The 144179-nt window shown below is 37.4% G+C and overlaps 2 protein-coding genes and 1 long non-coding RNA gene across 8 annotated transcripts; 2 read left to right on the top strand and 1 right to left on the bottom strand.

Moving 5' to 3' along the window:
- Nucleotides 1-51695: 51695 nt before the first annotated feature.
- Nucleotides 51696-125346, bottom strand: LOC119782820. The gene is made up of 6 exons (XR_005280712.1): nt 124801-125346; nt 101269-101371; nt 94533-94638; nt 93352-93414; nt 88484-88599; nt 51696-52758 (listed from the first exon to the last, which is right to left on the bottom strand). It is a non-coding gene; the product is annotated as an uncharacterized LOC119782820 (long non-coding RNA).
- On the top strand, nt 52461-130032 carry elna (elastin a). Of its 6 annotated transcripts, XM_038283980.1 has the most exons (33): nt 52464-52737; nt 67413-67481; nt 68547-68594; nt 70642-70728; nt 70848-70874; nt 91802-91828; nt 91988-92053; nt 101294-101338; nt 101598-101672; nt 104043-104090; nt 104181-104243; nt 104477-104506; nt 104602-104670; nt 106865-106906; nt 107000-107074; nt 107159-107209; nt 107316-107447; nt 108027-108059; nt 110110-110256; nt 119958-120014; nt 120082-120210; nt 120331-120363; nt 120483-120557; nt 120636-120674; nt 121024-121140; nt 121271-121366; nt 122061-122156; nt 123198-123305; nt 123447-123485; nt 124821-124904; nt 124991-125026; nt 125257-125309; nt 129892-130032. In XM_038283980.1, exons 1-33 carry the CDS (start codon nt 52662-52664, stop codon nt 130015-130017), a joined length of 2298 nt encoding a protein of 765 aa, XP_038139908.1. In that variant the 5' UTR covers nt 52464-52661; the 3' UTR covers nt 130018-130032. The 6 variants fall into 6 exon arrangements, 4 of the variants coding, with proteins under 4 accessions (XP_038139911.1, XP_038139910.1, XP_038139908.1 ...); XM_038283983.1 differs by lacking the exon at nt 121271-121366 and having other exon boundaries at nt 52462-52737; XM_038283982.1 differs by lacking the exon at nt 122061-122156 and having other exon boundaries at nt 52462-52737.
- Nucleotides 130033-130818: 786 nt separating this feature from the next.
- Nucleotides 130819-143650, top strand: LOC119782819 (elastin-like). The gene is made up of 12 exons (XM_038283984.1): nt 130819-130935; nt 133486-133509; nt 133597-133665; nt 133824-133871; nt 136873-136914; nt 137396-137434; nt 137649-137744; nt 137919-137957; nt 139920-139967; nt 141413-141448; nt 142115-142195; nt 142944-143650. Exons 1-12 carry the CDS (start codon nt 130872-130874, stop codon nt 142988-142990), a joined length of 633 nt encoding a protein of 210 aa, XP_038139912.1. The 5' UTR covers nt 130819-130871; the 3' UTR covers nt 142991-143650.
- Nucleotides 143651-144179: the final 529 nt, after the last annotated feature.

Raw genomic sequence — 144179 nt, 5'->3', positions numbered from 1 at the left:
CCTGCAGAACAAATCTGATAATGCATTCCTAATCCAGAGAGTGATTATGCAGATGCTGATTACGGAGACATTGCTTTTTTCCCCCCACTGCTGAAGAAGACAGAAAGGAAATTGCAGTTTCATGCACTGGCCTTGTGTGCCAAAATCAGGAACCACCCACTAGTATGAGAACAGCCTCTACATCAGCCTGCTTAACTAAACGTGCTCTCCTGTTCATCAAATAGTTCACAGGCCCTGTCTTGGCAGAGAATCTTTTTTGGGTATAAAATAGATTCTTTTTATTATGGTGTATGCCTTTTTTTATTCTAAAACTCTGTTGGGTCAGAAGAAAGCCACTGGTGAATTTCAATGAGTGGCATAAGCACAAATCTTCCAGTTATGTGATTCTGTTCCGTCTATTCTTTGTTTTTCCATCTTGGATTCTCAATAAACCTGACTATAATATGCATAGTAATTGTCTTAGAAACATATATATAAAAGCTTTTTGACACCACACACCACTCTTACCCTAAATTTAACCATTACAGACCACTTCTCCAGTGTGTTTAATGCCCCCAGGGCTCTGATGACCTCTGCTAATTTCTGGTTGCCTTCACCTTCCAGGCGTTTTCTTGTTCTTCCCTGAACCCTTGATTTTCTCCAATTTCTCATGTTCTCTTTTGTGATGTTTACATCATTTTTGGGTTGTTGCATATCACTACAGCTGTTATCTGCTGCTTATCATTTATCACTATTTCGGGTTGGTTTGCCATTTGGTCTTTTTGTATCTGGAAGTCCCATATAACCTTAGCTCTGTCATTCTCCACCACCTTGTGAGGTCGTTCCTATTTTGACCTGAGGGTATCTAATTTGTACTCCGTACAGATGACTCTGTCCACTATACCAGGCACTTGGATCCTGCCGGTATCTTACTTGCTGTGAGATGATGGATTGTTTCTGTTGCCTCTTTGCATAACCTGTATCTGGGATCTTTCCTGGTATGGTCAATCTGGGTCTGTATTGCTCTGGTTTCCTAAGGCCTGCTCCCCTGCTGCCATGATCAGTTCTTCTATGCCTTCCTTCAGCCAGGTGCTCTCTAGCCATTGATTTGGTCATATCAACCACTTCATCTTTCTGTAGGTGTTACATCCCATGAAGGCTTTTTTTCCTCCCATGTTGGTTCTCCACTTCCTTCATCTCCGACTTCCACTGTCTGAGACATTCACTGAGCGCATCATTTTCCTGATGTGTGTCCACTTGAAGCTTACCAACAAGTAAAAAAGAGTAATAACTTCATGTTACGTTATGTCTTTGTTAAAAATATCCTATTTGATAACTTGACCATGTTTTATAATTTATTGGACTGTCATATTTCGTTCTCTATATATCTCCAACATTCCAAAATTGTAAACTTTTTTAAATTCATATCGGCAACCTTGCAGGAATTTATTTGCTTTTACTATTACCTCTGTAAGTTTTGATCCTCCAAAGACGTGTCTATACTTTTAGTTTTTGCTTTAATTATGATAAATTAAGTTAAGGGCATCATACTTTTAATATTCATTCTTTTTCTCTGAATCACAAATAGGTTTGCCTTGAAGAAATGTTGCTATAGCACCAAACATGGTATCAACTTTTAAGCATTTCTCCCAGTTCTGGTACTGAGTTGCAAATTGTTAATATTGTGAGAACCTTCACTTGTAGATCATAATTCTTCACACAATTAAGATAATTTTACTTAAATTTTTTATTAATATCCTGTGGTATTTAAACCTTATTTAAAATTCAAAACCTTACCACTGCTTAAATATATATGACTCTTTTATTTATACAATAAATGGCCACAAAAAACTTGAGAAAACATGACATTAAAGTCTGGATTTTTAGAAATTCCTTGAAAATAAGGAAAAACAAATATGTTAGAACTTTGAGAAGAATTTTCTTGAAACTTTGCCCTGAGAAAACAACAACAAACACACAAACAACAGCCTGAGAGGCACTTGAATTACGCTATTTGAAACTAATAGATCTAATATCATCTGTTAAGTTGATAGCACTATAACAGGATTTTACTAAAATCAGATTTGTATTAAATCAATAGGCTCATTGGGGATTTTTTATTAAAAAAGCAACCCAATGTGCATTAATCACCAACAGTCAACACAAACAATCAAATACCCACATCAGAGTTTTATCGTGGATGCGCTGTACATACACATGTCCTCTGTCAGAGCTTGTATGTTAAAGCAATTAATGCCTTGTACTTAAGTCCTTGTTCCAAGCACAATGGACATTTATAAGACGCCATGTTACCTTTAGCTCAGCCAAATGTTTGCAGAATTAGATCATCCACAATATGCTGTTTGCATGCATGGAGCCAAATTGCACATCTGAATTTCATTATCATAAAGCAGCACTATATTCATGAATGAAACTGAGATGTATAGACAAAGAGCGGTGGATTATTAAGCTGAAGTTTTAACAAAAACAAAAGATGGAGGTGTGTAAGATGACTGCTTGGGAGGCCAAGCAACACTTGACACAAAACAAGAAGCAGCAATTTCTCAATTTAAATGTAATGTGTCAGTCCAGTCACTGGTTACTCAGACACACTGTTATTGACAAAAAGAGGTTCAAGATTAACCTTGATTACACAAGCATTTTGTGTTTGAAATGCCTTTAATGCTGTCGTTAAGGTGTCAGCAATGATTTTGACAGTGAAATGCAGTTTTCCGAGTGTTCGGACACTCTGCTTGATAGCTGCAGATGGTTTTGCTTAAGGAGTGTTTGCATGTTCAATAATATTCTGATTGTGTTTAGTGTTATTATGCACATGCCCACATCCCCAAATTAGCATTGTGAGAAATTCTTCCATACAGACTTGATTTTATCGATATTGTGGAAAGATATCTGAACAGATTCAGAAAAACTGCAGCCATATGAGAGTTATTACCTGCTGCCCCTTCAAATGAACTACAAAGCTATTGAAGCATGTTGTTATTTTTTTGTTTATGCGGCTGATAGATATCTGTCAAATTCCAGCAATGATTTTAAACATATAAAGCAAACTTTATGTCATAACATTGGTTTCTTTACGAAATGCTCTGACTTTGTTGGAGTCAAGCTTGTGCTGAGGAAGTGAAAACAGTGTTGGATGACTGAATTGTTTGGACCGGTGCTAGTCTGTGCTTACATTTTACCTCATTCTTACCGCAGGATAAATGATCAAATGTGATGTGGATGACACGTCCAAGAGTCGATTTCTTGAGAAGCAGTTTGCAACTGTAAACGCAGAGATTACAGTTGGCACACATCAATGGCAGCGGGTCAACCTTTTCGCTGCTATTATTTTTGTCCCAGCTGAATTCAATTTATTTTTGTTAATTTTACAGAGCTGACTTGTTTTCAGGGTTTACATTTGTGGTTGCTTTTTAAAAAAAAAATAATGTTTTCTTTTACATTTTGACCAACAATAATATGTGGGAGTGTCCTGGTTGTGATTTTTAGCATGTGTGATATTGCTTCATAATTTGGGGCTGCATTGTAAATCAACAAACCCAATACTTGGAAAAGGTTGGGGAAGTGGGATTCAGGCTCTTTATGGCAACAGCGGGGGACATGCTCACTACAGATCTGTGCAGGCCTTTTTTGAAGCGAAGGTTTAAAAACCCCATGTCAAAGCACTTGTCTTCAATGTTTTGTCTTTATGGATTTTTCTTATTCTCAAGGCTAAAAGCATAGCCAATATTTATATTACCAAAAGTCTTTCAGATCATGGCTGTTCTGGGGACTTCAAGCTTTATTGTGACTATGCGCTCAGAGTCAGCAACTTAAAAACTGTTTGGAATCTCTAAACTAGCAAATCATCCTCCCTTAAATCTTACCTTATCACTTTAACATTTCTCAAAACAGCTAAAGTTTATGTTTGGTGTAAAAGTGTGTTCACAGCATGCTGTAATACTATCTCTCTATAATCCTACCAAGCATTTCCCGCAACTGCTCTCCTAAGCAATAAGTAATGTTCTGGTTTGTCAACACATAACATTATTTAGCAATGCTGATCCTGGAACCTACGAGTGCATGTTCTGGCCAGCCCAGCTTACATGTCGCCAGTAAGAATCTGAGAAGCCAGACATATGCAGTCATTTGGTGCATCTTGTGCCAACATGACATTGGTGTTAAGAACAATCGATCCAGTCTTTTGGGATTTGATGTTGCCCAGATGTGGATAGCTTGAGGAGTAAATAAGGATTTCGGATTCAGTGGAAAACTGGCTTGACTTTGTCTTTTTTAGGTCATATGACTTTTTTGTGCTATTCAGTAATAATTTTATCACAATTTTTTTCCTGGGAAAATACACTTATTACCAGATGAAGAAACTAAGTGAGCAAGAGACCAGATTTAAAATAAAGAAAATACAGTAATACCTCTAAAAATAAAGATTAATGTTTAAATAAATATCTTAAAAAGTGCCTTCATTTACAGCCCCCTTTACTCTGATGCCCAAACCAGTGCCTTCAGGGTCATTCAATCAGAAAATAGTGCTTTATGACTTCATCTATTCTGTGACTTTCCCAGAGCTTTGAACAAAGTTAGCGAGCCAAACATTATCAGGAGTGGTGGCCTAGTGGTTAGGGCATAGAGCTTGGAAAAAGTTACATTTACGCTAATTTAGGCAGTACAATTCACTTACTTGTCAAGGAGAAACATTGCAATGTCAGCATCCCTTTAAAAACATTATTAGCACCGTCCACCTGGAGAAGGCCTGTCAGATGTTAATCCTCATTTTTTTTTTATGTCTCTGGTTTCGTTGTCCTTTAAGTTCTCTTTTTTGTTTTCTTGGGGAGCAAGGAGAAACGCCTTGTTAATTTGCACCTTAGTACCATTTTATCCTTCACAGGCATCTGTACTTTCAAGATGCCAGACTGTCATGGCATTTCACAAACAGGTGACTAACCTTATGTATAAATTGATATAAAATTATAAAAATGTATCTAATTATCAGTGGAGGTAATAATACACCAATAATAACACATATGTAAATGTAGTCTCTATATTTCAAGTACAAATAATCTTGTAACTCCAATTTTACAAAAATATTTACTTTTAGTCATAAAACATCACAGTATCCCCCTTGAAAACTGTAAACAGTTCAGACATTATTTAGATATATTTTTAACTGAAATGCTCACAGTAAAAGTAAATATTTTCATTAGAATTTGTTTTGAGGTATGATTTTTATGGGAATCTAATAAACATCTGTGCCTGCAGTCAAAGCAAAGTGAAATTATATTCAGTTTCAGTATTTATATGGATTTCTGCCTCATATTTTCTGGATTACACACACAAAGCTCAGTTTGCAGGAAATTCACCTGTCAATTTTTTTCAGCAATTGTTTTGCTTTTTTCCCCCTTTATACAATGACTGAGATTTATTCACATAATTACTTCCTCTTAAACAGATCATTTTTGAGGCACAGCAGTTGTAATATCTCTGTCATGTTTCTGACAGTTTTGGCATCAGTAAGCTAATGTGGATGCTTTAAAGTGAAATACATATTAAGTGATTTGGCCAGGGTTAACCTATCCTTTAGTCTCTTAGGTAACACAGCTGAATCAACAGTCAGGGGCCTCTGCAGGTCGTCTGTTGGATCATCAATCTCTGTTGCAGAATACAAAAAAAAAACATCTGCACCTAACATGCATGCATCAAAGAGAAACAGAAACCCCCTTATACTGTCGGCTATCATGGATGTTGTTCTTAGGTCAAGAGAACAAACCAGAAGAACAGGCCACACGTGTATATTTATGATGGGTACATGACTTCGATGTTTCTTTGAATGTGATCTCACATTCACTTCTAGCTCATCTCTGAGTTTGAAGCCATTAGGTTTTTTTTAACTGAGCTGTGGTTTACATTAGCTTTTTAAAAGTGCTAGATGATAGAAATCTGTCTGAATATGTTTTAATGATGTATGCAACATTGACTGCGCTGTAGTTATTTAGAATTCTTGCACATGATTACTATAGTTTCTTCATTATTCTGCAAGGTTTTTGGAACACATTTCTAAGTGATACTGTTGATTAAAACATTTTTTTCCCTCTCTTGGCTTTGCTTTCTATCATAATTCCAGTATGTTCTCACATCTCTCTGTAAGTTTCAATGTATTTGAAGGTATCCTCTACATATGCCAAGATCATGTGGATTTTGGAACTGTTTTTTTGTGTAAGCTCTGTATTTTTATTGTAATCTAAGTCAATTTTTCTATGAGTGGTTCAAACTTCCTGTTTTGTTAAGAGATTCATGTTTATTTGAGGCATGTGTCTTTACTGTTTCCCTTTGTGCTGGGTTCAGGTTTGAATGTGTTCTTATTTCAGGTTTCTTGAATTACCATCAATTTATTGCTTATTGTTTAGCTTCTTTCTGCCCTCAGACCCCTGTTTAACACATATCAAACCCCTTGGAGTGGGAACCCCCTGTTTCCCACTCCAATGTAAGTACCTCAGTTTGTCAGATATTTTCATTTAGTTCCTTTTTTCAATGTAATTTCCAGATCTGAAACTCAACTGTGGCTGCAATTTTTGTATATTTTTAGAGTTTCTGAAAGTCAAGTGCAAACTTGCACGCAAGATTTTCTGCAGTCATTGTAGCAACACAGGAGATTTTGAAACAATTACAGTGGATGGCAAGAGATTCTGTATGCTTGTCGACATATTTGGACCATAAGAAATAAAAGTAATTGATAGAGAAATAACATCTGCAAAAAGTAATGCAGCTGGATGGCAGAAAACCTTTATACAATTAGACCGAAATGCTTTTGCATGTTTTTTTAAAATAAATTTGAAAAAGGAATATCAACAGTGGTGTGACTTTATTTTATTTATTTAATCTAATAACTTTTGGACTGCCATGTGTTGTTCTGGGAACACACTCCCAACTGGCTGAGAAAAGTTTTATTCAAGCTCAACTTTGCACACATATGTAATGAATTCGTAACAACCTCTATGCAAAATGTAAGACTTTATTAACAAAAATAAGTTTACTTGAGGTCAAAAAAGCTAGTGAAACTCATCTAAAACGAAGTAGCTGCCAGCTATACATAAGAAAGGGCAAATGAAAATGGCTGAAAACCGATATCAAGGAAATGATGTAATAATATAACAGTTCAATTGATTGATTGATTGCATTGATTTTATGTCTTAAAGAGTATAGAATTAAGTCAAATTAGCTTTTAAACTAATATTGGCCAATTCAAATGTGTTTAAATTAATTCACAATCCAAATTTAAGATGTAAATAAAACATTATTAGATAAAATGAGGTGCAAATCTCTTTCTTGTGAAGTGGATTTTTTTCTTCTCTAATTGTTCTTTAATTTGTTCCTAACAGACTCTGAATTGTTATGGGCCTACCTCATAGAACACTGGATCAAGTGGCTGTGGATGTAAGGCAAGCTGTTTAGACCATAATCTGATGGTACAGCTAACTGCTGCTCTTCTGTATCAAGGAGAAGTGGGCATGTGGGGAGTCAGCAGACAAAGACAACTTCTTAATGTTTTTGTGATATATTACTTCTTTAAATTTAACTTTAGTGACTTTCATCTTTTAATCTATTACTTTTGCTAGTAGCACTTTGAAATAGACAAACTATGCAAATATTTAGTAATATGATGTAAATTACTGTTATTATTAGTCAAACTATGACTATCACACATAATTTCATTCTTTTTATACCAAACTGGTTTGGAAGTTTTAACATTTGCACAAGCAATCTTTGTAGATCAACTGCAACACAATAATTTATTGTGCTGTTTAGTGCTACTTTTTGGAGACTTTGAAGACAATGGCTTAAATGTTTTAAAAAGATTCGGATGGGAACAATTTTTTCCTCCTTAAGTTATCGTCTAGGCTGGAATCACATTTATGTTTTTGCAACGGATCTGGTCCAAAGGCAATATTTTGTAGTAATGTCTACGGTTTTGGTACCATATGTGTTGATGATCGTCTGCTTTGACTTCATCCTATAACAATCCTGAGGTAATCTGAAAAAATCAAAGCCCTGGGAAACTGAAAACTGAAAAGCCCAAGGGGCTTTTAAAATCTGAGCTACTAGCTAGAGGTCCCTCCAGTTGAAAAGGGGCTGATATAATTATGTGTTTCATTTTCTGAAATGAACACAACTTAAAGTAACCCTTGCCTATTTTGCATACCCAAATGGAAAAGCAAATAACTAAGGAACTGTAAGCTCAAATTACATGTGTGACACATCATTTGAAAGCTAACATCTTAAGACAGTGTGGATAAAACACAGCCTAGGGTCTTATTTTAACAGCAGTAATAAAGACATGCTTTAAAATAGGTATGTTTCATTGTACTACATTTGTTCTACATTATGTGAACCACAAATTCAAAAAATTTCAGACCTCTAGCTACACCAGTTCCAGAGCTGTGGGGCTTTGAACTTTTGGCGTCACGAGCATCTCCAATCCTCTCTAAATGGGCCAAATTGGGCCAAATGCTTTTACCTATCTATTTGACCCATAGAATAACACTGAAATATTTTGATGGCCACAAAACATTTATGAAGCAATTATTTTTCCACTTTTTTTCATAATCAGTGTATATAATAAAATGTAACATCTATGAACCTAATATAACATACAAACCTATAAAAATGTGCAAAACTGCTGCCATTCAAGCTAAAATAAACTTCAGTGACTTTTCTGAGCTTTGCTTTTTTTTGGGCTTAGGCATTGTAATAAAACAAAATCAGCGTCTAAACTTTAAAAATATCGGAGCTTTGTTAGTAAACAACTTCGAACTGTGAGCATTGATCCAGTCTCCGCAGTTTATTTCAGTATTACACAAGCAAGTACCATGGATCTCCTTTTTGCAACTGTTACCCCCCACCCAGACCACTAAGGGTAAATTCTGGCACTGGGTGTAACACAAAAGTCAGTAACCTAAAAGATGATGTCAGTAGAAAATACAACAGACAGCAAAACACAGGAAAGCTTTAAGCCTCTGGGTCTCCAAGGCCAACACAACAAACAAAACACCCCCTGAATTAGTTATAAAATAAAACACTTTCTAAAGGAGAACTGAAAAGAAAGTACAATACCTGAACAAGGAGAAAAAAGTTAAACAAAAATGGCAGAGAACCCCTACCAGTTTCCAGTGTGAACAGAAAATGCTTTAGTTAGCTAATTATTCAACATGAATAAAACATTAACACTCAGCTCACAGACAAGATCACTTCAGATCAAGGTCCAGGGAGTAAGAGCAAGAAGGGGCCTGACATCTCAGGTTTGAACCTCTTTCTGGGGTGACTGACGAGCTTCAATACATTGCACATGTAACAACCAGGTAGATCTGAAACACTAAGGCAACGTTCACACTGCAGGCCTTGATGCTCAATTCCGATTTTGTTGCAAAATCCGATTTTTTTGTGTTGCTGTTCATATTTCCAAGTATATGCGACTTGTATGTGATCTCCTGTGTGAACTGCAGTTGCGCAGTAGAGGACGCAATGACATTACAGGCCAGCGCGCTCTTTTTTTTCCGGAAGTAAACATGGATGGTAGTGCACTCCTGCATCTAGCGGTCTTTTCCAACCATAAAAACACAATCTTTTCAATATGGTTAAAAATAAATACTGCTCTCCGTATCATCCTCTGCCATGGTTGTTGTTTTTCTTGCCGCTTCTGCGTAGCAAGACCCAGAATAGTGACCTTTGTCAGGTATTAATGACGTTCAGGTCGGATGAATCCAACCTGGCCGTTCAAACACAGGTCGCATTTGACAAGATCAGATTCATATCGGATTCAGGACCACATAGCCAAGTGGCCTGGGTTGCATTGGAAAAAATCGGATCTGGGTTGTTCAGACAGCCATGAAAAGATCAGATCCAGGTCGCATATGGGCAAAAAAGTCAGATTTGAGTCACTTCAAGCTGCAGTGTGAATGTAGCCAAAGAGAGAGCTCTCTTATGTAGAGAGCTCCTGGAGGTTAGGGGCTGTAACAGCAACCCAGCCATGTCTACCCTTGTTTGAAATCTTATTTCATTGGCTACAAAGCCAAATAGCTTACATGGTCTTAACCAACAACAGCAGGACTCTATGAGGCATAATATCGTCTACTTGGTGCATCACTGGATGACAGGCAAGGAGTGCGTGTGAGACTTCATCGGCTGTCCCTGACTCAACTCAAGTCATACAAAGATGTGGAGACTTTTGTCTTTTAGGTAAGAAGACGATGTAAAAACCAAAACCAAAAAACATTGCTGGCTAATCTTCAGGAAGTCAGTCTTATTAACAAGATGCTAATCATTAGATATGACTTTTCTGACGTCAAAAAATAGACTTTATGTGGCAATTTTTTCATCATGAAATGTTTTTATTACGAATATACTGGATTACTTTTCATCTGTGGACCCCTATGGATGAATGCAGTATTAACAATTGAAAATTGGATTTATAAAACGGCTTCTGGATGCCTTCAAAGGTAGGTTGTCATGGCTCCTTTGTCATATTTATAGTTTTCCATGCTGCTATATTTTTGTCAAGTGGCTTTAGTGCTCACTGTGTCCATAAAATAAACTTGGAGAATCTAAGCTTTCCAACAATGTCTAACATGTCTATATTGGGAAAAATCTTACGTTGTAATTTTCATGTGTTCTTAGTTGTTAGCTGTAAATGCTATAAAACGGTTGCCGGCGATCGGGTGGATTTTGAGAGGTTAAAAAAGAGGTAAACCTATGACAGGATACTCTAATTTCTTTAGATTTAACCATAGAATGTCATATCCCAATATCTCAAAATACTGTTACTGTTGGAGTCTCTGAGGTTTTGCTGTTTTTCTGGTGTGAGCAAACTTCCTGTCACAGAGAGGATTTTTGCTGGGGGCTGGGCCGACCTGTGACATCTGTGGACATTTCTCAATCAAGATCACTAGTATGAAGGATTGTCTCTCTTTGTCGGATGATTGCCCCTGATAATATTCCAGCCAAAGACCTAAACCAGAAATGTTCTTCTGGTTGTTTTCTAGTGAATCTCTTTTGATGTGGACTCTATTATTGTTGCAGACAACCAGTGAACCTCAGATCATCTCAAATCTTCATGTAAAAAGGTCTTATCTGTGTGCAGCAGTTCTCATTCTTCATCACCTGCCTCCCCGCTCTCCAGCACGAAATCTCTTGCAAGTACCAATGCTCTCGGATCTCGTTCTCCTGGAACTCTGGGATACAGTCTGCAAAGCCTGCTGAATCAAACCCCATACAAATTCATGCTATCTTCCCTTTATTTCTCAATTAATAAAATCTGTTATTATTAACCAACTCCTTCCTGATCAGTCTGCTTTCATCCCCTTAGACCAACCAGAGAGTTCAGCTGACTTCCTGTCATTCTACACTTCCAGATTCTTGTTGCTTTTATAATTAAACGTTAAAACTCAATGGTTCTCCATGCAATGCTACAAGTGGGTCAAATACTACAAACCACCATGACAGTTACTGATTACCTAACCTAAGTCCTGTGTGCTGTATCAAAAGTATGACAAAAAAAACTTTCACATTTCATGGATGAAATTACAAAGTGCTTCACAAAAGACATTACAAAACTGTAAAAACAAGTAAAATAAAATAATAAAATGCAATAAAAGACCAGTTAACAAAAAGCTGAAATAGAGTTTGCTGTTGGGCTATACATGAATTAAAAATATTTAAATACCTCATAAGGTCATGATATACGACAGTAAGAAACACTTTCTGCACAGTGTGAAATGCCTTGTTATTTGAATCTGCCTGACACCTCATAGAGCATAGTCATTCAACAAAGACAAGCAAATCTATTAAATAAAATACTCCACCTTTTGGTATGTTATTTCAGATGTTTGGGTATGAGGATTTTCTTTTTTTTTACTGAATATACTCAGAGTTACTGTTACCATTATTTTGCTGTTGAATATCTGTCAAAGTCCCCCAGCCTGTCTGATGAAAGACAGAATAGTCTGTAGCTCAGAGAAGTGCTTATCACTATATTTTTTTAGTTTGATTAGGTTTACTGGAAATGCTTAATTCTGCTGAAAGTGATTTATTGACTCATAAACCACAGGTCATGTGAAAAACTTTGGAACTTGTCACCTTCTACTGTCTTTCTCATTTTTCTATTGTTACTTAAAATTGTTTTACATAGTTGTCATGCAATATAAGACATATTTTAAACTTTATGCATTTAAATATTTGGTATTTTTGTTGAACCAAGAAGGTAGAAATGAGTCTCAAGAAAGTATTTGATTAATTGAGGTCAATATTATACAGTGGTATTTGGAGCAGTTAAATGATATACACCTTGGATCTCCCACAGAAAGGTCTGTAAATATCAAACCATTTAAGAAGTTGTAAATTATCTAATTAATATCATACAGAGAGATGAGCATGCTTATAATTAATCTTAATCTGAAGAATTGTGTTTCAGTGCAGAGTATGATTTGCCAACACGAGGTTCCCCTTCGAGATCAAAAGTCTAGTCGTTGCTAAGAAAGCATGACAAAGAAAGCAAAACACGTCACCCTGTCTCATGCTGCTTGTTAGGAATATGTCAGCGCTGCCTTACATTCTTGGACTGCTTGTGTTTGCTCTTAACAGCTCTTTGGCTAAAATGGCTCATTCACTGTTATTGTTCTCCATGCCCCCTGGCTGTCACTTGTTGACCTTTATTTAATTGCGCGTATCTTGCCATTTGTCTAATTTTCATATTTACTTCCATATAGCAGTAAATGTGGAAAAGTTGGAAGGAGAGTTTTCTGGTTACACTTTGCTCTGGATATTTCTTTAAGTGTTAAGTGATAGTGCAAATTAAAATGTGAATTATTTTCTGATATAAATTTAGGATCTTAACCAAAACACTGAGCCAAACAGAGCCTCATTCCTCTATTTAAATTCAGGTCATAGCTGGCCACTAAATCTCTGGATACATGACAAGTTCTTTTATTAAGAAATAGCTCATATGTTTTCTGGTCAGTCCCAAAACCCTGTGCTCTAATAATATTTGATTTGCAGATGTCTTCTATAAAGCGTGAAGCTTGTATATTAAGAAAATTCGGTTGCTCCATTGCTCCCTACAACAATTAGATTCTTACATATAAAAAAAACCCCAAGAAACGTATCCAGTAATAACAATATATTCCAAACAATATTTTTACAGTGATTAGTTTACAAAAAGTCCTGTGCTTTGGCTCCAAAGATAACCCATCATTTGCCCTTGTTTATATTCAGCAAATGGTAATCATATGTTCTGAACTCCTTCACTGAACAACAGTTGGTTAAAGTGAAACAATTCCCCTAATCTCAAATATGACTGCAAATTTGTATTGAGAAAGTAGGTTTTCACTCGGTCATAGCTAGGTGGTGAAAATTGTTTTGAAAGAGCTAAGTCCTACAGAGACACATGTTCTAATTTTCAATATAAAAGAATGTTTGGTTCAAACCTAATAAGATGTTAAAAGGGAAATACAATTAGCCTATTACCAGAGAAAGGACGCTCCTAAAGCCTTTAAGGCAACAATCAGCACCAGGACCTGACTTACCTGCTAATGTCATAAAGTGCTGGCAAATGACTGCAGCATTCAGTAGAACAAAAGCAAAGCAACATCATCCTACACAATCTAGTTTTGTCTGTCTTTTGACGACCATTGGCAGTAATGTTTTTCTGCTTCCAATTTGATAGTTTCTTAAATCCATGTTGAGCTAACTCTTATCCTGATGCATTAGAAATTAAACCTCTACCCCTATTAAAATGTTTGGCTTTTAGCATAAAGGAACTTACTGGAAGATAAAAACATTTTCAGTCTCTAAGACATAAATCCTAAATTGTTAATTTAAGGAATGCATTCAAATAAGACAAAACAGATAAATAATAATAAAGATTCTAGTAATCTGGTTGCAGTAGTGAAGCGCTATAAACTACTACTTTGTTGTACAGATTTTTAATTCAGCTCTAGAATTCATTATCTGTAGTCCTGGTTGCTCAGTGACACATTTTGTGAAGGTCATTGGTTCTATTCTCAGTCCAGGGTCTTTCTGAATTAAGTTTGCATTTTCTAGAAATGCATGCCTGGGTTTTCTCCAAAAACTCCGGTTTCTGCTTGCAGTCCAAAAACATGAGTGTTATCAAACATGACTGTAATTGGAGTCTCTAAATTGTCCCCTTAAAGATACATAATAATGCGTGTAAATTCACACCCGTATTGAAAAAGAGGCAATCTTTTAACCCCTTGGAGAATATACAGGAGCCTGATTTCTATGTATGTGTGTCTTATGGGATTTTTATTTTTTTTTTTATCTGCGTTTAACTTTATTAAGTGTAAGTATACATAGATGTTGACCCAGAAATCAAATTAGGCTGTAGATACCCTTACCTTCTCGGGGTTCCCTGCTTAAGTTATATACATTCTTGTGATGAAAGCAACAGCAATTACAAAACCCCAAAGACTACTTCAAAATAATATGTCACTATTTAGTTTATAGGAATAAAGTCAAAACAATAAAACAAAATACATCAGTAGTTTAGGTTCTCCTCTAAAATGAAAGTCATCTACAATGAAAAGCATTACTTAAGAGTAAATCAACTAGACTTGAGATATTTTTCTGTGACTTTTTTACGAAAGATATTTGCAGAAAACACCTAGATATTTGAACTTTGATATCTGAAAAGAGGTTGATTTCTAAATTATTCAACAAAGTTGTTCAGCAAGCTAAGGGTATGAATAAAAGTTTACACCTAATGGTCTATTCAGTCTTCCTCAAAACATGAGAGAGCAGTTCAGTCCAGGCCCTTATAGAAAAAGCTGCTGTTCCCTTTGCAGACTACTTTCTATGGCGTTCGTTCCTTGGCACAGCAAAGGGGAAAAGAAGCAGTGTAAATCTGTAACTCTTATATGTGGAGTTCAGTTTCTCTTAACAAAATGTTTTGCCATAATTTTTTGAGAACACACTTTGGTATGCCACATGCACACTGAGGACAAGAAAAAAAAAGTAACTGCTTATGTGCTTAGTGTCTAATTTCCAAAGATTCCAAATAAGCTCAATTGCACATGTATCTTTTTTTTTTTATTTGCAAGCATATTATATATGTTGTGCGTAATCTATAAACATTGCAAATGCAGGATGTACAAACCAGCTCTGCTCTATTGAAATGAGCCACTTGCATGTGATACTGGCAGTTTTTGAGTGACTGTAAAAGGAAGATGAGGTTCTAAGCTAACAAGTTGAAGGTAATAATCCCAAAAATGATAATGACAATGATACAACTAAATGTTATTGATAGTGCTCTGTCATAGTTACCTATCTGAAAGTGCTGTAAGCAAAAGTAAAAAAAAATAAAATGATTAAAAAAAACATTTAAAGTTGAACATATACAATAAGATATCATAAAAAATGAGGAAGATTTATTTCTTTGCTGACTTCACCCAATCAGATCTCTACATCAAAGAAGGAACCACAGTCAGACTTACTGAAGATTATCATCTAAACATCTGGATTCATCTCCAACAGCTCCTCTCAACAGCAGATTGACCGAATATGCTGCAAAACAAGGTAACCTCATAATATTTCAATAAAACTTGAACTGTGTTTCGTGTGGATTCCATTAAAGAATACTTAGGGCGAATGAAATCCCTCTTGTCACAAGTAACAGAGGTGCACTTTCAGCATGCATGCTGTCTGTTGAACTGCAAAAACAAATTACAGTGCACTCTTTACAGATCTGCTCTTTGCATACAAACACATTTGCTCATGTTTTGAGACATGCAAACCTTCTGAAAATCAGGTCCATAGTATGCAAGCAGAAAGTAAGTGGGAAAGTGTGGGAATTGTATTAAAATCTGAGGATGGTGGATGAACTGGATCATAAGGATAGTTGTTAGTCCAAAGAGTAAAAGCTGGCGACCATTTTGGCTCAATAGAGTTAAGTGGTGTTAAGCAATCTCCTGTATTTCTACTCCTATGTAGGCAACTTACAATGAATGAGGTGAAGCTTGAATGTTTGGATTATAACTACAAAAGGTGTGTGGCTCAAAAAAAATGATAGATATTGTCAAAAGAAATGTATTCAATAGTACAAACACCAAAGCATGTTGGAGGCAGGTTTATGGTCTGGGCTTTCCTTTTTTCTGATGGAACAATGCCACATCGATGAACTCATCAACACCTTATAATAATTTTTTATTTTAGCTTTTACGGCACTATTGGCTCGTCTTTATGACAGGAAAGGGGGTATGAGAGAGAGGAAGAGGCATGCGGCAAAGCACCACAGGTTGGATTTAAACTAGTGTTGCACGCTCAGTAATGGTCGGTTTGACGCAGGACTTTCAGATACGTGCTTGAAAAATTAGTATAAAGTAGGATTACATTTTTAAAGGATTACTATGAATCTAGGGAAATTACTAAACCAACAAAATATAGATTTTTTTTTAAGGGATATGGTTCACAGCTTAATATGACAAGTATATTCACAAGGGCCTGTTGAAGGAGGGTGAAGATAAAAGACTTTTCACAATAGATTTTGATTAGCAAATATTCTCAAGTCAGGATTTTGCATGCAGGTGCACACCTACCAAACAGTACTTAATTCTGAAAATGATTTTAATGGTTCTTCAAGAGAGAATTAGTTGGACACATTTCTGTCTACGTCAGATGTATTTTGTTTGATCAGTGGAATATCACAGGATATACAGTATGTTATATTGAAAGTGTGGAGAAATATATGGGGTGCCGTTTGTAAAAATTAAGCAGTCAAAAATTAGGAGCAATATTTATGGCCATTAAGTGTTTTTTAAGAGAAAAATAAAAGGGTTATCCAAGGTTTTCCAAGTCATTTTTTCACTGTCATTCATTCATTTATAAAAATCTTACTCTGCTAAATGAATATTTTTACTTTGGAGCTAAATATTTAGTTTGTAAACTAAATATTTAATTTGTTGAATAAAAATTTAGCTCAAAACTAAATATTAAATTTGCAAATGAAATATTTAGCTAGCACCAAGCTAGGTAAATATTTAGCATAGTGGCTGGCTAAATGAGGGTGACCAGATTTCTGCAAATCTAATCTGGGGACATTCCAGCTCATGGATAAAAATAAATACATTTCAGGAAAAATCAAATAGGAAACAGGGACAGTGATGCCTTCATCCATAATTAAGTATTTATTAATATTTAAACAACAAAAATCAATTGTTAAATCCAGAAATGCGCCTTTTTCTGTATTTCCTAAGATTAATAAAATTAATCAGTTGATAGTGTTTATTAACACTTAAGATTGCGTTAAGGGACAGGCCAGTTCTGCAGTCTGTGGGATTTCCCTCTTTTTCCATTCCACAAAATTAAAATAAAACCTTTTTATATATATAAAAATTGAAAAACATAAAATCTTTTTTTTTATATAATTACCACTATAAATTGTAGCGCCTCCAGTTGTTTATGCTGTTTTCTGGACCTAGATGCTGAAGTGCATTGGGTAGCCTCCAGCAGCCTGTATTAATATCTGTGTCGATATTAAAAAGGAAAAAAGTTTAGTTAAATTTTTATATATAGGTTAAATTACAACCATTAAAAAACATCTATAAATCTAGATCATTCTCATGAGCAGCTTGAAGCAGCCATGCCAAAAATAAATTTTTTGTCATTACACGTATAGATGAATGAAAAGTAAGCTCTCAGGGCTAATTTATTGTGAAACTTAATACAAATATATTTTCAGAATCCTAAACCTATTTTATATTCATGTGTACATAGATACAGTTGTGTTTTTTGTTTTAAATGAGCTGTTAATATTTTTTGATAGGATGTAAATATAAAGTTTAAAGTTAATGTATATTTAATTTTTCATGTTCTGATCACTGATTATTCATAAAACGTTCAAATCTGGGACATTTCCTGAGACAGCTTTAGCTTGGGACAGGTGGTCCAAAACTGGGAGTGTCCCTGGAAATTTGGGACGTCTAGTCACCGTAAGCTAAATATTTAGAATAGTGAAAAAGTGAAAAAATCACTTGGAAAAAAATAACCCCTCTTTTTTTGTCTTAAAACACGCTAAATAGCCGTAAATGTTGCTCCTAATTTTTGACTGCTTAACTTTACAAACGGCGCTCCACAGAAATAAAGCTCTGAAATGATATGTCTTTGTCTCATTTTTTTTACATTGCAAAAATCTGGAATTCTAACAGAGCATTTTTTATATTTACTGCACATCTTGAAAGCAGTGAAGGGATTTGAATTGGTATGCATTTGATTGAGTGGAATGCATAGCTCATTTTTTTTGCCAACTTGTAATGCACGAAGTTAAGAGAGAAATTAATCTTAGCACAGAGCACATGTAAAAATCAGTAAAAAGGAACATTACACTGTCCACAAAGTATGGAGGCAGACGAGGACAAGAGATTCCACAGTTATTACAGAAAGTTTAGTCCGTTGTAGGAGACAAACCAGAGATGGATAATACCTTAGACAATTTCAGAATACATGAAGATCAGCTGTAACCAGAGCAGCCATAAGGCACATTAAACAGCTGCAGTTTATTTGACACTTTAAGAATAGCAGTTTTAAGGTTGGCAGCTGTATAGCCATGACTTCTTGGAGAATGAAAGGAAATTTCTTAGTCGTAGTTGTATTTTGCCAATGTCAAAGATTTTAATAAGCTGTGGTTTAATGTTTAAACCTGGAGGGAGATAGTTCAATTTTATGGACGGATATTCATAAAAAATAAAATAAAACTGGAACCATAAGTGTTCAGAGCTGCTTTTACAAAGCATCAAAAGAAACTTCCAAAGCAAAGGGACTAAAAATGACTTCTTGTGATTGGCTGATATAAAGAAAGCTTTAATTTACATTTCACATAAATTATATTTAGAAAACAGACAGTAAATTATTTGTTCTTGCACCTAATTACATTAATGTGGAATTTAGATAAATCGGCTCCACATGAAACAAGTACAATACCAGTTCTGATTTCCTGACAAAATATATCATGTAGAAAATTCCTTAGACTGTCATCATCTTTCAGTTTACAGGACACCGTTCTCTTTTTCAACTGAAGTGTTGATTATTTTACAGTTAAATGTTTTCCTGAGCAATTATCCAGATATGTTATTTTCCTACACGCTGTGCGAGTTTTTTTGTTGTCTCTTTTGGGTTTATTTAATGACATACCAGGGTTTATGTTTTATGTACAATTTGCCTGTCAGACTTTATTTGCTCAGGGAAGCACTGCCAGCAAATGAGTCAGTACTGTTCCACCAGTACTGTGGGACAACCATCTCATAGATTTACTAACCCCCTGGTTCAGACGCACACAACCTTTCTGCTTTCCTCTTTAACAATATGGACTTTTCAGGAAGATGTTGCAAGATTGAAGGGCACTGTCATTCAAGAGATAATATTTAACACTTAGTCGGAAGGGTTGCACATAAGAGAACTTTGATCTCATTTTTAACAGTAAGAGCTATAAGTTGCAGCCATCCATTATACCACAAAAATGTATGTTCAAAAATAATAATAGATGGTTTGAATATTGATAAACGTATAGTTATATACACCCAACACCAAATGTGCTTAGTAAATTTGCTGTAAACAACAATCATCAATGCATTTGACAATGTCTGATGTCCCCAATTGATATAGATATAGTAGTTCATTTCAGTTCATTTGGTGTACCGCTAATTTAAAAATGTCCTCTCTAGGCAGTTTATATGACAAGCAGGTCCATTTAAGTTGGATCAAAATAACTCTAAATTTATGTTGTTAACTCACTCTGAATCCTTCAAATAAAATACAATGAGGTTAAAAAACAGAGACAAATTCATTCAATCTAAAGTCCCTCCCAAAAAAAAAGCAAAGGAATATTAGTGCCAAAATATTATAATTGAAAAAAAAAAACATCACATAAGGAAGTAGAATTCCAATTAAAGGGAGTGAGAAAAAGTAGTAGTTGGGTTTACTAGCAGCCTAATCCTGCAACAAAATAAATTTAGGAAAAATACCAAACCAGATATATGAAAAAGCAAAGAGCAGGATCTTACTATTTGTTAATCAGTGCTTTGTAAGTCAAAGTTTTTTTTTTCCTAAGTTTAATTTGGAGTAAATTCTGGTTTAGTGACTCTGATTTAGAAAATTTTAAATATCCGAAAAGGATATTTTTTAGCCTCTCACTCAATTGCCCAGAATTGTAACAGTCCTATTTTTTGTCTAAAATTCAAATAAATATGTATAATCATGGAGAATAGTTTTCCTAAATGCATGCATAGTTCCTCTTTTACTTTTGAGGAAACTTCTTAGCACCTTAATGATAGTTAAATAAATCAGACATGCAGAATCTGGCTTGTTTCTGCTGCACGGTTCCAGAATAATGTTGAAAGAATAGATATGTGGGCAAGAGAAACCAAAAACAACTAAGAAAAGAAAATTCAATAACACGGCATGAAAATAACATAGAGCCATTAAAATTTAAACTTAAAAAGAAGACAAAAAATAAACACCAGCTACTTAGAAGACAGGAAATGTTGATGTTTGCAAGATGGTAGTGGTCCTTAGCTTGTCATAATCTGTTGTAGGGTGGTGAACTTGCTTTCCAACGGTAAATCATGCACACAGTCTTTGAGAATAGCCAGAAATAAAGTCAAACCAGCAGTACTCCAGGCCACCCAGTGCTCCCACGATAAGAAAAAGGAGAACAAGAGCGGGGGCTGTAGGGGTCCTGTGCCAGCTAACTACTGAAGCTTTCTACACTGTAGTACTGGTTGCTGATGATTTGGGAGCCAATAGACCCCAGTAAAATTGTTCTTTCCTTGCTTTTTTCCTCTTTTTCTTAACATATATAAATGTGTGTATACAGTATATAATGTCACCTTACTGGAAGGGAGCACGTGAGGGAGGTGAACCCAACTTCTTGAAAAAAGGGTGGACTGTCTTCTAATCTGGACTGGTCCACACGGAGAGGCAGATAGCTGGAGTATACAAAGTATACAAAAATAGAGTAGGAGAGTTAATAAACATGAACACATCACCCCGTCCTCAATTGACTTCACTGGCTCTGAAGGTTAACCCACAAAGATTCCCAGCTAACCTTTCACTTCTCCACAGCATTGCACCATTAAAATCACCTCCTCCCTGTTCAATGTCCCTCCCTGAGTCTATGCTCCCTTAACACAAACCTTTCTTCCCATTTCCATGATTAAAATAACCTTTTCCTGCAGTGCTCCTTTGCTGTGGAGCAAGTCTAATTTGAGGGCTCCAGAAACTACATGTAGCACCGGTATCACACCACTAACTGCGCCACTGGACCAGTTCTAGGCTCTAAGGAGTGGGGAGCAAAATAATAGCACCAGAGACCGCTGCTTAAGTGAAAATGGCCGGCAATTTAATGAATGCAAAACACACATAATATACAATACATGAAACCAAAAATACTCTGCAGATTCTTAATAATGAGGTAAGTAGAAATGGGGAGGAAAAAGGAGAAGGAAAAAAAAAAATATATCACTCTTTCTTTTTGCTCTTTAGTTCACCTAGGTTATTTTAATTAGACAAATTTGAATTAATTAGACCAGTCTCTTTTTCATAGGTTGCACCTATTTTAAGATTTAAATTTTTCCTGAGTTAACTCTTTTCCGTTCTTTTACAGGTTGCAAAATACCTTCAAACACATTTAAATCAAGTGGACCACAATTACTCAAATCACATTCAGAAAATAAACATATGAAAATCAAAGTATGGCACTTTAAATTCAAGTTCAAATCCAAATGTAAATATCAGTTCGACGAAAAGAATCAGTTTGATTCAGTCCAAAAAATAATAATTCAATCAGTCTTCAGTTCTTTTTTTTTAGTTCAGTTCAAACTAGTTTCTGATATCCCTACCACTCCGGCAGGGGATTACACACACGCGGGAAAGTCCCTCCCTCAATGGAGAAGATGAATTGAAGGTCTAGGTCTGGCTCGCCATCTTGAATCCCGTCTGTGAATGTGCACGCCGCACATGGCAGACTAATCCTCGCTCCGACCAAGCTTCCAACCGAACAAAAAACCTGACCAAAACCGATATGGCTTAGTTCTCATAAAATCCTCGTCAGTTCCCGACCAGGTAAATTATGTTTTGTTTACTAAAATATTAACTTTTTTCTGGTAATTATTCACCGCTCTTTTTTTTCTCCGATTCCTCCTCTGCTCTCTCCTTCAGGTCTGCGTACTGCAGCGTCACCCAGACACTGCACCTGCAACGCTGGTTTCTTAAAGGGACAGCGACGTTATTTCTGTCTACAGACTTTTAACCAACTACTTATCCCTATTTATGTTAGATCCCTATTATGTTAGATTTTAACATGGGTTACATCCTCCCTTCTTTACCTAATGCACGTCCCTGTGCATTTTGAATTTATGCTATCATAACTCTAGGGGTTCCTGGAGAGCTAGGATCTTCAAGAGATTCTGTAAACACATCACTCAAGGTTTGAAATAAAGACTGAACTATTGTAACCAACGGGTTTCCTAGCTCAGGATAAGTCAGTCTTTTAGTCACTTTTCTGTCTCTGACAGGTCTTGCTGAACAGTCACTTCCACTTTGGTTGTCCGTTTGACCTAAATCATGAGTGTTTTCTTTGCTCTCCTGAGCAGGTTGAGTAGAAGGATGGACATTATCCAGATCTTCCTCAGGTAAGTTTACAACTTCCTGTTCAGTGATTGGGTTTCTCTCTTCAGGATGAGGTAAGTCTTTCCCTTCAGAGTCAGGTAAATCTTTCTCTTCAGAGTCAGGTAAATCTTTCTCTTCAGGGTTGGGTAAATCTTTCTCTTCAGGACGAGGTAAGTCTAGGTCGTAAGTTTCTACTGGAGGATCCTCAGGGAAAGCTTCGGCTACATCTGAGGGATTTTTCTCAACAGCAGTCAAGTCAGGTTCTGGTCCAATACTTTCAGGTAAGTATTCCATAGGTCCAGAAGTCAGGTTGAAACCTAGTGTTTCCACTCTTAGGTTTCTGTGATAGTGATATTCCTCAGAATCAGATTGGGATTCATTCCCATCATCTCCATTTGATGTGTCATTTTTAGAATGTTGTCGAGTTCTTGGTCGCCTTACTGCCTTTGGTGGGTTAGTTTCGCTTTCGACCGGGGTCACAGGAAGGAAACCATATGGCAGCAGGAGGTCACGATGAAGAGTTCTTTGTGGACCATCTCTTGTCTCAGGTTTCACAACATACACGGGGACGTCTCCGGACTGTCTCAGGACAACATACACATCAGACTCCCACCTGTCAGCTAACTTGTGCTTGCCTCTGAGATGGACATTTCGAACCAAGACTCTGTCGCCTTCTTTCAAGGTGGAGTCAACAACATGCTTGTCAAACCTTGCTTTGTTGCGATCGGCTGTCTTTTTAGCATTCTCAGTTGCTACTCTGTAACTGTCTTCAAGTTGAGATTTCAGGTTGCGGACATATTGAGAGTGAGAGCCTGGCTGATGATTGACTGGTAGGCCAAAGGCTAGGTCAACTGGCAATCTTGGCTGACGCCCGAACATTAACTCGTAAGGGGTAAAGCCAGTTGTCTCGTTCTTAGTACAATTATAAGCGTGTACTAATGGCTTGACATACTCCCGCCAATGACTCTTTTTCTGGTTTTCAAGGGTTCCCAACATGTTGAGCAGAGTCCTGTTGAAGCGCTCTACAGGGTTCCCTCTCGAATGGTAAGGTGTGGTTCTTACCTTTTGAGTGCCAATGAGCTCACACAGTTCTTTTATCATTCGGGAGTCAAAGTCGGGACCTTGGTCACTGTGGAGTCTTTCAGGGATGCCATAATGGACGAAAAAGTGGTCCCACAGTGTCTTGGCCACTGTCCTGGCTTTCTGATTAGGGGTGGGGACTGCCACTGCATATTTCGTAAAATGGTCGGTAATGACCAGAATGTCCTTTGTGTTACTTGAGTCCGGCTCCACACTGAGAAAATCCATGCACACGAGTTCGAGTGGTCTTGTGGCCACGATGTTGATGAGTGGAGCAGCTTTATCGGGCATGGTCTTACGTCGTATGCAACGGTTGCAGGTTCTGACTTTATTTTCCACCTCAGTTGACATTTTGGGCCAATAGAATCGCTTCCGGACAAGATCTAGCGTGCCCTCTGTGCCCATATGGCCCATGTCGTCGTGGAGGCTCTTTAGGACTATGAATCTCAGGGCTTCAGGGAGTACAATCTGGTAGTGAGTCTGAGCACCCTCTTGTCGCCTGCGATACAAAACACCATTTGAGACCTCCAGTTTGTTCCACTCCCTCAATAAGAGACCAAGCTCAGGAAGTTCTTTCCTTAAGGATGGTGGGGGTGTCTCTCCAGACTCCAATAGCCTAAGGACTTCACCAACGCAGGGATCAGCATTTTGTTTGTCTCTTAGTTCAGCTGATGTTAGAGGGGGGATGACAGGTAGACCACCAAGCTGATCCTCCTCTTCAAAGCTTTGAGGGAGAGCCTTTGGATGGTGGGCAAGTGACACAACCAAGATGGTGCTGGTTGACGCTTCCCCAGAGTGATTGCTAATCGCTTCGTGGACCATGTGCTTCTCACAGATAGCTTTGATGGTGTTGTCATTCAAGTGTGCATAATCAGCTTCTGACATGTGTCTTTTTGTGAATTGTTGTATCCTCTCTAACTCTTTTTGTGATGATGTGTCATCAGCTACTCTGCCATGAGGGCGTCTGGACCGTCCATCCGCGTCCTGATTCTGCTTACCGGCTCTGTACTGTAGCTGGAAATCGAACGTCGACAGAGCAGCCAACCATCTGTAGCTCGTGGCGTCAAGCTGAGCTGAGGTGAGAATGTATGTTAATGGGTTACTATCTGTTACAGCAAGGAATGTGTTACCGTACAGGTAATCCTGAAATTTCTCTGTTACTGCCCACTTAAGGGCAAGAAATTCTAACTTGTGAGCAGGATACCTGGACTCACACTTCGACAGACCTCGGCTTGCATAAGCAATAACACGCTTCTGTCCCTGTTGCTCCTGGTAGAGAGCAGCACCGAGGCCCAAAGTGCTTGCATCTGTATGTAAAATGTAGGAGAGCTTGGGGTCTGCAAACCCGAGGATGGGAGCGGTTGTCAGCTTTTCTATTATAGTGTTGAACGCTGTTTGGCAAGCAAGCGTCCATCTATCACCAAAGTCGTCCTTTGGATTGAAATACTTCTCAGAGTTCGCTGTGGTTTTAGCGTGCTTTCTTAGCGGTGGATAGCCAGCAGTGAGCTCGTTTAGTGGTTTCACAATCTTTGAGTAGTCTTTAATGAACCGGCGGTAGTAACCGCAGAAACCCAGGAAGGTTCTTAGCTCTTTCAAGTTGTTTGGTTTTGGCCAGGTTTTTAATGCTGCTACTTTGTCAGGATCGGTCTCAATGCCTTTTTCAGACACAATGTGGCCAAGATACTTTACAGAAGTTTGGTAAAACTTGCATTTCCCTGGTGACAGTTTCAAGCCAAACTCTTTCAATCGGTTGAGCACGTTCATCAGCCTTTCCTCATGCTCCTCCAATGTAGAGGAGAAGATGATGAGGTCATCCAGAAAAACTAGGGCTTGCTTCAAGTTCAACTCTCCCATACAACGCTCCATAAGTCTCTGGAACGTGCTAGGGGCGTTGGTTATCCCCTGAGGCATTCTGTTGAATTCAAAGAATCCTAGAGGGCAGACGAATGCAGTTTTGTGTTTGTCTGCTTCCTCCATCTCTATTTGATAGAAGCCCGATTTGAGATCGAGCACCGAGAACCACTTGGACCCGGTCAATGCTGAGAAGGACTCTTCCAGATTAGGTAAGGCATATGAATCCCTTACTGTTTGTGTGTTCAATTTTCTGTAATCTATGCAGAGTCTGACACTGCCATCCTTTTTCCTGACGACTACGATCGGCGAGGAAAAAGGTGACTCTGATTCACGGATGACTTCTGCATCGAGGAGTTGCTGGAGATGGGTACGCACAGCCTCTATGTCCTGCGGATGTATAGGTCTTGGCCTATGTTTGAATGGTGTCTCATCACTGAGAGTTATATGGTGTCTGATTTTGTCAGTGCGGCCAAAGTCAAGCTCGTGCATTGCAAACACCTCCGGCATGGAGCTCAATTTCTCTGTTATCCTCTCTTTCCACTCGTTGGGTATAGGAGAATCAGTAAAGTCAAAGTCGAGATTTGGTTTTTGGTCAGGTTTTGCAGGAGAATCTGAGTCAGGGGTCTTGACAGGTTGAACACTTCTGACAGCGTGTATCTCTGCTATCACAGCCTTTGGGGACGGTAATGTCATGCTCTGATTCGTTTTTGAGCGTGACTGGTATGCAGCTTGATGGCTTTGGTGGTAGACTTACCAGACTATCTGTCACCAGGATGCCACCAGGCAGGGACGATGACTTTGGTGACTCTACCATCACCCACTTTCCAACATCAGATATTCTGCAGCTCACTCATCCTTGAAGGACTTTAATCTGTCCAGCTGAAATGGTCTCAAAGTCTCTACTATGAAGCCTCACCTCTCCCAGGTTGGACTCAAAAGACTGTTTTTTACGGATTTCAAGGGTCTTTAAGACAACTTTGTAGCCATAAGGAAGAGACTCAAAGTTCTGAGGTACAATCTCTGCATACTTCTCATAGAGAACATCCAAAGTATTTGTGCCTATAAGCACTGATGACAACGTGGAGCGCATGTCAGGTACAACCAAGACCAGGGTAGGTACTTCGATGTCAACTCCAAGCAAGCTCTTAGGGAATCTGATGGTGGCCTCAACATAGCCAAGGTAAGGGACGCTTTGACCGTTGGCTCCTTCCACTTCAAGCAAGTCGTTCAAGGAGTTGAGAGGCAAGTGAGACAGGTTCTCTAGATAGAAAGAGTTGGGGACCGTTGTTACTTGGGAGCCTGAATCCAACAAGCAACTACAGTCTTTGTCAGCTATGATAACTTGTGCGGTGCACTTGGCCCCAATCAGACCTTTTGGCAAAGTCACTGACTGTCTTTGTGTATGTGAGTACACATGGGCTCTGTGCAGCTTCTTTTTGGGACACTTTGCCTGTGCTCCAGTTCCCGTTTGTCCCACAACCGGAACTGGGTCTAGTTTAAAGCATCAGGCTTTGAAGCGCTATGTTGACTGTCCCATGCTAACTGCTTTTCTTTTAACTGCTTCCTCTTCTCAGCCACAAGAGATGGATTCGGCTCACTCTCACACTGAGGCTTAATGTGCCCATCCTCTCCACATCTAAAGCAATACCAGGGCTTTGGTCTATTGCTTGCGCTGATGTTTGCGTCTCGGCTGTGGGGCTGCAGCCTTTGAGATGTGTGAGTGGTAGCTGGGGAGTGTGTGTTAGCTGTTTGGGGAGCTAGTGGTCTGGCGGCTGATTTAGCTTTTCTACTGTCTTTCTGTGTGATACGTGTGAGCTGGGACTGTAGATCAGCTATTTGTTTCTTTAAGTCTTGGATTTCAAACCTGTGATCAGGAGCTGGCTGAGATGAGCTGCACTCTTCTTCACCCTGCACATAAACACCTTGATAATGAGAGGACACTCTTGGTTTTGAAATATTAAAGTGCTGTTTCATGCGTGAAGCTTTGGAAGAACGTTTATCTTCTGCTGTGCGGAGTAACAGGAGAAGTTCAGCAAAGGTAGGTGGATTCTGCTTCTTTTGTTCTAGCTGGAGTTCAGCTATCAAGATGTTATCCCAGCAGCCTCTTACAAACTGCCTGAGAAGATGCCGATCAAGGTCGCTTGCAGTTACACCTCCCCTTCTGAGGGTGGTGCTCAGCATCACCTGCAGCCGTTGTAGATAAGCTGAAGGTTTCTCACCATTATCCTGCATTGTATTGAGATACTTTGCAAAAAGGTCATCTCCATCCTCTACTGTGCCGAAAGCAGAGTCCAAGATCTCCAAGTATGCACTAAGAGGAGAATCCGGTGTCAGGTGCTTCACGATATCAATGGCGGGTGATAAGAGACTTTCAAGAAGCTTTCGTGACTTGTAAATATCAGACTGTGTTGTGTCTTTAAGAAGAAGTTCCACATTGGATCGCCATGTCTCATAATCCACTTCACTGTTGGGCCGTGGGACACGTCCAGAGAAGGGTCTGAGTCTCAAGGAAGTGTGCACCTGCAGAGCAGAGTCTTCATTTCTCACTATGTGCTCAACAATAACTTTTTGTATGTCAGGTGGATTGACGTCAGAAAGTTTCAGAGCGGGCTGTGTCTTTTCTTTAGATGGTGTCAATGGTGGAGACCAATGATGTTGAACATGCTGCTGCGGGGCCCTGCTGGGCAGGGGGCCTACTTGTGCAGCATTTTCAGGGGCATGTTGCTCTGGGGTATCAGGTGAGCTCAGCTCTGCATCTTCATCTTGGAGCTCTGAATGATCTAGATCGACAGTCTCACCGATGAGGGAGAGCTCTTCTCTGAGGACAGCTGCAAAGTCTTTACCAGTCCGTTTTGCAATGTCCTTTAACTCTGAAAGGTAAGTCTGTGTAGCTGTTTTGCTAGCTACAGGTGTGTAAACATTGGCTAATGCTCTGATGTGGTAAGTGACATCAGTATTGGCTTTACTGTTAAGTCTGTAAGGCAGTGAAGGTAAGAGAGATTGCATAGCTATACCATACACATACTCTACGATAACCTGCTTGGCCGACTCTGGTTCAGTGAGAGCTACTGGAATTACCCTTTGAATGGAACCATATTGTTTCAGGAAGTCACTTAGTTCGTCATCTATTTCTGTATCGGTTATACCGCTAACTATGACTGAGTTAGGGATTTTTACACTGCTGGTTTCAACGACATCCATTTTTTTCCTTCTTTATCCTCCCTTAACACTGATAACAATATTATATATGGTCTCTGGTTTCTAGTTTTAATGCTTTAAGCCACTCCTGGCTGGCTCGCCAAGTTGTAGCACCGGTATCACACCACTAACTGCGCCACTGGACCAGTTCTAGGCTCTAAGGAGTGGGGAGCAAAATAATAGCACCAGAGACCGCTGCTTAAGTGAAAATGGCCGGCAATTTAATGAATGCAAAACACACATAAAATACAATACATGAAACCAAAAATACTCTGCAGATTCTTAATAATGAGGTAAGTAGAAATGGGGAGGAAAAAGGAGAAGGAAAAAAATATATATATCACTCTTTCTTTTTGCTCTTTAGTTCACCTAGGTTATTTTAATTAGACTAATTTGAATTAATTAGACCAGTCTCTTTTTCATAGGTTGCACCTATTTTAAGATTTAAATTTTTCCTGAGTTAACTCTTTTCTGTTCTTTTACAGGTTGCAAAATACCTTCAAACACATTTAAATCAAGTGGACCACAATTACTCAAATCACATTCAGAAAATAAACATATGAAAATCAAAGTATGGCACTTTAAATTCAAGTTCAAATCCAAATGTAAATATCAGTTCGACGAAAAGAATCAGTTTGATTCAGTCCAAAAAATAATAATTCAATCAGTCTTCAGTTCTTTTTTTTTAGTTCAGTTCAAACTAGTTTCTGATATCCCTACCACTCCGGCAGGGGATTACCACACGCGGGAAAGTCCCTCCCTCAATGGAGAAGATGAATTGAAGGTCTAGGTCTGGCTCGCCATCTTGAATCCCGTCTGTGAATGTGCACGCCACACATGGCAGACTAATCCTCGCTCCGACCAAGCTTCCAACCGAACAAAAAACCTGACCAAAACCGATATGGCTTAGTTCTCATAAAATCCTCGTCAGTTCCCGACCAGGTAAATTATGTTTTGTTTACTAAAATATTAACTTTTTTCTGGTAATTATTCACCGCTCTTTTTTTTCTCCGATTCCTCCTCTGCTCTCTCCTTCAGGTCTGCGTACTGCAGCGTCACCCAGACACTGCACCTGCAACGCTGGTTTCTTAAAGGGACAGCGACGTTATTTCTGTCTACAGACTTTTAACCAACTACTTATCCCTATTTATGTTAGATCCCTATTTATGTTAGATTTTAACATGGGTTACATACAGGCTTAATAACCTTTATTTTACCTAATTGTTTATAATGGCACATTTAAACATTGTGTCATGTTCTCAGTTTTCATTATATTTTACTATTATTCTTGTGTATTTTATTTTTTATTCTTTGGTCCCTGCTTTTACCAAATCGTTCTTATTGAAATCTGTAAATGGAAAGAACGTAAATTACATCTTTTGTAGCTATTATTCAGAGTTGCGTTTTTGCTTTCTTGACCTTTATGTTACCTTCCACTCCATCGCTTCAGCAGATACATTCAAATTCACATTAAATTGATAGGAAAATAAAAACAAAGCATTCTTCACCTTTATCGACATAATGTGTTGAATAGCCAATCTTTTTTAGCTATAAAAACACTCATTAAAACACAAAAATTAGTTTTTAGATTAAATTCTTGATGATTTGTGTCTGTCAGCTATATATGCTCTCCCTCTGCTCTCACTCTTTGTTGGTTCCTCTGTTGTTGCTGGTCCTGTCTTCGCTGTAGTCTTCTCCCCTCGTCTCTCCCTGGCTCCTTCTACGTGTTTTCCCTTGATGTCTCCATGGTTCTGGTCTGTTACATTTTAGTTGGATTTTTGGACTGTCTTTGTTAACCATTTTCATTAAAAGTATTCATTAGTGATGGTGAGATGAAGCCTCATGAGGCATTGAACCGTTTGGCCAAATTGCTTCAACGATCCCCACAGTTCATGAGGCTTCGTGTGAACATGTCACCACCTACTGGTGGACAGCAGAACTACAGTTTGTAATAAAATCTGTGAATTTTTTTGCAATTTTTTATTTTTTTTCCCCTTTTAAGTTCCCTTGAAATTGTTATTGTTAATTGTGTGTATTATAAAATCTTTTGTAAGTTTTTTTTAAGTGTACAATTTCTTAGAACAATCATTTAAGGTGCACAGTTTTTCTGCCATTTTAGTGAAATAAACACAAAAATTAGTTTTTAGATTAAATTCTTGATGATTTGTGTTAACATCTGAAAACATATTAATTTTAAGAGTATAAACAGAGGAAGGTGGGAAAAAGTTGAGTTATGGTGGGGGAGCTTGATATGATTGCTGATACTCAACATAGTTCTTGAACATCGTGCAAGTTTTGGATGTAAACGGATAAGAGGGGTTGTAATTAGCAACAGGGCTCCATATTTTGTGGTCTTGCCCATAGAATTTCACACGATGGGAAGGGTGCAATGAAATATGTGGCATTTTGAGAATTAAGCCAAATGATAAGACATCAACTCCATCATTCCACATAAGTTTCTTACTTCTAAGGAGAAATAGGTAAATGTCAGAATTTTACATTTAAAAAAATTAAAAGAAAGAAAACTATATTATAATAATCTTGTAAATATCATATATCTACAGCATAAAAAGTTTTTAGTCAAAATGTGATTTATCAAAAATTTATGTCCACATAATCATATACCGGTATCTAAATACAAGCTCTTGACGATGGATTTAACGATGGAAGGGTTTCCTCAAGCCATCTCATGATCTCTCTCTCAGCCCTGTCAGCATAAATTTGTGAAAAGTAAAAATGAAAAAAGTATTTGGACATATAGCCTAATTGTTGCACTGTAACAGTTAAGTCTACACAAAAAGCCAGTCTAAGGAGAATGCATATTTCTTGTTGATACTAGGAATTTAGAGAAAGAGCTCAGTCAGATCATTACTCCAAATATTTTTCTTTGAAATGTGCTACAACAGCTTGGAATTGATACCTACTTTAGCTACAATTAGAACTTCCTTTATATGTTATACTCTGGCATTTGCAGTTTTTACCACATACCAGTAGCAGCCATTCAAATTGGCCCTTCTCAGTCAAATGCCAGCCGAATGGCAGCATATACTTCCTTTCATTGAATTACAGGGTCTGACCAGGAAAAGGCACTTTTCTTTGGATCTTAATGTCCACAAATCATGAAAGAAAGAATATTTTAGTTCAAAGATTGATGTTCAAAAAAGGAATCTTAGGGGATCAGCCAAGGACCAGACAAGGACTAGGCAAGGACTAGCCAAGGGCCCATCAAGGAAAGTTGGGAAACTTTGAATGGCTACTACTGTACCTATTGAGCCATTTATATTCGCTTTCAGTCACTACATAAAAGTTCAGGTGTCTGGAAATGCCTAAGCCCATAGCTGGGTTTGACGGCTCGCTCTTTGGATTCCCACTGCTACTACTGCAGGACTGTCAACTCTCACCCATTGGGAGTGAGGTTCACGAATCTCACACGCTCTCACTCCATATCCACAATTTTTCACGCAAAAAAAAAAAAAAAAGATGGACATCAAAACTCAACTCCATTCCAGTTATGTATAAAAATACCATGCTGATAAAAATCCAGTCCGCTGATAGCAGTGAAGCTGAAAGACCTGTGCCAGATATTAAAAAAGACAGGAACTTCTGAGCTTTTATTAGGGGGTATAAAATTGGATCTTATCTTATCTGGACTTCAATAATTCACTTTGTAAATTGATGAAGATTTTAATAAATCAAGTACTTAATTAAATAAGAAATATGAATAAAACATATGGCAGCTAGCTTAAATTATCAATGTGTAGACTGAGTGTAGAGTCACATTTACTCCTTGTTTGCTCTAGTTTAGCCACCTGATTTAGTCCCAGTTTTGCTCACAAGTTGAATAATTATTACTCAGTATACAGCCTCCTAGAAGGTCTGAATTGTTTAGCTGTCTTGTCAATTGTAAAGAATCTAATAAGATAATGTCTTAAGATTTTTAATCATTAGCCTATTACCAAATATTCATACCAAGTGTAGTTTGCACAGGATTCTAATTCCACTGGTTCCTGTATTAGTGTCAGTAATCCAGTCATGGTTTTGGTTATGTTGTGCTTTACTTTGCTCCTTGTTTTCTAGTTTTATTGGTTTAATTCCTATTTTGTTGTAATTTCTAGATTTATGTTAGTTCTCATGTTTTTCTGTTCTCCTCTGTTGCCCTCTTGTGTGTGTGTGTGTTCCTTTCCCCTTGGCTCCCTCGTTGTCTCCTCTCACACCTGCTCCTTGTCAGCTCGTTAGCCCTGCCTTTGTCTCTGTCAGCTATATATGCTCTCCCTCTGCTCTCACTCTTTGTTGGTTCCTCTGTTGTTGCTGGTCCTGTCTTCGCTGTAGTCGTCTCCCCTCGTCTCTCCCTGGCTCCTTCTACGTGTTTTCCCTTGATGTCTCCATGGTTCTGGTCTGTTACATTTTAGTTGGATTTTTGGACTGTCTTTGTTAACCATTTTCATTAAAAGTATTCATTAGTGATGGTGAGATGAAGCCTCATGAGGCATTGAACCGTTTGGCCAAATTGCTTCAACGATCCCCACAGTTCATGAGGCTTCGTGTGAACATGTCACCACCTACTGGTGGACAGCAGAACTACAGTTTGTAATAAAATCTGTGAATTTTTTTGCAATTTTTTATTTTTTTTCCCCTTTTAAGTTCCCTTGAAATTGTTATTGTTGTGTGTATTATAAAATCTTTTGTAAGTTTTTTTTAAGTGTACAATTTCTTAGAACAATCATTTAAGGTGCACAGTTTTTCTGCCATTTTAGTGAAATAAACTCAAGCAGACAGTGAAAGTATTTGTGCAAATTGGGCAATGATGAACAAAATGAAAGGTGTTAGTCATTTTTATTCAAACATGATAGTTTTTCCATGTTTTTTGGTTTTAATCAGGTTGGAAGTTGTGTTCAACCAACCTTTTGGCTAAACTGACCTAATTTACCCAATCTATATTTTTACTCGGGCAAAACAATGCAAATTAGTCTCATCAGCCAAAATAATTAAGTTTAATCGCAACTTTCAAAAGAGAAAGACAGGTCTTGAACCATCAACCTCTAGGATGAGAGTCTGTCCCTTACAGAGGACGCCACTCATGTAGATAGTGTGATCTGGGAGAAAATACTTCTTAACCCTGACGTATTAACACTGGCTTTGTCTGGTGGTTTTGCTCAAATTTTGATCATTATATTGTTTATTCAAACCAAATTAGCTTTAAGCAACTAGATTGGTTGGAAAAACAACCAATTTATTCTTAGAATCTATCCAAACTTTATCCAGCTGACAGCTGCTCTCCTCCAATCTCCCACATCTTGACTGAACACTGAGGCTGTTAAGATGCCTGTCAAAATTCTTGAGCTTCCCGAACCAGTTACCGAACCGGTCACGTGGTATCACGGTAGCGAGGCCTCGGACGTCATTAATTTTGGCCCCTCCTCTAAATGAATCACGCCTCGACACGCGCTTCGGGGAAACGTCCCCTCCATTACTCGAAACACGCCTCGAAGCCTCGGCTCATCTCATAACATCACTAGTGTTTTCCCTTGATGTCTCCATGGTTCTTGTCTGTTACATTTTAGTTGGATTTTTGGACTGTCTTTTTTAACCATTTTCATTAAAACTACAAGTATTCACCTCTGCCTCTGCATTTGGGTCCTCCAAACCACAACCAACCCTGACAATTAGCGTACCATTGGTTATTTTACTTGAACTGTATAGAATAATTAATATACACAGGTTTGAAGTTACGGTATATTTAAGATGCAGAGAAGAAGTATTTTAGTAGGGCCCATTCCTCTTTACTTAAATTCTCTGAAAATCACCAGAATATAGAAAATGATGTATATTGAGTGAAAAATCTTCCACATAACTACAGATCACTTATTGTCACTCAGTAAAATTTAATGTTCTATAAAAATTCCACATTTTACCACGTAGTTTCAGTTAAATCCTCTGCCTGTCTGGTTACCTTACCTAGCCTAACAGCCAGACTGGTCTGTGATAGGGATTCTGCCACGCTAAAAACATATATAAAGATTCATTCATAATGTTAATCAACTAAATAAACAGATGACGTTTTGAAGTATACCTTCCTGGTTAAAAACATTTTTAAATGATGTTTTGATTAACTAACTGGCCAATGCTTTGGCTGTGGTTAGCTGGAGATCACACTCCATATCCCGACTCAGTAGGTACTGTAGTTCACACTGGTTTGATTTTAACAGCTTTCACACTGATTAAAGAGGCAATTTTTCTCAAACTGACTAGGTGAAAGTTTGAGGTGTACCTGAAAAACATATAAAGACAACTTTTTGTTCTAACATAATTAACAGGTAATGATCAGAGCTCCTGATTTGATAATTTTTCTTGTTTCTTAAATTAAATAGTTTTACATGACAATGAACAGATTCTGTCCCTTAAATCATCTTTCCAAATTTGTTCCATACCACCTGTATCTTTTACAATCCCATACAGATTAAAATACAGTCTAGTGTTGGCAAAAATAATATTGTACTTTTTTGTAAAAACACCTAATGTGATTGTTAAATCAAAACAGACAATTGCTGGTTAGAATTTTAGCAGCATTACCTGGCAGTTTTCTCTGCCCCATGTATTGAAATAAAGTGAGTAGAAGGTAATTTTACAAGTGACATAATTTGAAGTCCGTCTGAATTTCACAAGATGAATCAATATTATTATTATTATACAATTTATTATTAATTAGCATAACGAAATTACCTTGCATCATGTTTTTAAGCTTGGTAGCAAATTGTATTAAATATAGTGTAGTCTTGGTCTATAGACAGTGCTCAACAGCTCCCCTAGTGGTGAAAATTCACTTAATGCTCCTTTAAGGAGAATGTATTTGTTCTATTTTTTATTTTATTTTTTACTTCGACTGATCCAACAAGGTTTAATGGTCATGATTTCTCATTGTGCCATTTCCTTTCTCAGTTGCATCATGCACACACTCCAGTTGTTTAACAATCGGTGTAAAATTTTAGTGTTGATATACTTCAGTGGTTTTTCCAACCAACACAAAAACAAATTATATTACCATATGCCTTGCATGGACCTCGTCTCCCTTATGGTGCCAAAACAGTTCTGAGCCAGTAAAGACATGAACAAGGAACATCTGGAGGTTTCCAGAGAGGTTTGACTTTGGCAGCACATTTCATGGTTCATGGAGTCGAGGTCTTTAGGGATTGAATTGCTCTCTCGACCTACCACACAAGCAAAAATATATAGAGAAATGCATTGGAACTTTTCACTCTTTATATTGCTGCAACCAGATGGCAGATGCACACAAAACCAAGGGTAACTTTGAAGTGAAAGGAAAATTATACTGGATGTTTTTTTGTTTTGTTTTATGTTTTACCAAAAAAGTCATTTGGCCCCTTAAGGTCATACTCTTTATTGCAAACCAATAGCCTACAGCTGCAATTTAGTCTATTAGTAAGACTGCTGGGTTCGAGCATTAAGACTGACCTCTATATCTATCTATGCAGAATGATATACAGTTTCTTTGAACCTCAAATTCTACAGTAGGTCTTGTCACCGATTCTCAGATTTAGGTCTAAGGCAAACTAATGCATGAAAAGATGATGCTTTAAACCAGCACACCTTAGCTCTGAGGGTATGTTGTGTCTTGTAGTTAGAAAGTCAAAGTTTAGTCACATTCTAAAGGGTTTTTCAGGCATGGAAGGCCATTATGGACCTTCTCTTTCCTTTCCATGCTTAAGAAAATCCTCCCACAGCATGATGCCGTTCAGAGTGGTGTGAGGTGTTAGTTTTCCATCTGTAACACTATTTTTCATGTTAGTCACAAAGTTGCTTGTATCTTACCAGAGCACCTTCTTCCACATGTTTATTGTGTCTCTTACATTCCTTATGGCAAGCAGCAACTCTACAGTTTTCTTCAAACAATTTAACAATTCTGTACCTGTTGTAAAAAGGCTAAATCTCTGAAGTGCAACTTATCTTCTCCATGTTTGGTCTCCTGAGCTGTGCATCTCTGCAGCTCCTCCTGAGTTACTATTAGCCTCTTGGCGGCTTCCCTGATGTAATGCTCTCCTTTCATGGTTTATCGTTCTAGAATAGAATAGAAAACCACTTTGATGTCACACAAGGGGGAAATTAAGGATAGGTATATGGGTATGGCTTGACAGGTTTGCAATTTAATCATGCTAGGTTGAACAGAGCTTTGTGAGATGTGACCTTGAGTAGGAAATTGATTTATACCCCAACTTTGTTTAAAACATAATTCTTGACGTTTATTCTGTCTTGCTTGGTCTTCATGATACTATTTATTCACCAATATGTTAAATAAAAAGGCTAAGATTTAGAATTTCAGAATTTGAATTACAGAAAGGTGAGCTCTTAGCACAAATGTGATTTTAAAGTCCACTACTAATTTTCTTTGGAAAATTAAAAAATGCAAAAATAAAAGAGGTTTAATACAAACACACCACATTGAGAGATTTATTGTATATAATTTTGAAAACAGTTTTATTTTCACTTCATAATTATTCACAAGAAATGTAATACATTGAGGTTTGTCAATGTTTTCTTATGAAAATAAAAAAAAAACAATTGTAAGCATAAATAATTAAGGAGCCAGTGTTTATTTTAGAATCACAATGAACACACTGACTAAATTTTTGGGGGTTAAGATTTGATCTTTACCCAGTTGCACTTTTTCATACTAAAAGTTATTAAAGTGAGATGTGAGTAACAAATAGTTGCTTTAAAGGGGTAAATAAATTTGTTTAGAGGATGAATTGTTTCATATTGATACATCTAAGAAGTTTATAGATCTTTGTTTCATAAAAAAATTTTTTCCATAAAAGTAAAGGTATGTTTAGGGGCATTTTTTACCCCTTACAGACTAGTTTTTTTTTATCTTGTAATTATTAATGCTTTTTTAAAGTTGATAGGCATCATTTAGTATTTTGATACCTGCCATTTATAGCCTTGTTCTCATTTCTCATTAAATGCCAATTCTATCTTACCTGGATGCACCTTTTACTGTGATACCCATGTATTGAAAAACAGATCAAACTGTTTTGTTTACCTCAAAATACATCCAACCTTTTATTTTTTACAGTAATTAAATTCATTGTGGTTCTGAAGAAGTTACAACCATAAAAAATGCTTTAAGTGGCTTTGTATGCATTTATTTCTAATACTTCATTACTGCCCCAGGTTTCTAAAGCTTATTTTTAAAATCACATTTAAAAGACCACAGTGGGGATAAGTCAGGATTTGGTCCAGACAGACCATATGTAAATATTCAGCAACAGGCAAGTTGAGTTTATTTCTGGGTTGTAATCCCAGACTCAAAATTCAGAGAACTAGAGAAATGGAACAAAGAACGTGATGGAGTCACCAAATCTCTACAGCCACTGGCTGCTGTGCGAATTCCAACTGATTCCTTTGGAGGCAACAAAGAAGAAATACTTTCGGTTCTGCCATTATAGATCAAAACATGTGGAGTTTCCTATACAGAAATTAGCTGTTACCATTGGCCTGATCTACAAAGATTGAATTGCATAGATTGCTGTGCAAATATTAAGATGTGCAAACCTATTCAGTTCCATAACAATTAAGCAGATTGTGTGTTCTGTTGTCAGTATGAGATTGGCTATGAAAGAGGTGTTATGATTCAGACTGAGGACCCAGATACAACCGGAACACAACGGGTAATAACTTTTTAAAGATTTATTGAAGAAACTCTGCAGGTAATTCAGGATCAGGGGAACCAGAGCGTCTGGAGGGGAGAGAACAGGTTAGTGGCTGAGATGGATGATTAAAAGTTCAGACTGCTAAGCCACCAACCTTCTTTAATATCCAGGCGGGGTGTCTTGGTTCCTGAAACTTTGGTTCCTTGAGAGTTATTTCTCACTGAGGCTTGGCAGATAATCATGGTCAAAGGAGGTCCAGGATCAGAGCCAGGTGATCAAATATTCAGAGAATCCAAAACAGAATCCAGGAACAAAGTCAGGGCACAGAAACAGGTCAGTGGTCCAGGCAGCACAAAAAACAGATCCAACAGGGGCCGGGCAGGCTCAAAAATCAGGAGGCAGAAACGGGTCAGGATCAGGTAAACAGACAGGGGGAAAATGCAAGGCTTTCAGGCAATCTGGCACTGCCAACTAGTCAGAGGCCTGCTTAAGAATGCTGGCAAACAGGTGAGAGGAATCAGTGGTAAGTAGCCTGAGCAGCAGCAGCACAGGAGGGCCAAATGAACAGTCGGAGCAGAAGGGAGAGGGGAATGAAATCACAAACACTGGTTGATAATCCAGAAACATAACAGGAAGATGAGGTTCTAAGCCATGAAGTAGGAGGTATAGGTGCATTTCACATAGGTGGCCTGTCTCAAAGTGCTACAAACAAAATAAAAAAAAATAATACAATGAACAAGACAAAGTTAGATATACAATTTGACATATCATAAATAGATTTTAGATTCAGATTAAAGATTAAAAATATACATTCAGATTTCATATTTCCATATATACATTTGAGATTTAGATACTAATATGTGATATAAATATGAATATATGATGTTAAAATAAATATGCAGTGGTCAAAATTGTTTAACTACATTTTAGTCTATAGGAAACATAATTCATTCTGCTAGCCCCTTCCCTACTCGAATAGTACTTATTCTTGCGACCACTGTGGCTTGTCCTGGCTTCACTGTTCTTTAGATTTTAGGAAATTTACATTAAACCTCAGACTTAAATAATATCACCTGTTCTGAAATATAAAACAATCAGTAGGGAAGAGAAGAGGGAAACTACTCAGAATATCTGCATATCACTCAGGGTAGGAAGGCAACTCTTTCTGAAATGGGGCACTATTGTCTTATTGGTCTGGGTTTGTTTTCTTTTCATTTTTTTTTTTTATCAAACTTCCTTTTCTCATGCTTTTAATTATCTTAAAATATGTCCAATGTGTTTTTGTACAACATTCATAGTTTTCTTTTCCCAGATTGAACACACAGCTAATCAGCAAAGTATATGGTTTAGATGGCAGATTTTTGGAAAGGATCTTTGCTTCTGTGCCCTTCTTTAACTTGGTTTGAGAACCCAGTGACTTCTCTCTGTATAGGATCGTTTCAACAGTCAATCTATTGATTTATGTTTCCACACAATGTGGAATATGGCACTAAGCACTTATCGCATGGGAACTCCCTGTTCTTGTGTTCGAAGCTATTCCCTGCATTTTTTTGTTTCGCTGACATCAGGAAGTTGTGCAAAGGAAGTGTGTTAGTGTGCTTTTTGGAAATGGGGGCCAATAGACTTAATTAAGACTTGAAATGTCAGTTTAAATGAGCTACGACAACAGAAGCATTTTATATTTGTAACTTTGATCAACAAATGCAGAAGTGTTTTCACTCTGTATCTTTATAGCTTGCTTTTTAAGTCTTTTAAATGCATGCACATTGCTTTTCTAATTAATTTTTCCCATGATCTACCTCAGCTTGTTGTTAATCACTCAGTGGTTTGGTATCTTAAGCATTTCTCTTTAGCTGGATACCATCTGGCCTGATGAAAAATTGTTTCATCAGCAGTTTATAATCCCTATGAATAAAGCTGTCCACACCATCTCTTTTGGTCTATTTAGGTGTCACATTGCAGAACTTCTCTGCCCCAGAGTCCCAAAGGTAGCCTGAGAAACTCTCTGATAAGACAGATATTAAACCTTATTAAAATATGTAGACATCACTGTTCGTTCCCATTCAACACTGCCTCATGGTGCCAGGGCTTACATTGCTTTTTTTCATTTTGTCTTCATTCAGAATGGAGGTAATGGAAAAAAGATAAATTGAGCTTATTTATAAAGTGTGAAATGACAATAAATGTTGCCCTGAGACACCTTACTAAACACAATACAAATAGTAAAAGCTCAAATATGTCAAATATTGTTGACTTTGCAGGAAGCAAAGCCTCCTTCTGACTAAATCTATGGCAACTGTAAAAGTGAAAGCTTTTTTTATGGCACAATTACCTCCATCAGGGCAAGTATCAATTTTTGTGTTGTTTTCTGTTAGTGGATTTGAGTTCAGACAGCAAAAATGATTCACAGTCAAAAAGCTTCTCTTTGGAAAACAAAGACAGAATAAAATCATTCAGAAAAAATTACAGCAATAGTTCTGTCTACAAGAGACACAACGGGCACTGGGTTTATAATCTAGAAGATCTACAAACTGTACAGATGGTTCATAAGGTACTTTTTGAATGTAACAGTAAGTAGCACTACACTGGCTGGGACCAATTTTCCCTCTAATTTTCCATGTGTCTGGGCATACACAGAATCCCCCAGAGTACACAGAGTACCCCTAAATAAGATCTTTCAAACTTAACTTTGTGTTCACATTAAATCATTCACATTTTGCACAATGAAGTTTCTGCTGAAGCTTGTGATACAGTTTAAATGCCTTCAACTCTTTGTCTCTTCCTTTAGCTGTTTCATTACGCATTTTCTTTTACATTTCTACCACTATATGGATAATAGTCAAAACATTTCATGAATAATATCATAATAATAAATAAGAAATATTTTAGATGTCACTAGATTATTAACAAACCTGACTTAAATTGTATCTATTTTTCATGTCTGTCCTTTTCACTTCTCCAATAGTTTTCCAAATAAACCACTTTGACCCCAAACTCACACCGACTCCGGTCTTACCGTTGCGGTGCGGTGGGTGCGGCGCCGCAGTGATTCCAAGTCATTAAAAAGACGTAAACCTCTCTCACCGGCTGCTGAGCTGTCCGGCTGCGGTTACCGAGACACTCCGGCGCTGCAGAAAATTCCGCAAGAAAGCTATCCTTGCGGCGTGCCGGAGCCCTCCGCAACAAGCTCTCGCAAATATCCTTATTTGGGCCGTGTTATCGCGTGAAGTTACGTGAACTCAAGTGAACTTCTGTTAAATCTCCGGACCTGTTGCCGGAGCCGCAGAGCCGCACCGCACCGTAGTCAAAAGGGCGGTGTGAGAGGGGGTGTGCGGAAGTTGCAGTTTCCGTCGGCTCGGTAACCGCACCGTAGCCAGTGTGAGCAAGGGGTGAGAGCTTTCTGGAAGCTCTTTAGATATGATTCAATGAACCAAATGTTCTTTGACAATCAGCACTGGATGCTTGAAATGTAACAAAAATATCCACAAGCTGCACGATCTGCTTTAGCTCCTTACAGCTAAGTGCTGCAGCCACCATATTTGCAGATCGAACCCCATAATGTTTTTTGCTTCGTTATGTAACACTAAATGTACTTTAATTTAGAAAAAAAAAAAAAAGAAAATCCCACGGACCATTGCACTGCACGATGAACAGTTACATCTTAAGCTGTGTGTATGTTGGATAGCATTGCTGTTACAAACTGTTAAGTTTAATTGCTCTTGAGGCCTAGACTGATAAATAGTACTACTAAAGCTAACTTTAGTAAATCTATTCAGTTAAAGTTTGACATGTGGATTAAGTTGCAATTTCTATTTGTGTGTAATAAATTTATGATGTGATACTCAGGATATTCTAATATATAAATATTCAGACGACATAATGTTATCATTTCTCAGTGCTTGTAGATAATCTCACGCATATTAACTCTAAGAAGAATTTCTTTCAAAAATCTACTTTTTTGTGCTTTTATTAAAATCAAGAAAAAGAGTATTCTGAAAGGGGAAAATTATTTTGAAAGTAAAATCAATATATTGGATTTACTTTCGCACTGATAGCAAAGGCTGATGTTATTTGAGACTGAAGGAAACATTTTGAGAGAAAATACTTTTGTCATAGATTTAAAAAAGATAAATTCACATTTGGAAAATGATTTCCAAGGGAATGAAGCTGTTATAAATATATTTTTACTGTCTTTTTTGCAGTTTTTTTTTTTTTTTTTTTTTTTTTCAGAGTGAAAACACTTTATCTCACAAACTGATTTCTTAATTGTTTTTTTCTCTCTCTTAAAACCCAAGCTTTTGCTCTTGTTTCAGTATTTTTCTCTCAATGTGAAAAATCTGTTATAAGCGGGCCTGTATTTCTATTTGCCAGCTTCAATTTTGTCAGTTCTGTTGAGACTGGCCAATAGGAAAACAGGCCGGCCCGTTACACATCGTTCCCATGGAGAGAAAAATCCTCAATCAAGAGCAAAGACTACTGTTTTTCAAGTTTGTTTATATATTTGTGGATTTTAAAATGTTATTTACCTTAAAGACACTAATGTGGCATTGCTGTACTTTGTTCAATTGGTGCCAATTAGATTGCTAGAGAAAACAACTTATACACTGTTGAAGATCACTTAACATCTGCTTCAGTCAGTTTATGGCCATTATTTAAAAATAGGCGTAAATACATGATGTTTAAGCTCTACCTATAAAAAATCTTCTATTACTAAGGCAGTTAGTGACTCCATGTGCCATAAGGTGCTTTTTTTTTCGATTTCAGCATCTTCCTCCAAAAATGTACGGCTGTAGCCAAACACTCCCATCATTGGAAAGTCTTCATTATGCTAATATTAATTTAATATAAACTGAGCTAAAATGTGAATCAAGGAGTCAAAAAGGAAGCATGTACCATGTCATTTAAAAACATGCAGAACCACACTTAATAGCAACAGCATGAAGTACCCCTCATCTGGGCGGGGTTATTAGTTTGTTCCTTAGATCATTGTGGAAGATTCTTGGCTCACTTTTCTTAACAATGTTGTCTCTGGTTGCTGAGGTTTGTAGGAACTTTGTTTATGGTCTGCCCTCTTTAGGTCTTGCTGAAGTTTTAAAACAAAACTGAGATCTGGAGTTTCACTGTACCGCCGCAACACATTGGTTCGTTTCCTTTCCAGCTGTTCTGTTGAAAGTTTGCTTCTGTGTTTGGATGTCTTCTGTTTGGTGGCTTGTTTTTGTTCAGGTTTTACCTGAGGCCTGCACACATGTTACTCTACATGTCTTATATATGCATGAAAGTTTATTTTTAAATCAGTAGAATGTAATTGTGTCATATAGGTTTTTTAAATTATTCTCTTAAAATTAACTATTTGTAAAGTATAGATGTTTAATATAAAAGAATCAAACAATGAAAATCAGTTTTCATGACATTTACATTTCTTAAAGTGCAGCAGTGATCAAATGCAAAGAGTGTGGGAGAAAAAACATGGTGCAAAAAAACGCATTGATATGGCAGTTCAGAGCATTAAATGTATATGATTCAAATATGCATCTGAATAATGGCTTAAAATTTTCACAACCAAGGTGAAATTAAAATTAGACGCCTAATGCAAAGAGGGCTCAAATCTTGAACACAAATCATATTTGATTAAAAGACTATGCCTTCCAGTGAGGCTGCTAAACATTAACCAGCTGAAACAGAGCTGAACCATGCAACTTGACGATGACCCATAACAAACCAGTTAATCAACCAATACAGTAAGATAAAAAAAACTAAGTGTTTGGTCAAGTCAAGTTTGACTTGACCAAACAAACATGTAGGAAGCTTCTCAACCATCTGAAAGCTGAACGGAAGGAGTGGGGCAAACTTCAATAATACTGATATCAAAGACAAATGGGCTTCAAATTACCATTAGTGAGTGGAGTTTCCGAACAGTTTCCTTAAATAAAACATATTTAAGGAAACTTTATTCCTTAAATATTCCTTAAACATATTTAAGGAATATTTTTCAACTAGTAAAATATGTGTTGGATAGTAAAGAACTTGTTCTCAGAAATAAACTTTTTTTTTTTTTTTTTACTGAGAGTGTATTTGTAAATGTTTTTTCATTTCAACATTGGACATTTTTAACTGACTGGCCATTATATGATGCATTGTGAGTTTGAGACAATTCAGTAACTCCATCAACACAGGCACTCACCAACAAATGTCCTTTTTTCACACAGTATATAGCCAAATTCATAATGTAGGACTGTACACAAAGTACAGACCCACATTATGAATTTCATCATCCTTACCTAGGTCTAAGTGAAAATGATTTATAAAGACTTGGATGTTTTGCTTGAGTGCCTCCACTACGCTCCTAAGGTTTGATTCTTTCAGATTCCAGAGCCAAACATGAGTCACTCTGCTTCCTGGTCTGGCCCTCACCGAGTTCATCAGTTTTCCCCGGGTTCCCGGGCTTGGATCTGACGTTCACTGGAACCTGCCTCATGTTCAGAGCACTGCTAGCTGTAGAGCAACAACATCTGGATTGTGGTCTGGTTGTGTGTATCACCCTTTGGGGGAAGGCCAAAGTACTTGTCTGTATATAATGGCGACACCACAGGCCAGAATGGTTTTTGCTTTGCTGTATAAAAAAAGATAAAGACAAAAAGAGCTTCATTTGTGGTTAGACCTCTGTGGTTTATATTTGGCATGTCTTTTGATAACACTAATAGAGTAAATGCACCTCAGAGCCATGTTAAGTGTCATGAGTTAGTAAGACTATTTGGCACAATGCAATGCCTCTGCTAGAACGAACCTGAATTGCTCTTTGATTATTGCATGATGATGGTATAAGAGCTGATCCAATGCAGCACCCCACACTGAGATATAAACTCTTACCTACTGAACAAAGGTTCTTTGTACCATTAGTAGCACATATGCACACTGTTAAACCGGTAGTTTCCTCATCCTCTAAGAAATGTACAAGAAAACACCAGCACTTGTATCAGTGTGTTGGGTGTGTTTGAATCTGAGGCCATTAGACAGCCAAATCAGTTCACGGTTTTTGTTTAAGGAACAGATGTTGCATTTATTATATATGACATGATGTCCATATGGTGTGAATAAGTGTTGCCAGAGTGAGCTCAGAGTATGTATCGTTTACATACGTCCAGAACATTATTAGCTGTTGTAACAAAACAGCATTTGTATCTTCCACACAATGTTTATCAAACCTCATGACTGGTTTATTTCAGCAAGACTGATTAGCATGAGAGCTGATTGAACTTACGTTTAACATCCTTTTTTGTTTTCAACAATGCAGCAAATCCTTGAAACTTCAATTAAAACTACAAGCATGACACACAAGCATGATTAAAACAGGGAGTGATAATCGTAGTCGGGGAGGGAAATGGGGCACATGGAGAGCACTTAAGTTTCACTACAATATAAACAATTGCAATTGGAAGATGAAGAATTTATTAACTTCTTCCTAATGTAGTTAGACACTGAATTTCACAGCCATGGTCCTAATATACATGGAGGATTCAAACTGAGAATGCAAAACAGAAATACTCCTAAGATATGGCAGGAGTCTATGTTAATCAAAATTTCCTTTCCCCCTGCATTGAAACCTCTATTAGTAGTTTTTAATATTTACTTATTTCATTTCTGAGAGTTCATCTGTCTTTCACGAAGCCTAAAATTGGTTCAAAAAAATTAGAATAATATACCTGTTATTGGTCATTGTTAGCCGAATTCACCTTCTGATTGATTAATTGATATTTCATCATGGCTCCTATCCATGCTTGCTGTAAAGTGAAGGGAAGAGAGGACTAATCAGTCTTTCAATACTTATTATTCTACCTTAGGAGAACTGAACCTGGAAATCTATGCTACATTAGTCATTTCCAGTAATGTTTTACAGACTTCCATTTTTCTCTCTATTCCTTTTTTAAGGAATGCCCAGCTGCATATTATCCCTTCACATTAGCAACCCAATTCTGTAAGCCATATATCAAACTTTTGCCTGAATTGGCAATTTATACAGTCCTCAAGAGCTAAAATTATCATAAGAGAGACCTGTGCAAAAGGTGCCTATCATGATTCTGCATTTCCTGGGATTTTTTGTTCCGTTAATTTTTTTCCCAAGTTTTCAGTTATGTCATTCATGTCATTTTTTGTTTTCTAGGCCTTCTACTTCTTTGGCGCGGCCTCCAGAGACTGTGCTTGTGCTTCATCTTCGGCCCCTAATCCAGCCTTCAGAGGCTGTGTTTCGTTTCCGGGCTCACAGTCACCTCCAGAGACAGTGCTTAATCGGCGGCTTCATGGCCGGCCTCCAGAGAGTCTGCTTCGTCTTTGGCCTCACGGTCGGCCTCGTTGCCGGTCTCGTTGCTGGTCTCGTTGCCAACATTTGGTTGTGTGTTTCTTTCCTTCCTTCCTGGCTCCCCGTCCGCCCACCTCACCTCGGTTTTTGGACTCTGGCATTGGTTTTAGATTTTTTAGGGCATCTGGTATCCACCCTTAAGATGGGGAGTGCTGTCAAGATTCTGCCCTTTCTTGGCTTTTTGGGTCTGTTTAAGTTTTCTTATTGAGTTTTCAGCAACACTTTGATTTATGTTATTCTGTGTTTTTAGGTAACTGGTTTCATTTCCATTTAGTGTCATTCTATTTTTTTTCTGGTTGTATTTTAGTTCTTATGTATTTCTTGTTTACTCTGTGTTGCCTTCTTGTCCCAGTCTCCTTTCCCCTAGCTCCCTTCAAGATCCTTCTGTCCACACCTGCTCCAAATCAGTTGATTACTCCATTCTTTGTTCTGTTTGGTGTATATACTCTTCCTCTGCAGTTACTGCAGAGGAGGAGGATTCTCTTATTCCCCCTATACCTCCCAAACATGTTTTCCTGTGTTCCCTAAACAGTTATTTTTGGACTTATGCTTCTGTTGCCACCACTCATTTTTAAATCTGCAAGAAACAACCTCAGCTTCCATCTCTTGCATTTTAGTCCTCTACAAACCTCCACACAACCTGACAGTGCCTATGAATATACTATAAAACGAATGAGAGTAAAGTTATTAAAGAGCAGTGTACTATTTGTTAAGGAAAGCTGAAAGCAAACATTTCATTTATCGAACTAAAAGGGACCCTTTTAATTCCTTAGTGATGCTGATTGATAGAATCTGAAAATTAGCTTGACTGTAAGCAGTCCAAAGAGTGGAGTCTCTTGTCACAGGACTACTGCTCAGAACATAAAATATGACATAAAAACAATGAATGAAAATAAATTTTAAAAGCAGGCAAATTGAAGGCCTCCAGAGATCCTTTCTCTTCCTAACTTAAAACCCTGAGCAATTATTTTGTGAGCCAGTCATCATTTAAGTTGAAGGTTTTTGACTCCTTTTTTATCCTGATATCGCACTAGTAACAGAAAAACAACTAAATTTTAACCAATAATTGTTTTACAACAGTCATTAATTAGGAAGAAAATATATTAAACCAACACCAAGTAACTTTTCATCCATCATTAAATATTTTCATACCTTTTTTGATTATATATCAACTTACAACTTCAAAGACACCTATGTCATGCCCTGAGGGGGTCTGTTTGGCTTTTACCAACACTAAGACACTTTAAGGAGGTTGGCATTGACCCTGCCACACAAAACAACTACAAATGTCCATACTGCTTTACGGCACATGTCACTTCCCCTTTTCCACATTCATTATAAAGAGGGAAGATGGTGCTAGCAGTGTAGGAATATACGTAGCACAGAACCAAAGTTAAACATTTCTTATTTTCAACATCGTCATGACATTGTTTCACCATAATTATATTAATTACCACATCGCTATTCATTTTTCACAGGAAGCAGAAATGAAATTTTAATCCAACTGCAGGTGACCAGAAGATCAGGATTTTACGATACGGTCTTTACCTCCTGGTTCTCATGAAAAATGCTGTTTTCCTTCAGGCAAAACAATACATATATTTTTTTATGAAAGCGGGAGCCAAAATCTACAAAAAGTGAAAGTTCCTTAGTACTGCTTTGAAATAAAAAATTTGAAAACCATGTCAATGTACTTGCATGACAAGTGTAATACCATAGAAATAATACACAAGAGCAGTGGCGGCTGGTGGAGTGTTCCCCGGGGGGGCTGTAAATTCAAAATAGATGTATACCAAAAACCAATCAATGATATACTAAATTATCTCACCAGCATATTTATATGAATGCCAACATCAAAAAACATTATAAAAACAAAAACAGTTTAAAAAAACATAACCTTTACAAATACTTTTTGCTGTTGTTATGTTCATGGTTTTCTTACCATCATGACATGCAGGTGCAAAAGCAGAGTTACAGAAATGGAGTTACTTGGTATCTCCTGTGTTGTTTATTTTTGCTGTTTTGTTTTCTCTCTTTTCATCCACTCCTCCCTCTTTCCTGTTTCTATCTCTTTTTCTCTCCCCTAATTCTTTTATCCTGCCCCTCACCTTCCTTTCCATCTCTGTGTCCATCCATCCATTCATCTTCTCCCACTTATGCCGTCAGGGTCGTGCGTTGGCTTTTGCCTATCTCTGGCAGTCAGTGAGTGTAAAACGCTGGTTATACTACCCGCAGCAGTGCGTTGCAGTGAGTTTGTCGCCGAAATTTTTGATTTATGCCCAATATTGGAGCGTGGTCTGTGCTGTTATTCCACGCCACAAAGCAAGAGGGACAATCACGAACTGGCTGTTGGTCTAGATACTGCCGAGGCGATGAGGAAGTGGGGCAAGTTTGTGTGACAAATAAGGGACATGAGAGCAAAAAAGAGTTGGGATCCAGGTGTCCCAGCATTCTCGCGCACCTCGTTCTTATAGCTGGTCCATCTTCACGAGTCATTTTCCACAATGGCGTTCATAAAAACAAAACAAGCCGGTAAGGTACCAAACAGGAAATACGCATAGTATAGAGCGGATCTAGATTTGACCAATCAGAGGCCTCCTGTCTATGCCACTGTCTGTGGTCACCCACAATTCTGGAGAGGGGCAGCAGAGTATCTGCGGCAGGGGCGGAGGCACAGTTGCATTCACTGCGACACACAAGCAGACAACCTCGTTTGTGAGTACAAATCAGCCTTAAGGTGAGGTAAACCCTGAACAGTTGCCATTCTGCCGCAGGCGATCAATACAGTGTTATTCCCTAAATAATTTAGATCAAAGTTTTTTATATAAGTACCAAGCAGAACCTTATGGCCCAACCATAATATTATTTGGGCTATTGTCGTGCCCTGGGACATCATCTCAGAGATATACTGGCAAAACAGGACAAACATCACACAACACTCAGGCCAATCTAACCTAGTGGAAGCTCACAGGAGATCCCTCTCTGAACAGGCGACCATCATCAAATCTCAGTCCGTTCATGCACCCTTTCTGATCAGCAAACTGCCACAGACCTTTTTTGCTTTCCTTTTTACCTTCAAAAAAAGTTGCCAGATGACTGCATGAACTCTTTCTTGTGATACTACCGTGACAGGTATTTGTAGCTGCCTATTAATTAAGTTTGTCAATAGGACACACTGTGAAGAACAGCAAAAACCTTGTATTTTGTTCCCTTTCCCCCCAAAGCTTTAATTTTACAATTTAGCTGCAGGGATTAAAAACATGTAAACATAAATATTATGAAGCGTGAGCAGTTCTTAGTTTTATTAATTATAGTTTGTTTTGTGACCTCTTTTTGAGCCTTTACTTAAGTACATATTTAATCTTAGCTCTTTTGGCAAAAACACCATGTAGCTAAGCCCAAAGGATGAATACCAGACATGAGCTAAAATAGACATTAAGATGTACAAATAGATTGAGGAAAACAGTGCTTCCATCCAGAATACACTTCAGTTTCCCAAACAGTCCGGTCAGCTGGGGCTTTTGGTCCTAAATCAAATATGGAAAGACTAGTACCATGCATATTGCAGAATTAGGTCAGTGTCTTCCTGATGTTTGGATTGTAATTAATGATTTCCTTTAATGATTAAGTTGAGAAGACTTCAAATATTTACACTGTATTTGCTTTTGTTTTAAAATTTTGAGCTCCCTCTCCCTTTTTTCTTTCCTTCTCTGTATGTAACGGAAGAATTTACAGGAGAAAACAAATGATTTCACTCGTTTGAATCCGCATCTCAGGGTGTGGAATATCTGCAGGTTTTTAGCAATTAAAACTTGTGTTTGGAGTTGAATGCATTTGGAGGAAATACATGCAAAGTGAGGTTTTGCTTGGCGTAGTTTCTACACGCCAAAAAAACTGAAATTGTTCAGTTTTCAAATAAGTGGTTGTGTATGTGTAAGTTTCTCAAGGTGCACTGGAAAAGATAAAAAGGAAAGATTTAGCATATCTACAGCTTCACCATTCACATGACAACATTCCCTTGCATCCATTCTGAACAAACCTCTAACAGCTGATGTTGTCAACATGCCTGAGCTAACTTCAATGAAATAAACATGAGGTCATATGAACATTAATGTGGTGGACGTCACCGGTATGAAGGATGCTGTGTGTCTTGGAAAGCAGAGCCCATTAGCATGCATGCAACAGTCTGGTCTGTCAGGTTTGTGTCTGAGAGTAATGACTTTGAATGCAGCTCTTGCCAATAAAAAAGGATCTTTTTTCAACCTTCTTTAACTTGAAATTCTAAATATGTGCCTCATGGGAAAGAAGAAAGATGGACGCCGACAGCTCTGTCAGCAACAACATGTCAACTTAAGGCTTCACCATACTTTTCTGTTTCACTCTAAACCACTCATACATTGCGCAGACACTCACATTCATTCTTGTTTTGGTCAACTTGGGACTCCAGATTTTAACACTCCAACCTAATCGGCTGAGATAGTACACAGTTATTTTTTCCACTGCCAATTCAGAAGACAAGCAGAAATCATTTCTGATCCTGAAACATTTATAAAACATTTTTTCCCCCTTTGGATATTTCCATATGTTTCAATTTATGAATCAAAAGTTAAAAACAGATGACAGAGGTTTTATCTTTTAATCCATGACATCTTGGTTTTTCCATGCACTGTTAAAGAGGTGTGAGGTTCTTTACTATCCAATTTCGTGGAACTGGACTGAAATATTGAAATTATCAACAGGTCATATAAAAACAGTAAGTAAAATAGCTGACAGATTTATGAGTACATTATTTGTTAAATATGATTAATGTTCAATAACAAATTCTGTTGATATATATGCATTTCAGGTACTTAATCAAAACAAGTGTTTTTGTAATTACCCAATATCCACACTGTGCTTAAGTATGTGTTTTTGTTTTCTTTTTACATTTTGAAGTAAAACTGATCTAAATCAGTCCATGCACCAAAAAACCAATACAGCCAAATCAATCAGAAGCCGACCTATGTGTATATGTATCATCTTATTTAATGATTTGACTTACACTCTTTAGAAAACAACAATACATTTGTTGTTATGAAATATTCAGACTATAGCTAAGGCTCAAATTTGTCTGGAAAAGAAAATAATTTATTAATGAAAATTGTGTTAGTTTAATCTTGGCGGACTGCTCTCTAATTAAACTTTTTTTTCATCCATTGATGTTAAAAGGCTGTCAGTGGGAATTATCTTAGTCTGACTAAGATAATTCTGTCCAGCCTGTGCAGAACTTCACTTCACATATTTGTTGCCAACGTATTTTATTTCTTAGTTTTTCCTTTTACTATGACATTGCCCTCTATGGTTTCCCTTCTCTCTAGGTTTTTAACTCACTTGTTCGAACAAACAGCAAAAAGGTTTTTTTTTGTCCTCCTTGTCATGATCTAGTAATATGAAACTCTAGAAAAATAAATTATCATTCTGGTATGCAACTTGCTCTTCTTTATACTCTTTCTGACTTGCACAGATATTTCTGTGTATCTATCCTAATGTTTGGCAGGCACCTTAATTCCTTTTGGATTTGGACTGGCGTGCCTGTGAATTTGTGTGTGTGTGTATGTGTGTCCCTCTCTTTCTTTCACTGCTAGCAGCAGTGTCTCTGCTGTTGGCAGCAGCTTACAGAATAAAAACAGCAACAGCAGACCCAGAGTGGGAGAAAAGAAGCAAGTCGTCTCCTCTCTTGTAATTGCACAGAGTCTCCCCTGTATATTTTTACCTTTCTCCCTCTACCTCTCTGCTCTTTGAGACCTCGGGGAAGCGGTAATTAGCTCGGAGAGAATAAAACCAGCTGAAGAGAGAGGGGTGGTGCATTCTGGAGCGAGATGGCCAACAGAAACGCTCCCCTGCTCTTCTGTGGAGTCGTCCTTCTTTTTCTCATTCACTCATCTCTTCAAGGAGGTAAGGTCCAACAGGTGAACTCTGCAGGAATTAATACTGTTTTAGTTAAAGACTTAGAACTAAAATTTGATACAAAATGTTCTTCATTTTTACTTTCTTTTCAAATAAAAGGTAAAGTTTAGTTTAATCTAAATGGTTTATGAAATGCTTTTCAGAAGAACCATATTAGCTGTTGCACAGTTAATAAAAAAAATCATTAAGCATTATTTTTGCATTAAACATCAAACTGCAAAAGGAAAGAAAAAGTTAGGATCTCTGGTGTTCTTCCTTAATCAGACTAAACATCTGTATCTGAAGATGAATCGAACAGTATCCCCTGCACAGTAACTTTAAAATAATCCTGGCCTTTTGTATCATGTCACAATATAATTTAAAAATTAAACGTTACATTTATAGCATTGGTTTGTACTCCAACCTTGATTCTCAAGAGGATACATATTTTGTCTTAAGTCAAATAGCTAAACTGGCTCCTGCACACACCTTAGCATATGTTTATGTATATTCATTTGGCCGCAGATTCAATCCTAGAAAAATGTGGAATGGAGAAGCTTCCAGCTGGCGTCTCTTTCAGCTCAGAAAAAAAAATACAGATTAAAAAGACCCCTGATGAACCCCTTTGGGTGGATCTACTCGACCCGAGAGGTGCAGAGAAAACTTTGGCTAGATGTTCTCTTGTTGCAGATATGGGAGAGTAGCTCCAAGTGCAGTTTGAAGTTGCACCTTATCTTTTCAAGACAAAGAGGAAGAAGAGAGCAAGGCTGTGAGCCTTGTCTCTTCCTCCCACTATCATTCAGCTTGCAAGATTTGTTTTTGCTCCTCTATTTGCATAGCTTGATTGGTTTGCAGTCTGTTTTGGCTGAGAATCACAGAGTTATTCAACCTCAAAATGGAAAACATGTTCATCATCTGGAGCTTTTTCTTTGTATTTGTCAGCTTAGAAGTCACCGTTGTTTGACCTCTTTATCCTCCTGTGTCCCAGCATCCTTTTCAAAAGGTTTATTTTTGCAGAATAAATGTTTTATGAACGCACAGTGAAGTTTCACTTATTTGAGTTATCTTTCCACTTTTAATCCACCCATGTCGTCAATAACTTGCCAAATCTGGCAGCTGTCACTTTCAAAATTGACCCGTTTTTCTTTTATCTCGCTCTGAAGCATTTATCATTCGCACTCCACGTTTCATGAAATTTTGAGCCGCTGTCAGGTTAAATATGCAGCATAAAAAGAAGCCAACAAATTTCAATATTGACTTAGGAGCACAACTTTGATCTCAAGTGAACACTGAATTCATCTCCATCAAGTATTTCTGTGAGGTTTAAAGTAGATCCATCTGTTCTTGCACTGTAACCTGACGAAAAATACGCCTGCACACCATCCAAGAATAAATTATCTGTGAGTAACATGAACCTCATTAACACCCAATCTAGTCATTTAATGCTCTCGCCCAGACCTCTTTATGCCTGAGAAATTATGAATCGTGTTGCGGAGCCAGACCCATCTGAATGCTATCCATCGACAAGTAAAAATTACTTATAGTCCCAGAGGAAACATCTGCCATGTTTATTTTGAAAAAAACATGTGCCCCTGTCCATGCTGCACTCTGTCTCTGCAGATAACATTCTGCATGTTTTTAGGCCCTCGTTAGTTTCATGAAAAAGGGATAATAATTTCTAAAAGTGTTGGATAAAGGTGGCGTTATAACTATATTTAGCATGAAAAAGTTTATTCGTTTAGATAGAACCATAACTGAGAGCATTTTATTTTTCTCTACTTCACATAAATTTGTCAAACCTAATTTCTCTTTTAAATTAAGCACATCTCAAATACTAAGCACTGTCATCTAAAAAAAATCCTAATAATTTATGCACTCATTTTTGTACATACTCTGTGTATACAAGACGACAATAAAGTTTGTCTAAGTCTAAGCAATTAAATGTGAAAAACTCCCTTGCTTGGTTAGATTTAACTTGTGGCACTAGAGCTCAATCATTGCCAACCTGCAGGATTAAAAGCATTACTTCAAGAGAACCTGTCTGACATAATGATGTAGGCTAAAAGTAGGGACTTATAAGACAAAAATGGAACTTAAGGAAAAGTATTGGTTATGTTGCATCTTAAAAACACTAACATTGCTTCAGAAAAATACATCATACCAACCAGCTGGTTTAATATTTGCATTACTTTGAGTCGTTGATCCTAATTAAAAGTTTAATATTATACAGTACATGCCTTTGTGTTGAGATTCTTATTTTTTTTTTTCTTTTTAATAATTTAGTGATAAGCTTTTGGTTTAATTAGATACATTTATGTCTTACTACACTGTTCCCTAGTCAGCCTCTCTTATCCACTCCATTTTCATCCAGCTTCTGTGCAGTTCACTGATTACTGTAGATCAAACCTGGCCTTTATGCCACTCATCCACCTTCCCAATAGTTTCAATCCTTAACCTCTTACCCACTCTGTCTTTGTCCTTCTTTCAGTCTCATTGTCTTTGTTATTCTTGTTATGATCCCCAGTTTATCTCAAGCGTGCTTTTTGTTTTGTTAGATACTCATCAAAGATTCACCACTAATATTATTCTGCTAAAATCTTTCTTTGCATTTGGATCCACCTCCATCAGGAGCTGGGGGATGTAATAACCTATTGAACCAGAGATTCTGCTTTCCGGTCAAAAAAGCAAAAACAGATTATTTGAAAACTGCTTATTGTATTGGCAGAGGTTATCTTTGTTTTATTCTACAATTTGTTTAATAAAACAAACATCCGGGTGTGACAGAAAAACAGAAGAAATCTGGAAACAGGCTATCGCTGATTTACAACGGTGTGCGTTCTCCATTACCATCTCCATCCACAGTTACTAGCAAAACTGTTCATGTTTATCTGGTTCTAATCTCAGATTAAAACCAGGTAAAACAGCTTTCCAAAGACTAATGGGAGCGTGTCCTGGCTCCTTTAGCACTGACCAGATCAGAGACACCGCTTTTTTTTGCATAAATCAAAAGAATTTAGTTTGCATTCAAAAAGCGCATTGAAATAATCTCTGCCGACTGGTGGGAGGGTATGGGAGGTCTAAGCTTAATTAATCAACTTTTACAGTTTTACATACAACTCTTATGCATTGGTTCTCCTATTACCGATTTTTATAACTGCTACTGAAGGAATTGTGTGGGTTATACAACAGATCTATGAATGGATGCATTGTTTTATGGAGGTTCTATCTACAGTAATGCAACCCTGTGTCTTTAGAAATGGATGGCAGACTTTGTAATGTTTCCCAGGTTTTTTCTAAAGACATCATCTTCACAGGCTTCCTTCAGAGGCAGTGTCACTATTAGGGGTGTTTGCATTGTTTTCAATCATCCCCATTTGCTCCTCTTATCTGTATAGTGCTTACTGTTTAGGTTTGGATAAAGTCAGTTCTAATATCTTCCAGTCATGTGTTTGGTCTGCAGTCGGCCTGTGCCAAATCCTCAAAGAAGAAGCACATTAACTTGCCAGGCTGTGATCTATCAGAAGCAGACTAGCAGCAGTCTGGGCTGGCTCCTGTCAGGAATGTTTTTATTCTCCTCCAGACTTTACTGATGTCCAAGATCTTTTAGGTTTAGCAGGAACATGATGAGATGTAGACACTATTATGTGTTTTCATACATTAAACTCATGCTGAGTAAATGCCAAGGCCAGAAGTTTCCCTCAAGGCTACCATTGCCCTCTGATGAGTAGGTCTGTCATTTTAATCTCATTTTAGGGTTATAGCTGCTTGCATAAAGTATATTGTGTCAGGCTACAAGTGTAGCTCTACTCAACGCTTTGATCACATAAATCCATCTCTGGAAAGAAGTGATAATATGAATCCTCTGTTCCACCAGCTTTTAGTGATTTTTCATGGCGAATGGTTGTCTTCAAGTGTGGCTTTTTCCTCCTTCGTTTTCAACTCTGAAGCTGCTGGCCTAATCTTGTAATGATATCCTGTCAGCTTCCAGAGGAAAAGTCTTGCTCAAGAAGCTGGAAAGCACAGACTTACAGGATTCATCTTTGATTCCCATTTCGATGCTTAAGGGAAACAGCACAGTCAGTACAAGGTTGAACATGATCAAGAGACATGACAGTCATAGAAATGTCATCCAAAGCTTTAGTCACTTTAGTTTTTTCAGTCCCTTGAATGTTTTCCAAAAGATGTTTATGTCACCATGATGTTTTGCAGCAAATGAGACTTTTATCTTCTTTTTTATCTGTTGGCCTGTAATGGTTTTGCCTTATCGGGGCTGTCTCACCCAACCTTTTTCTTACTGTTAAACCTTAACTGAATCAGGTGACACCTACAGTGCTTGTTGTGTAAAACCTCGAGGGAGAATTTAATGCATTACAGAGACTTTTGCAGGCCGTCCATGGAGTGAGTTTTATTCAATGTTTCCAAAGCCTTAAAACCGGCTCTGTAAACCCTATCCTTTGTTCTTTATCTTTCTTTGGATTTCTGTTGGATCACTGTTGGATGGTAATGTTTTTTTTAGATCTTTTGATCTACTTTGTTATTTTTACAGACAATTTCTATCTCAGGTGGTTTCTTGAGTCTACAGGCCCTGTAGAAAGGCATGGGTGTGGCCAATGTGCCTTAAAACCAAAATGTTTTTAAACACAGTAACCATGTAATTTAAAAGTGAGCAATAGCTCTTCCATTTAATAGATGACTTACCTTAAAATCCATCTGATCTGAAACTTTGGTGCACAAACCCTGGTTTGTTATCTGTACATACTTTCCTTCTTCATGTATTTGATTCAAAATATTTTGAGAAGTGTTGTTGCAGAATCTGAAAATTTACCAAAGAAACTAGAGCAATTTCCCTCATGATTTACCATTCTGTCTACTGCGATCATGAGTGTTTGTGTAAACTTTTCAAAACAGAACATCGCCATCTGTCTTTATTTTTCCATGTATGTGTTTCGTTTGCACCCACTTGCATTTGTTTTGCATCCCTACAGTCAAGCTAATTGTCATCCCCAACAGCCAGCCATTAAACAACCACACCACCGGGGTCGAGGAAATGTCAAATTACTCACCAGTTTGTTGTAAATGTGGTAAAACACGTCTACAAGAGCTACAAGGAGGGGTTGTAAAAATCACCCTTAACATGGGAGGTACTGTGGAAAAATACATCATTAGCTTTGATTTGATCTGAAAACAAAACATGTTCTGACTAACAATTTCCGAACATTTTTATATTCAGTCATTAGTGGTGGGTGCAGCAAACCCTGTCATCAATAAAATAAGTTATTTCAGAATAAATGTTCAATTTTGTAAAATATCAAAAAGTTTCTCTGTATTCTTTGTTGCTAATGTTAAATAATTTTGCCAGGACAGCTGTTCTTAAGTGTTCCTTTTTTTACAACAAACTGGAGAGAGTAACAGTACTTACTTCAGGTTCCCGGTTTAGACTTGTTTTTAGAGGTGTATTAAAATACAATCATAAGAATTATAGCAGCAGCCATGAATTTTCGGGTTCAACCTAAAATAAAATGTACAAAGCAATAAAATCTAAACTTTCCCACTGTTGGTCTTATATACATCTCACATAAAGTATGTGTAATTCTCTGGTAACACTATTTCATACTGAACTTGTATTTTAAAGGCATGCACAGCACTAATACAGAGAGATAATTATCCCTACCGGTAATTTTAAATTCTCCTGCATGATTCAAACTTTGTCATGGTAGGGATTGGGGGAATAAGCGCAACATAAAGTTAAGCTCATGTTCTGATAAAGTCTGCAGTGCTTATTTAAAGTAGTAATAAACAAATTTTCACCCCTAGATGCGCTGTTGAGCTGTACACCAAAACAACGCTACATTTTATAGCTACAGTGTGTAATAATTATTTACTGACAAAAATGTAATATATATTAAATAAATATGTAATTTTTATCTTCTATGAACTTTTTAATAGAATTTTCCTGTTTGAGTTGCCTTAGAAATTGGAATTTATAAGAGGCATGTCTCTCATTTATAGAGGCAGACATGTTTGATCTATGGCAACACAGAGCTGACAAACTACTGACTGTAGAGATTGCCTTTATGCTAGAATATCAGCTTCTTCCCATAAAGTGCTCTCCACCTTGGAAATGCCTTTCTCTCTTTGTCGCTTTCTTTTTCTGTCAACTTCTTTTACAGTGGCAATAATAATTCATGATTGTATTAAGGTGAACATTTTGTTCTGATGGATGCACTGTCTATATTAAAAGGAGATGACGTGTGATATCTTACTATCCATCTGAAAATATAGCTTTAGTTTTATTCTTTTTATATGAAGTAATTACATTTCGCTTATCGTTGCTTTAACATTGATTGAGTACTAGGTTGTCAGCTAGTAATAAGTATGAAAATAAAACTGGGACATAGTGGTTAACCCAGACATAATGTTATTTCTATTTTTAACACACTTCATCCCAGCACACACTCACTATACCACATATGAGTGCATCATAAACAACATGCATTTATTTTTACAACATGCCCAACAAAATAAATCTGTTTGAGTTTTTTTTTTTGTTTTGTTTTGTTTGCTAATTCCTTGCAATAAAATCTATAACAGCAACTTTACTTTTGTAACTTCCTCAGTACCTCAGTATTACTTATCAGTTTGATTCCATGTTCACTGACTTATTCCTAAGTCCCTAAACTTGACCACTTTCTTGTTCCAAAGAGAAACCAAGACATCAAAACTCAGGCTCTCATTTGTCATTGTGGCTCAATAAATGCTACAGATAACCATGGTTACCAAACAATTAAAAATGATTATTTCCCCTTTTTATGCATATGTCTGAATGTTTTGTTGTCTTAATCTTATTTCTTTCTCTTTGCTATCTTTATGATTCCTCTAAATAATAATGTGGCTCTTTTCGAAAAGAAAATTGGTCTGCATAGACCAGTTAAAACAGCATTTCTGTCAGGGTGTGATGTTGGTATGAGGGCCCAAATGCAGAGGCAAGTAGGCAGAGGTGAATTTAGGTGGGTTTAATGAGGTTTACAGGAACTGAGGCAGAATTCAAAAATCCAACAGAAGTAACAGATGAACCAGAACCAGGGAGACATCAGGGGAAAACCAAACTCTAGGAGCCAGGGAGAGACGAGGTACGCAGACAGACGTTAGACGAGGATCCAGCAAACAGGAACTGAAGAGGGAGGGCTTTTAAAGGTGACAGAGACAAAGAGAGGGCTAACGAGGGGATTGAAAACAGGTGAGGGCAGAGGAGAAAACGGAGCTAGGGAAAGAGGACACAAGAGGGCAGCAGAGGACAACAAATGGAAAACCTGGAAGACAGGAACTAATAAGAAAACAACAAAATAAAAATAACTAGGATAATGAAACATGGTGAAAAGAAAACTAAACACTAGAAATCAAGGAGTAAGGAAAGACAGAATATTCAAAAGAAAAACATAACAGAAACAGAAACCTAACAATTTCTGAATGCAGATTTCTTTCACCTTGACCACAAACATAAAAGCAAGCTAGAGAGTCTTTAAACATACACTCACCGGCCACTTTATTAGGTACCCCATGCTAGTAACGGGTTGGACCCCCTTTTGCCTTCAGAACTGCCTCCATTCTTCGTGGCATAGATTCAACAAGGTGCTGGAAGCATTCCTCAGGGAGTTTGGTCCATATTGACATGATGGCATCACACAGTTGCCGCAGATTTGTTGGCTGCACATCCATGATGCGAATCTCCCGTTCCACCACATCCCAAAGATGCTCTATTGGATTGAGATCTAGACTGTGGAGGCCATTTGAGTACAGTGAACTCATTGTCATGTTCAAGAAACCAGTCTTAGATGATTCCAGCTTTATGACATGGCGCATTATCCTGCTGAAAGTAGCCATCAGAAGTTGGGTACATTGTGGTCATAAAGGGATGGACATGGTCAGCAACAATACTCAGGTAGGCTGTGGCGTTGCAACGATGCTCAATTGGTACCAAGGGGCCCAAAGAGTGCCAAGAAAATATTCCCCACACCATGACACCACCACCACCAGCCTGAACCGTTGATACAAGGCAGGATGGATCCATGCTATCATGTTGTAGACGCCAAATTCTGACCCTACCATCCGAATGTCGCAGCAGAAATCGAGACTCATCAGACCAGGCAATGTTTTTCCAATCTTCTATTGTCCATTTTCGACGAGCTTGTGCAAATTGTAGCCTCAGTTACCTGTTCTTAGCTGAAAGGAGTGGCACCCGGTGTGGTCTTCTGCTGCTGTAGCCCATCTGCCTCAAAGTTCGACGTACTGTGCGTTCAGAGATGCTCTTCTGCCCACCTTGGTTGTAACGGGTGGTAATTTGAGTCACTGTTGCCCTTCTATCAGCTCCAACCAGTCTGGCCATTCTCCTCTGACCTCTGGCATCAACAAGGCATTTCCGCCCACAGAACTGCCGCTCACTGGATGTTTTTTCTTTTTCGGACCATTCTCTGTAAACCCTAGAGATGGTTGTGCGTGAAAATCCCAGTAGATCAGCAGTTTCTGAAATACTCAGACCAGCCCTTCTGGTACCAACAATCATGCCATGTTCAAAGTCACTCAAATCACCTTTCTTCCCCATACTGATGCTCGGTTTGAACTGCAGGAGATTGTCTTGACCATGTCTACATGCCTAAATGCACTGAGTTGCCGCCATGTGATTGGCTGCTTAGAAATTAAGTGTTAACGAGCAGTTGGACAGGTGTACCTAATAAAGTGGCCGGTGAGTGTAGATACCAGCTTTGTATAGACTGGGTTCAAACACATTTCCATTGGACATCCTGGAGTTCTGTCCCTTGGAAATAACCAGCAGCTTTAGATTGCATACTGTATGTCAGGCCAATTGTTCTTAAGGTAAAAATAAGAACCTGGCTTATTTTTTGTGGAATCAATGAAGGTTTTATTAACCAGGTGTGTGTAATCTTTGTATTTTACTGTTTTCATAATGATGCATTTAGGTTTACTGTGCATTTTGTCAGAAATTTGGATTTTATTTGGCTTTGCTGGTCCTTGATGAATTTTCCTTCAACACTCCATAAAAACTAATGTTTAAGAAGAAGTAAATTGAGCCAAAGCAAATTTCAGCTCTAAACTGACTGGTACCCCTGGTAAATATGTATAAAAATATTTCAAATAGATCTATAGTTTTGGCTGCTGTAGATGTATGTTTGATTGAAAGATTTAGAAAAATAAATAAAAATCAAAGGAGCCCCCCTCATGATTTCTGATTTCTCATGATTTTTTTCAAAACATGTTTTACATCTCGAGATCTCTATGAGCTCCTGGTTTATTAGGATCATTATAAGTATAAATCACCTTTCTTTTTGCCACTCTTCAAAAAGGCAAAGACAAGAATAGAAGGCATTCAAGTAGAGCAGATAGTTCCTTTAATCCTTTAGAATTAGCAACAAAAAACAAATATTTCTCCATGTATGTTAGTATTCTAAGGCATCTGGAACCGCAGTGAACTAGACTGTATCAGTGACCACCCTTTTTTTGCCAAATAGGTTGATAAGTAAGGTAAAACAATCTCTAAACCCTCCTCCTACAGCTGTAAAAAAAATAATTTAATCTTGGAGTCACAAAAGCATTAGACCCAATCCAAACACCAACCAGTTTTCCAGGAGCCATCTCAGGAGGAAGGCTCTCATTTCATGCTAAATTTTTCTTAATGCTGTCTACATAATCTATATTTCAATTCTTCTTGTAACAGCTACTGTTTAGCTTTTTTTAATTATGTCTGCATCTGGTCATTTAAATCTTTCATTTGCTTAGCTTATTTGTCACCACAAATACCTAAAGTAAACTCCTAAACTTGAGTCAACATGGTATAAATCCAGCCTCATATGATCCCTTTTCATTGGGGATATTTATCCCTCATACACATTCCAGCTGATTCCCATAACCTGCTTGAGTTCTCCAGGAATGTAAGTGCTGGATGATGACTTGAATTAAAATGATCAGGAGACAATTTTTTAAATCTCTTCCCTCGACAAATATCAGTGTTTGCCATCCTTGTGATGTGTGGTTTTAGTGAACTTCATGCACTCTGTAAGAATGTATCTGCAGCTAGATACGTTTTTCAAGCACAAGGAAAAAGTGCTGCTCATAGACTCGCAGTTTCCACTTTCCTGTCAAGACAGGAAATCCTTCTTTTGATTGTAAAACGAAGGAGTGAAAACGAGAACAATCACTCTGCACCCATCGTGTGGAGCTGAGAGCTTTATAAGTGATATATTTAAAAAGACAAAATGTCAGAAGCTTAGAAACAAACACATATTCTCACAGATGTTACATTTATTGTTTTAGCTGTTTTTGCTAAAAAAGATGCAGAAAAGAAAGGCATTCTTACCAGTTCACTACAATCTGTTTAGCTCTTCAGGATCGTCAGTCCTTTTTGGTTAGTATTACAAGGCCAAGCCACAAGAAATTTGAGAAATTCCACAATTGTTTAGTTCTCTGATCTTCCCAGTTATTTGCTCATTCATGAAATCATGCACAGCTGTCACTGTAACTGCTGCCATTAACACGTCTGTTAAAAGGAGGCACATTCTCCTGGTTTCAACATAATCAAGCTAACTGTAAACCCTTTTTGGCTCCCTACTCAAGAATAGACTTTGTTCATGATCATGAGCAGATGTCCTTCGCTGTAGCTTGTGACTACAGATTTGCTTTGCATAAAGACATGTTGTTGTTCCAATTTTCAGCGCAGATCTTAAGTACAAATGCACGTTTCAACATCCCACTGTAAATGTCTTTCTCAACGGCCGTTTATATCAAAATTTTGACTAGTTTTTGTTTATAATTGAAGGGATTAGACTTTAACACATATACGTTTTAATTATAAAGTTAAAAACTTTTTTAAAAAGGGAGTACAAAAGCCAACATGCACTAAAGTGTCAAGATGTTATGTTTTACTAATAAACTCAGATCAATTCAAAATACAAAGTAAACCTGAGACAACAAAATTGAAAACAAGCCTAGTCTCTAAATGAGGAAAATGGTATTGAACCGGCTGTGACAAAACTTAAAAAAAAAAAAAAGTGGGTCTTAACGTAAGACTTAAAACACTCCTGTGGAGGCTGCTCATATATAGAGGGGCAAAGTATCCCAAAGTCTACAGAAAACTACCCTTTCCTCTCGGATTTTAAGCCTCGTCTTAGGCACTATTAGCTGAAGATGCCCCTCAGACTTCTGAACACGTGCCGCAGAGTAAATCAGGAGGAGGTCGGCAATGTATCCCGTTCAAAACTCTAAACACAAACAATAAAATCTTAAAAGCAGTTCTAAAACGAACAGGGGCCAGTGAAGAGACACAAGAAGTGGTGTAATTTTAAATAAAGGGAAGGATTGTTTGGATAGACTGGTATGTTAAGGGCCATCTGTGTATATATGCATGTACTCACAAGGCCTCCTTTAATTTCCGGTGACACATTTAGAAATAGTTATAGTTGATCAAAATGCTACACAGTGTATAAAATCACCTGCTGCATAAACACAACTAAATAAACTTTAATCTCCAAACAGTAAAAAGTAAAATATTCTGATCAACCAAAACTAGAAGCCAAAGAAAATAATTGGACTTTTAAAAAACCTCATAAGGCTTAACCATTGGTGTAGCTCGGATGTGAAACAGATGTTTCAATCTGATTTTATACATATTTACTCTGCTGGAGTTTAAACTATTCTTGTATATTGTGCCAGATGAAATAAATAAATAATAGGAAAGAAGTAGACCAAAAAAACTCTAAAAATATCTAATTGATTTTATGTTCATGAGCAAAACCTACTGCTTTGGTGGTCTGGCTGTTAACTCGCTGCTGTTGTCGCTGGATGTGTGACATTAACTGTGTTCCATCCTTTAAATCAGCATTTCAAATGTGTAACAATCTTTAGGTTAAAAAAAAAAATCAAAAGAGGCTGTTCTTAGTCCAAATTCTCACTGTTTTCTGCTCATGCAAAGTTACTCATATTATCCTTTTTCTTGTAAACCAATAGAAGACCATCCATTCAACACAGTCCTGTTAAAATGATCTATTTTGCTGAAGGATATATTTTCTGTCTTCAGCATTAAAGAAAACATCAGTGAAGTCATCCATATACAGTAGTTTATTCCTGATTTAGAATGTGTGACCCCAAAAGCCTGAGTAATTTTTGTTGTTGTTTGTTTTACAAAAACAAGTTTTAAAATTACTTATCCTCTTTGGGGCAATATGATGTTTTAATGCTTTCTAGATTTCAAGTATTTCTAAAGATATACTTTAAATGGCCTACACATTCAAACGTTTCTATGTATCATCTTCACATCACCCCACCGATGGCAATGGGTTCATGTTTAAAATATGTCTTATATTCTAGGTTCTTCAAAGTAGCCACCTTTTGCTCTGATTACTTCTTTGCACAGACCTGGCATTCTCTTGATGCTTCTAGAGGTAGTCACCTGAAATGGTTTTCACTTTACAGGTGTCCCCATGTCAGGTTTAATAAGTGGGATTCCTTGCCTTATAAATGGGGTTGGGGCCATCAATTGTTTTTTTTTTTGCAGAAGTCAGGTGGATACACAGCTGATATTCCTACTGAATGGACTGTTAGAATTTTGTATTATGGCAAGAAAAAGTAGCTAAGTTAAGAAAATGAGTGACCATCATTACTTTAAGAAATGATGGTCAGTCAGTCCGAAAAATTGGCAAAACTTTAAAAGTGTCCCCAAGTGCATTCGCAAAAACCATAAAGCGCTACAAAGAAACTGGTTTACATCAGGACCACCCCAGGAAAGGAAGACCAAGAGCTTTAGAAATCTCAGGTTAACAACAGCTCAGATTAGAGACCAGGTCAATTCCACACAGAGTTCTAGCAGCAGACACATTTATAGCAAGTGGAAGAGACTTGCTTGGGCTAAAGAACACAAGGAATGGACATTAGAACATAGGAAACCTGTGCTTTGGTCTGATGAGTCCAAATTTAAGATCTTTGGTTCCATTGTGTCTTTGTGCGACATAGAAAAGGTGAACGGATGGACTCTACATGCCCTGGTGCCCACCGTGAAACATGGAGGAGGAGGTGTGATGGTGTGGGGGTGCTTTTCTGGTGACACTGTTGGGGGTTTATTCAAAACTGAAGGAATACTGAACCAGCATGGATACCACAGCATCTTGCAGCGGCATGCTATTCCATCCGGTTTGCGTTTAGTTGGACCATCATTTATTTTTCAACAGGACAATGACCCCAAACACACCTCAGGCTGTGTAAGGGCTATTTGACTAAAAAGGAGAGTTATAGGGTGCTGCACCAGACGACCTGGCCTCCACAATCACGAGACCTGAACCCAATCAAGATGGTTTGGGTGAGCTGGACGGCAGAGTGAAGGCAAAAGTGCTAAGCATCTCCTGCAACTCCTCCAAGATCATTTCAAGTGTTTACCTCTTGAAGCTCATGATGAGAATGCCAAGAGAGTGCGAAGCAGTAGTCAAAGCAAAGCGTGGCTACTTTGAAGAACCTAGAATATAGGACGAACCTAGATATAAGTCATATTTTCAGTCATTTAACATTTCTTTGTTAAGTATATAATTCCACATGTGTTAATTCATAGTTTTGATGCCTTCAGTGTGAATCTACAATTTTCATAGTCATGAAAGTAAAGAAAACTCTTGGAATGACAAGGTGTGTTCAAACTTTTGGTCTGTGCTGTATTTAATAAATCAAAGTGGGATTTTGTAATGGCACGAAGAGAAGGAATATTACACGGCTAATTAGTGAGAAACCCAAAGCCATGCCGGATTTTCATGTACTGAAGCAGGATTCCAGCTCATCAAACTGGGTGATTTATAATTTTTTGGTGTAATAAATATTCCTGCAGCTAGATCAGACTGTAATGCCTTGTAATGGTCTTCCCCTAATTGCCATAGTCAGTGTGAAGTGCAGTGCAGTGCCTTTGACATGTGGTTTAAATTAATTGGGCTCCCAGCACATATAGCAGCCATTAGGCATAATCACAGCAGCTCGACCGCCCCAGCTCTCTCATTTGCATTATATTTTTTTGATGCAAACCAGTTTATATTAGAATATACTTTTGCAAAGTAGGCATTAGCTCACCCATCCCTTTGGATTTAGCTGTCATTTATCCCATTACAACCAGTCATTCATTTTCCTCATTTTCGTTTCTAAAAAAAAAAAAAGCTCTGATGTTGTTCTTTACACACATGAGGCCATCATGTCTGGAGTCCAGAACAACCATCTCAGGTGTTTCCATTCAGAAACAAAGCCGTAGGGGATAATGTAGGCGGGGGTTGAGGGTGTCCACAGTGGTGCAGCATTTTCTTCGAATGAGGGCTTCCAACTGCGGTACCTCATCAGCATGAGAACAATCCAAGTGTGCTTCTCTCAATACCTATAAAGTTCTGCTTTTGCTCTGAGCTTAGCAGACGACTCAGTGATTCACTTTTCGCTGTGCACTTCATCACGGCTGTGATGAGCTCCAGATGTGAACATCAAGGACAGATTTCGGTTTTTCTAAATGTTTGTCTGATAAATTGGATTCTTGTTTAGATATAAAGGGACATTAGAATGGAAGGAGAAAAAAGAAATGAGATAACTGCATGTGGTTTTCACTCCACTATTATACATACTGGTGAAGTAATACGAATATTTTTTTCCAATGTGTATTGCAGGTGTGTATGTACCACCTGGTCCTGGGTATAGACCAGGAGCCCCTCTACCAGGGACTGGATTCTTTCCAGGTAACAGAGACTAACTCCAGCAAACTGATCTGTTTATCTCTGGAGCTCAATTAAACTACTGTGGAGGAGAAATCTGTGGGCTTAATATTTTTGCAGCTGATTTAATTTTCAAAATGCCTCCCGTTTTGGATGGGGGTAAAGATTTAGAAGATCAAAGAGGGCCAAGTTTTAAAACCAAAAGCACTGTGTACATTTCCTTCATGATAATACCTTTAGTTTACCTTATGAATAACTTAAAAACAGATAAATAGAAGCTTTCAGTATAAATGCATTTTTGTGCTGTTATCTTAAGCTCCACTACGTTTTGGGTAACACTGTACTTTAATCTATCCAACAAGGATAAATTAGATGAACAAGATTTTAATTCCATATCTAATTAGAATGAAATTATCAAATAGCTGGTCCTAAATCACATATTGACTATGTAGAGAAAAGTTGAATGATTTAATTTAAAATGAAACCTCTAACTCAGCCCATATGACACATCATGTTATAATTAAAGACTTTGTAATTACCAGAACAACAGTTATTTCAACTTCAACTACATTCACTTTTAGTTAAGATAAATAACTTTTCCAAGCAGCTTTAGGAGAACATAGTCACTGTTACTGAATTCTCAATTGAAATCATTTTTCTTATCTATCTTATTCCAATATCTTATTGCTCATGTTTAGCAGGAATCACAGACTAGGATCATATCTCGCTGATATGTTTGTGATTAAATATATAAAGTAGGTAAATCGCCAGAAAAAAAGTTTCACTTTACACAAATTCAAACCTAAGATACATTTCACAAAACAAAGGGTGACAAATTAAATTCACAGCCCCAACATAAGGTGGTTATGGGTCTTGTTTATGCATCGGTTCTTTCAATAAAATAAAGTTAATTGAAAACTTACAAATTGTGGGTAATTACATCATATGCCTACTATTATATCCAATATTTTTTTTTTTATCTTGGTGGTCTTTATTTTAAAGTTTGTTAATCTGTATTATATGGCCTAAAAAGCCCTAACCTTGTGTTTCCTGGTATATAGTAATAACATGAGTCTGCATTTCTTTCAGGGGCTGGTGGAGGAGTCCCTCAGGGCTACAAACCTCCAAAACCAGGAGGTAAGTGGAAGAGATTTTGGATTCATTAATGACGTTTAGTTATATAGATTAATACGCATTCAAAGCCTGAGTTTATATAAGGGTTTAGCACTCATTATTCTAATTGACCAAACAGTGTGTGCCTCCACCAGGAATGCTGCAAAGCATTCTGTCTGCTGCTTGTCACTTCACACATCTGTCACTCACAGCTCTGCAGCAAAGCATCTTAGCAGGAGGACACCCTCTGAGTTCATGATGTTGGGCAGGCCTCCCATTGGTTAAACAAGTTTGACTCAAGCAGCTTTTGAAAGCCAAAGATATTAAAGCTAACGACTGCAGGAAGACTGAAGCCACCTCAGAACATTTGACATCTTTATGTTGGTTGAAACACTGAACAGTTAAATACAAAGTGCCGCAATTTGCTTCTGGGAAGAGTAATGTTCCTGTCTGTATCAAAAATGAGCAACTGTGGATTTAATTTGTGCACTGAAAAAACTACAACTGATTTACTGCAGCCTAGGCAAATTTAACAAACACCATATTCAAAGCATAATTTGCACTTTGCTTCTTAGGTTTTGTCAAATTTTAATGGCTAATGACCATTCAGGCTTCAATGTAAATAACTGGAGAAACAAATAGCCAATTACTGCAAAGTTCTACACTGTAACGGTCTTAAAGTCACAGTTGGGATCAATGCCTGACTAGTAAACACATGAAAAGGGTTTCATACTGTTTATGAATTACCTTTGATATATGATATATTTCAAGCATGAGAAACCAATCGCGTCCAGAGCCTTTAGGTTTTGTTTTTTTTCCTGGTGACTTGTCAATAGGGAAAAGTTTTAATGACCCCGGCAACCTCTACCAGGCCAGGGATTTCACTTAACTTCACCCTAGTCTTAACATTCTTCCTCTTCTGAGAAGTACCTGGTGGCCGTAAAGAAGGGACCCTGAAAGTGATCTTTCCACCACAGAGGTTTCCATCTTTTTGCCTATCTGGTACCTGTCAGCTGTCTCAGGAATCCCCAAGAACACCCAAACCCTGAATATTACCCTCTAGATCAGAGGTCACGGATTAGCGGACCGCGGTCCGGATCCGGACCTACCTGCTGGCTAATCCGGATCCAGCCTGACTTAAAACATTTAGAAATGACCGCATGTTGTCCAACAACAGTGTCTCAATTCAGAGCGGCTACATGTGATACAAATTAGCCTAGTAGCTTGTCAGTCTGGGTGACTGCTGCGAGCCACTTTTAGACACAGCAGGCAAACCTGTGGCAAGCCGTGCGGTGGGAAAGAAGGAGAAGACGATAAGAAAAAAGAAAGCAGAGAAAGTGTGGACTGCTGAAAAAGCTGTGGTGAATTAGTGAAAGAAAGGTGAAATGGTGTGCACAAAGGTGACCCTGCACCTTTTGAGTATGTTTGGCTCAGCCTACTGCTGTAAAGCAGGATTCTCCACCATGAACATAAACAAAAATAAATATCAATCCTGGCTAGAAATGAGCACCTTGATATGTGCTTGAGAATGGCTTTGTTGCCATTCAAACCCAGGTTTAAAGCCTTGCAGAGCAGCCTAAAGCCCACTGCTCTCATTGAACCATAAAGAAGGAAAAATAACAAAGGCCAGTTCAGGTGTTTTATAAAATATGTGAATCAGGAAATTGTCCATATACTAAACTGAACGACTGTTCTCTACTTCAAAAAACACTTTAGATTTAAAAAAAAAAAAAAAAAAAAATTATATAACATTTTTTTTTATTTAAAAATTCACTGTTTGAAGATTTTCTTAGTTCGGCCCCCGCTAATTTTTAATTGGTTACCCCTGGTCTAGATATTCATGGCTGCACATGCATCACTGACCTGCAAGCTGTAGTTCCAGGCAGCCTCACCTATCGAGGCCTATATGAATAATCGGTAGCACAAATTATTAATACAATTGAAATTAAGAAAGTCTTTAAATTGGTGGATTAAGTTCTTGTCATCTTAAAATATATAGTTCTGGATTAAAAGATTTTTGCATTATATTTTCATTATGACTAATGACAGTGTGCTTGGTTGAATCCAACAGTAGGAGGTTACGGAGGTGGAGGCAGAGGAGTTGGACCCGGCAGTTTGGTACCAGGAGGTGGCCTTGGCTATGGAGGTCTGCCAGCAGGTATTTTTTTTATAAAGACCCTGCAAATGTTCAGAGATGTTCATCAAGGCATGCTTATATCTTTCTGTAAGGCTGTAAACCAAAGAATCCTAAAAGACCCTCTTATTTTTACCCATCAGGACAAGGAGGAAAGCCTCCAAAACCAGGTAAGCCCATACATTTAAATTCTTTTCAGTTAGATAAAAAACATTTAGATTGTTAAAAAAAATCATAATTTATGCTCTCCTCTTGCTCTACTTAGAAATTGCATACCCTAATTATAAAATTTAGTTAGAACATGGAAATCTTATCTCCATAACATCCAACACAAAAGGAAGGAAATGTGATGTATTGTTATTGGAGTAATAAAGGAGCCTAAGGTATAGACGCCAATCCCATCAGGTTGCGAAGGGCTGCACAGATGCAGTGGAAAAGGCTTTAGGGTTGTCATTAAGCATGTCTTATCACCCTATGGGAGTTTGTTTTCACTGGCCTTGCAGCTGTGCTGTGCATCCTGAGTGGGATAACTGTGAGAGTCTACCACTCCTTCACCTCTGCTGTAACAAGAGTATGAAGGAACTGATGGCTGTCAGTATTCAAGCAGTCATCTGCAGCTGCCAAACAATGGTGCCAAAACACTGATTAATGTTGTTGTAATCTTAGACCTTTACAATATATGGAAACCTTCTTGTTGAAACACAGCAAAGCCCTTTTCTTCAATACTTGTACTGTAAATATTTTCCCTTCTGTATTTTAGTATTCGCCCCTACTGGGGCTTTAGCAGTGTCTAGCTGTCGGTTAATTTCCCCAAGCAGCTCTGATACAATCTCAGCCCACCTCTGTGTGCTTAGAAAGATAAGGAACCAGGCAATAATCTTGTAGTCTTGATAAGACATGGAGCGAGGTGACGGAAGGGCCCGCCACACCCCGTCCTCTAACATGACTTTCCAGAAGGGGCATTTGGTGAATAATGACCTAGTATCCGTCGTGGAGTGGAAGTTGATTTTGGCTAGTTGCAGCAGAGCATTCCTTAGAAAATATTTCTAAGTTTCGTATTATACACCCCTCTCCTTAAATCAGCGAGAAAACAGGGAGCAAACTGTATTCTAAGCACGTTTTGTGTTGTTTTTTTTTTTTGTTTTTTTTTCATTTAGAGCAGTTTTGGATCTCTGCATTGTTATTTATCATTCGTACTTCAGGCTCTGATGAAAAAAGGAGTGGTAATTAAGCCTTTACAGACTTTTCAAATGAAGGGATAGGCTTAATGTATCAAAGTTTCCTTTTTGCCTAACAGCAGCATAATAATCAAACTTTATTGCTAGATTTAATTTATGACGCATTTAAAGCCACTTTAAAAGACATTTTTAAAGCTGTTGCACTTTTAGATTTCTTTGTTACAGTGCATCCACGGCATTCAGTGTTTTTCGTAGCAATTTTATGTGCAACAACTAAAGTAGAACTACTTTTCTGCTGCAAGTTTTTAAGGGGTATTTCTTTGCCAGCTGTTGACATATTGAGACAGATTTTTCTTTCCAATTATTCTTTGCAAAATAGCACATGCTGAGTCATACTGGATGGAGAGTGTCTGTCAACATTAGCTCACCGTACGACCTGGACTTTGAGCCCTTATTTTGAGTGATCTATACCATTGCATTGCACCTCTAGCTATATTTTTACATTAGGAAGGTCATTCTCCATCCCAGACTAGTGCAGCCTGGTACTCTACATTTAGCCACTGTCCAGTCAGTTGATAGCAGCTTTCTTGGGTTTATGGTGATGTGCAGAGTTAGTTTATGATGTTTTGCATGTTAGTCAAATATTTGATTTTGGTTTCAGTTCAAAGAAAAAAACCTCCTTTCTCAGCTTTTCTGATTCCCCTTCATGACTTGTTAAAAAAAAATATGGCTCTCCCTCCAAAATGGGCTTTGTTTTTACTGATCTTCCAAAGAGGCACAAATCATATTTACCCTTTCAAATGGTCTGAAAGGGAGATTTTCAACTTGTTGATATGATTTTATAATCTATGCATCTATAAACTTTACAACCTTTTTCCCAGCAGTCGGGTGTCTTTTCTGGTCTTCATGATACTTTTTGTTTATTTATCTTTTTCCTCCAAAAAACTCCTTTGCAGGACAGCTGGATTTACACTATTATTATCATAATTCAATCTTTTTAACTAAGTTTTTAATTAATTCTAAACTAATTCATTAATTAGTAGTATGAAGTTGTTGAATAAAAATTAATGCCAAGTATTTTCATTTTTATTTAAACTTAAATCTATATTGAATTGTCTTCTACTCTACAACTATGAACCATTATATGCAAATATCCAAATAAAGTTTGTCGACGTGGCAACAGTATAAAAAATGTGAAACGGGGCATGAATAGGGATGCAATTATTCACTAAGTCTGCATGTCAGTACCTTTGAGTTATTTGTGTTGGCAAACTTCACACAGGCTGAATCAGTTTGATTGCTGCAGTTAAAAAAAAATCAGAAACTAATAACAGAATTTGCTACCAGCAAATAAAAAACTGATTTGATGTTTTTTTTTTTTAAATAAGAATTTTGGGCCCTATTGATATCGACACCTGCATGCACATAAAAACAGCTGCCAGTCATTTTAGGAATAACTCATGCAGCAATGATGCGTTCCACACATGCACCTTGTCGGGCCCGGAGCAGAGAACAGCAGCTGGATGTGTGAGTAGCGTGACTCCAGTGATTTCCACCACAGCTCGTGCAGAACCTTGTAAATGTTACACTAATTGTAAAGCCTGTCAGCTCTGAACTTTGACAGAACACCAAAAGCAGCAGAGAGGAGCTTTGTTCCTATAAACAGCTGTTAAACATTGCATCTCTTCCTGTGTTGCTGGGAGCAAAGGTGGATCCAGTACTTATGGCATAATTACCAAAACTTGGCTGTCAAAAGCAAGCTTCTTGTCTCTTTCAGGCAACATGAAGGCAGTTAAAATGAAACACAGAGTTTACTGTTTTTTGCCATTGGTTGCTTTATTGCAACACTACAGGAACCTGCTCTAAGATGGGAAAAGAATGTATCTGGATAGGAGATGGAATATACACTAGAGTCTGTGTTTCTGTACAGCCTGAGAGTCTGAAGTCAACAATGGAAATCATCTTTTTGGCTCTAATATTTTTTCAATCTCTTTAAGTAATGAGGGTCCTCAATAATACCCATAGGATAAATCTTTCATTTCTGTTTTGGCCATTAGAGGGATGTGCAGTAAGCCTTTGATTTGAGTTTAAACTCCCAAAGCCTGAAGCAGAAATGCTGCTGTTGCCTCCCTCTAAATACCAGCTGCTTTTTTTAGTTTTATTACATTTATTTGAGTTTGACTCGATTTGATTCAGTTTAGTCCAGCTCAAATTACTTTATGTGCCACAAGCTAACTACAAAAAGTATGCTGTCTGTTGCTGAAACACACTAAATTTAGCTGAAATCAAATTCAAATTCTTTAAGATGCTATTAAAAGCAACTTTAATATGATTAATTACATTTGATCAAGTTCTAAAGCAGTTAAAATCCACATAGCACAATGTTTTATGATTTTATTTACATTTCACCGATTTTTCAGATATCCATTGTTTAAAAAAGAAGTCGGTTTGGCATAAGAAGCAAGAACTTCAGTGATACACTGTGGGACGTATTTATTTGATCCTCTGCTGAATTTATAAGCTTACTCTTTTGCAAAGGACGAACAGTTCTAAATATTTATGATAGCTTCAATTAAAGGTGGGGAAACAGAATATCAAACAAAAACATAAGTATTTGATCCTGAAGCAAAATAAGGCCTAGAAATTGGTGGGAAAATTTTTGTTGGCATGCGCATGGCTAAGACATTTATAGTAGGTTGTCACCATGTATGAAAACAAATCCTTGGTTATATTTTGGTCCAGTCCACTTTACAGAAAGCTTCAGTTTCCTGCACACATTTCTAATTGAACTGATCTTTGGAGACTTACTAGGCAAGGAAAGGACCTCCTCTCTGTTGTTAATCAAAATAAATGCTGTGTCATCAATAAAGTGTAAAACCCAACAACGAAATCCATTAAATTATCAGATTAAGGGACAGGGTTCTTTTTTATTGAACTTTCACTTTATTAAAATACCCCAATAGCATAATGGTTTCATCACTCTGCTTAATCAGGTACAAGGTGTTCTTTGCACCAGGCTTTAGATCGGTGTGACATCAAGAAATTTCAACCTTCTGTTATGAATAAAAAGCTCCTCCTCAGTCACCTTTAGTCTCTCTGCATATAAAGCACCAGATTAATAAAAAGAAAGATTTTAAATAATTAAATTGCAAAACAAAATCATCCTTGTAATGCTTGCAACTAAAATGATTGCTGATGATTAAACACAAAGTTTAATGCATGCAAATACTGATTGTGGGATAAAAACAATCAGTATTTGCATGCATTAAAAAAAACAAGTAGAGCTGCAGAAATGTTTATGAAAAATATGTACATTTGGATGATTGTTTATAAACAATATAAAATTGTATTAAAAAAAGCTTAGAAAGAGAATAAGCTTGTTGTATCTGTATTTATTTTCACATAATAAAAGTTGGTAACTTTTTCATCCTCCATAATCAGTGGAAAATATTCCTTGTTATCATAGTGATCTAAGCCTCACATTTTAGGGTGACAGTGGCGTAGGGTGTATTTGTCATGCAGCCAGAGACTTACTGCTTTAAACCCCAGCTCAATTTACCTCCATTTACACTTTACCTGCATAGCCTATTCATAGTGTGCAGAGGGTTTGGTGTGCAGTGTGTCTCAAGGCAACTGTGGCTACAATGTAGCTTGGTGTGAATTGGACTGACTTAAAAAGGTGCAATATAAGTAAAGGGCCATAATTAAAAAACTTTATTACTTCAGTAATAACTTGTTGGTGCTTGTTTAATGATAAGAAAAAGTTTAGAGATATAATAAGAAAAAGATCAAAGGTAAAACTTTAAATTCTGACTCCATAATGATTTGTCTGTGAATTACTTCAATTGGTAACAAGTAACTGAATCAAGTTGATCCAACTTAATTCAGTGTATAAGTTGCAAAGTTGAGTAAATTGAAGAAAAATTATCTTAAACAGAAATCAAATAACCAGTCTCTTCATCTGTTGGTAAGTCCTCAGATTCTGGTTTATATCACACTCATTGTTTGAACAAACAACAAGTGACCTTGTCTGTTCCACGGCAAGATGAGAGGGGAGAAAGACACAAAGATATGAAAGACATTATGAGGACACACAGAGAGAGACTGGATGACGCACAGAGGATGGAAAGGCCTAATAATGCCTGTAACCAAGCCAAATGTCATATCCATATATCAGTTTTTTTTCTCATCAAAACAGAGTTATTTGCACATTCATTTGTGCAGCACACATACTTAGAGAGCCTGCTGAAAGACGGATAGATTGAGGTGAGGACAAGAGTTTCGCCAAAAGAAGATGAGCTCGAAGGAGGTTTAGTCTCTGGAACGCACATGTTTTTCATTACTGAAACTCAGACCTGTCGTCTGAGCTGCCAGAACCTAGAAGCATATGTATATGAATGTGTATGAGCAGAAATATGCGCATGATCTCCATATGCGTACAGTTACATGTGTGACCTAACGCGGTTGGACATACCAGCGTAAATAACTAAACTGGTGCTTCAGCCTGTCCTGGAGCCATGCAGCTTTCCTTTCAGCACAGTCAGAGGCACACACATGCACCCACACCTACACACACACACACTTGCTTATTCAAACAAACTGTGAAAAATGGCTTCACTCTCCACTCATCTATCTTCTCACTTTGTATCCCTAATCTGTCCAACATCAAATCTTTTCGTGAAGCTTTCGTAATCTTGGAACCTGCACTGTCTGCAAGGAAACTGTGCTGTTTCCGAGCCACAGCAACCCCACAGGACTGGGCCCACCCAGCGCAGGCCTGGCCAGCAGAGCTTGTTTGTTCACATTAGAAGCCCCCTTTGTTCCTTAAACAATATTTCTTGAATGATGTCAAGAGTTTTTGTGGAAGATTTCTTTGAAAGACCAAAGAAGCAATCTGCAGGAATTGATATTGGAGTAGATTCATAAAATGTGGAATTTAAGGCTTTATTGGTGTCTAATGAGTTAATAGTGATGTCCTTTGAAATGATTTCACCACAAAAAATGTAAAAATCAAAATCAAATGGTTGAATTTCTTCTTCATCAGTCATTCAGCTCTGCAGAGGCCTGGTAACCAGCCATTGATTTGATTCAATAATGTGGGAGAGGGGGATCATTTAAAGGCTGCAGGAAGTATTAGAGGAATGGTCCAGGGTAGCCCTACTCTACACTGTAACAGGATTCAGAGTGGTGGGATACAGTTTTCAAGAACAGAGACACATTAAACTGAAATAGGTATTCGACTAGTCTGGTCGGTGTGTTTCTATTTGACCTAATTTTGAATACTGAATCTGTTGTCTTTCTCTTATTTTTTTTTATTTTTCTTCCAACTTGCTTGAAGCTCAATAGCAATCTATCCATCTGCAACCACTGCTTAACTCCTGTTTATGTGGTGATTGAAAGTTCTTTTTCTATAGTATTCCCCTAAAAGCTTAAGAAAACAGATCATAAATTGAAAGAATTGTGCTGCCGTCATTTGCAAAGGTTTATTAGAAACTGTTAGATTAAAGAAATTATTTTTAGTGTCGCTTTTAGGGTTTGAAGAGCTGGGAGGTCCTTTTACAGTGTAATATTTGGTATGCACATTAGCGGTACAATTTAAGTTTTTTTCATAATGTGCCTGTTAGAAACCAGTGTGATTTAGACTGCAGGGAATTGATAATCAGATTGGTTTCTAACACAGACAGACTATATATATATATACACACATATATACGATTTTGTTTTTTGTAAGAACCCAGATGACTTTTCTTAGTTCTCTTGTAGCTTGAAGCGATGTGAGTCAGTGTAATTATCTCATCTCAGTGAAGGATTTCTTTTGGATTTTTCATTATTTATCAGCTTTAGGGTTGGGCTAAATGACCTGAAATATAAATTGCTTTTATACATTACATCACTTTTTGCCCTGAAGGCCTCAGGATTATTCTGTTTTGATTGTCCACGTAGCAATAGCTTCACATGTAGCACTGTAAAACAAAAAAAATCAAACTGCAGCCTTAAATGTTCTAATCATCTAACAGATTCTGGGATATATAACATGAGTAAATACGTTAAATCGATTTTTAAAAAAATCCTTTTATTTGTTTAAAGAAATGCTATTTAAACCGATCTAGCCATGTTAAAAAAGTAATTATCTTACTTGTTTGAAGATGAATTAACTGTGATTAACCACCCTTTTTGGTTCACTGTAAAAAAACAAACAAACAAAAAAAAACACACAACCAAGCTTAATTACTTTGTTGTCATACTGGCTGAATCAAAAATTCACTTAAGCAGAACTTTTTCATAACATTTATTAAGGCATCATGAGCCAGGTTCAACTTGTAAGGGTTACAAAGCCATTTTCGAAGACTAAAAATTATCCACAATATCTACTTCCCAGTAGTGAAGTGGTCACTACTGACCAAGAAATAAATAAATAAAAAAACAATGTTGACGCATCCACTTTACAGTGAACACAGAGTAACATAAAGTAGTTAATTATCTGATTTCCCTAAGTTAAGGTCAATGAAAGCAGAGAAGAGACAGGATAAAAATGGCTTCCATGGGTGAGTCCCTTAGACAAAACCACAGCTGACCAAAAAGTACACAAAGGACGCTCGTATGCCAATTACCTGTCAAAATAGTCTATGAGCTGTTGAGACAAAACTGGATCTTATTGGAAAGTAAACATCCTGGAAAACTACTGTAAAGGCATTTTTAGAAAAAGAGCATCGAACTAACAGTCATATACTGTAAATGACAGTGTTGGGCTGGGAATCCTTTGCTTGTTCAGGAACTTTCATTGATTTAACCATAAAATGATCGAAAATCCTGAAGGAGAATACCTTGTCAGTAGTTTGGGCTTCTAAGCGTCAATGCATTTGTATTTTTCAAAAGCACAATAAACTTAAACACAGCTGCAGGTTTAACATTGAAATGTTATTAGAAAATAAAGGTTCTGGGTAGGCATACAACATTTTGAATTCAGTGGTATGACCTTAAGCTTACCTGTAATGCTCCAAAATCCTTCAATGTGGAAGAATTAATAAATTCTGAATGGGACAACAATTCCACACAGTGACATAGAGGCTAGTTGGCAGAATTGTAAATACACGGTGGTAGGTGTTTCCACCAGGAAGGAAACGACATTTTATTAGGCTTAGAGGCCAATTGCCTTCTCACATAAGCAATTAGGGTAATTTCTGTCTGACATTAAACTTTGGTTCATCATTTATTTTTTATAATAACAAAACAGAAAACATCTGTAAAATGGAAAATATGTTTTCAGAATACTCTGCTTGTTATAAGGGACTTGGCATTTAAATGTTTTATGACATCAATGGATGATTACAGCATGATATGACTAAAGTGTCTAAAAAAAATTGTTTTGAGGCTGAAGCATTAACGTCAACTCTATTCAGAGGGCGCTCATCTTCTTTTTCAACCTCAAGTTGTCAGGAAAGCATTCGGTACAACTGCTGAAAGCTGCATGTGTGCACCATCTGGGAGATAAGACACACTTCGCCAACTTTGCATACCATCGCTACAGGCTAAGTTTGTTGACTGGTTTTCTCATCCTGTGTATAATTTGTACAATTGAACATCCCTACAGATGGAACGCAGTGAGCAGAAATTATCAGTCTTTCAAACTGCTGTCCTCACATGTATCCAGTGTGCTGTTGCATACAAGCTGGAACCAGATGCTAGGAGCACTGGATAAGAAAGTCAAAGCTCAGTGTTGGCAGAGGCAGTGACATTCCTTTTGAAGGTGGATAAAATGTAAAGTAAGGCTCTCATCTTTTAGAGGAATAAACGAAAAGAGGGAGAGACGTTAGCATGACTTTTAAGTCCATACTCAGTTGCGTTCTGCTCTGTCAGAGTTGCAGTGTAAACAATGATATCAGAGACAACGCAGATCTGCCGTAATGCATGATGCTCAAACGAACACAGCCCAGATTAAGAAGAAGGAGTAAAGCTCTTTGTGCAGATGAGTTTTGAATGAACTCCATTGTGGTGAAACACTACAGAAAGCTCAGCTGTGGTGAGGTCACGCAGCAGCAGACGTCAATGGCCATGTGAGCCAGGTTTGGCAGCATGATGGAGGTGCTTGTAATCCCAATGTCATGCAGTGGCAACTTTAACACTTGTGGGTAATTTGGAATCCTTTCTAAGCAGCTCCCAGAGCCCAAGAGTTGATATAGTTGTTCTGATGCCGGTTAGATGGTGGGACTCTGGGTAGGCCAAATTTCCTTTGTCTGTGTTAGTTCCTGCTACGCAATGAAACAAAGTGCTTTGGCTTTTTATGCATGATGTAAAGGAGCTCAATAAAAATTCAAACTGCCACCTAGACCAGCTAAGATGGCAGATTGGTTGCACGTATCGTTACCTGGACACTGTCCTAAAAAGACTTTATAGAATGAGGCAGCCTCTTAGCCTGCTTGGCAGTTTTGTCCTTGAGGGTCATCTGGCAGAAAGGGCGGTTCAGATTTTAGGACCTTTTCATCAATCGTGTCAATGACAGCATGGAAAAGGAAACCAGAAAACAATAAGTGGCTTACTGCCAAAGCTGGACTGGCTCACCCCGGGCAAGTGAGGAAAAGTGCTTGTGTGAATCGGTATAACTATGTGAATGCATGATTAGTCCCGCATGTGAACAGTCCTGTTTTTCCCAGCTCGATGCCCTTGACTGACAGCTCGCCGAGCCTTGAAGTGACAAGGAGTAGGGGAGGTCACCAGAGAGAAGGCAAGGGAGAGCCTCAGTCCGTCCTCTTGTCTCACGCAATCTGGAATCACTGCGGCACCTCACATCATTACACTTTTATCCATCTTTTTCCTGAGTCACCTTGTAAGAATGCAATCTATCCACCAACCTATGAGGGAATCAGTGAAGATAATTTGATACTGCTATGGTGTCATCATACTGATGAATATGATGATGTGCATATCTTTTGAAGTGAAAATCTTTATGGGACTCCAGCCGAAGAAGAGACTTACTACCTGTCAGTAATCATGAGACAATTATTCTCTTTGGACCTTCTGACCGTCTTTAAAGAGTTGGTTATTCATTAAGAAGTTATCCTATCATATTATGTGGGGTGGGGGGGTGCTTTATAAAAGTATTCATGCCTGTTGTGCAACATCCTTTTGGTTTTTATGGAGGCCAACATACAGTGGCCAAAGGGTGCAAATGCAATGCAATGACATAAGTTTGCAGCAAACACAAAAAGTACTACAATGACAAAAGGTTTTAATTAGCAAAAATACACTTACAGGCAGAGGAAAAATACTGCAAAAAATTAGGTGCTGGAATCACTGAAAAATAGCTTTCTGCAAACACAGAACCTCTGCAAAAAACGTAAATAATACTAACACACAAAACACATGTCAAGGAAAAATGCCTCAAGCAGCAAAAAACATAGATATGCAATGTCTCTTTATACATTTCTTTGGTAAAACCTGCAGACTAACACTGAATGGCATAAGTTGTGTTTGCAAGCCTCGTTTTTTTTATTTGCAGAACTTTATTTGCAGAAACAAAGCGTTTGCATCCCTTAGCCACTGTACCAACGGCCACAAATGTGCTGTAAATGGTTAATGGCGCTAAATGTGCATGAGATGCAAACTTAAAAAAAAACAGACTACACCAATCCAGCAGAAAAATCTAAAATGGTGTAATTATGGAGTGGCGGCCTGACGGTTGGGGAATAGAGCTTGGAATCCTGAGTTTCTGAGTTTGAGACCCACTCCCACACACTGCCACTCTGGCTCTCTGAGCAAGACCATTAACCCCACACTGCCCCCTGGGCTCCCCAAGATTTCATCCAACTGCTCCCCAAGGGGATGGGTTAAATAGAGGGGAAATATTCTTCAGTGTGAGATCAATAAAGTTCAATGATTAATTATTATTTAGAAAATATACAGAAACAAAAGAACAAAAAAAAAAACATCCAAATAACAAAATTAACAGCATGTTGGAAAAGACTGTATACTCACTCCTCAAAAAGAAGTGCACCAGACCACAAGGGGGAGTCAACCACCAAATTATATGAGACCAGAGCCTCAGTAAAAACATTTACAGAACACCAGAAGAAAGCAATGGGTAAAGAAAAAAAAGGAGATTTGCCTTTGGTGTTAAACACATACCTGTGAAATTTTCTGTTATTAGAGCATTTTTGCATAGGAAAAAAACAAGTTGTCCCATTCAACTTTATGGTCCACTCCCTCTAGTGCGAAGATAAAACACAAATTACATGAAAGAATTATTTAAAAAATGCTGATTTAGACAAAAATAAATGTGTTAAATAAACGAAGGTTGACTAAGGATTATCAGGATGATGGGTCACTATAAGTTGGACGGATGCAAGGTATGTTGATGTCACACATAAGCAGTTCAAGTAACAACAAAGAAAATAGTAGCTGCAATGCCTCTAAGCTCTTGTTTTCTTGTCTAAAATCTCTACGAAAGTTTTTTTTTTTTTAGATGTTCCATTTTTTTCTCTTCTCCCCTCAGATCTTAATAAAAACAATAAAAATAAGCTGAGACTTTTTTTTGTCTCCTATGTAAATGGCAGAGGTCAGTCTTAGAACACAGTACTTTCCTTCAAGACTGACAATGATTGTTTTCTACTTTCGGCTTCTTTAGATCACCAATGAAATGTAAAATAATAGGTAGTAATATGTTGAGACTTCAAAAGAGATCTGATTCTGTTTGCACCAGTGGGGTAAAGAACAACATAACAAGCAGAAATAAAGAAAAGAGGACATTGTAGAAGCTCAGAGACTAGTGGGAAGAATTGGTGGTTGCTTGCTATGGTGTTTTCACACACAAAAGAACAAGTGCGGATTAAGAATGTGAATTACAATGTTTTGATTAATCAGGGACTGGATATGGTTGTTGTATAGTGTAAAGGAGCTCAGCAAAGACAAAGCTTTATTCAGTTAAAACCTCACCAGAAGGTAATTTTTCTCCTTAAGGTTATCAGATATGTGAACTCCACTTTGAAAAGTGTGCTCAACTCAAAAATGTTTACTGCAGCATATGCAGGATCTTACTACAATTCCATTGAATACAATTGAATTCAGTTTATTTACATAGCGCCATTTCACAACACATTTCAAGGCACTTTACAGAGACAATTCCCAGGTCATCACATCTAAAAAGGAGATAGAAATTGGAGGGAATGCTTCCACAAATAACTTGGTTGGAACTGGATCTAACATACAAGTTGAAGGCTTAGATGAAGACAATAGTTTAAATTATTACTGCTAAGACTACACTAATTGGCAGGAAAGTGCTTCTCGCCACAACAAGTATTTTTACTGCTATGTTTTAAATGTGACACTCAGTTGGCAAGGCTCTCTGGGGGATAGATGGTAAGAGCACACTGCTCTGAACAGCCAGTTAAAAGGAACCACTGCAGCATCAGCTGTCTCCACCCCATTTGAGGCTCAATGTTCTTCTCCCAGTGCACCTAGAGGTGGGAGAAGAAACGTTTAAGGGAGCCATCTAGACTTTGTTTCTCTTGTTTTTGTATAGCTAGAGGGCAAATGTGTGCGATGATGCCTTGGCAGTGTAAGTAATGAAGGTATTTCTCAATAAAAATGTAGGATTAGGTAGACTTGACGGTGAACGCTGAAATGTTGGTGAAAATTCTGCATGGCTCACAGTATGCACGTAGTCTGCTCAAGTATGTGGGGGCGTTAATGCCGCCCAGCAGGTGCTGATACTGGGCTCCAGGTCAGAAGGACATCAAACTGGAAGCATAAGCGGCTATCAGTTGCAGCTTCTGGACCAGCTAAATTGGGGGTACCTACTGTCAAACTTTTGTCTGGTTGTGCCCACATTAAATACAGCACTGTGACTCACTTGGTAAAATTGAGGTCTACTAAGTTGATTTGAACAGATAGGAGGAATCCGTAAGAAGTTAGAAGCTTATTCTTTTGATAATATGGAGAAGAAAGCTGGGCCAAATTTCACCAATTTGTCTGCATAAATTGTTTGCACTCAGGTTTAATTCTACACACTATTAATCTGGGATTGCTTCCATTGAAGTTGGGTATTACCCAATCATGGTAACAAATGAAATAGCAGCAGAGGCCATGAGAATCTACAACAACTTATGCTTTTGACACTCCTGCTGTTTCTCTTTTTAAATAAGGAAATTGTGACTTCTGATGAAATGGAGGTAATAGCAGAAATTACCCGTGCCCCATGTTTATTTTGTCTAGGCTGTGAGTTGGCTGTTCTTGCTTTCATCGAAGCTACATGTCTTCCCTTAAACCTTAGAACCACAACATGATAGGCCGACCTATTTTGGGTCAGACTGGAGTGCTTTAACTTCAAGCTTTGCATGATGGATTGTAGTGTGTTTGTGAACCCACAAATACTGCAAGCATCAACCTTGCTGGCAAGGTTTAGCTCAGGTTGACAGTTTGAGGAGTCTTGTCTTATTCATGGTCAGGGGACAGTCACTGGTTACACATGCAGCAGACCAAGGCCTTCATAGAAGATCTTTTTACTGAGCAAAATCAAGAAGGTCACGCTTGTGTCATGACTCCAGGAGGCATAATTTGTCTCATAAGCTTATTTGCACATGTGCAAATAGAAATACATCCCACACGTTTTTAGAACTAAAAAAATAATAATTCCCTTTTATCAATTGTAAAGGTACTAAACTATATTCTGTAAATGGTTATAATGAAGTCAGTTGCAAATTTAGAACTATAAAACATAATACTTGTTTATTTTCTTTGATTATTACTTGTTACAAAAGGACCCTTTTTACTAGAAACTATGAAAATTCCAATAAATGAACAATAGTTTTTCTAATTCAGTAGGAAATTGTGTATTTAACGGAAATATATTTTTAATCTACATTTTTGTTTTTTTATTCTTTAATACACAGACTATAGACAACAAGTAAAAATGCTCATCCAAAAGCATTTAGTTTTTTCGCATTCGCCAATGAGTGGAAGGTGATGAATCCTGCTTCTGGGTCTAATAGTGCAGAGGCATGTCTTCACCAATACAGTCTACGAAGAGCTGGGGAGAAAGAGAAATGTGGCGTGGCTTGAGAAAATTTTCTTTTCATCTTTTAATAATGACCATAAAAAAAAAAGACACAGCTAGTACTTTTATTTTAGTAAGATTTTTCCTACCTGAGCTGCCTCCCCTCCATGGCTCTCTTAACTGATTCCTTAAAAATTGCTTTGTTGGACAACCATGTCTTTGTAAATGCGCAGTCTATTTTGATGTTGGATGATATTGTAAGCCTACTTAAACAATATCACAACTTTACAACTGACTTCTTTGCTGTATCTATTGGTCTTCATTGTACATTGTAAGTTCTAACAGAGCCAAAGAATTAATACTCTGTGTATATATATATATATATATATATATATATATATATATATAGGTTGCATCTAAAGATAGTTGAATACAATAGTTTTCATTCGGGGTTAACAGAGTAAAGATTAAAACATAAGGATGCAACACTTCTTGGATGGTTACTTGTAAAACATTTGAAAAAACACATTTTAGTTTCCATTGGCTTTACAATCTCCCACCACTTTGTGCTGTTCTGTCATGTAGAATCCCACAAAAATACATTGAAATTTGAGGTTGTTACGTGACAAGATGTGGAAAAGTAGTATGAAGCAAGGCATTGCATGTCCTTCCACAGCATTCCTCTATACAGCTTTGAGATCCACTTCTCTTTGCATGTTTGTGGTTTCCAACTTAAACATGATGTTTAGGTTTACACAAGCAGGACAATTTATCATTCGTTTGTCACCCTCCTGTCACTTTGCACACCAGTGCTGGTTTCCAACTGCAAAAACACAAATTAAAGAAATATGTGAACCAAGCCCTTCTCCTGTGGCATTTTACTAAACAATCTATTTGTTTCTATAAGCCTGGCTGATTACAAAGGGGATTGAACTGAGAAAACCATGAGAAACAAGTCGCAGAGATTTCCTGGACACTCAGAGGGCTCCAGAATCTGCTCTCCCCGCGTCTGCTGTCAGTTAAAGTGGATTCCTGCCATTGAATTCCTCACTCTCCTAACTTAAACCCTCCACCAGAGCCAAGGGGTTCACAAAGCAGAGAAAAGGGAAGCAGGCGGGGGAGGAAAGCAGGAGATGGAAAGAAGCGAGCTAATACTTATTTTCACTTCTCACGTTTGGCTTCCCCCTGCTACTTATGCCTCACGTCTGGTCGGCGTAACCCCCTTAGACACCGAGCTGGAGAGGAAAGAATCAGACTGGCAACACCAGTAAACGAAAAAGCATGAGATCGAGGTTGATTAATGCTTCTTTTATTCCTCTGGTCCTGAAACAGAATTACCTTACCTAACCCCAGTGGAGAATGAGCAAGAAGTTCAGTACAGATTAAAACCAGATATTTCTTTTCATACTGGATCGCATCCATTTCTTCTACTGGACCGCTGTTTGAGAACATGGCTAGTGACTGAAACACTTAGCCATGCAGTGTCCAGGCTGTTTTACCCAGCTATCAATCTTTGCTTTGAGTAGTGAAGTGTTTTTGTTGCAGCAGGGGGCACAGTGTGAGTGCTCATCCAAGGGCACATTTCCATTGCTCTTTATAAAAGAAAGAAAGAAATACTTGTTCTTACTGAGATCATTCCTAAACAAGCAACAACAAATGACTCACCACTGTTGGGCAATGCTTAGCTGGAACCCTGTTTCCACAAAAGTTGGGGTTCTGCATACAATCTAAATCAGAACAGCTTGCATTCATTTGGTGGGGGGAAAAAAAGGAGGAATTTCAACTTGAAATCTGTACAAAGAGCAAATCAAATGTTTAATTTGATACCAAAGACACATGTTGAACACTGTGTTTCAATCTCCTTTTGTTAAAGCAACATGGTTTAGGTTTTTCCACCATAGCAGTTACAGGGCCTAACCAGGGCCGGTGCCGTAATCAGCCTTTAATCGGTTCTTTTACACAATCAACGAGTCGGATTAATTCCACGTCATTATGTCACAAAAAAACTCTGATCAGATGGATCATCCGTCTGTTCTGATACAAATTTTGGTGAACATTCGGTGAACCACACATATCACATTATGTTCCTCTGTATTCCTACAAACAGATGTCCTGATATCACCAGCTCAATTTACTCATGCCATTCACAGGAAACAAGCCGTGTTTGCCAATGCTTAAAAACTCAGATTTTTTATCTGATTGCTTCCATCTGTAGAGTATAAAAAAGACTTATAGATGAGCTTCTCCAGTAACCGTAGACAAATATACTTCTACTCCTTCAGAATTATTTTCAAAAATCAATTTAGTCTCATAAGTCTATATTATTTTACTTATAAATCCAAATCAAATCATGATAATTTCAAATAAGTATATCCCTCATAGCAAGGAGACATCACATTTCGTACTTTATAGAAATGTATGAGGTTTATATATAATGAAAATATATTTATTTTGAGGACAAAATTTGTGATTTTTTTTTTATTACTGTTTTAAAACTAGCTATTCATGGAATCAACAATTAATCGTTTATTAGTAAAGTAAGGAAGGAGATAGTATTAAAGAAATAATAATCTTTTAACTGATTAAGGATCTTTTCGTGTTTCTTTTAAAGGGAACATAACATTTCATTACGTAATTTAATGTTTAAAATTTAAATTAAAAGGTGCAAATGTGGTTCTGACACCAGAAATGGCTGCAAATGTGGTGATAAGGAAACACCTTACTTTTGACCCGTTGCCGTATTACCACCTTTCAAGGACCTGTGGTAATGACAATATATATTTTTTTTTTATGTACCGGTATTTCTTTTTTAATACTTTTCTTTTTTGTAGTACTTTGAGGTCTTTTTGATGAAAAGTGCAGTATAAATTAAATGTATTATTAATATTATTATTATAAATACTGCTGTGATTTAAAGGAGCAAGTATCTGATTAAAATGGTCACAGGGGAACACAGTGGTCAAAGTAAAATAAAAGTACTTAGCATTTATTGGAGTACTCTTATAAAACAGTAGATTTTCTGGATTCTTATAAGTAAAGGACTAAGCGCTTTAATAATAAAACTCTTACAAATAGCTGACCTTGCATTTTTAAAATGTAAGTGTTTTTCAAAGTGTGTCAAACAGTATTGTAAAGAAACACCTCAATATGTATTTAACATGATTTATGCTTTAAAGCTGATGATGGACATGTCTGGATGCCTTAAAACACATGCGCTCTCCACATGGTGTGCAATTGTGTTTTAGTGACAGAAAGGCATTTCTCAGGACAAAAGAGGTGAACAAGGTGTAGCTCAGGACTTTTACAATTGCTTTTTTTCCAACTTTGTTTTTGTTTGCTATTTTTGTCTTTACATTTTGTATGAAAAGCGGTTCCTTCAATAAGCTTTTTGGAATGAGGTCCATAAATATGCTTCAAGAATGTTATTCCTTAATTGTTCTCATGGTCCTGCTTCTGCATGAGCCGCTGTAAATGAGTGGTCCTTTCTGGATGGAAACTGGCAAAAACCCATGTTTCTATCTACTTTTTTATATTTAAATGAAGGAAAGTGTGATGCATGTCCATACGGCATCATTTAACATCTACTTTCCCTTCCTTGGCCTTCAGCCCTCACCTCCTGGGTAGTATCGGGTTCCTGTCCCTTCCATCTTCTGTGTAGAGTATTGATCTCCCAGCCCAAGGTCCAAAGTCAGAGTAGTTCCCAATTGGTCCCTGGGGGTCTTATTTCATCTAGACGATCATGGAGAAAATGAGGTGTAACACTGAAGTACAGAAATCCTTCAGGCTTGTCAGCAATCAGCTAAATACTGGAAGCAGCCCCGAAGAAAACCAAAGACTTGATACTGGGCTCTACATGTGTGGCTCATGACAACAAACATCATCTTAGCAGACGTCCAACACGTACATTTGTGTCTGTAATATAAGCCATCCAACAAAAGCATGTTTGTTTTAGCTAAGAAGATGGTGTGAGAACAACTCAATAGAGAGCCTTCGTAGGAAAGCTCAGTGTATAAATGCCAAGCCGATGAAGCCCCTCATGCTCTGACCCATGTAACACAACTACATGGTATTTTTGTTACTCGAAGGCAGTTTGTTTTCACAATGTTGGATGATGTCAGAACCACAGAAAATAAAGTTCTTTTGACTTTTTTTTCTCGTGGAAACTTGGTCTCACAGTCGCACATGCGATCAACAACCCAGTTCAGCATGTCTGTTTCTTGTCTCCTCATCTCCAAGCTGGAGGCTGAACTTAGTGGGGTAGGTGCTGGTGCATAAAACACATGTGAGCACAGTTGATGGATTTATAAAACAGTCTTCAGAGTCCCACCTGTTTTGCCGCTGTGGTTACAGCATTTCTCCTAGAGGGTCAGTGTGTATTGACCTTAGACACACTGATGCCCAGAAACACATCTAAATCTTATGCAAAACACTTGGTAAACAAACTGGTTTGGATATTTCAGTGGTATTATACAACGATCCTTATATGTTTTTCATAAACTTTCTTGGAGCCATTGCCAAACAATTTCAGGGGATATGATAAGGCAGAGTCCTTATGTTAGCATGAGAACGCCTGAAAAATGGAAAACCATCAGTATGATTTCACTGCAAAAACAATCCAGAAATAAGTAAAAAATGGCTTAAATTAAGTATATTTAGCCTTAATTTGAGCAGGTAAATAAGATGATTTGCCAATGGAATGAGTATTTTCACTCTTAAAATAAGATAGTTAGATAATATTTACTTGAAATAAGACGATAAAATAGTTTTTTCTTATTTTAAAAGGAAATTGTCTTGTTCCATTGGCAAAGTGTCTTACTTATCTCCTCAAATCAAGGAAAAACACACTTATTTTAAGAAAAAATAACTTATTGAGATTTATATTTTTTGCAGTGCGCCATTGATTGCACTTGCTATTACCTCAACATGTGTTTAGATCTGGTTGAGAAATCTCAAGGAATGAAGCTGAAGGAGTCAGATTATCTCAAATCTGGGCTTGTATTGCAGGCTCAGACTTTGGCAAGAACTGTGCCCACATTTGTTTTCATCCACCTTTGATCTTTCCACCTATCTCTGCCCTGTACATTCCTCCTTCCTCTTCTGTTTTTCCTTTCGCCTCCCTCCTCATCAGGACAATGCCCTCCCCTGCAATTGGCTGGATCTGCTCCACCTCTTTATCCTAGAAAAGTGTTTCCCATGCAGTTTTTCTCACCCTAGATTGTTTTTCCTTTTTGTTTGTTGATGAAAGTGAATTCCTTGCTAAAATAACCGCTTAGCAGCATTTTAGACCTCCTGTTTTCAAAAATGATATTTTTTTCTGAGAAGCTGTTGTTTTTTTTTTAACCAACCTAAATAGATATTTTTTTATATTAAACTAAATAACAAGTCAGAAATCTGGAAGTGATGTACAGAAATGTACAAAACTCTTGAGTGATCCTCCTTTTCTTTAAACCTTGCTTCCTTTCTCTATTCAGACCAAACTGTTAGACCAATAAAGAGAATAATATGGTGAAAGATGGGGGTCGCAACTTTATGCTGTGGGAATGATGTAAAATGGATGGAGCTAAATGCAGGTCCTCCAGCAAAAGAAAACTATAAAAAGATGCAATAAAATGAGACTCAGATAACAGCAGGAAACTTTAGGGGCTACCATAAATGAATCATAAATGATTTAGATAGAAGCAGAAAGGCTCCAGGTTTTAATCCAGCTGAGAATTTTCGAAGCTTTAGATCTAGTCTTAATGAGTCTGGGTTATTTTTAAATTGACATTCTCTACAGAATTAAGCAAAGCTGATGGTAAAATCAACAAACAACAATTTCAATCTTTTGAAAGCCATGTTTAAAAATCTCTTATATTTCATTTCATTTTATATTAATATACTTTACTGTGATAAAACTTTTCAGAGAAACCTACAGGTCACTGTTAGTGCTATATTAAAAAATCTAAGAATATTTAGGTGAGTAAGAAGTTATGAATTTCGTAGTTAAGTTCAAAAAAAACTAACCGTAAAGGGATTTTTGGACCGCACTCTAGTGGGGAAGATGTGTAGGGAAAAAAGGCCTGGGCCAAGAGTCAGTCCTCCACCTGCTCTTATCGCTGAGCCATGCCAGAGGCCAAAAGTGGACAGATATCAAACATGTGCTCTATGATAATATTATAGTCCCTTTGACAACAGTCTGTCAATAACCTTATTTTAAGTCCCATAAATATGTGATAAAACTGTATCTGGTTTATTATTTTTATTACAGATAGCCCAAACTTTGGCTTTAATTCCAGCTGGAAAAACAGGTGGAGAGCGTTTATTTTTACATTCTTCTCTTTCTAACTCCCCATGTTTTCTATTTTCATATATCCCACTTTTCACGTTTCTCTTGTCATCAAGAGGAAACCCAAGCTGAGCTGTGACTTAATTTATGCCTCAAGTCGAACTTAGCACTATTGCACCCTTAGATTAGCACATTAATATGTATTTATTTCAGATTAAAGGACAGAATGGTGTATTCATTGTTTAGATTCGCCTTTAACCAGACTAGAACAATGGTGTCCCTTTTGTGTAGGGCGCTGTACTGTAAGTCTGTTGGTATCCTTAACAATGATTGAATCCAAACATATAAACATAAAACATATGATTTAATCTCGACTGTCAATGAACTTATTATCTAATACCCATGCTGCAGTGCTTTCATGCTCTAGAGAGAGCTGTGCTGAAATGTTGAACGATGGGTTATTTTAATGGAAGGATAATTGCAGTTGAAGGAACCACAAGTAATTCATTAAGTGAAGTAGTTGTTAAGTAAAGTAAAACTTGTTCCCTTTAGCATCCAAAAAGTTTTCTTTTTTGTCATTACTTGTTATTTCTTCATCTACTTTTTATATTACTTTAATTATTCCCTCTTTACCCTTTTTCCTGTTGTCTTTTCTTTTTTGTACAGGATATGGAAATCTGGGAACTGGATTTGGTAAGATTGATTTTTTTTTATTAGAACTGATTTGGTGCTAAAAAAAAATAGTAATGTGTTTTATTGATACTACAACGTTTAATGCTAATTATTTACTTATAACTAAATGATCTGTTATAGCTTAATGGTAACAACATTTACTAAATGTTTGTCTTTTAGGTGGTTATGGGGGCTACGGCGGAGGCACTGGAGGGTTTTTCCCAGGACAAAAAGCTGCAAAACCAGGTTTGTTTAATATCTAGAAATATGTCAATGAGGATGCATTAAAAAAGTGATGGGAAAAATTAATAATTTAGAAAAGACTCACCAGGGACCTGTCTGTATCTGCTTGTCCAGTTGGTGGGAACCAGTGCCCCCTTGTGGGCAATTATAAGAAATCATTCATGCCTGATAGTACTCATTTTTAATGGAGTTTTTAAGCAGTTAAGAATATATTTCACTATCTCTAGAATAAATTCTCACCTTTTCTGAGCTAACGATTTGGGTGATTCCATACAAGATATTTAAAACACAGCTTATGTTCAATACTTTCTTTTAGGAATTACCAGAGTTGAAAATTACAGAATTACTATCAGCTGAAGCCTTTAAATACACAACAAGCACTTCAAAAAACCAACACTGCTCTATAGTTTATTTAAATCATTATTCACACTTTTTAAAACAATTTTGAGAGTAATAATATTTAACCTAGTAAAAACACACATTTTAATTCAAATACATTTACTAAAAACATCAGAAGTTATTCTTGATTACTCAAAACAAAATTCTGAATCTTTTTCATAGTAATCTTTGTATAATGTTAAGATACCATAACAAAATGAAATAGAAATCAGGGATAGAAAGGTATTGGCTGTATTTAATAACAGGCTGTCTGTACTTTGTCATTTTTAAGTAGTTTATATTACCCAAACTTTTCTTTTTGCTTGAGTAGGTTTTGATTCAAGTACTTTTACTCCCTCACATTTCAAATCACATATGTTACTGGGTAAAATAATAATAATAATATTAAAAGAAAAAAAAAAAACAACAACAAACAAACACCAAAAGCAATTGTTGAATAGTTGGGTTAGAGATACATCGAGCGTATTCTATGTGAGATCAATTTAATTTATTTCTTACTTGTAGTTAAGCTGGTCCCTAATATAATTATGAAATTTAAACAAAGTTTACATAAAGAGATTAAACTGTAAACCTAAAAAAAAACACATCTACTTTGTACCTAATTAGTCAAAAGGATGGAATTAAAAAAAAAGGTTTTAAAATTTATTGTGAAACTATTCTCATTTTTAGACAGTTATATACAATTTATTTATTTTTTAACAAAAAGGTTGTTCATCTAAAGCTAAGAATACAACATTAGCACTAATGACATATACTTATAATTACTGCATTCAGGAGTCAATATACAGTATTTGGTTTAAGTTTATTAGAGAATATGTTTACAATCTGGAACTCGCTATATTTGGTAATAGTTTGGTGTCAATTATTGAAAAGTGTTAGATAGAAAGGGGTTGTCTGAATACCTTTATGTGTGTGAACACCTCTGCTGCCCATTAGAACATTCAGCTGTGCTGGGCTGCTGTTCTCTGCAGAGAGAGCAAGACTGAACATTATGGAAATCACTGCTGCACCAACTATGTACAACATGCTAAACAATGATTTAACAACACATATAAATAATCTTAATTTTATCTGGTGCTTCTGAATATAATTCATCATTACTAAAGAGAAACATTTTAATGAATTTCCTTTTACCTTCATTGGAATAAATAATGCAAGTAAAGTTACAGTGGTATCCTTAAAAAAATTATTTAAAATTAAATAGAAACTAATAGAAATGAATGTCTGTCTCAAGTTAAAGGAAATAAAACAATAGATAAATATGGCAGGATGATAAAATAATATTCTGAATTAATCTAAATAAAACAAAAATAAATAAAAATTATAAAGGAACATTGAGAAAACAGGTAACAAATAACAAAAGATGAGATTCGACTGAAGGTTTTCAGGCACAAGGGAAGCAGAGCCTGGTTTAAGAACAGGGATGCCCAAATTTCTGAGAGCAACATTGAGATGCATCCTTGTTCTAACGAAGGGCAAGTAGATAGTTGAGTTCCCTCGTCCCAATCATTCTCTCTCTAGAGTCTCAGTAATAAGCTACTAAGGTGTGTTGGAGAGAGATGCATTGAAAATTTGAAGGGTGTAGCTCTTGAGGACAAAACAGGACACCTCTGGCTCAGAATGAGCTTGAATGTCGTTCAGTGAATCTCAAATGCAACAGATGATTATACTGATAGTATCAATTGCTTTTCTACGCATCCTTTCATGAACCGTTGCCAGCAAATAAAGCTCAGTGATTTTATTGAAATCTGGGGCTCATTAAACTAAAAAATGACTAAATGTTTTTGGAACCAGCCCATGCTTAGATTGCACGCATGACGTTTGTATTTGCTTTGATTGATTCAGTGATATTATTAAATGTGTTGTGGGGAATTTGATGAATGATTATATTCTAAATCACAGAGTTATATGGTCCAAAGGTGTTGGGATATGTAGCTTCTCTGTGAACAGAAACATTGTCTCTCCCTCTTATTCTGAGAGGGCGTTTGTGTTATTAATTAAAAAAAAAACAGTTTTTTTAATTCTTCTGTGTGAAGGAAGAATTAGCAGCATATATGTTTTATGTTAGCTGTAGTTCCGCTACCTCCACTTCAGTGGTGTCCATCTATCCACCCGCTCAGGGAAGAAACGGTAACTGGAACAATATTCAGCTTATTTGGTCAGATTTGCTGCAGCTTTCTAAGACAAACCTGTCGGGGAAACAATAAAGAAGTCAATCTTTCCAGTGGTGATCATGATGGTTCCTCTAGATCTCTAATACTGACAAATATGGCTCAAGCTCTGTTCTTTAGACAGGTGCAGGAGGCCCCCAAGCAGCCACCAGGGGGTCGTTTTCAGCCTGTTGGCAGACTACTGTGCAGACGGCAGACTGTGCTGACTGAAGCCCTTTCACTCTTTTGATAAATCGACACGCTTGCATGTTTTAAGACAGCCAGAATGTATGTTGTGCATTAATGGAAGCTCAGTATGAAAGCTGTGTTTGGCAAGCATTTACATTTTTATCATATACTTTTAAACCTTAAGACAGTTTGAACCTCAGCAGAGCTCGACCTGACGTTCCAATCTGGAGCATGTGCATGCACATCATTTGCTTTAAATTAGCCTGACTGATTAGAGGTGAACTCGGGGGGCCTCAATCATGTCCGGGGCCGCTCCGTGGCAAAGAGCCTGCACTTAAATATTGGTTGGCAGTGACAAAACATCAGTCTGTTCTGCCTCCATGACACTTAAAATAACATTGTGTTTCTCTGAAACAGAACAGATTTTTTTTAAGAAAAGAAATTCCTTGCCAAGCTTTTTCTCACCAAATCTTCCAGACTACATACTTTAAGGTAGTGCGCAACGTCTGTCTATTAAAGCTATGGGAATTTAAGATTAAAGTTTTTCAAGGAAAAAAAAAACTAAAACAAATAAACAATGTGTTTCATGCTGGAGCAAAACTGATGTCCAACAGAACATGACAGCTCACTTCCTACAAAGAGGAGATAGCCAAGAAAAATCGGTATTTTTAACGCGGCAAGACACCATAGATTCCCCCTGTCTCCTCTGATTAGAATAAAGTCAAAGCGGATTTTTTTGTCTTGTGATGATGACAGACTAGTAGAGCCATTTTAGATCCTCTCAGTGTCCATGATTAGCTTAGTGAACCCAACACATCTTAGACACAATGACGTGTGGTCTGGGTCAGGACTGGTGAGGCATTGACTTGTTTGGAATTAGAAAAATATATGAACCCATCAATATCTAAGTTTAAACCTCAACTTATATATTCAAGGCAAGGCAAGTTTAATTATATTGCACAATACGGTACAAATACAATTCAAAGGGCTTTACATGAATGAAATAATATAACAGAAGGAAAATAAAAGTAGATTAAAAGCAGATAAAGATAAAAACATGATAAAAGCAGGTATAAAAACAAATAGAACAGTTGGACCACAGCCTCAGTGCTCTAGAGGGGCGCGTCTTTAGCTCTTCACAACCACTATTGAGCATTTTTCCTTTGGATAAACTTAACATGCACAAGTGCACTCTCACAAACAACTACAGGTGCTTGGTTCCAGGTACTTAGAGATTCATTTCCATACAGAAAGCCCATATTCTTATCTTCAGCTACTACAGTATACATGTCAGATTAAATAAAACTACTTATACTTCAGCGATAGTATCTAGGTGCTACTTTATTGTATCTCTTATACTATAGCCTATCGGCTGGTCGTGCTGTTCTTTTTACATCTCTTTGCAGGTGATGAAGCAGACTGAAGATGTTTTATTGTTATCTCCGTTTTATCTCCTCTTTCTTTCATCTTTCTCCTTTTTTTCTGTTTTTCCTTTCCTGTTCTACTTACATTGCAGTGTCCATCTAATCTGTAATACTCCCTGCATGAATTATAATAAAGCTATTTATATGCATAAATCAAGCGGAACACTGTGGTGAAAGCTGAACTGCTTTGCTTGTTAAAGCAAAATCTGTTGGGCTGTCGTTTTGGCATCAAGACAAATATTCTTTTTGCCACATTACCAGACAGAGCACTGTTAAAAAAAAATTCAAAATTTGAACCTCAACTTATATATTCAAGGCAAGGGAAGTTTAGTTATATAGCCCAATATGGTACAAATACTATTCAAAGGGCTATACATGAATTAAATAATATAATAGAAGGAAAATAAAAGCAGATCAAAATAAAAAAAAAAGGTAAAAGCAGGTATAAAAACAAATAAAACAGTTGGACCACAACTTCAAACTAATAATACCTCAGTTATTAATTTAACCTTAGCAGTTAAAGGCAGCTAAATAAAGTTTTTTTTTTTTTTTTTTAAGATCTCAAGCTTTCAGCACTTTTAGAGTCTTCTGGAAGATTGTTTGTTCTAGTTAAGTGGAGCACAGGAACTAAATGCTGCTTCTCCATGTTTGATTCTAGTTGTGTGTGAACAGACTAGGCTTGAACTAGAAGACCTGAGTGATCTGGGAGGTTTCTACAATGACATAAAGTTGGAAATCAAGTTACGCCTGTTTGTAATAAACTCCATAGAAGTAGGTTGTATCATCCAAGTCTTTTAAAATCTCTTGGTTCTTCCTCAGCTTCACATTGTGGAACCTCCTTTCTGGTTTCTGAGCTACTGATTCAAACCTAAGTAAATCTGTGTCACCCCAAATGCTTTCTGTTATATATGCCGTTAAATATCTGTAGTTGATCTTTTATGTTCTGAGATTCATTGATGAGTTTTTCATCTGATAATATCCAGACATTGTCACATTTTGAAAAATAGGAGCCAAAACCAGACAGTACATCTTTTCAGGTGTTCCTCGCCGGTTGAAAGAGGTCATTAAGCTGCAGACCTGGCCTCCCTCTCTCTGATATCTCTACTTGAAATATAATCACTTAATTTTACAAATTCAAAAGAATGCACAATGACAGACTTGTCGTTACTGTGCAACATGTAAGCCTACCCCTTATACTACCCGTAGTGCCTTCAATAATATTTGCCCCACCATGCACCCCTTTTATTGCATTTTTTGCATTTATTCATAGATCTAAATATGTCACACACATTCATTACCTATTAGATAGTGAGATGCCAGCATCTGTAATGCACATGTAACAAGACATGTATATTCCCATGTAAAGATAAATTACACACATTAGCCCCTGTGTGGCATGACATCAGTAGAGCTGAGGCTGAGATCCTCACAACAGATTTTTAGAAAAAACATATCTATAGAGCCAAGGGCGTAGGTTTGATTTGAACTTTGGTAGGGACACTATTGGTCTGGTGTCATTGGTGCTATGCAATATGCATGCCCTTTTTTATGCTGGATGTGAGCATCCGTACTGATAAGAGGAATTCATTGTTAAAAGAGAAAAGCAATATTTTGCTCCATTAATAAAAATGTTATAAGCTCTACACTCATTAGATGCTGTTTATCAATGTTTGAAGTATTACCGGCTCTGATGAATGTGGAATTAGGACTGTTTTCCACTTTGAAAACGGTTTCATTTGAACGACTAAGAGAGAAGGTAAATACAGTATTTTCTTTTGAAGATATACAATTGTGCAGAGTTAAACCCCACTCTTATATTTGTACCTACTATTCTCTCTCTGTATCAAGCAAAATAATACATTCATTAAAATATTAACTTCACTATAAAAGTTGAACATCTGGGCTGTAGTTACTCTGTGTAGCCCATCTCATGTATTTCATCTGGGGCTGAAAAAAATGAATCATATTAATTAATTATTTCAATAATCGTCAACTAATTTAGTATGTGATTCATCATTAACTGGAGTATAGAGACTTTAAAACATACAGTAATATAAATGTAAAATGTGCCTTTCCCCACAGAGCAACCCACTTAGATAAAAGTCTCAAGAACCAGGGATATTAGATTTTGTATTATTATTTTTTTTTTTACTCAAAGCTGAATCCCTTCTTAAAAGCAGCTCATCTGAGGTTCTTCTATTATGGTGGTTTAGCTCACAATCTGAACTGGGAATCGGATGCAGAACAGGTCTTTGTTGTCTTTATCTCTCAGCTCCCACTCCACAACACATTTGATAGAAGGATACTCGCTCTTTACTGGTAATGAAGCAAAATTGTAAAAATAAAAACAAAAAAATGAAAACAGTAATATCAACTAAATATCAGTAAAAAGGAAACCCTCACATTTTCTTTTTTAGTTGGCTGTGGCCAAGAATCAGAAATGTTGATGGCTTACAGCCTTTATTTGCCCATTTTTCCAGCAGCCTTCAGAACTCCTGGCTGACTCAGAATATTTCGTTTTATAAAATAAAAAAAAAAAGGTTTTTTTTTTTAGTGTACATGATATTCATTTTTTTTTATTGGGACTAGTTTTGTAGCCTAATATTAATTGTTGTAACCGCTGCATTCTAGTGTGAATAAATTTTCAATGTTGTGCTCCAAGCACACGCGGACTAGTAAACAGCCAATCAGAGAGAGAGAAGGCGGAACTTAGGGCAGAACAACCAATGAGAGTGGAGTTAAACAGCGCAGCACAGTTCCATGCGCTGCTACGTGAAAGGGACAGGAGAGACCAGGCAGAGGAGCTGCGAGAGGAAAAGAAGCCACTGCTGCAACAACTACTGTAAATTATAAACATGTTGCTCACATCCAATTATTGGTAGGGACAATTAGGTCGGTTCAAAATTTTGGTAGGGACATGTCCCTATGGTCCCTATGCAAACCTACGCCCATGTACAGGTGCTGGTCATAAAATTAGAATATCATGAAAAAGTAGATTGATTTCAGTAATTCCATTTAAAAAGTGAAACTTGTATATTATATTCATACATTACATACAAACTCATATATTTCAGATGTTTATTTTGTTTAATTTTGATGATTACAAATGACAACAAATGAAAATCTCAAATTCATCATATCAGAAAATTAGAATATTGTGAAAAGGTTCAAAATTGATGGCCCCTGGTGCCACACTCTAATCAGCTAATTAACTCAAACCACCTGCAAAAGCCTTTAAATGGTCTTTCAGTCTAGTTCTATAGGCTACACAATCATGGGGAAGACTGCTGACTTGACAGTTGTCCAAAAGACGACCATCGACACCTTGCACAAGGAGGGCAAGACACAAAAGGTCATCGCTAAAGAGGCTGGCTGTTCACAGAGCTCAGTGTCCAAGCACATTAATAGAGAGGCGAAGGGAAGGAAAAGATGTGGTCGAAAAAAGTGTGCAAGCAAGAGAGATAACCGCACCCTGGAGAGGATTGTGAAACAAAACCCATTCAAAAATGTGGGGGAGATTCACAAAGAGTGGACTGCAGCTGGAGTGAGTGCTTCAAGAACCACCACACACAGACGTATGAAAGACATGGGTTTCTGCTGTCGCATTCCTTGTGTCAAGCCACTCTTGAACCACAGACAGCGTCAGAAGCGTCTAAACAGAAACAGGACTGGACTGCTGGTGAGTGGTCCAAAGTCATGTTCTCTGATGAAAGTAAATTTTGCATTTCCTTTGGAAATCAAGGTCCCAGAGTCTGGAGGAAAAGAAGAGAGGCACTTCATCCACGTTGCTTGAAGTCCAGTGTAAGTTTCCACAGTCAGTGATGGTTTGGGGTGCCATGTCATCTGCTGGTGTTGGTCCATTGTGTTTTCTGAGGTCCAGGGTCAACGCAGCCACATACCAGGAAGTTTTAGAGCACTTCATGCTTCCTGCAGCTGACCAACTTTTTGGAGATGCAGATTTCATTTTCCAACAGGACTTGGCACCTGCACACAGTGCCAAAGCTACCAGTACCTGGTTGAAGGACCATGGTATCCCTGTTCTTAATTGGCCAGCAAACTCTCCTGACCTTAACCCCATAGAAAATCTATGGGGTATTGTGAAGAAGAAGATGCAATACACCAGACCCAACAATTCAGAAGAGCTAAAAGCCACTATTAGAGCAACCTGGGCTATCATAACACCTGAGCAGTGCCACAGACTGATCGACTCCATGCCACGCCGCATTGCTGCAGTAATACAGGCCAAAGGAGGCCCAACTAAATACTGAGTGCTGTACATGCTCATACTTTTCATGTTCATACTTTTCAGTTGGCCAACATTTCTATAAATCCTTTGTTTTTATTGGTCTTCAGTAATATTCTAATTTTCTGATATGATGAATTTGAGATTTTCATTTGTTGTCATTTGTAATCATCAAAATTAAACAAAATAAACATCTGAAATATATGAGTTTGTATGTAATGTATGAATATAATATACAAGTTTCACTTTTTAAATGGAATTACTGAAATCAATCTACTTTTTCATGATATTCTAATTTTATGACCAGCACCTGTATAGAGCAATCGCAAGTATTTGATTTTCTTTATGTTTTAAATACTTACAGATTTTATATGTGCAGCACCTTTCTATACATGCTAAATCCTTACAGGACTGTGGGAGCAACAGTGCCATTCTTGAATAGTAAATTCATATTTTTCTAAAAAAAATAAAATAAAAAAAAAAAAAAAAAAATATATATATATATATATATATGTATATATATATATATATATATATATATATATATAGTGTAAAGTTTTTGCGGTCGGTGGTGATTTGGGGAGAGCTTCCCCTTGCTGGTGTTTGTCCGCTGTGTCTCATGAAGGCCAAAGTCAGAGCCGCCTTTTCTGAGAAAAAATGTGAAAGCGTTCATTAAATTGTCTGTTGTCAAGCTTTAATTTCTTAGCTACTGGCCAACATTGATAGAATTATACCACTCTGTGTCATAAATCATTTGACGATACTGAGTTCACTGTAATATTTCTTATACTTTTCTAATTTATTGATATGTACCTGTAAACTCTTTCTGCTGTATTAGGTGCAGGAGTACGGCCGGGAGTCACTGGAACTGGACCCGGTGGAGGTAAGAGATTCTCTACATTCTCAAGCTGTTAGTCTGAAAAATGAAAATGTTGGAACTTAAACCAAAGCCATGTTTGAAATGTAATAGAGTAAAATAAGAAAAAAATATAATAATTAAGAAATGGCTTCAGAAGAATAAATTAATTGTCCTTAGCTCAACACTATGACTAGAAATGTGTTATTTTAGCCAGGGCATATATGTCACTCCCTGCTTGATGATCCATGAAACGCTTTATGTTTTTTTTTCTTTTCGATTCCAGCACCTGTTATCCCTCAGACAGGCCTTCCAGGAGGATCTGGTGGTTCTGCAGGAAAGAAAGCTGCCAAAGTGCCAGGTTTTGTAGAGTCAACAATAAATTCATGAGGTTGAAGACAGACAGAAAGCAGAACCGAGCAACATTACAGACAGGCTTTTATTGCATGTGGCAGATGTTCGGTGTGGCGATAAATGTATCCGTGGTGATTCAAATCCAAGCTGACTGACGTCTAAAGTTTTAAAATAGGTTATGTGGTTTTTAAGAGATGAGGTACTGTTTAAAATTATAGAGGAAAAAAATCCTTTGAGTAACACTGTGAGTGCATAATCTTTTACAGTAACCTGCTTTTCGGGATCAATGGCTTGTGGATTTGACCTAAAAGAATGTATCTATCAATATAGTACCACATTGTTTACTATTTTCTTTATACATTCTGTTTTGATGCAAAATGCATTTTCAGATCTAAGTGTTAAGGTTTTATTTACCTTATTTTTTCAGTCAAAGACAGGACTATTACAATCATCATAGTTTTATTATTTTAAGAATTTTTTTTTACAGCTCAGTTGACAAAACCAGCTACTAGTGCTATTCTGACTCACTTGAGATTTACATCCTACTTTTACTCTCTCCAAATATGATCATATGTGCTTTACTGAGAGCATAGGACAAGAAACAGATCAGACGGTAAAGACCATTGATCAAATATTATTAAAATTACATTTGAACTTTGACTAGACCAGAGTAATCCTCAACGGAAACATACAGATAATGTTACATGATAAATTTACTTTATATCATACTTTGTTAAGCTTTTGTGAGTTAGCTTATGCACGTTGAAACATTTCGTTTGGCACTACAGAGTATTCTTAAAATATTAGTAGTTGTCTGGTGCTATTTCAAAAGAAAGGCTTTGTCTTCACTGCAATGCCGCCTCGACCCATCTGATGTTGCCATATCATGCCACTTTTGCTGATTAGGTTCTTCTTTAGGAAGACGAAATAATGTCTAACAACTCTCACAGGTGAAAACACATTTTAATGACTTAGAGATTAGCTAAACTGTCACTATGCAGATTGAAATGCAAATTATGGAATACTCATAAATTCTGCCCCCAAAACGCAAAGTATGAGAATAACTCAGATATGAATAGGTTAAAGCTTTGTGCCTTTGTCCCCAAGCACAGTGGTGGGTAGGATTGCATGGCCCTGTGGGAGTTTCTTGTAGAGGTTTACTTTGGGATTGGTGCAGCGGAGCAAAACTGCATTTTCCTCAAATGTTCAAGGTTAATATCAGCTGAGACATTGGTCTCCAATGTCCAAAATGAACAACATTGTTTATTGCATAACAACATGAACATACAATGTAATCATGAAAAAAAAAATGGGAAGATTGGTTTGGTACCTTTGTACTGACAAAAAAACAGCTAGTCTTCTGTTTATCCCTGTTGAGTTTGACTTCACGTAAGGTCAGCAGCAGTTTATATATCCTTTACATTTTTTAAAGCTTATTAACTCTGTTCCATTCTAAATACTTTGGGTTAACTGTTCCGGAGTCATATGCAGCAAAATGAGAGCATTTAGCCATTTTTTATCTGTTTTTTTTTCCCTATGTCCCATGTCGACTATTACTTTTTTATGCAAAATCCTGCCAAAGTTGTCAGAAAGCGGGAGACTTCTGCTCTTGCTGGAAAGGGGCTTTGATTGATTGACATTTGGCGTCACTTCAATTGTTTTCCTAGGAAAAGTTAATTCCACCTTAGCTGTGGGTCTTTCCAGCTCCACAAGAGAAACTGTGGGCATTTTGGCTACTCTTTTGATTTTTGCTTTCTTAAACTGATCATTTTAGAGGGATGGCAATGTTTTGCAAGGTTTGCAGTTGAGACATACTCTTTCCATTTTAACATAATGGATCCTTTAGTGCTCTAAAAGTCAAAAGCCTGTTTTTTTAATGACTTAAACTTGCTTTAAACTTCTCCATAACCTAATTCCACCTGTCTTCATCGGTCTTCATCATATTGAGAGTGATGGTGTCAATACAATAATATATAGATATATATAGATATTTACATATCTCAACCAGAGGTGTCAATAAATAGGAAGAATTATTTTGAAAATGAAACAATGCTACATCTTTCATATATTTCCTGAAGTGACGCAAAAACCAAACTGATGTTTTTGTTACTACTTGACTAAAGGTAGGTTGAGGATAAAAAAGTTAACTGCAGATAAAAGATGGTGGCTTTAGATTTAGCAACCTTAACAATGATGGCAAAGTTGCCTAAGAAATAAGTTGATTGTGTGCCATGTTTGTGTATTGAGAAAGTTACCGTAGTTAACTGTGAGGCATTCTCCAAATCTCCACTTTTTTTAAAGGTTTTGATTAACAAAAGTCTCTCATCTGTATATCCGTAAATTGGAAGCAAACATTTCCTCTCATTTGATGTTGCAGGTGTGGGTGTTCCTGGACTTTACCAAGGTGGAGTTGTACAGGGAACAGGTTTGTGTTTATTAATTAAGTCCATCAGGCTTGCATCCTGTTTCTCTCATGGTTAATCATTTATTTACTTTTTTTCTGTTTCTCTTTCAGGGTTTGGTAACCGTGGAGTTCTGCCTGGGGTGGCGACTGGAACTAACTTAAATCCCAAATCAAGTAAGGTTGAGATTTTGACTCCAGTCTGCCAAGTGACACTTCTTTAAACTTAGATGACTGCAACATGATGCATATTTCCAAAGTCAAGAAGAATTAATAAATGTCAAGAAAAATGGAATTAAGATCTACAGCATTTGGGGGGGAAAATGGGGGGAAATATGTTATAGATCAGAGTTTACAGCTGCAGCATTTTCTAACCTTTTGACTTTAATATGTATATTTTTCTTATACAGTTGGAGGACAACAAGGAGGTCAAGGACCAGGTTAATATTAAATCTAGATTTTTATAAAGTAATTTGTATTTTGTTAGAGTTGGTAGTGTAGATATAACAACAAAACTACTTATTTTCTTTTTCAGGAACTAGAGGGTTTGGTGGACCGATGCAGCCAGGAGTGTTTCGTGGATACCCCCTCAAATCACCCAAAGGTGATCTTAAATCTTAAAATATTTTGTTCCTTTAAAATGTTATATTTTCTGTTACTAATCTTTTGTTAAATAATGCGTAACCTTTCCAATGTTGAGTTCACCCATACTTTCAGTTACACAGAAGATGGGAGAATGCAAGAAAAGCTTGAAGATATTGATAATCTTTTTTTTTTTGTAATTCAAAATTTTTATTGATTTCTTGCATATTGTCAAATAAAATACAAACATGAACAGTAATCAACAGAAAAAACAGAAAAAAGGCTGGTGCACCCCCCCAACCCCCCCATCAGGGTACAGCTGTACATATGCATGTCACAGTGTTAATTCAAAAACTTATAGTATCTGGGAAAAAGTTAGTCCGGGAAAAACAAGAAGCTTTATCCAACCAAGTCACACAGAAGCCGTAGTCCTTTTTACAGAGTCCCAGAAACTTTCACATTCCATGTTCTTGTTCCCTTCTATGTTGTAGAGCATGGTTTCATAGGAAGCTGTGGTCGTCATTGATTTAATCCACTCATTTAGCTCGGGACATTTTGTAGTCTTCCAATGTCTTAAGATGATCTTGCAGGCTGTTACCAGACCAACCACCACAATTGTAAAAGCTCCTTTTGGGGTGTTCGGCATTTGAGACCTGTCTCCCAGTAAACACAATTCCGGAGTCTGAGGGATCTCTGAAGATATTGTTAATCAATTTGCTCCTAAGACTGTGATAAACAAGGGCTTCCCCAATCTACTGTTGGGCATATCCATCCTTTGGTATAACTACAAATAATTTGGCATATTTAACTGAAAGCATCATTATTTTGTTTTCTGAAATCATCACCTAAAAGCTCTTAAAATTTAATGATTACAGTACACATTTTGAAAAGCTAATTATAGAAGAGAATACAATTTTACTTTACTGTCACTACCTTGTCACATGTACAAAATTCACCCCCTGCATTTAACCCATCCCATGGAGGTTTTTAACAACTCGCTGGACCAATCCGTAGTGCTAGCATGCTTTAAGTCTGCCACCATCATTCCGGTCCCAAAGAAGGCTCAGGTCACCTCACTTAATGACCTTTTGCACTGACTACCATCATGATAAGGTGCTTTGAAAGGCTGGTTAAAAAACATATTGTCTCCAGTCTCCCCCGAACATTTGACCCGTGCCAATTTGCCTACCGACGGAACCGACCCACTGAGGACGCCATCTCCTCTGCTCTTCACCTGAGCCTGGCATACCTGGATAAGAAGAAGACCCATGTACGGATGCTGTTCCTGGACTTCAGTTCAGCTTTCAACACCATCATCCCACAGCATTTGATAGACAAACTGGAACAGCTGGGATTCAATACATTACTTTGAAACAGGCTGCCAGACTCAGTCAGTCCAGGTTGGACAGAACACCTCTGATGGCATCACCCTAAACACAGGCTCCCCTCAGGGCTGCGTACTGAGCCCCCTGCTGTTCACCATGATGACACACGACTGCGTCCCCAGGTTCACCACCAATAACATCGTGAAGTCTGCAGACAACACCATGGTGGTGGGCCTCATCAGACGACAATGTCAAAGATTACAGAGAGAAGGTGGAGCAGCTGGTGGACTGGTGCAGAGATAACAGCCTGATCCTGAATGGGGAGAAGACGAAGGAGATTGTCGTCGACTTCCGGAAGAACCGTCCTAACCACGCTCCACTGCTCACCAACAACTCAGCTGTAGAGGTTGTTATCAGCACCAAATTCCTGGGAGTGCACATCACAGACAACCTCACCTGGACTGTAAACACCACCTCACTGGTCACTGGTTTTCAGCTTAGACGTTGATTCCCTATTTCAATTGGTAACACAAAAGTGAACATTTTGTATGCATTGGAAACAAATAGAATAGAATATCCCTTTACTGTCCCTCAATGGGGAAATTGTGATATTACAGCACTGAAAGGTTATAGGAGAAATAGCAACACAATGTGGACCTTTGAAAAGTGTGTAAAAAAAACTGATAAGAAAATAAAACAAATAAAGTGTTGTATTGTACAGCGTTTTTACAATATAAATACTGTGTATCTTGATTTAAGTCCAAACAATCAAGACAAAGGAGTAAAAGACCTTATTTGTGTCTTTTCCACTGTTTTATCACTTATGTCTCTTACCACACATCAATGAATTTGCTTTATTCTCTAATCTTTTTGTCCATGTTTACCCTTTAGGGGGCTATGGAGCAAAACCTGGGGTTGGAAAAGTTCCCTACGGTAATAGTATATTTTAAACACCATTGATGTTACAGTAGATGAAAACTGGCCATTAGTAATTGCTCGCGAAACAATCAACAATCTATATTCTAGGTTATGGCGGTTATGGTCAGGGTGGAGCTGGACTTCCAGGAGGAGGAGCTGGTGTTGGTTACCCTGTTGGAACTGGTGAGTATTTAAAAAAGTAATGGAAAAATTATTTCAAAGGTGGAAATCAGTAAAAGAAATTAAAGAAATTTCTGTTTTTGGCAGGAGTGGGGACCGGGGGTGTCTCACCTTTTCAGTCTAAAGCAGCTAAATATGGTAGATTTTTTTTTACTATTAGTGGTTGAAATTTTTCTAGCGTTTAAAGAAAATAAAAGACAATAAAGACTGCAAGAGGGACTGGTGTATTTGCTTGCTTTTTCAGGTGCTGGTGTCGGTGGTGTTGGTGGTTTGGGTGGTGTTGGTGGTGTTGGTGGTGTTGGAGGTGTCGGTGGTGTAGGTGGTGTCGGCGGTGTCGGTGGCACTGGTGGGCTGTATCCAGGCCAGGTTCAAGGAGGTATCAACAACTTTCTACTCTCAATATGTTCATGATTTAAGTAAGGGTAAATATTAGAAAATGACCTTGTAGCAATGAGAATTCGAATAGTAGATAACAAAACCAAACTTAAGGTTTTATGCAAATGTGTACCGGTGTGTGGTCCTGTTACTGTGCCCCCGAGTGATCATGCACCTTGGCCACCTGGCCAGGGGATATCCCTTTGGCTGACTGGTCACTATATGAATATCATCTGGGAATCTGGGGATCGGATTCTCTGTTGTGTACCTTGCGACATATGCAACTTTATACCTCTTTCTCCGCTGATGAAGATTTGCTTACTTCAGCATGCTGACTACTTGAAGTGGCTAATTCTAAATATTTCAGTTCATGTTTATATCTTTGAGCACTGGGGGTCAAAGAGCCTCATTACAACAGCTGAAGATTTCCCTGCTGTTTAAAACTATACCTGGGCTATCTAATTGGATGAGTTTTACCGTAATTGTTAGTAAAGGTCAAACTGACAAGATTTTCTTTTTATGTCTTTCAGTGTTGTTTAATTCTTGAATTATTTGTTGTTTTCTAATGTTTTATCAACAGGATACGGACCTGGGTCCAAGGCTGCTAAATATGGTAAGAACCTTCAACTGTATTTGAAAAAAAAACATAATTAAATATATTTACTTTACTTAGGATGTATAATTTGATACATTAGCAAAAAGTATGTTTAATTGATCAAATTATAAATGCATGAATTGCAGAAATGTTAAATCACACGTTTCTTCTGCTATTTTATGGATAACTAATGATTATTAGCAGGGCCTTTGAATTGATAAAGGCTCACAAGAAAATAGATTAATATTCTTAAAGAAATCTGAATGCTGTTGAGAACATAAAGGCATTAAACAAAAAAAATAACTTTGCAGGAATTTGAAAGATTAGAAAGGAACAAAAGCAAAAATAGGAGGAGAAATACTCCATATCCCCTTTTGCCTGAAGCAGATTTGACATTCTTATTTCAGGTACAGATCACAAAGGACTTAGCGTAGTTTCTGTCGCAGTGCATTAGATGGCTGTTAGGTGAAAAAAGATTCTTCTATTTTTTTCTAATCCAATTCTTTTCATTTCAGTGAAAGACTAAAAAAGTAAACAACAACAAAAAAATCGATACGATTTTGTTATAAGTAGAACGTTAACACTTTTCGCAACCTTTCTAAAAAGGAACAAACAAGCATAAATTCTTTTCATAAGGTTACCGAGTTCTACAATTTTAAAGTCAGATCATTTCCTTTAAATCTTCTTGAAATGTGTCTAAATACCTGAGTTGTTGCTTCCTGGATGGGAAGCGAAACATCTTCAGACTTGGAAAGAAAAGTCCAGTGGATTGTTTTTTATTTTATTTTCTTATTCCTGATTTGTTGTAACAGCTTCTAAATCAGGGATGTCAGAATCCAGTCCTTGAGGACCAGTGTCCAGCAGCTAGATGCATCTATTTTGTAACACACATGAATCAAACTGTTAGGTCCTTTGCAGAGCTCTGGAGAACTTAAGTAAACTGAGGAAGACATTTGGCCATTTGATTAGGGTGTGTTGAACCAGGAAACTCTCTTAAAGTTTCAGGCTACCAGCCCTCGAGGACTTGAGTTTGAAATCCCTGCTCTATTGTACATCATAAGCAATGAATTACCATGGATTATTATCAGTAGACACAACAAGTAAAATACAATATTATTTTCTGCTCAGTTTTATGCTCTGATTTAGGCTTTCTGTAAAGTTGTAATGTCTCAGAATGTAGGACCCAGAATTCAAGAAGAGACTTGAACTTCACCAAGCATAGTGTTTGCTGTGGATTCTATTGGGCTGCCTAACCCTACCATATCTTAGCTCCACCTGTCTAAATCAGACACACAGGGTCCCACCTTTTTCATTTTTGGCTTAAATGCCCAGTTGAAAATAAATGAGCCAGCAAGCCCCAGGTTACACACCTTGGGAAATTAAGCAATTTGAGGCATGCAGAGTTCAAGGTAACAACTATTTATATCAGATATTTTAAGAAACACATAATATTTTTGTTCTATATACAGAGAAGAATATCCTAAACTTGTAAGTTAAACTCATGCACGCAGACACACACACATCCGTGTTTTCATTACAAAATAAGAGCCACGCATACTCTAATTGACTTCCATTCATTTTCTACCCTTTCTACTGCCTAACCTTGGCATTTACCCTTAACCTAACCAATACTGGAACATATGCCACCCTAACTTTAACCCTAAGCCTAAATCTCACCTTAGTCCTAAACCTAAGCCAACAAAGGACCAGTAAAAGGTCTTTCATTTAGATCAAAGCTACTATTAAAAACACAGAAAATGTCCTTTCTTTGCTGCCATTAAAAGTACACAAAGACCTTTAGAAATTAGAATTTGAACAAGAATAGTGTGGATGGCCAATGGGTAAAGTCAGATGGAGAGTTTCAGACAAAACAGCGCTTTTTTAGGAAGCCGGCCAGCACAGGGAGCCACTGAGAACTCAATTGGGGTCTGCTCTAACCCTTTACTGCCACAACTATTTTAATTTAGTTTAGTTTATCTGTATAGCTACAATCCATAACACATGTAATCTGAAATTATATATATTTATATATAATGATAATATTTCTGACTGTCTGATTGGATACAAGGGGTACCGGGAGGAGTACCAGGAGGAGTACCGGGAGGAGTACCGGGAGGAGTACCGGGAGGAGTACCGGGAGGGGTACCGGGAGGAGTACCAGGAGGAGTACCAGGAGGCGCCCCAATTAGTGTACCAGGAAAAGCTGCTAAATATGGTAAGTTGACACATAATATCCCAGTTTTAGGAGAATAAAATTTCTATTTTGTAGTAAGAGAAGATGGTTTGTTGTTGTGTGAAAGAGATGGAGACAAGAGAAATTTTAAAGCTGAGGAATCTTTAGGTATCGGGAGTGGATTAGTGTAAGAACTGGGAGTCAAAGAACCAATCAGTATAAAAGTGAAAAGTCTTAGGTTTGAATCCTAATATCTCACTCTTTGAACTTTCCAGGAACTATTAGAACCTAACACAGTAATAACCAAATTTGGATCTTATAGCTTTGCTCTAATCGAGTAGTACAACATAGTGTGCTGATTTTCTGTTTGTAGGCACAGATCCCATATCCTTATGCATGAAGTAGAACATCTGTAACATCTGTTAAACGGAAACGTGTGCTGCTTGTATTCCTCTGCTGATTAAAGATTAGGTCTGAAACCGTTTTCCGTTGATTCTTCTCTCTTCATTTTTTTTTTTTCTCGGAAGTCTTTCTCAGTGTTGCTTTTTCGGTTTGCTGAACATGAAGTAGCTCTCTTTAATCAGAGAGAGCACACTATTATTACCAGAAAATGACTCTGTGGGCTTTTTAAGTTTTCAGACCGTCAACTGTTAATTTAGCCTTTCTTCACTCATTGATGGATTTGTTTTGCTTTTAAGAGTTTAAAGACAAACTGTTTCTTTTGGCTCAGAGTGTATCTCTGACTGAATGTTGCACCAGAAAAATAAGCATCTGCAGAGCCTCTGCTTTCTTATCTCATGAGGGATAATCAATAAATAGCTCACAGCTGAACTTCAGTCACTTTTTAGGGTTTTTTAGGATGGTTTAACCAATTAGTTGTTGATTATTCATACATCCTCCTGCAGTTTGGATGTGAGTGAGTAGATACTCTACCAGCGTCAGGAAGTAATTTTGAACAGGGGGTGTTATTTTATTTATTTTTTTTGGACAAAAGACCTATAAGCCTATAGTTCTTTTTAAAATACAATGAATAAAAATCACTAAATAGCCTAAGATTCATTACTTTATTGTCACATACACTTCAGTGCACGCAACCAGGGTCTGTAACACACAGATATCATCCGTTCTCACTATTAATTATACTTCACAATAACACTATAACAACGTAGATTTGGTCGGCTGGCATTAACCTGAGTCACTGTGTTTATGTCACACGTGATTCTATTAGCTCCAAAATCCTTTTACACGAACCACAGGAAAATAATTATATCATTACTCTATTCAAAGGTTATTGAACAGTTTTCCAAATTCATTACACAGAGAACACAGGATATAAAAAATAGATCAAAGATCAAAATAACACTCTCTAAAATTCTATGGTTACATTAAACTGCATGAATAGATGTGAAAGTGTGCAGCGGCACCATGCTCTTACTTTGAACTACAGCAGGGTGCCTTTTTCATTTAGTGCGGGAATAATAACTAACGCAGTCAGATAAACACAAAACAACCTTGGAGGTCCGCTGGTTGCCACTGTCCTCTCAACATCTGAATTTCTTTAAATTATGCACTAAATCAGTAATTGGCTACATAGTGGAGCTTAAAAGTATAATGTTCTTGCCTCAAATGATCTTAAATTATTCTTATATAGAACAACGGCAACAGAAAAGAGAACTTTTAACTTAACTCTCTGAGCTCTGTGAGCGCTCCACTGGAAGCTGCTGCTGCAGCAGTGCATGCTGGGACAGCTGGCAATCTCAAGAACGGACAAGTCTGCTCTAATGCATCCTCTGTAAAGAGGGAAGGGGAGAACAATATTAAGGTACTTTGTCCGTTCTCTGTCTTGTGTTCTTGTGAATTGGGCTGAGGCTGATGACGTTTCACGAGTACACAAGCACATGAGAATGCACAGTAGACATTTTGAGAAACTGCCTATGTAAATACCTCTTTACTGAGAGACCATTAGCTTGCTTGGCGTTGCCATGACAACGTAACTTCCATGAAACTGTGTTACTTTGGCCTCAAAATATTGTAATAGTGACAACCTGGAAAGAAACATCAGCCGTGCTGCTTCTATCAATACCCTTGTTTATTGATGCTGGAGATCGGCCTGTTTTCCAGTGTGGTCCTGTTTCTCTGACCGTGACTGAGTGGATGTGCTCTCTTCATCCTCTGACATGGGAGCTGGCTCGGAGCTCGTCTGCCTGGCTGTGTGTTTCCTGGACGGGGCCGCCTTTTACAGCTGCTTTTTGTGTCTCTGCTTCTGTCTCCTTGAACCCCAGTCGGCCTCGGCAGATGGCCGCTCACACTGAGCCTGGTTCTGCTGGAGGTTTCTTCCTGTTAAAAGGGAGTTTTTCCTCTCCACTGTCGCTACAAGCATGCTTAGTGTGAGGGATTGTATTTGAGTCAATAAGTTAATGCAATCAACTGGTATTCCTTAGTGTGACGGGGTTCTATTATGACTTGGTCAAACACATAAATGACTGGCCAATGCCGGAGATAAGTTTAGTGATTGTTTTTTATTCAGTGATCTTTTCTTCTGGTGAACAAAGACGGTTGGTGCAAAAATATTTACATGGACATCCAAGGCAGGTTAAAATCAGAAAAAGAGCAGTACCTTCAAAAAATCAGAATCCATCACCTTCAGTGTGACATCTCAGGAGTCCAGCCACAGACTGACTCCCTGTGGAAAAGAGGCCTGCTTTTAAAGCTATAGGCTCCACCCACAGAAAAAAAAAAAATAAAAATAAAATAAAAACTAAACAATTACTTCTAATTCACTAAGTAAACAAAAATAATGATTTTGATAATGATGACAATAATAATAACACCATGCTAAAGAGAGAGAAAAAATAAAAATAAACTTGTAATCAAAAATACAATACTCAATTTAATACAACACACTCTGTACGTTCTGATGACATCACTACGTCATCACGTGACTCCCTCCCGGCGCGCTACAATCCGGAAATAAACCTGTTTGAAAATAGATGCAGAAAATATACTTGGCTGAAAATAAGCAGGTTAGAATAAATGTTAAATGAAAACCGGACCATCGCGTGTGCACCCACGATAAACGGCGCCAGCCCAACCTGCAACAAAAGTAAGTGATTGCGTACGTGTATGTATGCGTGTGTGTGTGTGTATGTTTGTGCGCATGCTGACACTGACTTATTCCTAAGTCCCAGCTGATGACGGCTCCTCCGTCACACCACCCGTCTCCTCTCCAAGGTTGGCGAAACTCGGCAACCTAGAAAGAAAGTCTGCCACTTTATTAAGTCTGCCACTTCTATGACAGATGTTAAATTTGTAAGGTTGCAAGGACAAATACCACCTAGTTAGACGATGGTTACTATCCTTCATGGTGTTGATCCAGGTTAGGGCACGATGGTCTGTCTCCAAATCAAATTCTCTGCCCAGAAGATAATACTTGAGACTTTCCAGAGCCCACTTAATGGCCAGTCCTTCTTTTTCCACCACAGAGTATCTCACCTCCCGAGGTAGCAGCTTGCGACTCAGGTAGAGTATGGGTTGCTCCTCTCCAGGATCTCCTTGAGCCAAAACAGCTCCTAAACCAACTGTGGATGCATCTACTTGGACCAGAAATTTCCTGCTGAAATCAGGACTTCGGAGGACAGCAGATGAACATAGATGAGCTTTCAGAGCGTTAAAGGAGTCTTCACACTCCTTGGACCACACAACAGGATTCTTCTGGTCTTTAGCTGTCAAACTGGTGAGTGGAGAAGCAAGTGTAGCAAAATGAGGCACAAACCTTCGATACCAACCAGCTAGCCCCAAGAATGATCGCACTTCCTTCTTGGTTCGAGGGCGGGGGCACTTTTGGATTGCTTCAACTTTGTCCATCTGTGGTCGCACCTCTCCTCTCCCCAGCTGGTAACCCAGGTATCTGGTTTCCTGTTGTGCCCAAACACACTTTGATATGTTAAGTGTCAACCCTGCTCCTGCAATCTTTTCCAACAGTCTTGCTAGATGTGACACATGCTCCTCCCAGCTATTGCTGTAAATGACTACATCATCAAGGTAAGCAGCACTGTAGTCTTCACTTCCTTGCAGCACTTTGTCCATTAGCCGTTGGAAGGTGGCTGGAGCACCATGGAGGCCAAACGGCATAACCGTAAACTGAAAAAGACCAGAAGGAGTACGGAATGCTGTGTACTGTCTGCTTGAAGGCTCCAATGGAACCTGCCAATACCCTTTACACAGGTCAAGGGTGGTAATGAACTTTGCTTGTCCAATCCTTTCCAGCAGCTCATCTACCCTGGGCATGGGATAGGCATCAAACTCTGACACTGCATTAAGCTTTCTGAAATCAATACAAATCCTTAGTGAGCCATCTTTCTTGCACACAATGACCACTGGACTGCACCACTCAGAGTTTGAAGGTTCAATGATACCTGATTTTAGCATGGTCTTGACTTCATCTTGCAGCTGTCCCACCAACTGCTGTGGAACTCTATATGGCCGCTGACGAATTGGCTGCTTCTCTTTTAGTCGAATTGCATGCTCAATCAAAGTGGTCCGACCTGGATTAGGAGAAAAGAGAGGAGACAGTTTCTGGAAGATCTGCTGAAGTTGTGAGGCTTGGTGTGGGGTTAAGTGTCTGAGATCAGGGGTTGACTGTTCATTCATGACTTCAATGCCAGGAACCTCTTCTTCCTCCTCCATTGGCCTCAGCAGGCATGATGTTTCTGGAGCTGGATGTGATGGTTCTTTCCACTCCTTTAGCAAGTTCACATGATAAGCCTGTGTAGCTTTCTTTTTGTCAGGGTGGTAGACTTCATAGGTAGTAGGTCCCAGCTGTCGGCTGATGGTATAGGGTCCTTGCCACTTTGCCAAAAGCTTGCTGGTGGATGAAGGCAGGAGAAGCAACACCTTCTGTCCAGGACTTAACACTCTTTGTCGGGCCTGCTGGTCATACCACAGCTTTTGCTTCTGCTGAGCTCGAAGCAGGCTCTTCTCAGCCTCTTCCTGGTAGTCAGCAAGCCGACTTCTCATCTGCAGCACGTACTGGACTACACCTTTGGCACTGGATGGGGTCTCTGATACATCCCAGCTTTTCTTCAGCAGGTCTAACGGTCCTTGAACATCCCACCCATACAGGAGTTCAAATGGGGAGAATCCAGTTGATGCTTGCGGCACCTCACGATAGGCGAAGAGAAGGAACGGTAACCAGCGGTCCCAATCTCTGCCAGTGTCATTCACAAACTTCTGCAGCATCCTCTTCAGCGTCTGGTTGAACCTTTCGACCAGTCCATCAGTTTGTGGATGGTAAGGAGTTGTCCTGATGGCAGAGATCCCAAGCTGTTTGTGAAAGAGTTTTAGCAGATTAGAAGTGAAGTTAGTTCCCTGGTCTGTCAAAATCTGATCTGGGATTCCAACTCTTGAAAATAGCTGGACCAGAGCTCGAACCACCACAGGAGCAGTAACAGTATGCAGTGGAAAAGCCTCTGGAAATCTGGTGGCATAATCACATACTACCAGGATGTACTGATGGCCACGCCCACTCTTCACTAGGGGTCCAACAATGTCCATTGCAACCTTACGGAAAGGAGTGGAGATGACAGGTAGTGGCTGGAGGAGCGCCCGATCTGATTTACGAGCAGGACGAGTCTTCTGACATATAGGACAAGAAGCACATAATGCATTAATGTCATTGTACATTGATGGCCAAAAAAATCGTGAGCTGACTCGCATAAATGTTTTGTGACGCCCCAAGTGCCCTGCCCATGGAATGGTGTGCGCCAAATGCATGACAAGTGCTCTACAGCTAGTTGGAACTACCAACCGTTGCTTTTCATTACAAGCATATAACACACCATCTTTTAACACAAAAGTTTCTTTTCCCCTCCACTTAGCATCAGTTTTTTCTCCCACTCGTTCAAACAAAGGTTGTAAAGACACATCCTGTTTCTGTAAAGTAGCAATATTTTCAGGTATTTTCCAAATGTCATCCACTAATAAATCTGTTGACACATTTCCACTCAGCATTAACTTTTTCTCAAATTTTTTTTGCTTTCTGGATTTTCTAGTGTTCTTTGAAACCTCAAACAAGCTCTCATCAAAGTCAGGTAAGGATTCAACTTGTTCTTTGGCCTGAGAGCGAGTAACCACAGGACAGGAAACATTGCCAACTCCGCCCACGCCAGTTTGTATCTCTTCCAAAAGATGAAACAGCACAGGTAAATCAGTACCTAAAATAATGTCAAAAGGTAGATTTTCCACCACACCAACAGTTAGCAAATAAGGTTGATCATCAATAATGACAGTCACTTCGGCTTTTGGATAAACATGACAATCTCCATGCACACACAAAATCTGAGTTTTCTTTTCATAATTCACACAACCAACAGGTACAAAACTTTTTTTAACCAGTGATGTAGAACTACCACTGTCAATTAATGCAGTCACCTGCTGTCCATTCACAGTCACAGTTTTATGAGTTCTAGTTTCAAAGTTTTTGACTCCAGCCGGTTTTTCCACTCTGGGAGCATAACAGGAGCCAGTAAACTTAGTCTTCTTTAACGGGCACACCGAAGCCTTGTGGCCCAGCTGCTGACAGTAATAGCAAATCAATGTCTTACCATGAGATGGTGGATTGAGAGAACCGCTGGTACCTCTGACCTCCTGGCCTTGGTCTCTGGCATACCGTTGATGTCCAGTCTGTTGAACCGGTCGCAGTACAGGTTTGGAGAAACGTGTGGCTCCTCCTTGTCGTGCATTCATGTACTGTAGAGCCAACTTTGCAGCAGTCAGACCATCCTTCGGTTCATGTTCCTTCACCCAGGTCCGTACATCAGAGGGCAGAACACTTAACAGTTGTTCCTGGATGATGAGCTCCCCGACGTCCTCCTTTGAATGCTGGTCCGGACGAATCCACCGTCGGTAGAGGCCTCTAAGGCGGTGATAGGTTTCAGTAGGAGTTTCACCAGCAGGTACACTTGCTGCTCTGAACTTCAGTCTGTACGTCTCAGGTGAGATGTCAAACTTTGCTAACAAAGCAGCCTTCAAGTCTTTGTAGCAGTGAGCACGTTCCTCATCCATGGCCGCATAGGCCTCCAGCGCCTTCCCAGAAAGGAGTGGAATGAGACGGCAGGCCCATTCACTCTGTGGCCACCTCCAGGTCTTGGCAATGCGCTCAAACCGCAGCAGATAGTTTTCAAGGTCTTCTCCTAACTGATAAGGAGGAATATTTGGATCAGTGGTGTAACTTACTGACTGAGGTTTATGGCTGTGATAACTGCCGTCGTCATCATCATCATCATCACCACCATTATCATCGTCGTTGTCATCATTTTGTTCTGCGCCACCTCCTGACTGAATGTGAAGACGTGGTACTTGTTGTGGTTGCTGCAGGGACATCCTAAGATTTCGCAGTTCCTTTAGCAGTCCTTTCTCTCGCTTTTGCACACCTGCCATAAAGTCCTTCATCAAAGTGAGAAACTCACGGCCAGATGCACTTGGTCCAGTGGGGTCAGGCTTTGGTCCACCATCCTCATCTGACACATCCGTCGTTGGCATACTCTCCCATGCTCTGTCAGCCACCTCTTCTTCCATCTTTGATTGTGATCGAAGACCAGATCGTTGCTTCAATGGACGAGATCCTCTTCTCCGGCTCGCCATAATCCCACTTCTGACACCATATGTGACGGGGTTCTATTATGACTTGGTCAAACACATAAATGACTGGCCAATGCCGGAGATAAGTTTAGTGATTGTTTTTTATTCAGTGATCTTTTCTTCTGGTGAACAAAGACGGTTGGTGCAAAAATATTTACATGGACATCCAAGGCAGGTTAAAATCAGAAAAAGAGCAGTACCTTCAAAAAATCAGAATCCATCACCTTCAGTGTGACATCTCAGGAGTCCAGCCACAGACTGACTCCCTGTGGAAAAGAGGCCTGCTTTTAAAGCTATAGGCTCCACCCACAGAAAAAAAAAAATAAAAATAAAATAAAAACTAAACAATTACTTCTAATTCACTAAGTAAACAAAAATAATGATTTTGATAATGATGACAATAATAATAACACCATGCTAAAGAGAGAGAAAAAATAAAAATAAACTTGTAATCAAAAATACAATACTCAATTTAATACAACACACTCTGTACGTTCTGATGACATCACTACGTCATCACGTGACTCCCTCCCGGCGCGCTACAATCCGGAAATAAACCTGTTTGAAAATAGATGCAGAAAATATACTTGGCTGAAAATAAGCAGGTTAGAATAAATGTTAAATGAAAACCGGACCATCGCGTGTGCACCCACGATAAACGGCGCCAGCCCAACCTGCAACAAAAGTAAGTGATTGCGTACGTGTATGTATGCGTGTGTGTGTGTGTATGTTTGTGCGCATGCTGACACTGACTTATTCCTAAGTCCCAGCTGATGACGGCTCCTCCGTCACACTTAGATAGAAAATTTTGTATCAATTTGATTGTATGATCTGGTTGAACTGTAAAGTGCCTTGAGATCACATGTGTTGTGAATTTGGCGCTATATAAATAAACTGAATTTAATTGAATTGAATTTAAATAAACTAAAAAATAATTTCCCAAAATATTCACAAGAAATGTATACATTGTGTGAAATATTTTTAATACATTTTGTACAAAACCTCTCGCCACTATAGGGTGCCGCAGCCCCCTCAGCACCTCCACTTCCCGTGGCCATGATCAGCATTGTTCTTTTTAGCATCTTTGGGTGCAACTCAGTAAAGGGCAACTTCTGCTTCTTTTATATCTTAGTTTACATTACAGAATTAAAGCTGCTTCTTTGAACATTTCTTAAATGCTTATTAATTACTATTACTTTTTAAGGTTATTATTAAAATAATTTCATTATTTCTTCTCAATGCAGTTAGAATTGTGGAGCACTAAAGAGATTTAATCTAAATCTCTTTAGATTAAATTGAAATTCCTTGCTGAAGATCAACACAGCAATCATTCTAGCAGCTCCAAAAAAAACTTAGCAGCAAATTATAACTCCTGTACTTCAGAGTCGTAACAGTGTTTAGTATTTTTTCCATGTTAGACTGATAATAATGGTGGTGAGTCCAGGGGTTTTGGTCACTGCTGATACAGTGGATGTTACTTTGATATTACGATACCTATGAAAATAACAATTTCTCCAGCAGAGTTCTTAAAGACTATTCCTACAATGAGAAGCGCACATAAACAGTCTGGTTGCTTTTAGAGACTTCTTAAAAAAATATCCTTATGCCCTATCAAAGCTAATGCATGATGTGGAAGAGTCATTTAGGGGATATAGCAAGATGAAAAAAGGCCAGTTTGGTAAACTTGGATCACAAAATTAGACTTAATAGAGAAGGGAAGCGATCCAAAAGCCACAAGCTTGAAATCTCTAAATGTCTCCAGACCCAAAGGAGAGAACTTCTCATTGGCTTATCAACAGAGCCATTTTTAACATTACATTCTTGGCAAATGGTCAACATCCTATCATCCAGCCATCAGTAAAGATGTACTGGAAGTGCTTTAAAGAAAGATATTATTTTACAAAGCCACTTTTAGCTCAGCAGTGGAGTGGCTGTCCAAATTCAAATAAACGGCCTTCAGCCCCGTGGGCCTCAGTACATTCTGTAGATGAGAAAAAGATTCAGGTGAAACGTAATAACACCTGTGTGGGTCAGTTAGAGTTTATTTTGACTTAAAATGTTTGATATCAGTGATCAAATGTGTTAATAAATACATTTCCTTTCAGGAGTAGGAGGGCAGGGAGCAGGAGGATACTCCCCAGCATCTAAAGCCGCTAAGTATGGTAAGCGAAACAAGATCAAATAAAACCATGACTTTAAAATATGATTAACATCACTCCATTTTTTTAGGTCTTGTCCCAAGAGGTGGAGGAGGAGGGGGAGTAGGAGGAGGAGGAGTAGGAGGAGGAGGAGTAGGAGGAGGAGTAGGAGTAGGAGGTGGTGGGATCCCAGGGACACAGTATATACCAGGATATGGATGTAAGCTCCTTTGACAGATTTTTTTAACTTGACTGGCTGTAAAGTAAATCTATAATAAGAGAATTAGAGAATCTCAGATTATCTTTTCAACCAGCCATCTTTGTTCTGTTTTTGTTGCAGCTCTGGCAACTGGAGTCAAACCTCCTAAATACGGTGAGACTTTTATTCTTACGATCTCAGTTTATTCAAATCTTACATTAAAAGCATCCAGAAATTGTATTGGTGCACCAAATATGGAGATAAAAAAATAGTGTAACTGCTACCATTAACAGCTCTTCAAACAGGCCTTGGAGGGGGTGCAGTCCCTGGTGGCGGAGGGCAGGTACTACCAGGAGGAGGCTATGGTGGTAAGATAGTAGAATTTATTCAAAGAAAATAAGTCAATTGATTTATAGTCTTAATAAACTTAATAAACATCTTTGCAGGTTACGGAGGAGGTGCAGGGGTCAAACCTCCAAAGTATGGTAAGGTATTCAGTTTTCTCTTTTTAAGAAAATCATAAATATTTTCTTATCAGATATCTTTCTTACCAAATGAATCCATATTTTTCCCCTGCTCTGCAGCTTTTTAAAGCTTGATAATTATTTTGAAATTAGGAAAAGCTAGAGAGGGTTTGAATAGTGAGAGACCATCCATAAAAAAGAAAATTGACTGGAACTGTTGTTTAAGTGGCAAAATATTTTATCTCATGTAAAAAGTATAGTATGTTCTTGTGTGCAACATGAAATGCACCACTGCATCTCTTTCAACAAGCCAACTTATTGATTTGCTGTGGAACAATTTAAACCTATTTTTTTTGTTGCTCTACAATAGGAGGACAAGGAGGAATAGGGACTGGGTTTGGATATGCAGGACTGGGAGGAACCGGAGGAGGGCCTTTCTTTCCAGGAGGAGGACAATATTCAGCTGCTGCAAAAGCTGCCAAATATGGTAGAAATAATCATTTTAATAGATATTTCAATTAAATAAGCAAAATATTTTATCTAATCTTAAATGCTTACTGTATATTATTCTCATGACTGTAAGCTTATAGAAATTTGGGCTTGTTTCCATAAACTAGGAGTTGCAACAGGAGGAGGTGGAACAGGAACTGGAGGAACATTTGGAGGACAAGGAGTTGGGCAATATCCTGCAGCTGCTAAGGCGGCTAAATACGGTAGATACAGTCACACATCAAGAAAGTACACCCCCTAAGATATCTCCTGTACATATCAGTGTTTTTTTTACATGTACGTATTGTTTCACCAGTCAATACTTGATATCTGAATAATTTTATAAATGTCTGGCAATGTGGCAATAAGAATAATTGTTTTGATGCCAAAAACAGGGCCCAGATTTTGCTTTCACAAGTGGAGCAGTAGGGCTGTCGCCATAGTGTTCTGCTTGATTTATGCATATAAATAGCTTTATAATGATTATGCAGGGAGTATTACAGATTATATGGACACTGCAATGTAAGTAGAATGGGAAAGGAAAAACAGGAAAAAGGAGAAAAGATGAAAGAAAGAAGAGATGAAAGGGAGACAATGATAAAACGTCTTCAGTCTTCTTCATTACCTGCAAGGAGAGATGTAAAAGAACGGCACAACCAACAAATTTAGTATAAGAGCATCATTCAGTTGAAATTTATACTATGGTAGCTGAAGATAAACATATGGGCTCTCTGTATGGAAGTGAATCTCCAAGTACCTGGAACCAAGCACCTGCCACAGCAAAAGTTGCCATATATGGTAGAAATAATCATTTCTAATAGATATTTTAATAGAGTATTTTATCTAATCTCAAATGCTTACATATTATTTTCATGACTGTAAGCCTATAAGGCATTTTGGCTTGTTTCTATGAACTAGGAGTTGCAACAGGAGGAGTTGGAACAGGAACTGGAGGAACATTCGGAGGACAAGGAGTTGGGCAATATCCTGCAGCTGCTAAGGCGGCTAAATACGGTAGATACAGTCACACATCAAGAAAATACACCCCCTAAGATATTTCCTGTACATATCAGTGTTTTTTTAGATGTACTTATTGTTTCACCAGTGAATACTTAATATGTGAAAAAGTTTATAAATGACAGTACTGCATAGCTGAAAGTAAAAGGATTTTTTTTTAATTATCACAAAAAATCTGAAATGCGTGGCTTACACTTGTATTTACCCCTGGTTAACTCTAAATAAAACCTATTTAATCAAATGCCTTTAGACAGCCAATTCATAAGCTGAATTGATTTTTGATTTTCCTCTCATCATGAATGCAGCTGTTCTGTGAAAGCTTTAGAGGCTTTTTTGGAGAAGATTAGTGAGCAAACAGCATCACGAAGACCAAAGAACAACCTGGTTATGTTGGAGAGCTCTGATCAATCCATTGTCTGAAAATGGAAGTTGTATGGCACATCTGTAAACCTAAAAGGAGAGATTATTTTTAAAATTTAGCAAACAGGTTTGACAGAAGTACCCAGCTTAGATGGGATAAGCTCTCTACTTGGGAACTTTCAGATATATAAAAAAAAAATATTGTCTCTTTGAAGAGTGGCAAGAAAATATCTATAATTTAGAAAAAGCGAAAAGCCTCATATGTAGCATTCCAAATAGCTGCATAGGGGAAAACTGTGGAGGAAGGTTGGCTGGTTATTTACTGTGACCAAAACTGAATGTTCTACAAGCACCATTCTGGTTGGGAGTGGTGACAGCACCATGCTACGGGGAGGATTTTCTTTAGAAGATGGTCAGAATAGGTGAGGCAAACCTTAGAAACTGGTGTTCACATTTGCTCTGAATCCAAGCTGAAAGACTTTGAACTATTTCATAAACTGGACAGAGCAAAAAAATTGACTCAAAAAAGCACAACCATAATAACTATGAAAGGCTGTTCTGCAGCAGGGACTGACTACACTCCACTTCAAAAATACACAGTTTTGTCTTTTATTTTCAGTATTTTTGCTGTAGTACCTAATTGCAATTAATTTAGCTGTTTTTATTCTTCTCAACCAGGAGTTGCAGGTGGTGCTGGTACAGGACTGGGACCAGGAGGAGTAGGAGGAGTAGGAGTCTTACCAGGAGGTGGACAATACTCTCCTGCTGCTAAAGCTGCTAAAAAAGGTACAGCTAAACAGCATGTAAACAGAGATTTGAATGAAACTCAATATCAGCTTTGATTTTTAATTGTGTTTTAAAAAGACTTTAGAAAGATGAGAACAAAGTCGTGTTCATTTGCATATCTCATTTATTGTCTTTCATCAGGCATCCCGACAGGAGTCGGACCAGGAGGAGTTCCATCAGGTAAAATCACGATTACTTTTCCAATAAGTTGAGTTTGTCTCTATACCAAAAATACATGTATTATTTGTGATACCTAAGATTTTTAGACCATAAACTCTTTTACCACAGAACAGTGCACAATGGTGTCGAACCATGATAATGATTATATTTTACAAAACACTTTCTGTCAAAAGTTTAAAGACAAAGCATTTCGATCCAATTCTGACTTAGAATTTAAAATTGATTAGAGATAGTTATACAACCAAAGATTTAAAAGTGAATCACGAGAGCTGAACACTACTTATGCTATCTCTACTTACTTACTTATCTACATATAGCAAAGGAAAAATACTAATGTTCACATATAACTAAGCCAATTATTTATAAAGGTGACCTGATAGGATTTTCTCAACTTCAGAGGATTAATGTGAGTGTTAGCTGTTGAAATAAAAACAAATCTTAAAATTCTCAGAATTTTGAGAAAACTTGTTTTTTTTATTTCCACAGTGGCCCTCATCCTCTTCCATACGTCACCGGTTAACAACTTATAATTGATTCAGAGCCTCTTTCTATCTAAAGCCCAAAGAAATTGGTTTTGCTGTAGATGTAAATCTAAATTAAAGCTTAAAAAGAACCAGACTTGGTTTATCAGCCTTTGGCACCAGACAACTGATGATATGGGGCCTTACCTGAGTCTGACTCAGCTTCATACTTTATTCCTTTCTCATAGAACCAGTTCACATCTCTTTAATTTTGTTTGCTCTGCAAGGCAGTTTTTTAAGTGACTACAGGAACTGAAACCATACAGCACAGGTGTGATAAAGAATCATTCAAAGATAGTTGAAAGTATCATAAAATATATATGTTTATATATAGTTGGGAAATCACGCTTCATGGATCCTTTAGGTCTTTTTTCAGTCTCTTAATTTCATCTAAGTATGGCAGTTTTCTCTTCCAGATGAAGAATTGTCTGGTTGGAGTATTCAACCAACGAGAGCTGTATCATATTAGACAGGCCCTAAAGTCATTTTTTGATAAACATTTTTTGTATAACTTAACAAGGTCAGGTGCTTCTTGTGTTTCTGCATTCATCTTTGTATTAATGTCGCTTAAAGCAGTAGAAATTTCTAAAATTATGTCTAATGTTCTACAAGAGCCTTTAGAGGGGCCCAGGAAAAAAGCAAGTAGATTAAAGTTCACAACTGAAAAAGAGCTGTCATCAAAATTAATTCAAGAGATTAATTATTACATATATCCCAAACTTATTACCCCTCAGAAATAGGCCTCCACACATAAATAATATCAGAGGAGGCAGAAAGTGTCATTTCTTGGTAACCTTTGTGCTTCATGCCGTAGGTGTTGGACCTATTGCAGTTCCAGAGACGTCTGTCAGCGGCGTTCCTAATGGCTCCCTATCCACCGGCGTTCCTGTGAAACCAGGTGATGCTTTTTATGGTTTGTGTTGTCAATGAAACTAACAGTTCATTAATCATGGAATCAGAGATTATCCTTCTGTGCTTTTACAGGGAAGGAAGTCGGCATCGGTGGAACTGCTCAGCCAGGTAGATTAACTCTGTAATCTCTCCCATGGGTAATAACTGCAGACGCTGTTTCCAATGATCCCTGCACTTATAACTCAAACATTGTTTACATTGCTAATGCTGCCAGCTAATGACCACCTCTAGCTCACAGGCTCCAGCTCTGGCAGTATTAAGGTCCACTTTACAGCTTCTACCTTGTCTGGCTTTTCTCGAACACTGGATGAATCTGGAACCTGTTGTCTCTTTGGCAGGGCCCACTCCTATGGCTGCACTTAATAAGGCGCCAGAGGTCCCACAGCCCAGTAAGACTTGCTGCTTGCCTAAAGTCTTTCACCATACTGTGGATATGGCACATTTATTTCTTAGTAGATTTTAAATGTTTCATCCAAGTCACCATATGTGAATAGAAACATTTTACAGATCTCTAATATAAAGCATGCACAAAATGACAACTATGGGAATGTAGAAAGAGGGTTTGCATTTGAAGTGAGATATTTGCTTTCACTGTATAAAAAAAGACAATCAGTGACTGATTGTCTTTTTTGATCAGAATGAACTATTTTCTCTTTTAAGTCAGTTTAGATCACTAAAATTATTTGTATTTGTTAAAAATTGTGCCAGAATAATGAGAAGGAGGCATTCAAAGTCAACATGTTACATCCACTATGATTAGGGCTGCTCCTGTTGATTGTTTTAGTAATCTGTTATTTTTTTCAATTAATCGTTTCATCTAAAGAGACACTTTTAGTAAATTAACATGAAAAAACCAATTGTAATAAAGCAAAATAGCCTTTGTTGCACATTTTAAATAAACTGCAAATGGTAAAACATGTGAAAAATATATAGTTAAACATATTCAATTATAAAAATATAAGAATAAAGAAACTGTTAAGTTTACCTTAGTCACTGCTATAAGTAGGTTACTCTTTCACCAGGTGGCATGTGTAAGAGTCTGTATGCTATTACTCCAGGTAACGATCCAATTCAGCGAGCAAATAAGTTAACAATAAGTAATCGATTAATAATGACTAATTTGGTTAATCGTTTCAGATTCCTACATCCTTTTTTTGTCTGGGAATTTATGTCCCATAGGTAGATGATAGCCCAACAGACTATTACGGCTGCTGCTATACGGTTCCGCTTGGTAATTATGAATGAGACTTTATTTAAAATAATTAAGGGAATAACATGTATACTACAAACAGGAAGACAGACAGAGAGGTGAGAAAGGAAGAAGGGATGAATACTAAGGGCAGATAGAAAGAGTTGAAGACAGTAAACAGGGAGGGGAGTAAAGAGAAAAAAAACAAAAAAAACAGCAAAATAAACAACAAAGAAGATTTATAATAAGTCCTGGAAGTCTTCTTCTGCACCTGCATGAGGTGAGAGGGAAAGAAAACAGAACAAAACAACAGAAAATAGATTACAACATCTTTTAACAATTTTAGATTGTGCAAATGATGATTGTAAGTTCCGCCTGAGTTAAAGAGAGTTGGACCAGAGAAGAGATTTTAATGCAGCTCCTAAAACACATGACTTCCTTGTGTGACATCAAAAGAAATCAATCAGTGTTAGAAAGAGGAGCTGGGATCTTCCCATTTTTATTTTACTAAAAATTTTAATTGCCCGAAGGCAAAGGTGGAAAGTAACAAAGTACATTTACTTGATTACTGTATTAAAGTACTTTTTTTTAGTATCTTTACTCTACCTAACCCTAACCCTAACCGCTGTAGCTGTTTTTCTTTTTTAAATGCATTTTCAACATGCACGATAGCAGCCCTTAGGACTGAATTTGTTGCAAAGTGGTTCTGCGCATCAATGCATGTGGTGGTTTTCGAAAGTTACAAGGCACAGAAATGTACTGATATTGGTAAGGTTAATTTGTACTTTTTGAATACTTAAGTACTTTTAAATGCATAAAGTTTTGAATACTTAAGTATTTTCAAAAATGAGTACTTTACTTAAGCTTGAGTACCGTAGATGTTTGATTGAGTAACTTTTATATGTAGTTGAGTAAGATTTAATTATGAGTATCAATACTTTTACTCAAGGACTACTGTTGAGTACTCTGTCCACCACTGCCTGAAGGTGCCACGTTCATCTGTTCTGCATATTCAACAATGAACAGCATAGGAATGTCCAGTTATCCTACCGTCCAGAGGGGAGAAGGGTTACGCATTCCAGAGAAACTGTAGTCTAAAAAAAGGCTAATTACCTCTAGAGCAAAGGCGGGAGACATTATAAAGACAGGTCAGAAGTTGGTAAGAGGACCGTTTCAGTGAAACAACAAGAGCTAAGTTACCACTAACTGAGTCTGAAATCTATACTCCAAAAAGAGAAAAAATAAAAAAAACAGATTTGGGTTTGCAAATGCTCCCAGGGACAAAGAACTTCACTTTCTAAGATAGTTCAATTTGAAAAAAGTAAAATTAAAGCTTTGAATATCTATTTTCACATTTAGAATCAAAAAGAGAAAACTTGTGAGCAGCATCCCAACTGTGAAGTGCAAAGGTGGCAGCATCATGACCGACTGGTCAGCACATATGTTTAAAAGAAGCCTCCACAAAGCCCTGATCTCAGTCACTCTGGGGAAAGAGCCTGAGAGGGTTTGACCGTTTTTATACATTTAGAAAGGCAAAAAAAGGCAACACAAAATAATCAAATCTATATATACTTTTATATAAATTCTCAAAAAACTTCCCTCTCTCATTTATTTATATTTTGTAGATAAGAAAAATCTTCTGACCTAAAGCAGAACAAACTTATTTATACAGTGTATGTAAATATCTGTTTTCAGATGCAATAAGGCACAGTTTACAGCAAAGACTTTCAATTTCTGAACATAACTGTTTTAATATGCATGTAAAAAGCACCTACAAGCATGTTTTTGTACTAACTTCTGTTAGTTAAAATAAGGCAGTTTTAGAATAAATGTGCTGTCAAATTACTTCTTTTAATAATTGTATAATTAAAAATTATTTTTTTTTTTTTGGATTAGTGACATCTAACTCTAACTTCAAATCTTTGAAAAGTGTCTGTTTCTGTTCAAAACCGACAATAGTTTATGCATGTATGTTATGTTATCCCAAAAAAAGATGTGTAAAAGTCCTCAAATTACCAATTATATCTAAATATGTAGCAGGATCCCATGCTAAGATTTTCAGAAAACTAGAATTAGAACATTTTCATAATTTTTATATAAATCCTGAATTGCAAAATCATTAACAACCCTACTAACTGTCACTCAGGTATAAATACAATGTTTTAATTAGGCATTTAGTTGGAGGAGAAGCAGAAAGATAAGGGAAGTTAAAGAAAAAGTCTTCTGAGATCACTGTTTGAGAATTGTAGCAAAATGTGGCATCTTTTAGATTTCATATCTTAATAACCAGCTTGAAGAAAGGTTGGGTGTTTGGATGTGATGCAATGAATTGCATTTTCTTCCCAGCATTAGGGAAGGTAAATGTTTTACAGTGCTTTGAATAGATCAGACTAAAACTTGGCATCATGTTTTTCTCCCACGCTCTTTACATTTGACCACTGCTGCACTTTATGAAATGGAAATGTTCCTTTTTACTGCTTAGCTGCTGCTTGACTGAACGCTGTATTAACAAAAGTTCATTTTGTATACAGACAATAAAAGTTGTCTACGTCTAACTGAGCCATTCAACACCAACTTTTAGGTTTCATCTGTTGTGAAGCAAAGAATGAATTAGTGGAAAAGTACCTTTCGACAGATAAGACTAATGTCTGCTGATGAAGTTTCTCAGTCATCCAGGTCATAGTAATTACAAAAAAAAAATTTTTTTAAATCCACTGGACTTTGTTTCCAAGTTTTAAGATGTTTCGCTTCCCATCCAGGAACCTTTTTCAAGTCAAAGTGAATTTTTCAATTTACTTTGAATTGAAAAAGCTGGAGAGAACAGAGGATTCAGAAGGTGATTTTCTATGAGCTAAATGGACTAGAAGATCGCACATAGAGATTGTGTGCAGAGGATTTGTCAGTATTCTCCCTAAGACACCTAGAAACCTTGTGGACTACTATAGTACAGGAGATAAGAAAGTGCTGTCCTGTCTTAGTAATAGGTGTGCATTATCTATCTATCTATCTATCTATCTATCTCTATATCTCATTTTAATCTAAAAGTATTTTTTTTTGTGTCAGATAATGTCACTGCAATAAAAGACATATTTATGCAAAACCTAATTTTAAATCGTTAGAAGTGGTTCCACTTCTTGTAAAAGGTGCTGTAGATGAAATTCTAAGATAAAGAGAAACTAATGGGCATGATCTCTGTGAAATCCAACAGTACGATCTGTGTATGTATGTCTTTTTCTTATATAATAACATCCCTTCCTTCCCTCTCTCTAACACTTTACTGGGTTTCATGGATTAGCTTTCAAATTTCCAGCTTTCAATGTGTTTTGCTTGCTAATACTGATGTAACAAAGATGATGGTGTTCACTTAATTCTGTGCTCTGCGCACTGTGATCATAGCATTCAAATAAAGTTCAGTTCTATTCCAACCTTAAGTTATCAGTTATATACTTCATATACTTTACAAATCCCCCTCCTGAAAAGATGCAGTAAGAAATTATTGATGCACTGAGTGATCAGCATTGACGCAGGCGGTAGCTGCGTACTTGGTTATCAGATCAGACATACTGTACTTTAATAATCCCAGGGGGAAATTACAGATGTGATTGTTATAAACACATGCAGGCTAACTAAAACAATGCATTTTACTGATTTTGCTCTTCTTTCTTTTTTTGTTGCGGCTGCATGGAAACAGGTGGTAAGTTCAGACTAAGAATATATTGATAAGCATTTGTTCTTAAACCTTATTATATGGTTCAATTTTTAATGTAAAATTCATCCAAAAACAGTTGCAGGTGGAGTTCAACAGCCAAGTGGTAGGTGCTTTTTTTTAATTATTATTATCGTTATCATTAACGTAGTTTATTTGACTGATTCCATACATGTTTTTAAGCCTTTTTTTACTTTTGCTTAAACATTTTATTTGATAAATGTATTTCTGTTACATAGAAAATGGGAGTCACAGCAACTTCTGGTGGTTAGAGAAGTTATTTTATGTTTCTTGGATTAGTATTTTCTATGCACAATATATTAATATTCTACATAATATATATATAATATATTATATATATTATAATATTATAATATATTTGTAAATTACTCTCTGATGTTTACAGCTAGACAGCATCAATCATTATATACTACTACAATGAGTTGATGATTCATTCATCCAATGATCTACTAGGTAGACTACATGGTCGCCTTACCCAAGGGCAAATTGACATGTGCAGAGGAAGCTGGAATTGAACCAACAGAATTCCTATTGCTACATGTAGATAGTTTCTCTTCCTGTCAATCAATGTCTGCCTTGATAAAATCCAATCACATTTAAATACAGTCCAATGACATACAGTCCAAGTGGACCTTGATAATAATAATAATTTAGTAGGATCGTTAATGCCTGTTGGTGAAATGTACTGATTTCACTTAGATTTACAGCATACCTCATATTGGGTACAATATTCCTGAAAAATACCCTGTTTGTTATTGTTTTGTGCTTCAAAGCAAATTAACATTTATTAGTTTTCGTTGTGATTTTCTCTGACTAACAATAACTAGAATACATTAAACCAAAGTGATCATTCATCCAGACAGAGATGGTTTATGCAGGGGTTAAATATTTGAATTTAATACCCATATGATCAATGAAAATACTGTTATGTTTAAAACCCAGCGAGGTGATATTACATTTGAGTCCACCAGAGGGAGACAAAGACGGGAAGCTCTGCTGCTGTTAATGTATCTCTCTGTGCAGCAAACAGTCATGCAATGATTCTGAACACTGTTGTTTTTCTAGGGGTTGGAGTCAAACAGCAAAAGCCCTATGGACAAGGTAAATAAAGCTGGTAGTTTAATTCCCTTGAGGCCAGTTCATTTAAAACCTTGTCTGCAGATATATGAAGATACTATACTGCTGATTCATTCAGATAGATAGATAGATAGATAGATAGATAGATAGATAGATAGATAGATAGATAGATAGATAGATAGATAGATAGATAGATAGATAGATAGATAGATAGATAGATAGATAGATAGATAGATAGATAGATAGATAAAATTGTGCATGTTATTGGACTTTTCTTTGCATTTTTCAGTTCAGTGTGAGAGCATTCTTAGATGATTGACATGCACTGTTTTTGTGATTACTCTTTAACATGCAGGCTACGTTCCTCTGAACAAGCAGGGTCTGTCTAGACAACAAATGGCCCAAGCAGAATCAATAAAAGCAGTTTATGTAAAAGGAAAGGCTGCATCAGGTCCTTTTCAGCCCAATTACACTTTTCTAAAGACTAAACATTCTACAGAGTTCTCTTGCTTCTGCAGCTTTAGAGATTTGGAAGGTTTTATAATCAGTGAGAGAAATGCTGAAGTAAAAGGCAAAGGACAAAAACAAATTGACATTAGTTAATGACTTATTCAGACAAGGCAGTTCCACTGAGAAAATCCCAAGAGTAAGAAACCAAGCCTTAAATGTTTAACGGCTTACTATGGGTGAAAGATATGTATTTATTTTATAAGGCAGTCAATTTAAAACCAGTAGTGAGCAAGTACTGAAGCTTGATCTTGTCAGGATTACTGTCTGGTGTCCTTTCAACTCCTGTTTTACCCTCGTCAACAGATTAGCCCTCCACTCATCAGTAAACCCACCGATCTTCAAAATAAAACACAAGAAATGTTTAAAAAAAAAACATAATGTGAACTAAAAAAATAACATAGAAATGAATGATAATCAAAAAATAATAAAAATGATACAGAAAAAAATCTGCTTGATGCCACATATTGAAGTTAAGTCAAGTTTCAGTTTCAATTCAGTTTATTTATATAGTGCCAATTCATATAATCTCAAGGCATTTTACAATTCAACCAGACCATACAGTCAAAATGATTCAAAGTTTTCTATCTAAGGAAAACCAGTTGATTGCATTGACTCATTGACTCCAAGGCAATCCCTCACACTAAGCATGCTTATAGCAACTGTGGAGAGGAAAAACTCCCTTTTAACAGGAAAAAACCTCCAGCAGAACCAGGCTCAGTGTGAGCGGCCATCTGTTGAGGCCGACTGGGTTCAAGGAGACTGAAGCAGACATAGAGAAAGAACCAGAGATACAAAAGGCAACTGTCAAGCAGCTCCACAAGCGCCCCATCCAGGAAACACAGAGCCAGGCAGAAGAGCTCCCAGCCATTTCCATATCAGGGGATGAAGAGAGCACATACAGTCACAGTCAGAGAAAAAGGACCACTCTGAAAAAAAGGCCAAGCTCCAACATCTATAAGCAAAAGTGTTGATGGCAGCAGCACAGCTGATATTTCTCTCCAGTATGGTGTCACAGCCAAAGAGGAACAGACCAGATGAAGCTACTATGAGAAAAAGCAGAGAGTTGACAGAATTAGGGATTGAACTAACAAATTCTGCAGAGTGGAAGAATAGAGATAGAAAGAAGCATAATGATGAAACAGGGTCCCTAAGTCCTCCAGCAGTCTAAGCCTAAATCAGCATAACTATAGAGATAGCTCAGGATAACCTGAGCCACTGCTGATGAAGGTTCTCAGTCATCCAGGTCATAGTCATTCCGTAAAAATTCGAAAAATATCCACTGGACTTGGTTTTCAAGATTTGAAGACGTTTCGCCACCTCTCCAGGAAGCTTTCTCAATTCAAATGTCTGGATCCGCAGTGAGTTTGAGTCTTATATAGACAACGCCTTGTATCGCTTGGAAACATGCAATGGTAACCGATGAATGGGTCGTTAGTTCCATGTAATATCAGATATTACAGGCTAACGATGGAACTAACGACCCATTCATCGGTTACCATTGCATGTTTCCAAGCGATACAAGGCGTTGTCTATATAAGACTCAAACTCACTGCGGATCCAGACATTTGAATTGAGAAAGCTTCCTGGAGAGGTGGCGAAACGTCTTCAAATCTTGAAAACCAAGTCCAGTGGATATTTTTCGAATTTTTACGGAACCTGAGCCACTCTAACTATAAGCTTTATCAAAAAGGAAAGTTTTAGGCCTACCCTTAAAAGTAGACAGGGTGTTTGCCTTATGGACTAAAACTGGTATTTGGTTCCACAGGAGAGGAGCCTGAGATAAGACTTGTTTAGACATTAATGGCTGTTTTTTTTTTTTTTTTTTTTTTTTTTTTTTTTTTTTTTGGGGGGGGGGGGGGGTGCATGAAAACATTTGCAAGCAATTATTTCAGTTATGGTATTTATATTGGTTTTGATAAAAATATGATGGTATCATTTACTAGGTAAAGAAACATGATAACAGAAAATGACTGGAATAGAGCAACATGGGCAGCAATAAAAGGCTGTATTACAAAAAATATAAACATAAAGTAATGACTGTTTGTTTCTTTATTTTATGTCCAGGTGGATATTACTATCCTTACGGAGGCAAGTTGCTTGGTGTTTTTTTCCTTTGGTCAAATATTTATAGTTCTGCTTGTAAGTGCACTAATAGGTCTGTATTCTCCATGTTAGCTCCTTATGGTACTGGTGTGGGTACTGTGCCTGGACAGGGAGCAGGAAAGCCACCTGGATCAAAACCTGGTAAGGTTGTGGCTGCTAAAGAGACGTGTAAATTGGTAGTGTGAAGTGTTTTCTTTTTTTTTTTTTTTTTTTTTTTTCATTCCTTAAAGAATCACCAAAACATTTTAATTCAGCAAATAATACGTTTAGCATCATGTATCTCTGTGGGTTTTTTGCAGGTGCTACAGGTGGTGTAGGAATCCCACTGACCTCAGGAGGCTATCAGGGTCAGTGTTCCTCAAAGTGTCTTTTAATTTTACTTAAACTCTAAGATTTCTTCAGAACCAACAAGCCAAATCATCTCATATTCTGATAATACACAATGCAAACACCTGCAGTAGCAGCCATTCAAAATGGCCCTTCCCAGTCAAACACTATCTGAATGGCAGCTCACTTCCCTGCAACTCCCAGCAAAATCCCCTCCAACTCCCAGCCACTGGGCGTGCATATTTTTTTACTCTGACTCCACCCTTTCACTGAATTACAGGGTCTGACCAGGAGATGATGCTTCTTTTTAGATCATATTGTCCACAAATCATAACAGAATATTTTAGTACAAAGATTGATGTTTAAAAAGGAATTGTAAGGGATCAGCCAGCCAGGGACCAAAGGCCCATCAAGGAAAGTGGGGACATTTTGAATGGCTACTACTAAAGAAGTAAAGGGAAAACCAGAAGCTCAAATACGCCATATAAACTGTCACCTTATACCTATAACTTGCTTATACATGTAAAAAAAAAAAAAAAAAAAAAAAAAAAAGCACATTAAAACCATTAAAAAATATTAGGAAAGACAGGAAAAAACAGATTAGGCAATGAGAGATTAATAACAAAAACCCTAGATTTTTAACCTTGTTTTAAAGGAACTCAGGGTGGGCGTTGTCCTGCAGTGTACAAGCATCTAAGTCCAGATTTTATGAGAAAAGCAATTGCAAACCACTTTGTCCTTAATATCAATTAATTATGTTAATCAAACCTTTTAAGTTTGATTCACATTATCTTAAAGCACTTAATGGTTTGTAGCAATGAATAAGATGGAAGTTTTACTCACATCTCTTACCGGTTAGTACTTGGTTAGCACTTCAAAATTAACTTGTTTTTTTAAATATTCTATCAGCAACATCTTAAATAGGTTGTAGCTGTCCTCTACTGATTATTTTTTTAAATTCTGTAAAATAGATTAACAATAGTAAAGCCTACAGGAAAGAAAGGCATAAACTAATTTTGAGTCCAGTTTGGACGTCAGTTTTCTGATATTGTTAAAGCGATATTTTGCTGTTTTAAATGATTGGTTCGATATAGTTTTTAAGATTCATTGGAGGGCTTATTATAAAACCCATCTCATTTAGGTGGGCACTGAATATAAATCTATCATATTTTGGTCCAAAAACCAAGAAAAATTTGAAACATCTAACTGTTAATGTGGTTAGTACAATTATTAAATGGCTTTACTTGAGTATAGTCCACTGTTACACAATTGTAGGCTGCATAAATGTGGTACTGCTTTATTACTTTGCAAAATCTGAGCATGTGGAAACATCCTTACGTTAAATAGGAGAGGAAAATGGATGGAATATTGGAAAATTATCCGAACAATTTTATTCTGTTTAAATTTGAAGATACGGACAAAAATATGCTTTAAATATCAGTTTACACCATGTAAATACCACACCAGAATAACCAATCAATTTGCTGCTGTTGGGATCATAAATAGTCAACATCAACGTTAAACCCTGTACTGGGAAGAAACAGAATTTGTATCGAGATTGTACCGCAACCAAGATCTACATGCTCACTAAAAACCAGATTAATATGCATCTAATCTGTCACAATTTGCTTTGGAAATTTTTGTGAGGACCCAAATGCAGAGGCTGAGAGGCAGGAGTGAGTTCTTTGATGATTTAATGGGATAACAGAGGTAGCAAAAACAGGAATCCAAAAATCCAACATTGAAATTAAACACTAACCAGAACCATGGAGACATCAGGCGGAAACTATCACAAGGAGCCAGGGTGAGACAAAGTAAAAGGGGAACCAGCACTGAGGAACTGCATAAGGAGTGTATTTATGGGAGACTGAAACAAAGAAAGGACTAACGAGCAGGAGCAGGTGTGAACAGAGCAGCACAGGAAAGGAGCAAGGGAAAAAGGAGAACACAAGAGGGCAACAGAGGAAAAGCAAAGAAAAACCTAAGAAACTAAAATAAATCCAGAACACACCAATAAAGCTAGAAAACAAGGAAAAACCTGGATACGCTTGAAACGGAAAACTTAAAGAAAACCAACAGAACCAAGGTCGTTACATAATCAGCTCAAAGTTACAAATCTTTAATTGTTGAAAAGCTATTTTCTTCTAATATTTAAGCCTAGTTTGGCAACTTTGATATGGGTTGGTAATTACCGAGTTTTAAAGAGTCCAGAACACTCTTCTTGAGAAGTGGGGATAGAAATATTCCGTCATCATCCTGCCCAGGAAGGAGTCTGGTTCTGTGTACCAGAGATTAATGGGTTTCGGTTCAAAATGTGTGAATCAACCTCAGATAAAATGTAGGTGATTCTGTGAAAAGGCCATCTGAAGTTGGTTCGGTAGCCTAATAAGAATGTACTGTAGGTCCTGTATAAAAGGCCATTACTGGAAGCTTAAAAAGGCCAGATTAGGTTAGTGAACAGATGTGCTGTGGTTTCATGAAACTTGTTCATAATGAATATTTCTACATTTGGAGGAAAAAAGGAAAGTTTGCTTGTCGGTATACACCATCTCAACTGTGGAGGCTGCCTTCTGTATGCATGTTTAGTGGCAGGGGGGAGCAATAACAGTGTAGATAAATGTCCCCTGTCAATTGTAGAGGACAAAGTTATCATTCTTCTTCAAAACGGTTAAATGCCATTAGATCAAGACTAAACACTGTTGGCATTAAAGTTAAGGACCATGTACAACTAATACACAACATTCCCCTGAACACTAAAAAAAATCCACATAGTTGTCCGGCCCAATGCTCAGAGTGACAGTTGGTCAGGACATGCCATCACACCACTTCCTGTGCAGGAAATCGGCCAACAAGCTGATTAGTGACAAACGAGGAAGTGCTTTGATGTTGTTTTAGTGAAGAAAATATTCACAGCTTTTCTTGCCTTTTTGCATTTGTGCCTGCATTGTTTTTTAAATTTTTTATAGACTGTATATCAACAGCTCTATGAAACTGACTTCTGTTTTTTCTGTAAAACTGCAGTTGGACAGGGAGGAGCTGGTGGAGTGAAAGCACCCAAACCCGGTAATGTAAAATCCCTCACTCTGCAGCAGTTATCATTAATCTACCAGGTTCCCCTTTAAATATTCATAACACCGCAAGCAACAGGTCCAGTCATTTTACCCCAAAAATCTGAAGAATCCTGCTCCACCAAAAAAATGGAAACACAAAAGTGTTAAGCGGGTGTAAATGGAGCAAGGAAACTACAGATAATTCCCGACTGCATGGTGATAGCTGTTGGCAATACCAAGATAACATCAGTTAAGTTTTCTTTTCTTTTTTTTTTTCTTTTTTCCAAGAAAAAGGCTCTGCTTGAACCCTTCCCAGAAAAACAAGCTAAAATCTGTCTTGAGGAATTCTTGTATGACCTGAAATGAATCATGTCTTCTCAGAGAAAAACAGGATCTTACTGTCTAAGATAACTGTAAAAAATATAATATATACGTAAATGTCTCAGTCACAGAAAGGTTGTTTATAAGAGTTATTTTGTGTTTTATTTGTTCAGGTTATGGTAATCTTGGAGGAGGAGGTGTATATCAGCCAGGTGAGGATCAAAATACGCCATCAGTAATCAGACATGTAAAAAAATGCAAAATACACCTATAATGCAGATGTGTGTCTTAAGACATAAACCAGCTCTGTATTTGAATAAGTTATGTTTTCATTATATCTAGATGCCCATTGGATTTTTTTTTTTGGAAAAATAAGTCTCCAACTAATATGATAATACTAATATGAATCTGAATCGGGAGTTACAGGTGGTACAGGACTGGGAACCATAGGAGGAGGAGTCGTACCTGGAGGTGGACAGTACTCTGCTGCTGCTGCTGCTGCTGCTAAAGCTGCTAAATATGGTACAGCTAATTGGCAAACAAATACAGGCTTTGAATAGAATAAATACACTTAACACTGGATTTTTAAAAGGGCATGTGTTAAGTTTAACCATTATTTTGTGACAGAATGTTGAGGGTATTTGGGTTTTATACTGTAGGGGATATAAATAGTTTTTCTGTTTTTCCCTCCCCTAGGTGTTCCATCAGGAGTAGGACAAAGACAAGTTCAAACAGGTACACTATTATATAATCTGTATTTGTGCAGCATCCTTGATGTTCTGTTATGTGTGAGGAACTTGTTGGATATAACAGAATCAGTCTTCCTACTAGGGGTGTCCTGATCTGATTTTAATATTGGATATAGTTCCAATATTAGACAAAAAGCTAATAATCCGAATATATCAGCCTGCATCTAAAATTTCCGATGGAAACACTGTTTCTGTTCAAAGTTTCTGGTTTGTGTTTTCATCCCCATTGTTTTTGACTCTTGATATCTGTTTCAGTAATAATACTTAACATTCTACAGTAGAAAGTAAGTAATAAAAGCATAATGCTTTTAATATCGTATCGGGTCAATATCAGTATTGGTCAATTCTCAAAGCTGCAATATTGTTCCACCGACATGGACCTGTTAATGTAAGGGTATTACAGAGAGAGGATGCCTTTAAACTTTTAGATATGCAGGTCAGTCGGTGTTGTCCATGTCTCCACGACTTCATGTTGGTCAAGTAACGGCTGACATGTCATGGCATCAAAAATAAACTGTGAATAAAGAGTGTGCACGAAGCAATACAAGGATCGATTGAGGGGGGCTTTAATAGAGCTATATGTGTATATATTTTTTATTTTTATCTTGGTTGGTTGTGTATATATATATAAAACTGTAACTGGAGCGTGTAACAAAAGTAATTTCTAATTCTGATTCTGAATATGTTTTAATATGTGTTTAGAAAAGAAGAAGCTATTTCCTATGTCCTTTAAGGGAAAAGAAAGAATTATATAATAGTAAAAAAATTTATAATGGAAACAAAATTAAACATATAAGATCTTAACAAAGGGAAAACTAAAAGGTTCAGAAAGCCATATTGCTGTGGTATTATTGTACATATATCGCCAGGGTTTTGGCTAAAGAAGGGAGGTGTTGGCTAAAGAATCAAAGTTCATATTTAGTGCCCAGATGGACATGTTAATGTAAGTGCATTACAGAGCAAGAAAGCCATTAAATGTGTGGATATGCAAGTGTCATCTGTATCTCCAGAACTTAACAATAGTGGAGTAAGAGCTAATGTAACAGGATCAACATGCTATTGGTCATAACCATGAGATGCAAGTAAAATGCAATGTTTTCAAAACTCTATCATACTGCATAGCGGATTTTTGACTATAATAACAGCATGAAGTTATTGCTAGTTAAGATGCTTGATTCCAGGTCAAGTCCCAATTCATTGGTATTTCAAGGCAAAGTTGGGTTGTGGGTCTCCTTTGATATAATTACATACATTTTAAATGAATCTAATCTGTAAGCCAGGTCTGACTTGAGTTCAGCCATAAAGTCAAAGACTTGCTTAAAACCATTGCAAACCACCAATTTCAGGTTTTATTTGTGAAATAAATATAAACCATGAATTTCTCTCCTTCCATTTCATGTTCATTTATTTATTTGTTTTTATATGTCACATAAACTCTCAGTAAAATATATTCCAATTTGTGAGTGTGAAAAGATAATAAATGAAATAGTTTAAGGGTGATTAATGTCACACATGCTTACCAGTGATGAATGAGTGTAATCACACTAGCAGCAGCCGGCAGCACAACCTCCTCATGTTACCCCACAGACCGTGGACAGGCTCATCACAAATAGATATGGCCCTAATCCCTCTCCCAGAGGTCGGAGGCTGGCGCTGCAGATGGTACAAAAAAATTAGGAAGCTGCCCAACATAACTAAGAGGGATATTTATTAAACTATTATTAAAGTAAATTTAAAAAAAAAGAGGTTAAACTGTACTGCTTACTACTTTTATTAAATTGATGTATGCTGGTTTAAACTAAAAATGATGGAATTTGGTTATAGATATGTAAACTCAATAATTTTCCCACCTGTTTATTTATTTTGTTATATCTTCTTTTTTTGTAATATGTTGCCCAGTGGCACTCTGATCCTACACTCATGAAATAACTACTTTTAAAACCTACAGGAGTGGTTCCTGGTTATGGCGGAGGATACCCGCAGCAGTACTACCCAGGTAGCCCTGCAGTTTGCACATTAACAGATTCTCTCAGACAATAAACGTGTGAAATATTCTCAATGCTGTTAAGAAAGTGATGGACATTATGTAACATTCTTTTTAAGTGAATGATAGTTTTGATGCAAACTTGTATCTAATGCAATTACAAGATGTGTTTTTCCAGAAATATTCAGGGATGATTCATAATAATTAACAGAAAATTGAGACATAAACACAATTCGTTATTTTCCGTATGGCAATTTAAAGATGTATTAAATGTAAACAAACTCAATATAGATGTATAAAAATTACTGATCAAAGGTTAAGTGAGCGAGGTAGCTCTAAATGTCTAAACATCTGTGTCTTCCTGTAGCTTATAATTATAAATCCTCTTGTTTTACCAAAAAAGAATAAACTTCAAGATGAAAATATGTTCTACTGCATTCAGATCAGTCAGATTACGTCTGCTACTGTACACTTGCTCTCCTGTTCTTGATTTACAGTTTCTCCTGTTCACGGAAGAAGTGCAGTGTTGCTTTTTGTTTATGCATTTTACCCATGTCACATTGTTATATATATATATATATCGCTTTAAAAAGCTGCACAACTTTAACTAGATAAATTTACCGTAATCATTGCAGATCCAGTGGGAACCATGTCAGGGAACCACAATCAGTCTTGGAACTTATAAACCACAACTTAAAACACAACAAATCACCACTGCTATACAATTCAGTTGTTTTTTTGTGTTTTTGTTTTTTTTAAATGTCAGCAATGATCTAATAATGATGTTGTGAGTCTCATGCTACATCCCATAGACCCTCAGTCTGCACCGAAAATGATTAACTCAGCTCAGCATGCAGATTTCATAGGGATATGACCGTGTTTTCTGACTGATTGTGACTGCAGTATCTACCTGTTTGGAGGCATTTGTTTACTCTGGATAGAGGATGGACATTTTTATCTCCAGATAGAGAGATAAAATCCCATTTACCCCATTATGCTAAAAATATATTAAACAATGTAACTTCATAAACTGCACATATATTTCAGAGGTAACAGGCTATGATCTTTTAAAAACCATTTATGTGTAAAACTACTTGCAATGTAATTCTATAGAAATAATTTACAGAACTTATTTATCTTTTTTGCACCTATTTATGAGAAGGGTTCAGAAAAGTCAGACGTTTTCTTTTTGCTTTGTTTTTTATTCAATTTATTCCAAAGTTACTGACATAAAAAGAGCATTCTTTGCACAAAGTCAAACCTTTTTTAGTGTAAATCAGTCAGTTCTGGCCCAGAAAATAAACTCTGGATTCAATTTGACTCCATTTTATCATCCCTCTATTTTTATTGTATCATTATTCTTTCAGCATCTATGACAGAACCTGACTTGTTTCAGCCTAGATTATGTCTGTAAACGAACCTGTTTCACATGTGCTTTGTTTTTGATGTTGTTTTAGGTCAATATGCACCTGCTCCACTGAGCCCACAACAAGGTACCAACTTCAACACCTTGCTCTACATTTAATCAAACATCCTTTAAAGGTTTCCTTCTTTAAAATGGTTTGACAGAGGAGAGTGTACAGAAGAAAAACAAATAACATAGGCGCTCACTCAGATATGACGGCATTCATGAAATGTGACAAACTATTAGTACATAAATCTGTGACTGTGACCTTTTATAAGGTAAAGCTTTTTTTTAAATTGGTGAATAATGATGAGTGGCGGCTAAGTTTCTGAAAATCTAAACAAAAAATATCATTTATACATTGCTTAAATGTTTAAAGAACTGATTAATGTTGTTTAAAAAAAATACAACTTTTCCATCTACAAACTACCACCACAATGTATTCATTCTAGCATTATTTCATCTAATGGTTTTCAGTAATGACATTAAAAAACAACATACGTTTGGAAAAACATCACAAAAAAGTGTTGTTTTTTTTCTTGTCACAATTTAATGGAATTTTACTGTTAGAATTATTGAATTTTGTTTCAAACAAATCTTATCTTTATGCGAAAATGCTATACAGCAAACAGTTAACCATCCGATTTATAATGATCTGGAGACATTACACATATTTTAATACAGAAAATAAATGTAATCCTCTAATAAGCAGATTATTTTAAATCTTTTTTTTTTTTTTTTTTTTTTTTTTTAGCCAAGGCAGCAAAATATGGTGCACTGCAGAGCTTCCTTGGAGGAGGAGGAGGAGGCGGAGGTGGTGGAGGACTCTACAGAGGTGGGTTTCGGTCTTTAACCCTCCAAAATTATCAAAACCCCTGATTCCTTGGTAAGAACATAACAAACAATGGGAAATATCTGTTTTAAAAAAAATCATATGCATCACATTCATCATCTTCTGTAATGAAATTGCAACAAGCCTGTGCTGCAGTTAATCTTTAGACTTTATTCATGTTTTTGTTTGTTTTGAACCTGACAAGCTAACCTATTTTAAACTTTTGATTTTCCTCTCTGATTCTGGAAACTTAAAACACCAAATTCTTCGTCATATTGTTAGTAATCCTTTCAGTTTCTTTTGGGAATAGATATGACATGACATAGACAGAGCCCTGTTTTAGTTTGCTCCACTTTAAAAAGTAAAAAGGAAATGGTACATATTTAAATTTACTTCTCTCAATAAGTCACTGAATTTCAGTCAACTTTATTAGAGAGAACAAGGAATTACATCTAAGGACACAGAAAGAAAAAATTGTCAAAAATCCTTCATTTAGTACCGTCCAACCGTATAAAGTGTTATAGGAGAGCACTGCAGTGTCATTTGAGTTAAAGTTAATTATAAAACACATGACAAGGAAGTGTTTTTTTTTCTCTCTCCTGTGACTAAATGTCAAATTAAAGGCTAGATTTGCAGCATGACATTAATTCATCTTAATGCAACCGGTGTGAAAAGCTCTGCAGATCTCAGCATCAAAAACTGTAATCATAACATGGTGGGTTATGTGAACTTATTCCCCTGTTCCCTGTAGGTGGCGCTGCAGGATGCCAGGGTAAATACTGTGGGAGGAGGAAGTAGACGGTCCCCAGATCCAGTGACCTCAAGAAACCATGGTGCTACTGCATGATCTAGAATGTACATTTTATATGGAAACAATGCCCGATTAGACAACCTGTAAAGATGTTCGTTGTTGCTTACTTGACTTCAATGTCTGTTTTTCTACAAACCCACCGACCCAGAGTTTTGTACATGTTCTGTTATGAACATATGTTATAGATAGTGCCTTTAATTAATCATTTATGTGCTCCAGTTAATCAGCTCTTATTCTCTGTACTCCACCAAAGGGGGTTTAGAAGTGTTTTTTGTCATTGTGTGTTGCTGCATTAGACTTTGTGTGAGTGAGTTTTGTATTGTGAGGATCAGTCTGATCTTTCTGCCTTAATCCCCAAAACAAGTGGATCCATCACACCTGTCTGCGCAGAGCTCATCGCCTTTCGGGGGGGAGTGTTGATTTGGTGGAAGCTCGCCCAAATACTTCATCAAATCTGTCCAATCTCTGCCCCCCCCTTTTCCTCTGCGACTATTTTTATCCATGCTGAGTGTAAAGCAGCAGGAGATTGCTCGGGCCAACCCATCTGCTCTCTGAGATTTTGCTGATTCCTGTTGCTGCAAAGTGAAGCCGTCTCAGCACTTCTCTGTTCTCTAAATGAAAGAAAGCTAAACACAGTCAAAACATTTCTTCAGGCTTTACAGAAGGGAAAACATTTGTTTAGAAGTACACTGCAAAAACAATCCAGAAATAAGTAAAAAATGGCTTAAATTAAGTATATTTAGCCTTAATTTGAGCAGGTAAATAAGATGATTTGCCAATGGAATGAGTATTTTCACTCTTAAAATAAGATAGTTAGATAATATTTACTTGAAATAAGACGATAAAATAGTTTTTTCTTATTTTAAAAGGAAATTGTCTTGTTCCATTGGCAAAGTGTCTTACTTACCTCCTCAAATCAAGGAAAAACACACTTATTTTAAGAAAAAATAACTTATTGAGATTTATATTTTTTGCAGTGTAGGAGTTAGTCTGACAAGTACTTTATGTGTGGTTGAACATTGAGTGAGCATTAGTGTCATTTATTTGTTAGGACTAATAGCTGTATTCATCGGCGTCACCAGACCCCATTTACTGGGGCACGTGCCCCAGTATAAATGAGCTGTGCCCCAGTATAAATCTCATGAATATTTGCAACAGTGATACATTTTTTTAATG

The sequence above is a fragment of the Cyprinodon tularosa genome, unplaced genomic scaffold, assembly GCF_016077235.1.
Source record: "Cyprinodon tularosa strain WSP-4 unplaced genomic scaffold, ASM1607723v1 ctg198, whole genome shotgun sequence".
Taxonomy (NCBI): domain Eukaryota; kingdom Metazoa; phylum Chordata; class Actinopteri; order Cyprinodontiformes; family Cyprinodontidae; genus Cyprinodon; species Cyprinodon tularosa.
Note: the sequence above shows the minus strand (reverse complement) of the source record. Positions and strands in the feature narration are given on the sequence as shown.

Coding starts and splice junctions, on each gene's coding strand:
- LOC119782819 (XM_038283984.1), top strand. CDS start 130,872: ATGATTCTGAACACTGTTGTTTTTCTAGGGGTTGGAGTCAAACAGCAA. Junction 137,958..139,919: donor ACAAAGACAAGTTCAAACAG/GTACACTATTAT, acceptor TAAAACCTACAG/GAGTGGTTCCTGGTTATGGC. Junction 142,196..142,943: donor TGGTGGAGGACTCTACAGAG/GTGGGTTTCGGT, acceptor TGTTCCCTGTAG/GTGGCGCTGCAGGATGCCAG.
- elna (XM_038283980.1), top strand. CDS start 52,662: ATGGCCAACAGAAACGCTCCCCTGCTCTTCTGTGGAGTCGTCCTTCTT. Junction 92,054..101,293: donor ACAAAAAGCTGCAAAACCAG/GTTTGTTTAATA, acceptor CTGCTGTATTAG/GTGCAGGAGTACGGCCGGGA. Junction 125,310..129,891: donor CAGAGGTCCCACAGCCCAGT/AAGACTTGCTGC, acceptor CATCCAAAAACA/GTTGCAGGTGGAGTTCAACA.